The sequence below is a fragment of the Carassius auratus genome, chromosome 20 (assembly GCF_003368295.1).
Source record: "Carassius auratus strain Wakin chromosome 20, ASM336829v1, whole genome shotgun sequence".
NCBI classification, from domain to species: domain Eukaryota; kingdom Metazoa; phylum Chordata; class Actinopteri; order Cypriniformes; family Cyprinidae; genus Carassius; species Carassius auratus.
In genome coordinates, this window is record NC_039262.1 from 15258705 (window position 1) to 15390941 (window position 132237).

The window sequence follows — 132237 nt, forward strand, 5'->3', positions numbered from 1 at the left end:
CTGAATCAGGAGAGAAATATGCACGGATCAAGCACACTGAAAACAGTCCTAAACAGTTCTAGACAAATATGTCAATGGACTTTGAGAGGATGACAAGGGATGGACCTTTCACTGGAGGAAGCGTTATGAATTATAGGCATATTTTGATCAGAAGAAATTATTTAAAATTACACTTACTGCAGAGGATTCATTGGGGAGCAAACATTTTTGGGGTGAACTATTCCTTTGATCATTGTTTTATCTATATTTATTTCTTTTAACAAAAGTTTTAATGTACATTTGTTTATGTTGCATGTGTTTTTATCATAGCTGGTCACACTGGGAAAATGAATAATTAAAGCGCCAGAGGCTTTTAGTGTTGTAGGGTGAATTAAGAGACAGTTCAAATAGTTTGGAAAATTGAAAACATTTGTGGGTTCGATACGCTGACAGTAACATACAGTAGTGTGGTACTGATATTTTAAACACAATATGACAGACAAAATATGTCTCTATTCAATGTATTCTTTACATTGTTCTCTTTGCTTGAATTGTGGGAAAGCAGAGGGAAATTATGTAACGTTAAAACTGAGTACCATTCTCTTCCCTAGGGATCCAGAAAGAAATGGCTCGGTCAAATACTGCCAAGCTTATCTGAGATTCTGAGACTGCAGGATCCTGGGAGTTTGCAAATTGAGATAGTTACTCTGGCAAGAGACTATCCTGACATTAGGTGAGTCTGTTAGATAGCAGCTGGCAAGATGCAGTTATTTTACCTTAGAGAAAGCAACTATAGTTAGATATCTTATTTTCGGTCTCATTCTTTTAACAAATATCTACAGTTTTGCCATCAGCCAAATGAAAGACGAGTTTGATAATCAGTCTTACAGTGTGTGTGCGCGCACCTAGTTTCATCAGTGTTCTTTGTTGTCATTCTTCACTAGTGAGCAGCACGTTCTTGCTCTCCTAAACCTGAAGACCAATCTTTCAAGCTCAGATCTGTCCAAGATCAAAGAGTGTCTGCGTGAAAACAGAGGCACACTGGACACGGAGTCCCCTACTTCCTTCTTTTCTAAAGTACCCGTCAAACGGAAAATAATGTGAATGCCCTGTTACATCTATGGCAAATGTGAAACAACTGTCATTCACGCTGTAATAGATAATCAGTATTGTTGTGTAATATTATTTTTAGTATTAAGGAAACTTATGTTATTCTGTTACAGTTCTCCAAAACTAAAGTCTACTGGACACTTAGTCCTTTACTTCACTCTTCTCTAGAAGTAGGTACTCATCGTATTAAAAGTCATGTGAATTCCGTTACTGTAGAAGAGGCAGTAACAATCATTTCGTAACAATCAGCTAGAGGTTGAGCAAACCCGAACTTACACTCAAAACAAACCAGCAAACACATAAGTAAAATGAACACAATAAATAGGAAGGAAAGCACACAAACACAAGGTTAGAACAATCAAGTAACGAGCACCAAATAAGGACTAAACAAGGGGGCAGGACGAAAGGAGCACATGGCCAACATAAATAAAAGTCGTGGTCATAAGCCCTATTCGGACGGGACTAGATTTCTAAATTACATTTGAGTTTCGATTCTTACCACCTGACATCTGTGATTTTCATGTACTGCTTTTGTGTGTGTGTGTGTGTGTAGTAGGCTAAACCTACAATATGTTTAATTTTCATAAAAGGTACATATGTAATTAAAATATTATGTAACTGAGTGCACAAATGAATGTGAGTAATCTTACCTGATGCTGATATTACAATAGCCTGTATTAACAGTTTACGTGATCTTTCTCTTGATTTTATTATTTTTATTATTATTTATTTGCCGTTAAGCAAATATATCAAAAATCCACACGGTAAGAGCATCTACGGTAATTCACGTTGGCCAAAACACACAAGGGAACGCGTTGTGAAATAAAATATCACCGGCAATCACAGACATTCGAATTCGGACAGGATTAGTTTTCTCAGAGGACTTTTGCTGAAAAAAAAAAAAAAAAAAAAAATCGGAGTTTGCTGAAAAACAGTAGGTAATTTGCTCTGGAATTATCACAGAGGTTGTGTGAAAAAAACACAGACGTGGCAGATTCGGATGACATTAAAATCACCAAGTACGTCTGTGAAACACATTTCTCAAAGGACCCCCTGTAAAACTAGTCCTGTCCGAATAGGGATGACAGTATCCCCCTCCCAAAAGATGCCTCCTGGCATCCTAACCGGGCAAACAAGTCCAGGGGGTGCAGACAGCAGGACCAAAGCAACCGGGCAGCACATGGGGGGGTGGAGTAAATCCAGGGGTGTAGCCTGACAGGGTAGACCTGAAGGCAGCAGGCATAGTTTGAGTACTGTAAAAGCCTTGCTGCAGAGAACATGGGGCCATATGGATACGGGTGGTGGCATAAGTAGAAATACTGACCGGCTTGACAAGTGATGGCTTGAGAGTGGTAGTGGAAGTGGAGAGTTCTGAAGATGTGGAGATAGGACCATGGTAAGGTACCAATTCCTGAAGTTGGATTGGATCTAGAATGGGTGCTGGGACTGGCTCTGAGGGTCTTGGGTTGAATCTGTAGCAGACTTTGACAGCTTCTGGACTGAAGCAGACTCAGGACCTTGAGTCAACAATCGAGCGGGTTCAGGGGCGGACTCTTGACTTTCAACTGGAGCTGCAGAGCACAAAGCACTTGGTTGACTCAGGACTGGGATGTGACTGGGGCCGATTCAGAGGCTGGAACCAGCACAGAGGTCTCATTGGCAGATGCAGCAGCTCTGGCCACCCTCATTCTTCTCTCTCTTCTCAGTGGGAGTCGTGAGAGAGGGTGGGGTGATCACTGTAGGTGGACTCTGGTGGTGTATTTGCCAATCCTTGCAGCGGTAAAAATAGTTGGAGACGCCTAAGAATTCCAGTATCCTCATTTTCTCCATCTCCCACTGTGGCGGAGGGTCATTCTGGCAGATATTAAAGGCCTCCTTGAGGGCAGCATCATCATATTCCAGCCCCCTGGCCATAGTCCAGAATGATTGGGCAAAGCCCTTCACCTCCCTGCTTTGCTGATGGAGGGATGCCACCACTTGGTGGAGAGCCCTTCTCCCTTGAGATGTAGCAGCAGGAACCACACAGAAGCTCATACTGCTGGGTCCAATAGTGGCAGGTTTGTTTGGTCACGGTTACGGAGGGAGAGGACCCAAATGCAGAATGAGCAAGGGAAGTTTGACAAATTAGATAATGCACAATAGGAGTGGCTTGAACTGTCCAGACCGCAGGGTAGGGCGTGGGGGGGGGGGGGGGGGTGACCGCCGAGAAGGGCCCTGGGAGACAATCGAGTGCCAGACTGTAGGGGAGAAGGCAGCACTAGAGACCAGACCACAGCACAAGGAACCAAGGGCACTGGGCTAGGGCGTAAAGCTGCACACGTCAGACCCCCAGGCGGGGAGACCCAGTGACCAGGGAGACAAGACAAGAACAGACAGAGAACTCACAGAAAAACAGACAAGACCCAGTCAAAAATGACGGCAAGAGAAGAAATAATAATAACAACAACAAAAACAACAACAACACAATACAGGAATACTATGACCTAGAAACTAAATAATTAAAAGGAGAGCTAGAGATAAGCAACACTGACAAACCAAATTAAACTAAAAAGTAAAGAAACAAATAAAAGTAAAAAGTCAAACTCAAGAGAGATCCAAACAAACTGAAACTAGACTAGATTAAAACAGTGACAAAATAAACTAATAAATACTAGACCTTAACAGACAAGGAAAAAAAAAAGATTTTGTAACAATCAGCTAGAGAGCTAAGCAAACCCAAACTTACACACAAAACGAACCAGCAAACACATGAGTGAAATGAGCACAATAAACAGGAAGGAAAGCACACAAACACAAGGTGAGAACAATCAAGTAATGAGCACCAAACAATGACTAAATGAGGGGGCGTGGTCATATGAAACAAGGGGGCAGGACGAAAGGAGCACATGGCCAACATAAACAAACACAAAGCCATGTGGTCATACACATACCCTGCATGGTCAGTGTTGGAGTCTATCCCATCGAGGGACACTCAGTATAACCAGTATTATTTTACGTAATATTTTTATTACAAAAAGTCATATGATTGTTACAGTTTTTCTCAACTGATTTATAAATTAAGGCAGAGATCAATGTATTTTGAAAATTATATTTAATCAATTACATTTTTGAAAATGGCAGAACATAAAACAATTTTAGGGCACTGAATTTGTGTAAAACCAGTTGACAAAACCTGTGAAATCAAATACAAAAAGGTGTATGTATTTATTCTAAAATAAAGAAAGTTTTAGCTTTATTTGAATCCATGTTCAGCTCTGAAAATAAAGACTTTAATGTCAATGTTGGTGTCTTTCATTTACCTATAGTAGCTGAATAAAATGTTTACATTTGTCAAGAAATGATCCATTACTGCAGATATAAACTGAATTGTATTACTTTAACAAAAATATAACTTTTCAAAAGCGTAGCACTGCAACACAAGTCACTGTAGGTTTGATGTTACTGCCATAATCCATCACATAAGTTGTGAAACAAGAATCCCCCCCCCACCCTTATGTGTCCAGTGTTTCAATATTTGTGTTGCATATTTGTTGATATAACTGTTAAGTGAGGTCAAAGCACAAAAATAACACATGGTGTCTTCTAAACCAGCTGGATGGCTTTCCAACAAGGTAAATAACAGAAGCTTATTTAATGATTATACTGTCCTAAACCTTTCCCACCTCATTTTGTTTGAAATAGGATCAAATTAGGAAGTTGATATGATAATTACAAGGTCAGAAATTTAACTTTGATTCATCCAAGTATTTACTGAATCAACATTTACCATTCAAGAGCAGTCAGAACTGATTTGCAGCAATGTTTATGTGATATGATATTCATAGATGTGTAGTCTTATGGTGTTTTTATTGTTTTAAGATACAATTATAGATATTTGAAGAGTGTGGGTATGTTTGAGCTACTGGCTGAGCTGCATGTAGAAGTAATGGTTGAGTATGTGAGGCGAATGGTGAAGAGAAATCTGAAACTGAGAGACAAAGAGCAGCAGGAAGCAGCTGCTGAGATCATCTGCCACGACAGCAATAAAATCTGCTCTGTGTTTGCCAAAGTAGTGAGATCACACCCAGACCCACACATGTACGGTATGAATATCCCCCCATGTGAACAAAAGATGCAAAATACTCCACATGCCTATTGTCATTCGCATTTGAATAGAGTACAAATACAAATCATATATTCTCCCAGCTTTCTTCCTGGAACATTTTGGGAAACCACAGGAATTCTTGACTCGTGTAGTAACACATGGTTGTCATTAAGTTTTGAAATCCCAGAAACCTCAGTTTCTCACGTCTATTTCTGTTTCTCTGAATACTTACAAAGTATCTCATGTAGAAAATCAAAAAGAAAGGACACCAGTGTGTTTAATCACTGTTCCCAAATCCCCCTATAGGTGAATCTGAACCCTGCTTAATTAAATTACAATTTAAGGTTATTTTAGAGGCTTGTTTTAAGGTTTATTGGTTACAATTGTTTAAATAACCAAAAACGTGTGTACTTGACATGCTGCCAATAACATACAGTCTGGAATTATTGTTGTAGACACAATATGATATTGAGTCACAGACTAAATGTGGATATTTTTCAATGTATTCTTTTTACATTATTGTCTTTATAATAGCGTAATGATTTGTGGGAATGCAGAACGTAAGAGTTGAAAAGAACCACCACAAATACAGATAAAAATCACAAAAGACTAAATCCAGAGAAGAATGGCTTGTTTAAATACTGCCCAGATTATAAGAGATTCTGAGACTACAGGATCTACAGGAGAGGTAGGGATACAGACAGAGATAGCTACTCTGGCAAGAGGCTATCCTGACATTAAGTGAGTCTGTGAGATTACAGCTGTAAAATCCCTGTAGTTTAACTCAAAAGGCAGCTACAGGCCACAATCTAAACCCTTTTATGGCCTGACTTAACAGAGTGATTATTTTTATCTGAATATCTGAGTTATCTTGGGGGTTTTTTTCTCCACATATAAGTTATACAAATTGTAATGGTTTACAAATGCAATTTTAGATATTAGTCTCATGAGAACCAAATTTTGCGTAGGCCAACAGCAATGGAAAACCAGTCTCCTTTTGCCTTATTTTGAAATATTCCTGCATTTTCTAAGCAAACCCTGGTTTTGTACTTCTAATTTGTGACCAGTGTTTTTGCTCTGTACACTGCGCTTCTGCGTTCATCACTTTGTTTCATTCACATGTTCGTCACCACATCAGAACACCACTCTCTCCTGTACACACATATTACAGTTAGTAGAAGCTAGAGATTGTTTTATAAAGTTTTAAATATGGATATTTTTCTTACAAAAATGCATGGATTCACTTCAGAAGACCTACCTTCCCGAGCTGTGTGGAGCATTTTTATCATGGAATTATGTATTTTTAACGGACTTAAAAATCTTAAACCCCATTCAATGCAATTATAAAGCTTGGAAGAGCAAGGACAGGACCAGGAAAAAAGAATGTCATATACACCTACTGTACGTAGGATGGCTTGAGGGTGAGTAAATCAGGTAATTGTCATTTTTGGGTGAACTATACCTTTGTATATATAATATACAATACCTTCAACTTTGTATTAATCAAAAATTCTAGTGATCTGTCTGGTCATCTGCAGGCTAATTGAAATCAATGCATATACATAATTAGGGATGGGTATTGTTTACATTTTATCAATACTGATATAGATACTGATACTGCTATCAATACAATTTGGTGCAAAAAGATAATGATATATATATATATATATATATATATATATATATATATATATATATATATATATATATATATATATATATATATATAAGACAAATAGATAAGGAATAACAATATATAAATGTACAAGTGTATGTGCAGGTATATTACAATAGACAGTTTTGTACGTACAGGTAAATTATGTTTAAATTTGAAGTGTAGACTAATTGTGTGTGTTAGATAAATAAGTGCATGAGTGTATAAGTACTGTTGTGTGTTCCACAGTTATTGTCAAGTGTTCATGAGATGGATTGCCTGAGGGAAGAAATTGTACCTTTGACTGGCCTTTCTGGTGCTCAGAGCTCTGTAGCGTCAACCAGATGGCAACAGTTCAAAGAGGGAGTGTGCTGGATGAGAGGGGTCCAGAGTGAATTAACTAGCCCTTTTGCGCACTCTGGATGAGTATAGTGCTTGGGGAGAAGGGAGGGATGTGCCAGTGATTCGCTCAGCAGTCCAGACTACCACTACTTACTTAGGGGAAGCCATGGCCTAATGGTTAGAGAGTTTGACTCCTAACAGTAGGGTTGTGGGTAGTCTCGGGCCACCAATACCACGACTGAGGTGCCCTTGAGCAAGGCACTGAACCCCAAAACTGCTCCCCAGACGCCACAGCATAAATAGCTGCCCACTGCTCCGGGTGTGTGTGTGTTCACTGCTGTGTGTGTGCGCTTTGGATGGGTTAAATGCAGAGTACGAATTCTAAGTATGGGTCACCATACTTGGCTGAATGTCACATCACTTTCACTTACCCTCTGTAGTCTTCTGAGGTCAGATTTGGTATTTGAGGTGAACCACCCTTAAAAAAGGAAAATATATTTCTTAAAATATATTGTGATATATTGTAATATATTATTTTCCCTTTTTATTTTCTAATATTTTATATATTTGAATACATTTAATAATATATTGATGATACATATATTATATAATATATTGCAAAATATACAAATGATTGCTGCTTTTAATATATTGCAATATATTGGAAAAATATAAATATATATAAGAATATATGCCTAATATATTACATGATATTTTCCAATATATTGCAATATATTTTTGTTTCATAAGGGCAGACAGTTATTGAAGTTCAGAGGACGGATTTAATGATGGTGGAGTAGAACTGTTCCGGCAGGTTGAACTTCCTCAGCTGGCGAAGCAAGTACGACAATGGAGTCAGTGTGAATGTCTCACTTCAGGTCCTAAGAGATAGTGGTGCCCAGGAACCTGAATGACTCCACTGCAGTCACAGAGCTGTTCGTGATGATGAGTGAGGGGAGTGCAGAGGGGTTTCTCCTAAAGTCCACGATCATCTCCACAGTTCTTTAGTTAATCAGCCTGGTTTCCTTTATATTAGTGTTGTTGTGGATGGATTGCTTGAATGCATTAGCTTCCTGGATCATTAGACGGAAAACTTTCCCAGAGTTTAACATCTTAAAATTATCTGATCGCAGACTGATAGTAATTTTGCATTAAATGTGTTAAATTATTTAAATACGTTAAGGATTGTAAAATTAATCACATGCGTTAACGTGTTAACGATGACAGCTCCATCTAGAACCGCCCCTGCATACCGCTCCAAAAAAAAATACTGGTTCTCAGTACTCATCCCTACATAATACAAATACATATTGTGAAGCAAATAATTACTCTTGCTCACACACAGCGGGGTCTCAAACTGAGAGCTATTGTATGACAAAAATACATCATTATGGCAATACATCAACTTGTTGGCTGTGCTCAATAAAGTTATTGTTTGTAAAGAGTTGGTGTCGCCATCAGCCCTTCATTAGAGCCCCTCATTGAATGCGTTCTTCCACTCCAGTTTTTCTAAACAACATTTTCTTGTCTGTTTACTGTGACTTGGCAGAGCTTCCCTCAACACTGAGTGTATTACGGGAATCTTTGTTTATTTATAATGTGGCAGTGTGACCGTGCAGGCCACCAGTGCCACCAGTTGATTTTTGTGGTATTGAGACAGATACAAAAGTTGACTTTTTGAAATTATAAATATACCGTACAGTCAAAAGTCTGGACACACATACTCATTACTTATTATTACCACACAGAATAATAATGAATTCATTACCACCATTTTCTAACTATAATGTGTCAGATTTCCAGTAAAGCACTTCCGCTAATAGTTGTATTGTGATTCCATAGTTTTGTGTTCATGATGTAGATTTTACAGGCTTACAGTCATAATAGCTGGTTCAAGTGTAAAAAAAAAAAAACCTGCAAGAAATTTGATTTGACTATAATCCACGCCCCAGAGCTGAATGTGTTGATGGCAGACCCACAGAAAATCACAGAAAAATCATCCATTCCCCGAGAAATGATGCTCCAGTGATATATCCTCTAGTGTCAGGATAGATCCACTAACAGGTGTTACAGCTACTTGTTAGGTTACATACTCCTTATCTTCTTCTTCTCTTGGTTGATAGCAGATTGCAAACAACTTTTAGGTGCATACCTCCACCTACTGTACAGGAGTGTGCAACATTATGTTATTTAGAGCGCTTTTATATTCTGTTCAACCTAAGAAAACGAAGAAATTTAAATATTGCCTCCCGGGTAACTGTTATGCCCTCTCCCTCTCCTTCTGTTCCCAGTATCCCCATCAGATTCCACTCCCGCCCTACCTCCCAAACGTTATCCTGAACAACCCGTCTTTCCACCTCATATAACATACAGTGCAGTATGACATGTTCAGCATTTTCTTTAACCCCACAGATTTCACTATTGCTTTTGCCCATTAAAAACAAGGTGCCATTCAATCCTGTGCGATCCACTCTCAGTCTTGTCATTATAATCTCTTCATGCCTGGTCCTTTGCCTATAAATTTTAATACTAACAGATTTTTGTATTTTAGAATATCCCTTTCCTTTCCTGTCTTCCTCCCACCATTTCTGCCATATTTCAGTATCTCTATTCTTAACTACTGCTTTTCCATTTCCTTTCCAGAGTGGCACTGGAAATGTTATTGTACTGCCTCTTTTGCTAGTTTCCTACGTTCTACATTCTGTTTTCTTTTCAAGGATAATATTTATCTCAGGAAAGCACCATATGGAATATTACTAACTGGGGTGGGTGCCAAAATATGAGTCCAAATATTCCATTCCATATTTCCTCACTCTGTTTTCTCCATTCAGTCCAAACGCATGACCTTTAAAACTTGGAATGCTCCCATCAGTCGTGTACTGTTAATTCTGTAGAGTTTCCTTTCCCACTTCCTCTCAGTCAAATCCAATATGCCAGGGCTAGTTCTTCTCTTCTTAGCTTCAGAGGAGTGTCTCCTGTGTCTATGGGCATTCCATGGGAGTTGACTTAATAGCTCCAGTGCATACAGGTAATGCTCTTTCCTGTAAATCTATAAATTTTCCCAATTACATTTTTGCTGCTGCTCCATAAACTAAACAACCATGATTTATTGATATACATGCTGTCAGCTAGTGAATGTTTATCTGCACCCCAGTCATATCCGGTCACAGCTCTCAGTAAAAAAAAACTTTTTTTGCATTTGGTTTCTAAGTATTTTAGGTGTTTTCCACACTCTTAAAACTGCCGCAATGAAAACGACCCAATTTGGGTTATTTTGACCCAACAAATTGGGTTATTATATTTATATTTTATGGTTTAAAATTCGTACATTGCTAGGCTAAAATGAACCCACATCGAGCTAGGCATTAAACCTACAAATCTTGTTCATTTTAAAATCAATTTTAACACACAAAGGACAACTATCAAAAGGTAAATATTTATTAAAAACAAGAAAACTGTCAAAAAGTAACATGCATGTAAGAAGAAATGCAGGGAAGTATGGCCCCATCAGCACAGTATGTGACATCTTAATTTTTGTCTGAGAGACCAATATTTTCTTCTAAACAGACATTTTAGATTTATTCATATATAAATATATAATAACAATAACTCTGTATTTATGAGGCTTGAAAATACAGATTATCTAGACTCTCAGTGGATTAACAAAAAATATATTCATTTGTGTTCTAAAGATTAAATTCTAAGTTTTATAGGTTTGGAATGACATGAGGGCAAGTAAATTATTTTTTGTGTGAACTATTCCTTTAAGAGGGAAGACCAAGAACGATAAATCTCCAAATCAGACAACTGCAATGAGTTCTGCAATGAAAAACACAGACGTCAATGGTTTTCATGAAATATGAGCACATAATTATAATTATTGCAACAAAATGTACAACTGCAATTAAAATGTGAAGTAAACAGGCAGGAGACAAAAGAAACATTTATTTTCTAAAAATAACTTACATAAATCTTAAAAGAATGATGGTCTCATATATCTCTGGCTTTCCATATCTACAAAAACAAAAAACATTCTTTTACTCTCAGTAAAAAAAAAAATTGATAACATGTAATTATGATGTTTACTTGCCTTAAACTGTTTTTATCTCTCTTCCAAAGTAGCTGAGATTTCCTGGGGTGGCAAAGGGGTGGCATGAGGTTTCAGGAGGGGGGCCATGGACAATATTCATAATTTAAAATGCTTTGGTTTTCATTGAATGTGTTTTGTTCTCTACACTATACACACACAAAGAGCTAGACTAACGTTAGACCCTTATCTGACCTGACAATCACAGAAAAATTAGATGAGACAACAAAGTATTGCTGATGTAAATAATGTAACAATGTGGTTGTTGCAGGGTTAACTGTCTGCTTATGGACTTTTTCGACTTGGTGTCAAACTTATCTCTAAAGTCACTGCTAACTGCTTATCAGCCTTTCTTCTCTGAGACAAGACTTCCTTTTGTTGTTATTTTTGGTATACAATTGCTGCATTTAAAATGTGTTCTGTAATTTGCTTTGTGCATTCCTCTGTCTTCTTCAGATGTAACCAGGTTTACTGACTTTTCAGAGCATGTCCTAAATTTTCCCCAGTCTGCTTTCTCAAAACACCATGTATAAATTGTACATCCTTCTTGAAAACATGTTTATATTAACTATAGTGAGAACTGAAAAGTGGTCACTTACTATTGCAGAAACATTCTTGACACACCAGTCACATGGATTTACCAAATTATCTGATACAATGTAAGATCTAAACATGATGTAATACCCCTATTCGCATCTTGTACCCTGTCCATTATTAATGCAGAGCAATTATCTTTCTTCTATCACTTCTTCAACTGTTCCCATTTTTGTCTGTGTGATTGCTACCGCATAGACTATTATATGTGTTGAAATCTCCACACCATATTTACTTTTTTTTTTTTCTTTTTTTTTTTGCATGGATTATATAAATTTATCAACTTAATATTTCCCTTTTCCCTTGAACTATGGGTTTCAACTATTACACACTCCATATCTTCTGAACAGGGAACCTCCCTAACCCATCCTTAAGAAAGGTAATAAACCCTTCTATCACACCTTAAAGTTCTAAACCCTGGTATCATAAAATCTATTGGGCATGTAACCAAGAATCTAGTACACATCCTGCAACATTGCCGGGTCGCCTTCTGTGTGAAAGCAACCACGTCCCGGAATTGATTACCGAATTGAACCCGGGTCAGGGACCTAGTAACATTGGGGGGTTCGACCCGGGACGAGCGCTGTGTGAACAAAAGCCAGATCTAATTCCGTGTCTTAGTGATGACGTGCGTTATCGCGCGACTCTTTTACCGGCTGTTTTGAAGGAAGATCAACGTTTGCGACGAAAACACATGTGCAAACTGTAATGAAGCAGAGATCAGTTAGTTCCTCACTTTCCGCGCTGACGCAGAGATCGTTTGCTTGCTTCAGTGAAAGTATAATGTGCCTAGCGTTGTCGACTCGTACATTACATGTCATGCGCTGATATCACGTGTCGTTACGGGATCTTCAAGGGTTGTGTGTGAAAGCACGCACATATACCGGATCATCACTGGCAGTGTGAAAGTGCCAAATCTAGCGACCAGGGACCAATTGCAGGAACACTTTACCCCTGTATTTGCCGGAATGGCAGTGTGAAAGGGGCTTTACTTTCTTTAGTGCTTCTGCATATGATACTTTATTTAAAAATCTAACCTTCTGGACTTCTCTGGCTTCTTCCAGCGCTTCACATCCTCCAAATGCTCCTCTATGCTCTCCTCCATAGTTTCAGCATTTAACATTTGCATCCTTTTCACATTTACCATACTCATGCTGAGAAGTAAGCCGAGTAAGAAATAATATTATGGAAGTGAATGGGATCCAAGAATAGTTTGTATATTAACATTATTCCAAATAATCCTCCTTTGTGTTCAGTAGGACAAATACATTTCTACAGGTTTAAAACAACTCAGGGTTGAGTAAATGATGAAAATGTTCTTTTTTTGGTGAACTATCACTGGTTTGAATCCTATCTCTCGTGTAGGGCTTTAAGGGATGCCTGGGGACGGGCAGTCTTCATAGCACATAAACTGGTCACTGGGGTTCCTCAGGAATCATTCTTGGACCCCTCCTCTTCTGCATATACACTACATCACTGGGTCCCATTGTACAGGCACATAGCTTCTCCTACCATTGCTATGCTGATGACACACAGCTCTATCTCTCATTTCAACCAGATGATCCAATGGTAGCTGCATAGATCTCAGGCTGCCTGGCGAACATCTCGGCATGGATGAAAGAACATCACCTACAGCTCAGTCTGGCAAAGAGTTAGCTTCTTGTCTTCCCTGCCACTCAAACTCTACAGTATGATTTCCCCATCCAGCTATGCTCTTCTTTAATTACCCCATCGATGGTCAGAAACCTTGGTGTAATCTTTGGTGACCAGCTGACCTTCAAAGACCACATAGCAAATATTGCTTGATCTTGCAGGTTTGCATTTCACAACATCTGGAAGGCCAGGCCGTTTCTAACGGAGCATGCTACACAATGCTCTTCTGGCTGGACTTCCATCAAGCAAAATCAAACCTCTACAAATGATTCAGAATGCAGCAGCATGACTGGTCTTCTACCAGCCCAAAATAGTAAATGTTACACTTCTCATTATCTCCTTACACTGGCTACCAGTTGAGGCTCGCATCAAGTTGAATACATTGATGCTATATTTGATACAATCACACCAGTGTGAGAATTTTCAGTGAATCGTATCATCAGCTGCTAAATTCAGATCTGCGTTCGCTGGCTGGCGCTGAGCCAGAGACAGACATGTTTTTATAGCACTGCACAATATAACCAATCACACAAGATTCTGTTGAGCTTCTGAATGCATTAGCCAATCAGGGGTGTTCAGATAAGTCATCGCTAAAATGAAGATTCTGTTGAGCTTATGAATGCATTAGCCAATCAGGGGTGTTCAGATAAGTCATCGCTAAAATGCCAGTGCTTCCTTCCTCCACTCGCTGACTGGTGGCCTCTTTCTGGAGAATTCTCTCATCAGAATCAACAATGTGCAGATTTGTGCACAAATCTGTAAATAAGATATTGATTTCACAGTGTTAACAGTTTCAGCGATTTTAATGGGAGTCTTTGAGAGTGACTGAACTCTAAAATGTCAGTGAAAATGTTCTTTTGATAATGTAAATGTTCTTTGCTCTTTATCTGTACAATGAAAGCCTAACTTAACACATTTTTATATCACATTAATTTTCAATGTTAAGCCTGAGTGGTCCCAGCTATAAAAGATCCCAGTCATGATTCAGGACTGCAGACAGTAAGTGAAACAGCATCAAATGTCTGTTTTGTTGGCATTCAACGGTCAAGTGCTCGTCACTCTTTAGCTCCGCCCAAAGCGTGCCTCCGGGAGCTCGACTTTTTCCGGAAAGAATCGTAAAGCTGTAGCTTTCTTTTATAAATATAATAAAACAAAAGACTTTTAGGATATACAGTACAGACCAAGAGTTTGGAAACATTACTATTTTTTATGTTTTTGAAAGAGGTTTCTTCTGCTCATCAAGCCTGCATTTATTTGATCAAAAATACAGAAAAAACAGTAATATTGTGAAATATTATTACAACTTAAAATAATAGTTCTCTATTTGAATATACTTGTAAAAATGTATTCCTTACAAAGCTGAATTTTCAGCATCATTACTCCAGCCTTCAGTGTCACATGTAACATCCAGTCCATCACATGATCATTTAGAAATCATTCTAATATTCTGATTTATTGTGGGTGTTGGAAACAGTTCTGCTGTCTAATATATTTGATGAATAAAAGGTTAAAAAGAACTGCATTTATTCAAAATAAAAATAAAAAATTCTTATAATATGTTCTAATAATATATATTTTTTTACTATCACTTTTTATCAATTTAAGACATCCTTGCTGAATAAAAGTATTGATTTTATTTTAAAAAAAGAAAGAAAAAAAAATACTGACCCCAAATTACTGACCAGTAGTGTATATTATTACAAAATATTTATATTTTAAAAACATAGCTTCTTTTTTTTTTTTTTTTTTACTTTTTATTCATCAAAGTATCCTAAAAAAGTATCACATGTTCTGAAAAAATATATTAAGCAGCAGAACTGTTTCCAACTTTGATAATGAATCTTCATATTAGAATGATTTCTAAAAGATCATGTGATAATGATCCTAAAAATTCAGTTTTGCATCACAGAAATAAATGATAATTTAAAGTATAATACATTTAAAATCAATTATTTTAAATTGTAATAATATATCACAATATTATTTATTTTTTTCTGTATTTTTTATCAAATAAATGCAGGCTTGATGAGCAGAAGAAACTTCTTTCAAAAACATTAAAAAATTTCCAAACTTTTGGTCTGTACTGTATGAAGGATGCAGTACTACACGATTGGGTGAAACTGTGTGTGTTTATGCCCCCTTAAATGTTGTTCTGTGTGTGCTCCCACCACATCGCTCCTTACCCACCGTCTAGCGAAACGGAAGTTTAACAACACATTATAAGGAAATACGTCATTGTATTTACTTCCGTGTTGTAGGCATAACTTATATTTTTATAGACAATTTAAAAATGTTTGTTTTTAAGATCATGAGAAACTTAAACTCACCCAGACTTTTGACTGCAGTGAGTGTATTATGTGCTGTTGCATGACAATAATTCATTTACAAGAAATAAATTAGATATGTTAAAACAATGTAAAACATTGCCAATAATCCATAAATGGAAATGCCTGAGGAAAATGAATAAAAATCCTTTCAGTTTTTGGTATAGTCACTGATTTTCCCCCTTGGCATGGTGCTTTGCTTATCTGCCTGTAAAAGATTCCCTGGAAAAGCTTGTGGAAACACCCAGTTTCAATTTCACTTTCCCCTTTCTTTCGATGCCATCTGGATATAAAATAGCCTTCATTCAGAGTGGGCTCTGACCTTATTCTGGTCTTCTGGGGGGTTTCCGCCACAGTGAGGGGGTGGCCAGATCATTTAAATTTAGCATATGTTATACTGCCACCTGCAGTCTATTTGACAAGCTGTTTATTTTCATGTTAGCATTAACGGTGCATGCAGCTTGAATTGTCTTTTGTCATTTATTTAAATGGCACACTGGCACTAGTGTGTTTTACATTTAGTCATTTTGCAGACACCTTTGTCCAAAGCGATTTACAATTGGGAATACATACGGCAAACAGACAGTGCTCGTAATACCAAGTTTCAGGCATTTGTTCAAATAACTACAAGCTGGAAAGGGAAGGAATAAATAAAGAGAAAGTTAGGAGAGGTGGACCAAGTGAAAAAGGACCCAGTTTTCTTTGTGTTCACACTATTGCAGTTCCTCTTTTTCCTTTTTCTTTTTCCTCTTTTTTAATCTTTCGCACAAAAATATAAGTTTCGTATACCTTTGTAATATTTATTTTGAATTGCTTTCCTTGTCTATGTGATCATGTTTATTTCATAGCAGACTTTTTAGCAGATTTTTTTCTGATCTGCACAGATATAATTTATGCCATATGAGTGGGGTGGGGCAATGAGTGTAAAAAGCATGATTTACAGGTTTTCACAAAAAATATAATAATAATAAAAAAGAAATACAATTTCAAATTCGAGGCTTTCAAATTTAAAATCATTTTTAACAAAAGAGTCGATCAAATCTAATGTATCTGTTATTTTATTAATGGTTTAATGGCTGGTTTAATGTCAATCATTTTAATCATATTAAGCTATGACTATTGTCTTTCTGTCCCCATTGTACTTTTTATGGCCTTAAATTTGACTTTTTAAAGACCTGGGGAATACATGCTGAGATAGAAAAAAAATTTGATCAAATTAAATAAAATATAATAAAATGCTTTACATTTTATGGCACAGTACAGGTATCCTTAAATTCAGCATTTAAGTAATAAATGTACTAATCAAATGAAAAATGTTATTATATTATATTATATTGTTAATCGTATGAATAATAGATTCTACTGATTCTGATATTAGGCTGCTGTACATGAACTACATACTGCACAGATCAGTTACACATGCGATTTCTTCACAAATGTTTACATTCGATTGAGACAAAACCAACTGTGCTTATATGAACCATGGGTTTCCTTTTAAGGGAACTTCAAACTACGCCCTCTACTATGGGGTAGAACATACACTGAAACATACACTGAAAAACACAAACAACATGTTGGCCTGGTGACAGCCCATGATGTCAAGTAGGGGTAGCTGCAGAGCAATGGGCGTGCAAAAGGTAATGGGAAAGCTGGCTGTTAAAGGTACAATTTGTAAGATATGTGAGGTAAAAATTTCCAAAAAACACTAGGCTAGTGTTATATATTTTGTCCAGCTGATTACTAACAATATCTCTAATGTTTTCAACTACTTGTAAATTATGAGAAAATTCCCATTCTAAATAGTGAAGGGGCGGTCACACTGGACTTTTCGTTCCATTGACTTCCATTCATACCCATGCGAATGCGTCAGACCGGAAACGCAGGCTCATGCGAAAAATTACGCATTTCGTTCAAGTTAGGTGAACTCTGACCTGCGAATTTGCATCACGTGAAGTCGTGTGACCAGTAGATGATCGATACGCGTGACCGCTCTTTACAGAAATAAAAAAATGAAGTAAGTGCTAATTTTAGCCATACCGCAGCATCTTATTTTGTATAATACATATTTAAAAGATAATAAAAAAAGAAGCTGCATGGTTCGCAGGGTCAATGGAAACAGGAACAGATGGTACATTTGAATGAGGACACGTTCTATAATTTTTTTATTGTTTAGTGTGTATGTATTTATAGACCTTTTTCATGGAACGCGAAATTACCCATTATGCTTTGCGCGTACGCGTATGTAGGATGCTTCGAACTTCCGGTTCGCAACTAGATGCGTTTAATTAGCCGTTTACAGCGTTTTTGGACCGCTCTGAAACCACAGTTGTAATCGGTTTTACTTACTTTTAACGTCCATAATGTCAACAAGCAACGGTAACATTAGTTCGCGGTGGCAGCATGGCCAAGGCTATTTAACAAAAACCGTAAACAATGTAACTTTGTCTGTTCCACATCCTACGAAGTTGACCAGCGCCACCTCCTGGTTTGATGATATGAAACAATGGCCAGCAGTCACATATGTTGACATATTCAATTATCTTGTTTTGTCTGAGGGCGTGGATGGCGAGGAACTTAGAAATTATAAAAGTACCAAAGCATACAGTTATCTACACAGTAACAAAATTGGACGAATTCTTTGCCATAAACATCAGCAGTTCACATTACTGAAAGCGGAGGTAGAGCCGAGTCAGGCTATTAATAAACCAAATCACATCGCGTGGGTTATGTTACAAAATAACGGAGTAGTGGAAACAGCTGGATGCTCCTGTGTAGCTGGTCCTGGCAGGTCTTGTAGTCATGCTGCTGCTGTGTTGTGGAAGGTGGGTATTTATAAATACAGCAAAACTTCTAATGTAGCTAAACGCAAACCTAACAATACTAGGGGGTAATAATATGGCAAAACACCTGTCCACTACAAGGACTGACTGCGTGATAAAATGTAAAGACTTATTTTTAGAGCAATATTTAACCAGTTATACATTTCAGTTATAACTAAATTGTTTAGCTCTAAAAAAAGTGCTTATGGTAATGTATTGTTAATAATAAAGTAAACAATATGTTCTGGTTTTTGAAAGGTGCAAAATGCAGTGGTCAGTGGTATGACAGGGCTATCTTGCACTGATGAGCAGTGTAGGTGGAATGCAGGAACCAGAAGAAACCTTGAACAGAAAAGAATCAGTCAGATGACCTTTAGACGTCACAAAGCTGAGGATGTACATGGTGCCTCTTCAACAAGGGAGGGAGAAAGGCTACCATCTACACCAAGCTATGACACACATCAAGACTTCAGGGAGAGAGTCAGTTCTTCAGCCACAAAACCACTTTTTGAATTAAAAAACAGTCTTTTGGAAAAATGCTACACTGCCAGTGTATCAGTGCAAGGAGATGACACTGAGAGCTTAGAAGTCCACCAGCCACATGGAGAGACTTTGACTTGCTGTAAATGTAAAGCATTTTACAGCAAATACATAGAACTGAACTTTGACCAGGCAGCTGAATTGGAGATGCAAACACAAAATCAGAGTTTGTCAGAGGTGTGGCATAGTGCAAGACAGCCTAGGATCACTGCTAGTTCAGCTAAAAGTGTACCAGTGCGAGCAACAACAAATCCTGATAAATTCATGAGAGAGCATCTCTTTCCTACCTTTCGGGGTAATGCGGCTACAAAGTATGGAAATGAGAAAGAGGCAATAGCTTGTAGCTTTCTGGTAGAAAAAGGTCTACAGGTCTCCCACTCAGGTATCAGGGTCAGCCTGGCAGAACCATGGCTGTCTGCAAGCCCTGATGGCATAATAAATGGTATGGAACTACTGGAAATAAAGTGTCCCGTTCCCAAGAACAACACCACCTCTCTAGCAGACCATTTCACCATAAATAATAGTGACATCAAATTGGTTGATGGCAAGCCTGAATTACAGAAGAACGGAGTCAGGGGCTTCTACAGGCAAATACAATTAGGCATGTTTTGTACAGGGCTGAGAATGGCAAAACTGTTTGTCTGGTCTCCAAAGGAACACATTCTGATAAATGTACCATACGATGCAGAGTATTTAACAGACCAGGTTACTCGACTAAGAGGCTTTTACTTCTCAGTGATGCTTCCTAGAGTAGTGGATGAATTCACTGCTGGACGACTCAAACTGAATGACAAATACTTACATATAGTCAAAAAGGCTTAACTACTGGTGAACAAAGATTAACCGTTTTAAAAACTGTACAGATGCTGACATGGAGGAGAAATTATTTTTATTGTGTCAAGGCAAGTTTCAATTTTTTTTTATGTATTTGATATTTTCTTGTTTACAGGGTTTACACTTGGAAAGTCTTGTGTGTAATTTATTTTTATTAGATTAAAGTGTATATATGTACATAGCACAAGGAAACAGAATACACACTGAGATGGATTTTTGAGAAGTTCCAATGTCAAGTATTGTTATTAAACACATTTATACATATATGTACATGACTAATGCAGCAGTGTGAGCATCAGATGAAAAGTTAATCCAGAAATGAAAATCTTGTCATTATTTTCTCACCGTCATGTCAGTCCAAACTTGTATAGTTTTTTTTTTCTTCTGATGAACATTGATTTATTTTGGAGAATGTTGGTAACCGGACAGTTGATGGTAACCATTGACTTCATAGTGGAAAAAAAAGACTATGGAAGTCTGATTACTATCAACTGTCTGGTAACCAACATTCTCCAAAATAAATCATGAGGGAGAGTTAATGAAGACAACATTTCATTTTAAAATAACTTATTTATCTGCTTCACGGATCAGATCACCACGCAAATTCACTAAAGCTGCACATATACGCAGAATTTTATCTATCTTTGGCATAAGGGTGATAGGCAAGGTTTGTGATAACACCTTGTATACTTTCAGTCTCCTAATTGCACGTTCAACATGTATCCTTACATTTGCAATCCTGCGGCTACATGTGACTTTTTCTTCTGTTAGCTGCATTTTGTTGGCAAAGTGAGGAATTATCATATTGACTTTTCTTTCAAACAACAAGTCTCTAATCAAAAAACCCCTGTCCACCATCACTTCATCTCCTGGATGGAGGTATTCGAGAATGCCAGAATCACACGTGATGAATTTGTCACTACAGCGTCCCCCATATGCTGCAGATATAAACATTACTAGACCACATGGTGCAATAGCCACTAAATACTTGATGGTGTTGCAAGCATAGTAGTGGCTGTATGATTCAGACCTTGAGTCTAGGTTCCCTGGTCTTTGGACTTCACTTTCACTGCAGTCTAAGATACAGGTAACATTAGGGTAATGTTGCTTGTATGCCTCTGGTGTTGTGGCCCTGATTGTTTCTTTGGGGAGCCATGGTATCAGTTCCTTCAAGACTGCAGCCATGGTGTCAATCCAAAAAGAAATTATCCTGCTCACTTGACTCACTGATATACAGAATCGAATGGCAAGATCTTCTATCAACAGGTTTAATTTCAGCTTCATTAGTGTGAGCAAGATTTGCTGTTCAATTTCAGTCTGGTAAGCCAGATTCTCATGGGGACGCAGAACAGCTACAAGGGTATGAAATGTGTGGAGAGGGAGCCCAGTGTAGAGATTTGAGAGAGAGAGAGAGACGGAGAGTACAATATAATAAGATGCTTTCGACGCTGTCGCAAAAGACACAGCACAAGCACAGATTTATCCATGTTGTGATATCTGAGGGGAAACCGTTATATCTTGCTCCTGCCCATATTCGCAGCGGTGTCCGAAAATAATTTTGCACGTTCAAAGGCTAGTGTGACCGCCCTTATGAAACAAAAATATATTGCAGTATATTGAAAATATTATGTAATATATTAGGCATACATTCTTATATATATTTAATATTGCAATATATTGAAAGCGGCAATCATTTGTATATTTTGCAATATATTATATAATATATGTATTATCAATATATTATTAAATGTATTCAAATATATAAAATATTAAAAACATAAAAAGGGAAAATAATATATTATAATATATCACAATATATTTAAAGAAATATATTGGTAAATATATTTTCCTTTCGTAGGGGAAAGTAAATAAGTTTGATTCCTCGCTCCGTGGGCTGTTCTCGTGGTAGTATTAGCAGTGCTTGAGAGCACGCAACTCCCTTGTTGAATTCAGAGTTCTCCTCTCATGTGAGAGTTGCGTTCTCTGTTTTCCCAGAGCAGCGGTAGGTCGAGCTGGGTTTGAGAGCTGGGTGTTTGCCCCCTCAGCTAGATATTTACTGCGTGCCCCTCCAGCATTTATACCTTAGATCGAGTTGGTGACTCTTGAACCTATTGGTTTTGGGATGCACCATTCTGTCTATGAGCTGATCTTTCAATGTGCGACGAGAGCCCCTTAGAACGGTATCCTAAAATCCATGTTATGGTTAGGTGTGCACGTGAAGTCTTTGTGCACTTTATAAAATCCACAATGTGGTAAGTTTGCATGCTAGTTCTCTGTATTCTTTTCTAAAATCCTATATGGTCAGGGCTTTGCACAGTTCATTTGTGCCCTTTCTTGACAGGTAAAAGGCCCGATCATCTTGGGTGCCACTTCACCTATGTATCCTCTGGATACCTATTTAAACAGGGTGTTGCTACTAGGGATCTGTTGAAACAGTTCCTTTACCAAACTTGTACAAGAGAAAAAATATGATGCTTGGCCCTTGGTTGTATTTCTTTAAAGGAATCTATTCTTGACTCCAAGCCTTGAGCTCTACCCCTGGCCCAGAAGTCTGGCCGTAACAGGTAAGTTTGGGTTTGTTGCCTAGGCCTTTGATTGGTACTTAGTGCGGATGAAGAAGTGGTTGACGTGTTCTCCCAGTGCCTATTTATACTATAGTCGCACCGGTAGTGACATCATGGGCTGTTGCCGGCCAACGTGTTGTTGGTGTTTTCAATGTATGCTTCATACACGGGTCATGACGAGGCTTTCCCCATAGCTACCCCTAGAGGGCACAGTGTCTCGTTTCCTACTCAGGGAACCATGGTTACATAGGTAACCTGAGACATTTTTTTTTTCGTTGAAACAATAAACTCTGAAAAAAGTGTAGTTCAGCCCCCTGCATGGATGTGCATGCTCGTAGCCTATATCAAACATTTTTTGTTTGGAAGCGGTTGAAATTAAAATGAATGAGTGTATGTTGTGAGCAAACAGTTTGTAGAGATCTGCCTGAGGAAGCAGCCACTAAGAACAGCTGATTGGTTCGGAAACATCTGATGGCCAAACTACATTGGAATTCGCAAATGGAAAAATCAAATGAGATCGGCCTGATTTGTGTTTATAATGGACATTTCAGTGAACTATACCTTTAGCCGAAAGTGAACTGTACTAATACCTTCTCCAGAGATGGTCTCGGTTCAGTTCACTTCTGAAGGGACTGAGATCGTTTGGAGTGTTCACATATCGGCCAAAAATCATGCGAACCGTGCTCAGACCCCTGAAAAAGACCAAGTGTAAAAACATACTTAGATAGTAATCTATAATTTCCTTACATGTCTGATGACTGTTTAGGATTTTCTCCATCTTTCCACTTTGTGTTTGCCTTAATTAGCACTGTTAAAGTGCGTTTTTTAGTTGTTGTTTTTTTGTCTTTGTGTGTGGGGATTCTCTCAGACGCTGGGTCACGTCATGGAAAAATACAAAATTTCTATGCAAATACTTTTAAGAGGAAACTACTATAAGTACAGTCTTTGTCTATTGTGGTTGCACACCATTAAGTATTTTTTTACAAAAACATTATTGTGTAAAACATTTTAAAATAGCACCAAACTACTGAATGCACGTTTGACCTTGACTAGGTACGAATTGTAAAGAAAGTATTAATCTCCACTGATTCTCATAAAATATCTTCATAAATATACATTTTCCCATTGGTTTACTTACATATTGATTTATAATGTATCATTCTGGTGTTTCACAACTAAAAACAGCAGCATTAGTGTCAGAAAGGCAGGGAAAACATGGCACATCCCAAGCACATCAGGCTGACCTACTACACCTAGGAATGAGAAACAAGGTCAATGTGAACAAAACAAGTCAAAAGGTGACAACATCACTATTGTCATGCATGGAGCTGGGGTTGCTTTTAAGCAGGAGAGCAACATGAGAACAAAATACATTCCCTATTTCAGCCTGCCAGAGATCTGTAATCAGGGGCAACATTCATTTCATCAGCAGGTAGAAGCACACGAGGGAAAAACTATAAATAGCAAGAAAATGGTTGTTTTTCTGGAACAGCTCCATCAGAGCCATGACTTCAATTCAATTGGGAAATCTGTAATATGAGCTGAAGAATACCCACAGATGTTCTCCACCTGTTTTGGCAGAGGTGGAGCAAATATTCACTGGAGAACGTGCAAAAAGATCATAAACAGAATTGAGTAAAGGAATAAGAGATGTATAGCTTATTTTCACATTTGAATTTTTAATGCTATTAAAGAAAGGAAAAATCAATGTGGTGAAATGTTAATGGACAAATATATATGATACCATAAAGTCCATCTACCTTATGTATACCGTTTAGTTTGTTAAAACGAAGAAGTTTGTGTAACTTTATATATAACTGACTTTATTCTAACATTCATTATACAACCACACATATTTAATGTCCCCTTTATTGGTAAATTCAGGCACTTTTGACACTGACATGAGATTAAAGGGATAGTCCATTAAGTAATGAGAATTCTGTCATCATTTACTCACCCTCGTGTCATTCCAAATGACTTTCTTCTGTGAAAGACAAAAGAACATATTTGGAAGAATATTGATAACTAAACAGTTGTTCTTCCTTTTGACATCATTGAATGGACACTTGGAAGTCAATAGGAACCAAAACTGTTTCGTTTTCAACATTCTTCAGAATTTCTTATTTTGTCTTTCACACAAGAGATAAAGTCTTACATGTTTAATTTTCACCATAAGGGTGAGAAAATGAGGACAGGATTTTCATTTTTGAGTGTTTCTGTATTTCAAGTTCCAAATAAGGCATGGTGCCAATGCCAGTGGTTTAATTCATAGTGAATGCTTGTACTGTGTATAAATGTTTATATGTATATGCTGGATAAAGGCATATATAATGCTTTAATTACTGTCAACAAGAGTCCCATTCCTTATGAATTCACCAAACAGAGGAATCCCATTTATGTTTTCACTTCAGAAAAAGTTGACTGAGTTGCAATGTTCTCTTAAAGCTATTAGTCTGTTTTGTTACTCTAAAAAAACAATATTATAACCCTTTATTTACTTATGGAATGAATGCTGAAAACGTGTTTGTTTCCTCTAATGTTATAGGATATTTTCTTTTGTATAGTAAAGATAAAGGATTTTGTCACTGTAGCTTACATCAGTAAACCCTCTGAACCCTGAAAAATGCCACAGGTAATCCAGTGAAACCATACTGGCTTTATGTCCTCTTCATTCCTCTCAGTGCCCTACATCATGATGTGCTCAGCCAGGAATCTTTTGTTTCAGTGGTTTGTAAACACATCCAGAGAATTCACTCTGTGTGTCATCCACTGTCCCAGGCTATATGTGGAATTTGTGATGCTTCCAAAAGCAGAGTATGTTAAAGGAGAAGCAATTAAAAAAAAAAAAAAAAAAACATCATAAGGTGGACCATTTTTAATGACATCTATATATATATCTGTTTCATACATGCTGAAATTCTGAAAATAAAATAAAACAAAACAAAAACATAATTAATGGAAACCAATATCTGAAATATTTTGATTAGATAAAAGAAAAGTTGGCAAAAAAATCTTATCAAGCCAAATCACTGCCATTTTCTATAACCCTTATGTTCACATAATTGTGAAACTAATACGACTTCCATCTTTATAACATTGTGATTTAATCGAATATATCAAGACAAATATTATGGGGACATAATAATGTAATGCATACCCTAACAGGAATGGCCCAATCAGCTAAAAAATTTCCCATATTTGCACTAGCAATTATTTCTGAAGAACAAATAGGTAGCTGACTTTTGAAAAACAGACTGACATCGCATTGAAATAACAACAACGGGGAAAAAAGTCTATATTAATAAAAGCCTGATGGGGCGTTTTAAATATCTGAATTTACGTATAAAAATGATAAAAAGTAATAAGTTATTTACCACAAAATATCTTTCCCAATCATCAAGTAAATCGGTTTGTCCTTTATGATTGATAGCCAAATTTGACAAATAAAATAGAACCCAGTGAGGCGCAAGCCAATCAAAACATCCGTTTATGGCATGGGGGCGGGACTAGGTTGTAGCCGAGTTAAGATTGGAAGTCACGAGGTCTTACGTGCTCATTCATTGTGGTTTAGCATACGAGCAGAAGCGTGCGAGAGGTGAGTAGAACTTCGCGAAAACATATTGGTCTACTCATTGGGGAGTTCTTCTGGAAAATAATTTATTCTGTTTCAGCCACATTTCATAAATATATTCGCACTTTGGCTTGAGGAGATACTGCGTGTTAGGTTACTGTTAATGCTGCCATATGTTAGCTCGTATACGTCAGTCATGTTGGTTCACATCATCATCATTATGTGACTGATTGTAAAGTTTTGCTCATGAATGCTGTTTTATTGCAGGTCCCCTGTATCGAGGGCGTCGTGAGTTTTCTCCCAAGGGTTTATCACTCTGCTCCGCGAGGTGTAACCAGCACCGACCCCTAACCAGCTAACTAAACCCACCAATTCAAACCAGTAGTTCACCTCTTCTCAGGGCGACCAGCGGTGTGTTTATGTCTTTGTTTTGCGAAAACGTTGAGTACCTGGACGACAGGAGCTACGGATGGGAAAGGTACGTCGATTTCAGTTATTTCTGTATTTTTCTCTCTCGTGACTGCGCGTAGTACTCTCGCGATACTTGTTTAACAAGGTCTAGGAGTTCGCATCAATCTCAATGTGTTGCATACTGCACCGAATAAAATGGCGTCCTCCTTTGGTGTGACGCACTCTGCAGCATGGGGTTGCTCAACACAGGGGTTTCATCTCGTCATCATGCGAGTACATGCAGCAGCATAATGTTTAAGTCTGAGGATGTCATTGTTTTCTATCCTAAACAGGAATCCATTTAAGTATTGAGTTGTATGAAGATCCCAGTATCACCATGACAGGTGCTCCTAGTAGATAACTAGCCAGGCTTATGGAGAATGGGCACACCTCATTTTAGATGTCTGCTGTAGTTGATATCACAGTGGTAATGATGCTAAACCGTGTGAAACTTGTTTTCTGCTCCTAATCCTCACTCCCGTGTCCTCTTTGCAGTGCTATAGTGCAGCTGCTGGAAGCTGTTTGGGGGGATCTTAGTCAACGCGCTGGAAGCCTGGAGCCTCAGTGGCCGTACCCTTTTCATGTCAGAGACAGAGTACTCTTGCAGTCGTTTATGTCATCCCCTCCTCTTCAAACAGAAGATACTAATAATTGCCAATTCAAGATCTTCTCGTCTTGCTGATAAACCACACGGGAAGCCAAAATGTCCGTCAATGTCAATCGCAGCGTGTCAGACCAGTTCTACCGCTATAAAATGCCCCGTATCATTGCTAAGGTGGGTTTTAAATGTGTATATATGGCCGGGGTTGATATTTATTTCTTGATGACAAATATTAATATAGATTAAGTAAATTGTATGTAAATGCATGATTTGTTTCTTAATAATAAATTAAAATGCATGATATACATGCTCTCTTTTATTATTATTAAAATTTAATATATAATCAATTTAAAGGTCATTGTGATGAAATTTGACCATTATTTATTCATTACAGATGCAAACTAAACCATGTTTGTTTATCACAGGTGGAAGGCAAGGGGAATGGAATTAAGACGGTCATAGTCAACATGGTTGATGTTGCTAAGGCTCTGAATAGGCCTCCGACATGTGAGCATCGTTTTAAAAAGCTATTAAACTTTTTCCTTTTATGGATTTTTTATTTTTATTTTTTCATTTGACATTATATTGTAACCTCCGTTTAGATCCCACCAAATTCTTTGGTTGTGAGTTGGGAGCCCAAACCCAGTTTGATGCCAAGAATGACCGCTACATCGTCAATGGATCCCATGAGGCAAACAAACTGCAAGACATGCTAGACGGATTCATTCGCAAGTTCGTGCTGTGTCCTGAGTGTGACAATCCTGAAACTGATTTGGTAAATATTTCCATTTAGACTTTCATAGAAAGGTCATGAAGTGAGACTATTGATGAGCCGGTGCATTCTGGTGGATGTTGAACTGGGTGCCCTTGATGCCCCGTTGAACCGAGTGCCCTTTATGTTTAAATGCACGTTGCTGAGTATGCAGGTCTCTGTGGGGTCACGCATGTAGCTTCCACGTGTTAAGATTGTTTTACAGGTGTAAAGAGGAAATTAGCTGTGTCATTAACTGTATACAAGTCACCTTCAGTTTCTCATGGTTACATTTCAGTCGCCAAAACCAATCAGCCAATGGCAAGGAGGGGTTCCATTTATAATGGGATTGTTCACACACAAATTAAAGATCTGTCATTATTTACTCGTTCCAAACTAGGGGTGGAATAGTTCTGTATAAAAAAAGTGCTAGGACTGCAGTTCATCTTAAATCTGACAACGCATCTGTAATGTGGTTTGTTATAAAAACACGTGAAACAAACTGGGTTCAGCTAATGTATGTTTCTGTTGATAAATGTGCATTCTGCCTTCCCAGTACATTACAGCAACAGTGATGGAAAAACAAATAAATTGTGGACAAACCATTCACTCTTGTTTAATGTGAATGCTGTGCCCGTGTGCTAGAATATGAGCAGTCATTTATTACATCATCGTGCTGATAGTGCGCATGCACACATTGAAATCTGTTTACATTAAACCCATTTAAAGGATTAGTTCACTTTCAAATAAAAACTTCCTTTTATTTTACTCACCCCCATGTCATCCAAGATGTTTACATCTTCCTCCAGTTAATAAGAAATTAAGGTTTTTGGTTAAAAGATAACAGGATTATTCTCCTTATAGTGGACTTCAATAGCTACCAAACGGTTGAAGGTCCAAATTACAGTTTCAGTGCCGCTATGGACAAAAAATATCCAATGATATTTTACATTTTGTTTACTTTAGCTCCCTAAAAAAAACCCCTGAAAATAATGGTTTATTTTATGTATCTTTACTCTCTTGTATTTATTTGTGCTGTTGATTTGTAGTTAGATTATTCATATTTTTTAATTTTTATCAAACAGATACTGAAACTGTGACTCTAAAACTGTGATAACCGTGAGTAGGTACAACTGTTCCACCCTTATTCCAAACACATAAGACATTCATTCAAAGAGCACACAGTATCTATTATGTGTCACGCATGTATGGCAGAATGTGGACTTTCAGTGGAGGGGCAGAAATGTCTTGTTTTATAAGAGGAATTAGTTTTTTATACTTGAGAGCAATGTTCTTTTAGTCCTGCTGATCTTCCTCTGCAGTGCAGTAGTGAAGACCTCCTGAGATTTTTTTTTTAGCAGGGTCTCAGCTGGCCTGGTTTCGGTTTCATGCTTCAGTCGACTTTATATCCTCTCTGTAAGGTTATACATAAGATGTAAGGCATAGCTCTAGTCCTGTACACAGGGCGAAGCATACACCTTTTTTACGTAAAATAATTTCAAGTGGAAGCAATTGTGAGCAATTTGCCCTTCAGGTTTGTAGCTGGATTCATCGTCGCACAGCCTGTTGATCAATGTAGTTTAATAAAGTCAAATCTTCTCCTCATTGTAGCACATTAATCCCAAGAAGCAGACCATTGGAAACTCTTGCAAGGCTTGTGGTTACCGAGGCATGTTGGACACTAGACACAAACTCTGCACCTTCATTCTCAAGAATCCACCAGGTAAATACAGACTTTAAAGGACGGTTAATTGATATTTTGAATCCCTAGTGGTAAACGCAGGATGATCTTCACTTTCATATTATGCTTTTAATGTTCCACAAACCTTTACTTTCAAATAAAACTGAAGGAAGGCTTGAAATTTTTGGTAACCCTAATCTATCTTGGATTTAGTATGTGCTTGTAAGCAGTATGTATCGGCAGTAGTCAAAAACTCAGTTTTTCTACCATGCTGAGTTAATGTTTGTGTACTAAACTGTACTGCTCTTTTGATAACTTCCTCTCTTCTGTCATGTTGGTGCAGAGAATGACAGTGGATCTGTGAAAAAAGAAAAGGAAAAGAAGAACCGAAAGAAGGACAAAGAGAACGGCTCAAGTGGTGGAGAAGCTGGAAACCATAATGACATAGATGCCCCTGATGCTGTGGTAAGTGCTGCTTTGAGATCCTCTCCTGAAAAACCACCTACCAGCGTAAGAGATGAGAAACACTGCTGATGAACGTGATCTTATGACAGGATGGGGATGATGAAGACTGGGCTGAGGAGACCACCGAAGAGGCCCAGCGTCGCAGGATGGAGGAGATCAGCGAGCACGCAAAGGGTCTCACGCTCACTGATGACTTGGAGAAATCCCTGGAGGAGAGGGTCAACATATTTTACAACTTTGTGAAGGTGTTTGTCTTCAAATTGCACTGAAAATTGCTCTCTATATAGACACTATCCTCATTCAGCTCCGTTCTTTGTTTCTACCCTTCAGGAGAAGAAAGACAGTGGAGCGATTGACTCCGCAGATAAAGAGATCTTGGCTGAGGCTGAAAGGCTGGATGTGAAAGCCATGGGTCCTCTGATCCTGAGCGAGCTGCTCTTTGATGAAAACATCCGAGAACAGATTAAGAAGTACAAGCGCCACTTCCTCCGGGTACGTCCCTCATAGCTGGTAACATTTTAACATTTTCGTTATTCTTAATGTTTTGTTTTTTCCAAGGTTTCCACTCTTTGTCCGATGAGTTCACAACTTTTTCCTTTTTGTGTCATTCAGAATTCACAATTTAAAGGGTTAGATCTCCAGAAAATGGAAACTCTGTCATTAATTACTCACCATCATGTCATGTTAAAGGGCCAGATAGATAGTATGGACATAATTAAAATGGTCCACATGACATCAATGATTCGACTGCCATTTTAAGAAACCCCTGATTGGGAAACCTGCACTACAACAGAAAACAGAGTTCCCATGTGTACAAACCTTATTCCTTTTGTTAAAATGCACTAATGCTGCACTATAATAAGTGTAAGAAGTTTACATTTCTGTCCACAGTTCTGCCACAACAATAAGAAAGCCCAGAAATATCTTCTGGGTGGCTTTGAGTGTCTGGTGAAGCTGCATCAGACTCAGCTCTTACCCAGAGTCCCCATCATACTCAAAGACCTGTATGACGCCGATCTGCTGGAGGAAGATGTCATTCTCGCATGGGCTGAAAAGGTAACCTGCCAACACACAGCCTCTAGTGTCTGATGAAATGATGTAGGTCAGAGTTGAACGTGGCTCTGATAAAAGTAGTTTAGATGCATGAGCTCTTTGATATAACACAGATGAAAGGATGATGCGGTCAGTTACCTGTTGCTAGGCAAACCTTGTCATTGTAGTCTGTGCGTCGGAGGGGGTTGTAATATGGTAACGTCTGTGACCTGCATGCTGCTGGAGACTAGCGTTCTGGAGTCTAAGCCTGTTGGTGACATTTCTGCTATAGGTGTCCAAGAAGTATGTCTCCAAAGAGTTGGCTAAAGAGATTCATGCCAAGGCAGAGCCCTTTGTTAAATGGCTCAAGGAGGCAGAGGAGGAGAGTGAGGGCAGCGAGGAAGAGGAAGATGACGACGATGACAACGTTGAGGTAAAAAAAAAAAAGCCATGTTATTACATCAGTTTTCATTACCAGGATTTTCGATTTATAATAAGATCATTGTAAATATAGTAGTTAGTTGATAAACCTTGTTGGTGCAGAATTTACTCTCATCTTCCTTTTCTCTAGGTGGTGTATTCCTCCTCGGCCCGCGAGTTGAAAATGGAGACCACAAAACCTGAGAAGTTGGACCATGAGGAAGAGGACATTGATATTGATGCCATTTAAAGATGAAACCAAAAAGCTTCAGTTGCCTCTTCACACACTGCTCCGCTTCTTTTTGTCAGACGCATGCCTTTCACTTCCTATGGCTCTTCCTTAAGCTCTAGGCCTGGGTTAGTGCTCTGCTCAAAGCCTATTATTTTAGTCTTTTCTCACCAGCTCTATTGACGAATTGTTGCTGTTGTTTGTATGCATGAGTTTCTTCGATTATAGAGCATAACTGCACACAAGTTCCCCTTGTATTTTTGCAACTATTAAAAATGAATTCCACCATGTGTCTGTCTAGTTGGTTTAGACACTAGTAATTTTTAATATTAAAGGCTGTTAAAGTCTGGGGGTCAGTACTTCCAGAATAGTATTATGCAGCACAGCTGTTAAGACATGTTTCTTGAGCAGCATATTAGAATGATTTCTGAGGGATCATGTGACACTGAAGACTGGAGTAATGATGCTGAAAATTCAGTGTTGCGTCACAGAAATAAGTTCTATTTTGAAATATATTCAAGTAATGTTATACAATTACTGTTTTTCCCATATTTTTAATCAAATAAACAGAGATTGGTGAGCAAAAGAGACTTAAAAAAAAATAGCTGAAAATTCTTACCGACCCTGAACTTTTCTGTGATGATAGGGAAAATAGGTTCTGACTACTCATATTAGTAGGGAGATATCAAGCAATTGGGTGTTTCCAAATCAGGCATTTATTTATATTTTAATGTTACACATTTAATGTTTTAGTTGTGGGATTTTTGACATCAAAATCAGACACAAGGCCCTGAAGTCCAAAAGTGTAAGACAAATCCAGTAAATCATAGAAATACTCAACACAAAACACAGTAGTCTCTGCACACAACCATATAGTCAAAATTTCCTTGATAACAAACAATCCTAACATTCTGCTAGCAGCTAACTACCATTACTCCAGCAACATTTATATAAAGATCATAAATATTATTTTCCATGTCGTCTTTGCACCAGTAGAAGATGATCACAGTGTTTTGCCCTACACATGGCTTTCTTTTAAATGCTATTTTCAAAAAGTACAAAATATATAAAGCAGGACTTTGTCAATCTTTGATGATTTTGGTGCAGACATACTTTTTGTTTTAATATACATTTTGGATGGTATTACATTGTGCAAAACGCAGATAAGATAAAACACCCCACTAGTCTAATACTTCTCTATCCTGATTAGCTTACATTGATTTTAGTGCAACATGGAGGTAGTTTGACAACTACCAGTTTCTTTTCAAGGACACTTATTAACATTAATTTGCCAACTTAAACTACAATGTGTGTGAGAATAACAAAAAATTCAAAAACCAACTCCTACTAACGTCTCTGCATTTTTTTTGTTCATATCCATAACATTCAGTTAAAGGAATATTCTGGGTTCAATAAAAGTTAAACTCAATCAACAGAATTTGTGGTAGAGTATTAATCACCATAAAAAATATCTTTAGTTGCTTAAAAAAGGAAATGGATGGAAGTAAATGAGGCCAAACTTACTATTTTATAAATGATGTGAAAATTATTCGAGCTTAAAAGTGACATTAAAGACATTTATGTTACAAAAGATTTTTATTTCAAATAAATGCTGTTCTTTTCAATTAGACTCCTAAAAAAAATAGGCCTTTTTTTGAGGATTTAAATCTGAAATGTAATCTTTACCATATTATAAAATCACTTAATTTTTTTTTTTTTAATTTTACTATTACAGTTGGCATATTATTTGGGCTGTAAAGATATTTAAATCATTTTAAGAGTCTTTTGAGGGTTTTAAGGTTTACAGGATTGCGTTGTCATGGGGGGAAAAAATCAAAATTGTAAATAAATATACACAGAAAAGACTAGAAAGCAATTATTCTAACTAAAACCATGTTAACATTCTTACTATTTGCCACCTGTGTCTATACTATAGAAACAATGAGTATTTTAATGTTTTTGAATTGGGCCAGTTTTCTATTTTAAGTGCCTTACTGTATCCCAGAGCTTTTTTGATTTTATAAATTGTTTTCTGAAAATAAAGGTGGGACAAGGAAATACATTTTTGTGATAATTAACATTATGCCACAAATGCTATCAGTTTGTATATTAATTTAATGCAAAGTCAAGAGAATAGGTCGAATCTCTTTTATTAAATAAATATCAGATTCAAATGGAAAGGAAAAGCATGTTAATGCTAACTTTTTTTTCTTCTTCAAATTGGCTACTAGATTTTAGATGACTACACAGAATAAAGGTCTCACTGACAGCTTCACCAGAAGAGGGCACTATTGGCTTAGTTATGATTTTGATGATTGCAAAAACTTTTTCCACCGCAGCATCTTTCCCCATATTGCTTTTGGTATACTGGGCTTTGGCACGGAAACGTGGATATCAATCGCTTTGGATTCAAGCGACCATGCTAGCTGCTTAAAAAGGGTTATCAGAATTGGCACTAAAAAAATAATCAGTGCTACATACTCTGAGAACCTCAAATGAGAAAAGTCCCGACAACCCTTGTGTTTGACCCTACAGTAAAGGCTGTGTCATCTCACTGTCGGACTGATGCAGTGGCAGATGCTGTCGCTGTGTCACCTGCTGCACAAAGATGAAGAGGAACCCGATCACGAGGGCAGCGCCGAGGACGGATCCAACGGCCCACGCGTAGGAAGGCTCTCCGGGTACGGGTGAGACCACTGGCTTTGGGTTTGATGTATTCACTAAGAGATCCTGCACGCTTGACAAAGAGCCATTGTTAGGTAAGGGCTTGAGACCAAGAATGCTGCACATGAGAGGATAGAGATCGACGGAGCGCATGGAGGCCTTGGTGTAGCGGCGGCGGAAAGTGGGTCCACGGGCGACAAACACAGGGTGCATGCTGGGAAGGCTGTTGTCATAACCATGGTTTCCCACTGCAGATCAAACATGGAAACATTAGATAACTGCAAAGATATTTCTATGCATATCAATGACATACACTGCAGAGGATACATTAGTGAGCAAATAATGTCATGTTAAATTTCTCAAAATCTGTTCTGAGGAAGAAACATACTCTTGGATGGCCTGAGGGTGAGTACTTTTTCGGCAAATGTTCATTTATGGGTGAACAAGGTTATCGTACTATGTTCTGCTTCAGTTATGTATAGATATTAATACGTACACATAAAAGATCCGTTTCTGTCCTGCATGACCGTCCAGCCCTCTTTGACCTCAATGATCAGAGGCATGATCCTGACATTGTGTCTGTAGTGGAAATGATCTGGGATCTCCTCCTTTTTATACACAACCATGTTAGGGTTGGCGTTCTTCAACGAATTGTAGACCTCTTCAAGTTTGCCTAGATTAAGAAGAGAATAACACGCAAAGACGATAAAGCATGTGTCACCAAACATTTAACACTGATGAGATAACATTTAAATGGCAAAATATCCCTAAAGTTCAAGAAACGCACATATTTATGATGGATTTTCACACATTTAGAAATTAGTAAAATTATCAAATCTATACCAAAAAAAGGAAAACTTTGATTACTTTATACAATGTATGTAGAATTGTTTATTTATTTGTTCTACTGTAGTTTGTATTTAATTGCTGATTGTTTACTTGTCTTCAGTGGGCTTTTGCAAGGCTAGTATTAGTTTGTTTGAAATCGACACTGGTGACAAGAATTAAGAAATGTCTATGGTTTTAAACATTTTTATATCATAAAGACCTTATTTAAAGCAAAAACTACTGTATTGTGAAATACTCTATATATTTACAATGAAACGGAATGACTCATAATTGATTTTGGCCAATCTGCCCTCGCCTATATTAATGCAATCTTTCATTAAACAAAATAAAAGAAGGTAGTGGAAAAAAACACCTAATTAAATGACTAGTATAATATGCAATAACAAATGCTTTATATTCATTCTTACCGTCTTTCGGCAAAATGCCAACTACAGGGCTCTTGTCTACCCATGTGTAAAGATCACGGCTGACGTAGGTGTCCAGCTCAATAATCTTATCATGTGATAACTGTGTCATTCCATGATCACTTGTAACAATGAGATTAACTTTGTCATAAAGGCCAGCGGTTTGGAGCTTTCCCCTGAGGAATCCCAACTTCTTATCGATGTCTGCTATGATTAAGTCCATTAGTGGGCTCTCTGGCCCTAAGTTATGCCCACTCTCGTCTGGCTCCTCCCAGTACAAGACACCAAAACTGATGGCCTCTGGCCCTGAGAACCAGTTAATGAGTGTCTCGACTCGGGTCTCAAACGGCATTGACGCATTATATCTCAAATAATGTGTTGGATACGTTCCACCAATCGCTACGTCTGATCCAGGCCACATGGCAGCTCCGCTCTTCCGTCCAGCCTTCTGATTGGTGACCCACAACGGCACAGCCTCCTCCCACCACCATGCATCGTACACCTCAGGTCCCTCCATAGAAAAGGAACGGTTGTGAATGGGGTCGTACATTTCGTTAGCAACAATGCCGTGGGTTTCGGCATGTAATCCTGTCACTAAGGTATAGTGGTTTGGGTAGGTCTTGGTGATGTAGGTGTTCTCCACTTGTTCCACCAGCACACCCTCATCCATCAGGGCATGGAAATTGGGTGTGTGTACTCGATTCACATAGTCCCAGCGGAAGCCATCAAAGGACACCAATAGCAGCTGGCTTTGCTCGTCCTGCTGTGAGCTCGATGTCTGAAGCAGTAGTAATAAGCAACTCAGGAAGCATCTCTTAATCACTAAGAGGTCTGGCATGATGAAAGATCTTCTGCGAATGGGAGAAAGATTGAAAGATATGCACATGAGTTTTCTAATTTAAGATAAACACAATCCAATAAAAGTATAATCTTGTTATGTAAAGTTTGTAGTATGTATGTTTGTATCTAATATCCTCCAGATATATTTGTTTGGACGTGTACAGATATGAATCAAAGTTCCTTACATGGGATATTCTGTATAAAGTGTTTATATATATTCAGATTACTAGAAACCAGAATGTTGGATTAATCTGATTCAATTAATCTGTTAATAATTTCTGTGGAATATTTAATTATCTTTAACATATTCATTAATATTAAAAAACACACATGCACACATACAGTTAATAATTGCACACAGTGGAATGCAGCTCTGCAAACGATTTTTCTCACAGTAAAATAAAATAAAAAGATAAATATGGGAACAAAAAAAAACATTACACAATGACTCACCTCTCCATTAAATAAGAACGAACAACTGATACATTGTTTAAAAGAATCTGTTTGGCAAAACGCAATCGGTCGCGCAATGTTCTGTAATATATGACTGTCACTGTATGTATGTACTGATATATATATGTCATGTTCGGTCATGGCAGTGCAGCCTACTTTCAGCGCACATTCAGTTAACAGGTGCATTTTTCTTGTACGTAATGTTAAAAAAACGAACTGGATAGATTTCGGACTAAACGCTCTAACAGGATGAAACGGGTCTCAAATGTATCATAATAATTCAATTGCATAGTGCGTCAGTACAAATGGAAGATTATGACGTCACACAATGCAGCGTATTTCTGCGACCCATAGCGCTGCTCGCTTCACTGATGTCCTGCTTTTTTAATTAATCTACCCTGTTGGGATTTAAATAGTATTCTGTAACATTATCCTCAACTAACCAGTGCGCTTCTCCATTTAACAGCAGCTGGTGTAAACGAACGGAAAACCGTATAGTTCAAGTTAGCAGGCATGATCTGAGACAACGCTTTATGTCACTGCAATACATTATGAAAACGTCTCCGATATCAAGCACATTCGCGGTGAAAACAGGTGCATTTGCAATTAAACGAAACTAACCCTTGTGCATTCAAATAAACGTACCACTTACCTCAGAGGACGGTAATATTTGGCTCTCTGGAAAAAAAAAGTAAACACGCGACAAACACAGGAAGTACCGCCTATTTCTATCTCAGCAAAAAATAATCTCATTATGATAAGGAAGAGGCTTTTATTAATTATTGAATAATTTGATAGTTTGTAATAATACTATTTAGGGCTGAAGTCTAAATTATGGTTGTAAATGTCAATATATCCATCTGTTATTCTAAATAATTATTTTTTATTGTGTAGCCTATGTTTTAACCAGTGGATGTAGAGTTTTGATTCAAACTTTTTGGAGTCCCTTATGGTCGCCGCATGAAATATGCTGTGCTTGTGATTTAGGCCTATATTATATGATTAATAAGTGTTTATGTTCTGTACTTAATGCTCCGTCCGAAAACGCACGAGCAGCCTCTGCCTCGTCACGTGAACGGTTTCCGATGTCTGTCCGCAAGCGTCTCTATTAGTCAAATGAAAACAGATATTTTGGCTAATCTAATTATTGAACGTTACTGAAACATACTAGCCTTTTAATAACTGCTTAGCCTACTTATATTAAAAGAATATGACTAATAAAAATGTTAGTATTATCATCATTATCCACCAGAGGTCACACAAACATAACCTATAATAGCCTACATGGTCATCAATAGGACGTTTAAATATTAACCATTTATGCATTTCGGTCTTAAACAATAAGCTAAGTGTTTGGAAAAAGAAATATCACGACAAAATTTGGTCTTTTATTTTTCTGGTCCTTTTAAAGAACTCAGATACACACTATAACACGCGTTCTCTGATAGTCTCTGTGAAGTCCTACAAATAAATATTAAATGAATGCAGAATTAGATGTAAGGTGGGACTTTAAAAAAAAGTTTGAAGTGATAATTTAGATTTCTTATATAATAGTTTAATATGATGCAATAGTATAAGAGTTTGGGAGGAGTGTAAGCTGTCCTCTCCTCGCGGTGAGATCCGGGAGATGCTGCTGGTCTCGCGGCTTTGTGCGGATTCTTGACCGTCTCCACGACAACCACAACCTGACGCAACTTACGCCCCTCCTCCATTCGAGCCTCTCATCTCATTCAAGAAACAAGTGTGGAGTAAGAGCAGTGTAACAGAGCAGGACGCGAGGGGTACAAGAGCCTGAAAAACTACTGTGAAGGTAAGAATCACTATTTTCTTAATACTGCATGCATAAAGATAGCGTCCAGACTCTCTAAACCACATATAAACTATATCAAATATTCTTTAAGAGTCACCATTGAGCTGGCTAATAGACTACTTTGCATGCACTGAGTGCAGTAAGTTTTTTTTTTCTTTTTTCTTTTTTAAGATGACTTTCAACATCCTAAATTATTTTAAATGATTTTCTATGCAGGATGTTTTATTCTATTAGGTTGATTGAGCGGGTGTAGCCTATCTTAACTTAGTTATTATTGCCTTTAAAAAAAGTAAAGTAAACAAATTTCATGTTCATGAGTTATTCAACACCCGGACATGTTTTCATTAGGTCTGTATTTACCAGGGCTCAGTTAATAATTGCTATATGACATGTGTAATAAATAAACTATTTGTTAATAATCAAAGTAATGTTGTTACATGCTGTAACAGCTTCAACAGAAAGTTATTAGACAACAAGGCAATATATATGACCATGATGTGAAGTGAGACTCAGGCTAGTTAATTTTCACTCCAGATCGGAGAATCATTTTATGCTGAGAAACCAAGATTTGCACTCCAGATATACGACAGAAGGGTTCACCGCGTCTAATTAGACATGAATAAATGCAGTCATGCCTAGTCTTCCAAACTGTCTGTTTGGCCTGAAGAGCATTTAATGGGTCTGGAAAAAGGAACAATTTTCCCTTGAGATCTGCATTCTAAACATAATACTTCAGAGAGTGTGGAAAGATAGGCTACAGCAGTCAAAACCAATATTATTCATGAAAAGGGAATAAAACAGTTTGAACTTTTTACAGGTTATTATATTATATTACTATATTATATAGGTTGCACTTTATTTTACAGTACGTGTTCACATATACTTATAGAGTACTTACCAGAGAAAGTACTGGGTAATATATGGTACTACCACATGAGGTTTATGGGTAGGTTCAGTGTCAGTACCTAGTTATTAACCAGTTATTATAATTACTATAATAAGAAAATAGTATGTGCATGCAGAACAGGACTGTAAAATAAAGTGCAAAACCTGCTAATCTTGTTTATTTTTTGATATATTCATGGTACAGGAATTTATATATTACGTACATATTACATATACTGTATTTTCATTCTCTTTGTTGAGTGTCCAGCCTTATTTCACCATGAATTATCATTAGTTTGCCTCATATGTTAAAGTCTTGGTTTGTAGTCAGTAAGTATTTTGAGAAGCATATTTTTGGTCTGGGATGAATGGATCCCCCTGTGAGATGAGTCACGTTAATGCTGCCACACACAGTGCGGGAGGTGGGGCGAAGCGCTAAATGAGCCGAGACTTCAGGAGTGTGATTAGTCCCGAAGCCGTGTGAGGGTTAATGTGAGGCCAGTTAACAACCAACACACTCCTCTTATGAGAAGAACGCATTCCTGGAGCAGCTGCGATGATGAAAGACGTCAAGGCAATGCACCAAACACTATATCACAAGTACATCGGACAGACAGCTTTGCGGGAAAGCATTAAAAAAGTGGGTGGTCCAAGACTAATTAGATTATAAGCACAGTGTCGATGCATTACTGTGTACCAGAACTTTATGTGATTGTGTTCTCAGCAGTAGTTTTGCTTGTCTGTGTAAGAGTAATGAGAGGCTGTAGTTGAGCAGCATTATGTTCTTTGGCGACTGTCACAGGTCTGGCTGCTCTTTTGAGGAGTGACATTTACTTCTTTAGAGCAGACAGTCTTCAGTGCTGCTGACTCATTGGCTGGGCTTAGTTGCTATGGCAACCGCCAGCTTTCTAAGATCCACGGTGAGATATGAGGCATGGATGGAAAGCGTCCATGTGATCAGTAAACTTCCCATTTTAACCATGATTTACTGGTTTTACAAATATAATAATCAAAAACATTATTTCTCTTTATTCTTACTTTTTTATACTTTTTCACTTACAGTAAAATAATGCAGCCACTGTATAGTTTATTATTAAGTTTTGGCATCTACACTTTAAAAAAAAATATTGTAGCAACAATAATTTATCTCAGGAATTGCCAATTTCACAAAGAAACAGTAACATACTGTATTAAGTATGTTACTAAAAAAATAAGCAATTTCCTTGTAAAACACTCCAATAGGCTAAGCTTTGATTAACTTTGAAAAATGTATTTAATTTGATTTAAGTAATCATATTTTCAAAATGTATTATATGAATCAGCGTGAATATGTTAATTGTGAAAACAATTAAACTGAAACACTTAATAAAAAGTATATGAGCAATTAGTTTATTTAGATAAATTGTGTGGTTGAACAGTTAAACAAATAATTATAAATAGTTATTATTTAAAATAATCAATACATTTTATTTATACATTTATTTATATAGATGAATACATAGGTAGATTAGATTATAAAATAAAAAAATGGTTATTATGTATCTTTTATAGTTTATTGGTACTATGATGAAATACATGTGACTGACAAATACTGTATACATCACATTAAGTGTACTTGTTTATGTAAATACGTTCAACTTGAAGTATGGACATTTTATATGCTATTAAAATACATAAATTAGTCCTAAACTTTTAAATGATGAAAAGGTAACAAAGTTAGTTTCAGTTGTTAGGAGGGAAGGCTTTTACTGCTGGAAAAAAGGAAGCTCAATATCTGCATTGTTGATTTATTTTATAGCCCCACAGACACACCATCCTGGTTACTGCGAGCAAATCCAAAGGTCTACTGTATCTTTATTGATCCAACAAGGCAATGAGATCATCTGACCACTTAAATTGATTTTCACTGTTTATTTTTGGCTACTCTAACCACTTCCTCAGAAGGCCATGGATGCCAGCTCAATTCCTCAGATTAATATAGAGGACTGTGATGGCCTTGAGGTTGCCCCAGATGATCATTTGAGAAACCTGAAAGCACTGACTGAGAAGCTCAGGCTTGAGACCAGAAGGCCGTCCTATCTTGAGTGGAAGGAACAAGTGGAAGCTCAAAGCTCCAAAGGCTTAGCAGTGTCAGAGGGCTCATCAGAGCCGGAGACGGGTGCTGGACTGAAGCCTGACGGCACACCTCACAGTTCCCAAGTGACTGAAGGAAATGCCCTGATTTCTAGAAGCCTTGGAGGATTCGATAATATTGATGAAGCTCTGGTTTGGCTTCGAAAAGAACTGGTAAGTCAGTTTCAAAATCCTGTCAGCATCTCTTAAAATATCAGTGTACTTGACCTTTTATGACAAGATCAGTTTTAGATAAAATTTAATGTGGTGCAACTCCCAAAAAAGGTATAATTAAATAGATTAAATAGATTTCTGAGGATTTTCAATTAAATTGTCTTTATCTAACACTGATATTGTCATTATCATGTTCTCAAAAATGTGATTTTTCAAAATAATTGCTGCTTTTTTTCTGTAAGGGAAGAAAGCGAACAGCATCCCCATTAGTAAGCTAATTTGAATGAAACAATGGATTTGAATGCCAGGCCTTCATTGCTACATTACTGCGTGAGAGATTGCCATTCATGTTAAAGTGAGTGGAAAAGATGGTGAGCAGATGAGCATGAGAGGTGATTGCTCTCTGTTCCTCTAAGTGTAATCACTTCTCTTCCACTCAGCCATGTGGTTCAAGGCATACTTTTATGCACAGGCCATTACAGCCAAGGCATGCAGTGAGGCTCCTTTAGCCACATCAGAAGCCTTTCTTCCACTGCCTTTGCCCTGTGTGTGTCCATAAACATTTACACAAAGAAAATTGGAAACAATAACAAACAAATAAAAAATAAAAAAAACAACAGGGCAAGTTCCAGTACAAGCGAACTTCTGAAGATCCATATCACCTCCCTTAATTTTGAGCCCCTTGTTATCTGAAACTGACAAAAGCGAGTTTGCTAACAAAAATGGATTATGCATGCCAATGCGTGGTACATTTTGCCATGAGCCTGGAAGGTAGAGAGACTTACACTACCTTTTCTAATTTTAGGATCAGTAAGATTTTTATTTATTCAACAAGAATGCATTAAATTGATCTAACGTGACAATAAAGATTTAACACAAATATTTGTCACATAATAACAGATGTTTTATAAGCACCAAATCAGCAGATTAAAATGATTTCTGTAGGAATCATGAAGACTAGTGATGCTGAAAAGTCATCACAGTGTAGAAACAATTTTACTCAGAAATTGCTATTCATTTTTGCAGTTAATTGCAAAGAAATGGCAAGTAATATTGAATTAAATGTGAAATTATGAGGTTGAATAACTAAAATAATGTTTTATTGTAAAAAGTTCTCAAAACTTTAAAATGCTTTTTAAATTGAAATACTAGGAGACATGAGGAGAATTTCATTTTAAAATGTCACCAGATCAGTTTAGCTTTTTCTATAGTTTTGTCTCAAGCTTTTACAGGGAGTATTTCTCTGCAGGAAAGTGTACGTTGATGGCTAGTTGAGAGCCCTGAATCTAAACATCTAATCTGTGTAAAATAAGCAAATATTGTCTCCTTATGTCTAAGTAAATACTTCATAATTTTCACTAGGAAATTTGAGGAGGCACAAGGTGATATAATTAAGCCTTTAAAGGGGGTAAGTTCACCCAAAAATGAATATTCTGTCATTAATTATTCACCCTCATGTCGTTTCATACCCGTAAGACCATCGTTCATCTTTTGAACACAAATTAAGATACTTTTGATGAAATCCGAGAGCTCTCTGACCCTCCATAGACAGCATAGACAGCGTGAATGCATGTTGAAGACTGAGACGGAAGAGAAGAATCATTGAATAAAGTAATTTATTTTTTCTCTTTGTCCACAAAAGCTCTCCTAGCTTCATAAAGATGTCATGGACTATTTTAACGATGTCCTTACTACCTTTCTGGGCCTTGAATGTGGTAGTTTGTTGCTGTCTATGCAGGGTCAGAAAGCTTTATCAGATTTCATTTCATCTTCATTTGTGTTACAGGTTTGACACAACAGCGTGTAATTAATGACAGAATTTCCATTTTTGGGTGACCCAACCCTTCAATAAGTTCCTCCTACTTGTTATTCTTTCATAGATGGAGATGCGCATCCAGGACCAGCAGCTGGCCCGCCAACTTATGCGACTACGCGGTGACATCAACAAACTCAAAGTGGAGCAGACGTGTCACCTGCATCGCCGGATGCTCAACGACGCCACCTTTGGCCTGGAGGAGCGTGACGAGCTGTCGGATCTTCTGTGTGATGGACCCGTCACTCCAGGGTTTGGACTCTCTTCACCATTGCGCCTCATTGGTGTCACCAAGATGAACATCAACTCCAGACGCTTTTCCCTTTGCTAGCCATTTAATGTGTGACCGAACTCCGAAAGAAAAGAATTAATGACTCAAAAGGTGACTGATCTTGAAATGAATTAACCGTTTTGGAACCCAGAGAGAACTGTTTTCACAGAACATCCTTTGCCTCTTGCTCTATATTCTTGTGCCAGTGATATCTTTTCAGTTAATCAAATGAACAATATACAATGACTTCTACAAAAATGTCTGATCCACTAGCCATGGCTCTATGCCTTTAAAACAGTCCTTGCTGTGGTCATGAGATGTCAAATGAAGTTGCTTACCATGCACATGCTCTGTTTCAAAACCTTGTAAACTATCAAATGCATGAAGACTGTTCCAATATAGGCATCTTAGTGCCTCCAAGACACTTTGCCAAATTCTAAGGCAGCATTCACAGCATTCCGTGAAGATTGCGGACCAGGCATTAGAAATGTTGATTATTAATAAACGTACATGTCATTTAATATTGAAAAGCATTGATGGTTGTAATTAAGATGAATTATTTTATAATCATTTTGTGTTCTGTGAATTTTATATAGTGCTGGGCAGCAATTAATCGTGATTGTTTATGTTATATACGCGTGTGTACTAATTCATGTGTATATAAAGACACATACATACAGTATATGTATTGAAAATATTTTCATGTATATATTTATATTCATATCATTTATATTTTTTATAAATAGTACACACATGTATATTTTGTACACAAAACCTTTTATTTTGGATGCGATTAATCACGATTAATTGTTGCCCTGCACAAATTTTTATGCGTATTATGTATTATTTAATGTTTTATTAGTGCATTAGCTTAGCAACATGTTAATATCAACAGTGCACAGCCATTTTTTCAGCTGCCTTCATTCCAGAATTTTTACCCTATGGATTTGAAAACATTTTCATCAATGAGTTATAAGCTGTAAACCATACCAACCAGCTATGAAATGAATCACAACATAAACTTTGATTTGAAGCAAAGACATTTCTGAAAATCAGACAAAAAGACATGATGAAAAAGAAAGAAATAAGAAACCGAGTAATGCAGGCTGCTGGTTTCAACAACGGCGTGTACCATCGATTAACAACCTTGAAGCTCACAGAAGGCGTTTCTTTAATGGTTTTTGTTAAAAATCAATTCCCCAACAGAGAAAATGATTGGTATTTCACTTCCGGAACCAGAATGTTCCAAATAAAATGAATCAATCAAATTATGTGGCACACAGACTTGCTACCTCTGTATTAACGCTTCAAATCGGTCTCTTGTGAGGTTCATGATTATAATGTGTAGGCCGTAGTGAAACAGTTCACTAGGTTCTGGAACAGAGCTACAGCCTTAATTCAGTTTTGCTTATATGTATGACATAAAATGTCTCAAGTAGTTCTGCATGTGATTTTTTCTATACACATTTGTATTTTATATGGAAGAATATCTTATAAACGTAACTCAGTTGTGGTTAGATTCATTAAAAAATATTATGCTTGGCATGTACAGTGAAGATTGTATCTGCTATACTGTACAATAACATCCCAGTCTACAGATCATCTGTGGAAACATGTTTACAGAAACCTCTGACAATTCATCCATATAATCCTGCAATAAATGTTTTACAGTGCATTGTTGCTGAGTTAGTATGTTACTATGAAAGGAAACAAGAAGGCTCATCATTTTACCGCTTGGTGTACATTGAGCTGATGCCAATCTCTACGTGGCCAATTATTCTTAAGTGGTTCCATTTTTCCCAATTTAGGAGGAGCGTCTCCGCAGATCTCCATCATTCAAATTACATGTTTTCATAAACAAGAACTCCAACATATGTGCAAAGGCTACGATTATATGCCATTACTACACTCATTGACCTTATTTGTGGAAGTTTAAGGAACTTCCTGTTTGTTTGAACACTGGAGTATTTCGGTTCACTTGGTTTTCTTGCCGGTCTTAAACATCTGCAGTGCTTTTTTAATGAGCGGGAATATAGCTGGATAACTCGGTCAGAACAATAGGCCTACCTCAGTGAAAATGTCTTGTTTTCTCATTCACGTCTCTTCAAAAGATGGAATGTGTAAAGCCATTGGGTGCAACAATCTGAATCCAGAAGTAAAAATGCCATTCGTTTTCTCCATACACTCTCAGTAAAATCTCTCGGGACTGTTAGTTCTTTCGCTTACATAAAGCCTTAATTTTCAATACTTTTTAAAGTTGTGTTTTACCCGCTATTTGACTTGTTTTATGGCTTTTAACTTTTTAACAAATGCTTTTTTTTTAAATGCCTATGAAAAAAAAATTATTGGGCAAACACTTCCGGAACAAATTCTATTGAAAAAGTGGGTTGGCACTAATGCATTCTTTACTGCTTTTATAAACTATCAAGACACCTGTCGTTTTGGAGCTATTGTCTGCCAACATTCCTCAGTCAACTTTAGCTCTAATGAGAGACTGGGTGTCTCTGTAGCATTGTCTCCAGTGCAGCTGTCTCGTCAAATGACATCTAACATGACATGAGCTCCCAGCTCCCTGTTAGCTCAGGATGAGGGCACTGTCCTTTGAAACCCTTTGTGTGTCCCTACAGCAGCTCAGTTTGTCAGGATGTGCTTCTTGGCTTCAGTGAGGAATGAGGGTTTTACGCATGCATGCACACTGGAATTACAGGTATGTGCTGTGTGAGCGAAGTTCTGTGCCATGTTCGTCTTCAAGAGGCGTATTATTAATGAACGACTTAATGTCTTCCGCTCTGACAAACTTTTGGCGCTTTCGTTTTATATGTACGGGTGCCAAAGCTTGTTTTGGAGCCATGTGATAATTCCAGTCGAGGTCTTTGAGGTCTTTAGCTCTTGCTTTGATGGCAAGGACTCTCCAGCACAAAATAATTAAAAGGACAGGTTTCTAGCACAAGTTTATCTTATTCAAAATTAACCCTCTAGCTAACCTCAAAAAGCAGTCGATCCAGGGCAAAGGTCGCTTGTTTCAGAGGTAACATCACTAATGAGGGAGAGGGAGTGCACTGTTGCACTGTGGGATACGTTTAATCCTTCTTATCGTTGCGTGATAGCTACATGCTTGGATAAATTGAGCAGGCTTATGTCTATGTTAGGGATTCTTCTTAAATGCCTATTTTTGTCAAGGTTTTAGTTTGGTCATTAGTTGTGAATGTAGTTCTTTTAATCATATGTGAGGGATTTGGAGCACTGTTCCCATTTGTGCTGATGGAAAATAAATGAATGTACTTTATATATTTTTATTAAATTATCTATCTATCATTAATAAATGCTAATAATGGTCAATCTGGATTGCTGCTGTAGTTAAACTGCCCCCTGCTGGCAGCAATGTTATATTGCCATAATGCCACCACAATTCAAAAAAGTTTCATTAGTGGAATTTATTTCCTACTCCATATTAATGAATGAATAATGCATTTATTTAGCACTTTGTTGTGTTTTTTTTCAATATACCAGTTCAAGAAATCGAAATCAAAGTATGTAGGTAAGTCCGTTCTTATTCTTCCTCCTGTAGTTTCACTATAAAGTGCTAAAATTTTACAAAAAGCAATAAATGAGGACGTAAGTGCTGCACTTTTTTTAATAAATTCATACTTCAGTCACATTCTGTACAGATTACAGAACATTACTAGCATCCATGTCGGATGATACAATCAGTGAATCTGCAAAGGCACAATGTTAGATTACTGAAAACTCTGAGGAGATACAATGAACGACAAGACATGAGTGTAATGCAGTGCACTGAATATTGCATTCTCAATCAGCCAGAAAATTGACTTTGTCTAATATCCAGATTTTCCAGGTTTTCAGTCAAAACCAGAAATATATAATGCTACATTTCCTACCTGAAGAAACCCATATGATAATAAATTTGATTAAATTTAAAAGAAGTAAAAAATATATGTTAGAGGAAAAACGTGTCACAAGAACAATGACCAGTTAATATTTGAGGCTGTAAAAGGGTCAAGTTTTGATTGGCACTTCAGTGCAGGAGAAATATACTGCACCTCATGTCCATCAGGTCCATCAACACACATAAGGCAATGCAGATCACGCTTTAGGAAGTGCACCTTCACACTGATCAGAAGACGCATTCAGTGAGACACAAGTGGTCTCATAATATTGACTTCTCCGTCAGTTAAATTAGAATTGCAAGATATAAACTGCGAGATATAAACATGATACTGAGATAAAAAGTTTTTTTTTTTTTTATAAATAAAGGTAATTGGTAAAGGTAACAGTTGAGTTTTTAAAACTTGAAATAAATTTTTTTGTCAGAATGAGTTATCCAGTACTTTGCTCACTTTTTTCATGGAAGTCAGAATTTCAAGATATAATCTCAACTGCGAGACAAACACAGCTGAGAAAAATTGAGGGAAACTCATAATTTTTTTTGTAAAGGGTAACTTTTTAACTTATAATTCTGAGCATTCTCACAATTGACTTATAAACCAAAGTTTATGTAAGTTAACATCTTGCAATTGACTTGAGAGATATAAACTCAATTTAGATTTTTCACAATTCTGACAAAGTCAGAAGCAAGAGGTTAACTTGCATTTGCTGTAAAAGCCTGAACTATGGAATAAAAAGGCACAATTACCTTTATTTTTCGAATAAAACAAGTGACTACAATCTTTTACATTAAGTTATAAATTCTTTCAATTCTGAAGTTTTTCCTCAGAATTTCAAGTTTATATCTCGCAAATCTGAGAATTTCTCAGAAATGTAAGGAAAAAGTCAGAACTGTAAAATAAAAGGTATTATTTATTCTTGGTAGAAATAAGCTTTCATGCAGATCAGTGTGAAAGAGCAATATCTACCAGCAACAAGGTTTCTCATTAGTGGTAGCAGATACTGCCAATAAACATCCCAGAAGAACACAACTGCTGTCCACAGCAATACACAATTCTTCTGTCACAGGTCTTGAAAATCAAAATCAGTAAACTCTGGTTGTGTTAATATGGCACAACATATAAAAATAAGGATGATGGCCAGGAAGTGGTATCCAAACTCCAGCATTGTCAGATTGAATGGACAGCAATAAGGGCCAATGCCCCGTGTGATGATCTCAAGCGGCGATTGGCTAAAGCACACTGCGAGTCACTGACCCAGTGCTGTGACATCAAGACGACACGCCGTCCTGGTCCATACTGCTTCCTAACGCTTCAATGTCATTGCTTATGTCTGAAATCATGCGGTCCCATTCGTCGCCCTCAGAGGTGGGCGTTCCTTCATCCGATCCACCGGCGGCACCGTTTCCATTAGTGGTGGAGTCTGACGCAGAGCTTGTCGTGCGTTTGTAACGTCCAAAGCTGTCCGTTATGATGCCGCGGCCATCCTTCACGCCGATGGTTTCCAAAAAGTTCTCAAAGTGCTGGCTGTCCTTCTCAGGAATGAAAGGCCGCAGTCCTGGAGAGGAGAAAACAGAAGGGAATGTATCAACATAATGACCTATGAACAAATGTGAAGTCTGATGTACCATGTGTGTGTGTGTGTGTGTGTGGGGGGGGGGGGGGTTAACATTATCATGCTACAAATTTCATTATTTTAATGCAAGTAATTTTTTTACATTCATTGTTTTTTATTTCTATGTATATTTAATTTATTTTTATTTTGGTTTAATTTTATTTAATTGTTTATTAAATACCTGCAAATTCACAAGAGGTCAAAAAGGTGACATAGTTCGGAATATGACCTTTGCGACAAAAGCTACTAGTTTGCAGGTATGTTGTTAATATTTTTTATTTCAATTAATGAAAGCAAATAATAGTTTTAGTAAACAACAACAACTCTGCATCGACATGATGCAAATAATGTTAAAGTTTTGCATATAAAGTCATTGAGCAACGAGTAATCCATTAAAAAACAGCTATGTTTAAACAAATTTAACATCCCAACATGTAACTAACCCAGGAGGAGGAACTTCCTGCTGTCTCCGTAAAGCTGACGCAGGTTGATGCAGAACTCATGGATGGAGGCTCCGTTTCTGTACTCACGTAACAGTGTGGCAAACTGCTGGATCTCCTGAGATGACAGCTTTGTCCTCAACTATAGCAGAGGATGACAGGAAAGCAGTGTAAAAACTGAAACCCGAAACGCATGATGGGATCATTTATATAAGCAAAGACGAATTACAGACTTTAACAACAGACATTCAAATGTATTTTTATACACTGTACTCTACCACACAAACACTCACTGTGGTCATGTAGTCTTGTAAAAGCTCAGCAGCTGTTGTGCTTAGTTCACTCTCACTGGCTGTTATGGTTTGTGGTGAGGCTGGGGAGGGGCTAGAGCAGTGTCCCGCCTCTAGAGAGCTTTGGAAAGTACTGAGATTGGACAAAAACACAATGACTGCTCAATTCGAGAGATAAAATGGCACATTACTGCAGAGGTCGGTTGAAGCGATACTCACAATGTGCTCGCCTCGGCCTCAAACACTTCTTTGACATCTTTGCTCGAGGAGTCCTCTTTTATTGGGAAAAAAAAAGAAAAGTATTTAGAAATATTTCAAGTCAGGGTGATATTAACAGCCTAAGCTTCATGAAGCATAAATATGATTCCAATAAATCACCCCCAAGTTGAAATAGTTATGTGAAACTGACTGTGGTCTGTGGTTTTGGGCAAGTACAAATTTACTGGGAAATCCCAAAATGATCTTGCCATTAAGCTCAGTAAGCTCTTGCCTACTCACCGCTGCAGATCGAGAGATGCCTGATGGGTGTTGTGGCTCCATCAAAGATGGCCCTGTCCAGGAAGTCAATGGTGGACTCAGTGTAGACGATCTGGAAGACTTGACTAAGTAGAAGACACAGCTCCTCTGCTGCAGCCTGCAAAACCAGAGCTCATGATAATCAAACCACTGCTGCCTTTACAATAGCAGTAGTTTTTCTAAACTTGTCTGTCACTTGTTTCAGAATCCAACCTTATTGTCGACAGCCAGCACAAGCAGGCAGCAGACCTCCACAAGCACAGCGCCGCTCTCCGAAAGAGAGCTCAGAGTGGGAGATTTTGACATCTCTGTACTATGACATGGAGAACCTCCGGGCTCCCGAGCTACAAAACGCAAATCATACCCCATGGTAAGAATATCTAAAATTATTTTCAAACATTATCCTTAGAATCTTTTTTCAATTTCCGTGTTCTGTTGCACTTTTGGTGTTAATGTTCATCCACATTACTGCGTACCTGTTTTTAGCACCACGAGGTGGAGTGAGTCGTCTCTGATGTAGGACACAGCTGCGATGTCATGAATGGGTACGCGGAGAATGATGTCTTCTCCGTCGCGCCACATGAGCTTCACATTGTATGCCGACAAACTGACAACAGCATCCTGCTCTGATGTCAGCTGCCCTGCCAACTGATGAGACTTCTGCAAAACACATTAGAGAAGCAATGTAGGAATTTATCTTCCAGAACAGACAATGTCATTGGCTATTACTCTTACCCTGGCATTGTCAATAAGCTGTAAAACCTCTGTGCGGCTGGAGGGATTCAGATATCCAGGAACTGAGGTCAGCTGTCCCAGATACTACAAAAGTAATAATAAAAATAATGAAAAACATTTATATTAAAAAATATATATAAAAAAAAAATGGCAAGAAAAAATAAGGGGAAAAGGGATGCAACCAGAGACTGCACTACAAAGTTCTTTTATTTTATTATTTTTGTCTAAGGAGCTCAAGAATCTGGGAGCAGCAGTGCTAAATAACCTGCCACCCATAGAAGCCCCTAACTAGCTACCTAGGAAACTAAGGGAGGGAGGGTAGAAATCAAAGGAGTTGATATAAATGTTGGTATTATCAGCATAACAGTGGAAACCATGGTGCCTCGTTATCTGTTGAAACAGATGCATAAACTGCAAATAAAACCGGACCAAGTATCGAACCCTGAGGAATGCCTTAGGTTGATTAGGTAAAGGTTTTGTAAAAATAACAACTTGCTGCAATATGGGATCCTGTGAAGAGCTTGTGGCAAACACTGTCAAATGCAGAGCTTGAATTCAAAAGAAGAATATTATGATAACTGAGGGTTGACTCTTTTACATGCTTTTAACTTTAATTGGAGACACTGCCTTTGATGGCAAAAGCAAAAGATTTGGGAAGGGTTTTCTCCCCCAAACAAAATGGGAAAATGAGCACATAATACAATAGCACAAATAAGAATGTGAGTAATACCTTAACTTCCTTCTCAATGTAGTCATTGAGCAGAATGTCTGGGTCGATACGGTGATCTGGGAGAGAGAGGGAGAAGGTGTGGAGGGCCCTACGCTCAGTGGACTTCTCTAGAGTCTTCTTATCTCTCACCTTCTCTCCTTTCAGAAACACCCGCTTGAACGGAGACACAATACCTGGCTGAAGAAAGAAAGAGAGAAAGAGAGAGAGAGAGAGAGAGAGAGAGAGAGAAAGGAAATCACATCTCAACCAGAGGAATTAAAAAACACAAGAGCTTTTTCAGTGAGACCATAATTTTATGAGTTTGGTCAGTGGCTAGCTGGACCAAAATGTTTCTTGCTGATGCCTTTCTGATTCACTTCAAACTGACGACATCTTTGAATTCTGTGTTCTGGACTGATGGGGCAACTATTACAACAATCCCAAGTCTGTAAATACATCAACCTCCATGGAAGTGCAGGTTATACTGAATCAATTTTATTCTGAATTAAGTTACTCTGAATCAAATTTAATCAGAAAGAAGTTTATTATAAAACATTCAACATAAATCAGCAAAATAGATGCATTAACACTCTGTCCTTACCCTTCAAATGTACCACTGGCTTAAAAACAACACCACAATCAACTAGTCTCAGCAGTACATTGGCTTGAGGGCTTTTATGAAACCCTATACCTTTGCGAAGCATAATGAGATCGACATTCATGGAAAAAGAATGCTACTTACTCTGTGGTAAACTTAACCACTAATGTCAGCTTGCTATCCAAAATAAAAGTCTCTAAGCTCTTGGAAGTAGTTAAGGCTGAAACCTAGAGGTGGACTGAAAGTTTAAAATTACATTTAAGAAATAGAAGCAAGAGTTCTGCGAGCCCTACCTCTGTCTCCATGATCAGTCACTTCGACAGCACAATGGAAACTGGCGGCGCACAACAGTTGTCCTATGCAACCGTCTGTTGCGCTCTGCTCTCAAAACAGGTTGCATGTGGCTTGTGACAAATGAGGGCTAACTCCCTCAAAGCAGCAAAAGAAACCACACCCCATGACACACACGCGTCCTCAAACACATACTTAAGCTATAGTTCATGCAATCAGGAAGAACAGAAACCACCATTTCCTGTGATGAAACACCCAAACAAAGTATTAAAAAGGTTGTAGAAACTGCAGTCCTTCTATAAAATGATCTCCAGTTATTCCATTCTGTTTAAATAACTGCTTTGAGTAAACAGTACTACAGGTGTGTCACACTAGAAGGTGCTAAATACAGGGCTAGGTGGGATGTAATTAAAAGATGAACTTGGCCTAACAAAAATAATTATACCACTTCGAGTACAACAACACAAACAGTCTAGAGGTCTCTTCAAGTTGTTCAAGATCAGTCCAATCACACATTATATTGAATTTAGTAAAATTATAGCACATCTATGTGTGTTATTATCTATAGATAATAAATAAATATCATTTTTTTCACAATATTAATTATTCATTAATATTGTACTATAACATTTTATTATAGGCCTGGCCTAAAATGCAAATCTACTTCTATACAATATTTAATTTGGGGGGTCTGCTCCATTTTATATATTCACCAAGGAGTCTTTGTCCTGAACAAGGTGCAGGTGCCCTGATATAAAGTATTGAAAACCATCCCATGGAGCCAAGTATATCAAAGCTAACTCATAATATTAGAGGTTTTCGTGTATGAGCAATGAATCTATGATATATTCGGTCTCAGACAAGCCTAATTCGTTTGCATACTAAATTATTGAACAGTCAAGCAAGGAGACGCTAAAGGAACATCAACATTTCATGAGCTCGTGTCCTTCTGAAATTTCAGAAAACAAGGTGAACAGGTGATCCTCACCTGGATTTAACAGAAATACCCTTCAAAGGTTTGGTGCCAGTAAGATTATTTAAAAGAAATTATTACTTTATTCAATTCAGCAATTATTTATTAAATTGATCAAAGGTGACAGTAAAGACATTTGAGTCATGGCACTTAAAATGTAAAATTTTAATTTCAGAAGCTAAAATTTTTTATCTGTCAATTGATTTTTCTGAAGAAAGATAAACATTTAAATATTGTCAATGTATATTTACAGAGTAGAACAATATTTTTTTTTAGAGATTGTCTGGTTTATTAGTAAAATATGTTGACTTCAGCAATATTTGTTGCATTATGTGCCAATGGTGATCCTTCAAAAATGGGGAAAAGGCATTTTTCAAGTTTTTGCTGCAAAGTTCACATGCCTGTAACTCAATAAGTATTAAATATATCTTAATGACCTTTCACACATTGGGTCTTAAAAACATTGCTTTTGGCATCTTCATTTTTAAGGCCCTATATTCTTCATTCATAGAGATACTGTCATTTCAGTTTGGCTCCAAAAGTAAATTCTTAAAGTGTACACATTTAAAGACCATTTGAACAGTCAGTTAGTTTAAATTGAAAAATATATTATATATATATATATATATATATATATATATATATCTCACCAATATTAAACTATTTGAATGGTAGATTATATAAAAAGATTTTCTTGCTTTAAATTCAAGGTTATTTATTTCAGGTTTTACAAATGCCTCTGTTTAACAAGCAATCACAATAAAAAATATTACTAATATAAAATAAATTGCACACTGATTTTGACAGTAAACGACTCAATGCCTCCAACCTGTGGTCACTTGAGGAAACTGATTCTCTCTGCTGAATCAGACTACCAAAACATTCATTAACACATAGCTGCATTAATAACGACTGACAGCCTGACCGTTGAAAGATTACACATCATTCTACTGCGTCTATTACTCATCATTTGCTTTAACTGAGGGAAAGCAAGCATCTGCAGCACAGCGGTGGTTAAGAAGCAGACACAGGGGGCGTCACTTCCTGTCTCAATCTTTGGAGAACCCAACCCAAGTCTGAGCTTGGCACAGAAACACCTCCCCTACAAAAACACTGATCTGACAGGAAACCTCACGTCAGAAGAACCCTGTCTGTGATCCTGCAAGTCCTCACATCAGATAATGTGTTCCTGCAGGCCTGTTAACTTCATCATCAGACAGAGGAGTACACAGACTCAATATAGGGTCAAAGGGGAGACTTTTAAGGTCTGATCATTTGATTTGAGCAATTAATGCTAAAATAATGTGCCAACTGTACCCTGGCTTAATTTTGAAGCTGTACTCAAAAAAATAAATAAAAAAATAAAAAAAATAATATCACAAACACAGATTTGTAGAGCCATTCCCACAATTAATAAACATGCTCACAGCTAAAATGTAGATGCTATCATTAATAGTAATAATAATAATTTACATTTTTATATGTTAAACATACATACAAACAAATTTTGTATTTTTTTAGGATTCTAAACAATTTATTTTGTTAATATTATGTATAAAATATTGTATACATGCATGCTATATAGATACATATATGCATGTATACAATTTTGTTGGACAATGCTGCGATACTATGGCTGTAGTTTATGAATCTTTGATTGTTCTTCTGCTACTAATTGTTTTAGTTGTTGTTGTTTTTCTTTATAAATAGACAGTACAGATTAGAAAACGCAGGTACAGATTATCGCATCTCAATTATTTTTCTACGGGACCATAGGGTCTCTGTAAATCTCTGAAACACTAAATGCCATAAAGAATTCCAGAAGAAAATGACAATAGACCGAAATGTAACAATTACGTGAGTCACACGCTGAGATTCTCAGGTTATTTTGGGTGATGCGCCTTACGTAAACCACCAGCAGTTCCCCTAACGTTACTAAAGTAACGACAAAACACACAGAGACTCCTCTAAATATCACCAGTGTGAAGAATAAAATGAGGGTGTTTTATGAGTCTGAAAAGAGCTAAAACAGCTGTTTATCTGTGGTTAGGCCAACACATTTCATCTAACGTACTAACCAGTTTGTGGATCATGCGAGTAAACTTTCAGGATTTTACGATGTTTGCTTACCTTTTTTACTTTCTTTACGTCATCCTCCATCTCTATGTAGAAATGCTCTTCATTTTAATTGTATTAGACGCAGTGATGTGCACGAGTTCAGTGTCATCTGCCTCAAACACTTCCACCGAGGCGTGCTACCAATCCGAACTAAACAAAACACCGCTCCAGACAAACGACTAACCTTCTCAACCGTGATTAAAAAATAGGGATATATTCAGAAGGGGACAGAGACCTATAAGATGTCATAAAATAAAACAAAAACAGCAACAAACTTTTCAATCCTGCCGCCATTTTGGGCGTAGGACGTCTACCCACAGTGCTTTGCGGGAGAAATAGAAACCTCATAAGTACATATTAAACTACAAACTAAATGGTCTTATTCATAACCCATGAAAATGAAAGATTCGCGTCAGTTTAGTATGTTTTAGATTTAGCATTTAATCGTAAGTAATAGTAATACGTTCTAGTACAGTGGCTCTTTAAAGAGGGGACTGGGGCCCACTAGAGGGCCTCAGCAAACTCTGAAAAAGACTACAAAAAGACTTAAATCATATAATTACAGCACTTTACCTGAATTAAAGTACCACAAACATCTCAGAATGCTTATTTTGAACATGTAATGTAGCTAACATAGCCTACTTCTAATTTAATCTGTTCCTTCGTTTTCATTTGTCTTTGTTTATGGATTTACTAAATTAGCTATTTTAGACTATTGATATTTCATCTGTTGTAACCACCACCAAAGTAAAAAAGTTATATTGTTAATCAGATCCCCCCAGCCCTGAATGTGGTTACATGATTGGATGAACAAGTTATAAACTGTGAATACATTAGTGTTTCATAAATTCGATTGAGGATAAAAATGAATTATAATAATGTAATATCTTTATTAAACAACAATTTGTTACTCTGGGAAATCTATCTCTATCATATCAGTATACATTCACATACACATCTGAACATATACATTAGTATATAACCACTTTGATCTGTCATTGGGCAAATTCTGCATAAACATAAAGCATACAGTTTTGTATATATGTACTCACTTTCAAATACTATACTTATTTTTCCATTCTTCAGTGATGAACAGTCTCATATATAGGTCTACAGTAAGGCTCAGCATATTCTTTTTTGTTTGTATGATATTCCCTTTTTCACCTAAAAAAACCAAAGTTTACAAAATCAACCGTAGCACCATATGTTGTCAGTATTAGTAATATTTTCCCCCAAAAAATAAGGTCTAATGCATTACCAGACATCAGGTTTGTTCTCAAATAATGGCAACCAAACAAAACTATTCACTTTCATTTGTATTTGACAACATCAAATAAATCTTTTTTTTTTTCTCAACATAAGTAATAAGTACAGTCAGTTATGAAAAAAAAGAAATGTTTTACAGATAGTAGCAAATCATTTGCTTAACTTTGTGCCCTCTTTCTTTAACAGCCCGTGTGAGAAATACAATGACGATCTAACACAATCTGTTTTACAGGTAATTTACCCGTGTCCAACAGCATGGATAACAACTCTAAAATCAGCAGCAATTCATCTGATAACCATAATCATTAATAAGATCATTTCCAACAAAATATACAGCCAGATCTACAATAACAGAAGAAATACACATAGGTTTAAGACATAGAGATGACAGGAATATACAACACAGCAATCACCTTCTATATGTTTAGCGATCCCTTTTTTACCAGTAGTACTTTTAGGCCTGTATAGATGAATGTCAAAATGATGCATTTTCATCTTTTTTTCTCTTACGAGAAATCCTAGTGCAGATTCTAAACGCCTAAACATATTTTTTAAAAACTAAAATACATAAAAATAAACCAAAAATTCGGGGAAGAAGTAAAAAAAGAAACATATTTGCTGCACCGATGCTTCTTTGTACAGCTTGAAACATAATAAATGGCACCATATTTCAAAGAGAGATGTTTGGCTGTAAACTGTGTTGAGGTGCTTGTTCTTCCAGAGAGGAAAGAGTCCGTGAGCTTAAAGAGGCAGGTCTATCGGACGGTGGCCTTGCTTAGTGAGCCACAACAGGGGTCCTGCGGTCCACATTCGTGGTAGCACCTTTAGAATATGTTGAGAAGCACCAGGTCAAGAAACAAAAATGCACCGTTTTGTGGTTGTTTCGTCATCAGAACTTTTGGCTCTATATCAATACTGATCATTGCGGAACCACTGTACAGAACTGGACTGGATGAGCGTGTAGAGGACCCAGGAGCGATGGGTGGGGCGTTTCATTGAAGTAAACATGCACATGTGTTGGAGGGGTCACCATAGGATGCATTTTGCGGGCATGCTAAGAATCCAAAGGATGTAGAAGCAGTCTGAAGATGGTTCAGCACTAGAGGCCTTTAAAATGTGTCTAATGCCATCCCAGGTTTTAGTTAAAATATTCAATCCAGTCAGCACCATATTTACGTACCCCCATTTTTTTTCTATTCTTATTGGTCTACACAAATTTTTTCTTTTTTTTCTTCTTTTTTTTTGCAGGCATAAATCCATTTGGCTAGACATTTTTGTTCACAAGACAAACGACAGAGAGAAAGATTAACTTGTTGGCACTACAGCTCATTCGTTTCGCAAGACAGAGGAAGGCATAGACAGAGGTACATTAACAATCATTAAATAAATTGCTAACTTCATCATAACTGTCATTTAGTACCCAAACAAGCCAAATCTCATTCCTTTTTCGCATTCGATCAGAAACAAAACCCTTGAGAATAGTCGAATGGAACCGGTCTGTGTATTTCATCTTCAGGAAAAGTGTGGAACCCAACATTCAAGTAGATGTTAAGTATTGCCTTTAAGTTAATTTAATAAGCAGATCATTTCGTTTTGCAAAGATTTACCTAGAGAGCACTTTTTGAGTGGGTACGGGACAAAATTGACTGGCTTGTTACAGTACTGAGTGTGAAATATGAATGGAGACAGAGACACTGGCATTGTTGTTTGCTGCACTGGCTGCCATGGCTGCACAGAAGCACCCAAAAAGACAAGGCACCACAAAGAATCAGATATTAGAGACTGGTCCCACATACCCATCCCACCCTCCACGTCTACAAATGGCAGCATGAATTTAACATAAACAAATCTGATGCGTAACTCATTTGACTAGTAAGACAGTAATCTAAAACGAACCAATTGGGAATTATATGCATGCTGTGCAGGTTTGGATTTGTTGCAAATCCCGCCCCTATATCTGATCAAACGTGGCAATGTTGGTCACTACACATCATGCTAGTGGAATAATAGAAGAAAATATCACAGTGTAGTTGAAAATATCACCTGAACTGTCTTTCCTCAAGTGCGTTAGCGGTTACCGATTCTGTAATTGGACTATGAACGTATCATGGGATGCCAGGCAGCCGAGTCACGCAACCGTAAAAATGAGTAGTCGTTGCACACGTCATAGTGTTAACAGGGTTGGTGATATCCCAGCAAACAACAATGCATTTATGTGCCAAGCACCTACAGGAGTGGAATATCGGTGGCTTTTTAGGCACTGGAAGGGAACAGGGAACAGGAAATGGAGCTGTTGCGTTCGTTTGCTTAAACTGAAAACCTGATATTGCGAAGGTTACGGTATATTGATGTTTTGGAATGAGACTTGCATGAAATCACCTGCCCGTCCCCCATTCCCTTTGGCCAGGCTGTAAATCCAAGTTGTTATCTTGAAACATAGTCAAATATCCTAAAATAACACTCGCATGAGAGCGGTGGAGGGGTCAGAGCAGCAACCAAGGATGGAGCTGAAGATGTAAGACCTACAAACCAAAGTCACATGCATACACACACTTGAATACACACACTCACTGATAGCTATTTTCTATCCTCATGTTCTTTTCCATCCCTGGCAAAACAAACCCTCCACATCGTCAACTACAACCGATCTGAAGTCTGCTTGGAATATTTCAGCAGGCACAAATGGGGTTTGTAGCAGCCAAATGCGGTGAAACTTGGCATCCCATGTTAATTTCTGCATTTATCTCGCCTGGATGCTAAACAAAGCATAGAAAAAAAATAAAATTACCTCAGCCTTCACAGAGCAATTCATTCTCAACTGAATTGATGAAATCAGGGGAATATTACCTCAGGATTGGAGGTAAACAAGTGGCTTTTTGTAGAGGTAACCCTCAGGTTCGTTCTAAGTGCACCATATATAGGATACAGAAAAAAAAGAAAAACAGAAAATGGGATGTTTAATTCAATCTTGCACATTAGAAACCCTCATTCGTTGGTTGGCACCTGGCAACCTAGTCAATCTTCAATATGTGCAACCTTGGCATGCATTCGATGGTGGTGTATAAACTTAGCTAATTGCAGGCAAAAGCAACACCTTTTTCTCCAAACATTTCAAAGTACATTTTCAAAAAAATATTGCACAATTCAAATAAAGAACCTTTTTCTTTTATCAAAAATGAGTATAGTACATTTTGAATGCGAATGGTATACCATTAACACATGTAAATGTGTCATGGTTCTTCACCTTTTAAGAAACCATTATCCTTTTTCTGAAGAAAAGGTTTAAGTGGAGAGAAAAATGCAATTTTGTACAGGGAATGATGGAGGAGTGCTAAAGGTTAGAGTTGAGCACCACACACTGCAAATATTTCTGTTCAATATTACATTGTAAAAATGGTAACAAGCAATTGTTACTTCTCTAACCCTCAAAAATAACTTTGATCTAGTCTATTTCATTATGGTTTGTTTAGTCATATAACTTAATATTTTTCCTTGAATAAAACCAATGGATTTGCATGTTAAATTCACATTAAACACATTTTGTAAATTATATGACAAAATAGTTGTTTATTTTTTATGTGTTTGTGTTTATTTATGGAAGGACTTAGGAAATATGTCCTATTTATTCTTTCTAGCGTTCATCAGTTGCTCACATGTAATATAAATGGGTTAAATATATCAGTGTGCCATATATATAAAAAATAATAATCATATGCACTACCGTTTAAAAGTTTTTGTGGGAACCATGATACATTTTTTAGGATTCTTTGATTAAATAATAGAATAGAAAAGTTGTACTGTTTACTGTCACTTTTGATCAATTTAATGCATCCTTACTAAGCCCAAACCTTTGAACGGTAGTGTATATAAGAAAATATGTCCCATTTTTTTAGACATAGCAGTCATAAAGTGCATTCTCACATACTACAGATGGGTTAAAAAAAATAGTGGGCCATATTTAAAAAATTCAAATATTCAACTCCCTCAGATTACAGAGCTGAAGATTATCACATCACTAGTGAGATTCAGTATGAAAACAAGTGTTAAGAAAAATATTAAGGCCCTTGATGATCAAAATAGTGGTGGCAGTGTAATATGGTAGGCCGTCACCAAAATTTAACACCAATTTTTACATATCATCGCATTTTATTTGAAAAGTGATTGTACCTTTTTGGTGCACTTTCCAACAATTTCAAGCCTCTTCCCCCTTTACCAAAGGAGAAAAGGAGTGGGTCATCATGTGCTATTTTTGACAATCAAATGTGCTTTTTAGTGTCTAGCTAATATTAACTCATTTGCCATCTTTAAGATCAGTTGTCACCACAACTGCCTGGGAAAAACGTAGGCACAAAATGGTAAAAACTAAATCAGAATGAGGATGCTAAAGACTATGTTCCTCCATCATTCCCATCATACACATCAGAGGCGACAGGGCCACACACACCATCAAACATACACATTATTTGAACATTCACACCATAGTAACCCAAACTAGGGAATGTTGTATTTCGGACTATTTGTTCTCCAACTCTATACTGTGTTAGTCAAAATATATGATGAATATTCTCCATTTAGACTCTTTTAGATGCACTCTTATAGCTTCAGAGCACAGCTAAATAAAAACTCTGAAGAAAAAGCACCAAGGGAAGTGGAGAACCAGAGAGGGCATGATAGAAAAGAAAGAGCGGCATCGCACACCTTCACAGGGAGGACTCGTACTGGAGCAGCTCGTAGAGGAGGGGTCCATCCCTGTACCTGATGCCCACCGCATTGGGGCTGATGTACTGGAGGATGTTTATGGTCCGCCGCAAACGTCGGTCCACAAAGTGAGCATCCCAGGCTGGGTAGCGCTTCCTGGGCATGTCGATCTTGATGAGGGGCCCCTCGGGGGGGATGGGCCGACCTGCCGCATCATTGGGCTCTGTGGATCTCACCTGGAACACTGGTAGACAAGTGTCTGTGGCAGCCTCCTCTGGCTCGCTGTAGTCCCCTGAAGCCATCCCCCTGGTCGGGGTGGCTTGGGAGCCCCGAGGCCCCGGAGTGGGAGCCATGGGCTCAGCCTCGGGTGGTAAGGGGAGGCCCCAGAGCAGCTCAGCACAGCAGGAACTTGCCAGCACCCTCAGTCGGGGCCCCATGGGATGCAGGACGCCGTAGTAGAGGACCATACAGGCCACTCCGGAGGCAAAGCACAGGAAGACGCCGCAGAGGGCGGATGCAGCGTAGGAGTCGGTAGTGACCGGGTCTCTGTAGGTGTACCACAGAGCAGTAAGGATGGTATTTTCCACCAGCACCAGTGAATAATAAACCACCATGCGGAATCGGGTCCTTCCCTCCTTGACGTTAAACCAGCAGAAGACATAGACCACGCCTACCACCATGTTGAATAGCACCTCTTCCCACTTGGACATACAGAAGTCGGTGCCTCCGTGGATTACCCAGAAGGCCATGGCACACCAGTGCAGCACCACAAAAATGCCAAAGTAGATGTGGAAAACTGAGGCAAAGAGGGCGAAAGATAGAGCCCGAGAAGAAATGGTGAAGAAACGCCACAGAAGATGCACCAGCGCTCCCCGGTAGCTCATGCTCTTTTGGTCGTCGCGGGAATCACGCAGAAGCTTGTGGTACGAGGCCAGAACCCAGGAAAGAGAGAGGAGAGACGCGACTGCTGACACACCTGGACAACAGAGAGACATACAATTATTCTTATTCATTATGCAACCATTGCTTGTTTATAGTTGCAATTTATATGAATATCTTTAAAAAATAATGTAACATGTAATGTAATAATGTAAATAATGTAACTGTAATGTAACTGTATTGTGAGTAAATCATTTTCTGGAATTTTTCATTTTTACATGATAAATGGACAAGTATCAGGACTACAATGAACACATTAAAGTGTGTTTCAAATTCCAGGTTCTAATCTGTCTGTTATTCTAACACACTGCAATCTTTGAAAATTTTCTGTGTGTCAAAAAAGAACAAAATCATAATGCATTATATATGTACTGTGATGAATAACATTAACTGTCTGCATCCAATAATGCTAATGAAAAGCATGCTAACACATACAAACAGCATCAATCATTGTCTTATCATTTCTACAACACCTGCCTACCATTTGTTGCAGCCATTTTCCAAAACACACCTCTTTCTTGTTCTATATAAGACGTTTATCATTCATTCTGCTGAGCTCAGACTTCATGTTCATAAAGGCATCTGCACGGCTGGCAGTGCTGTCACCTCAAACGTAAGAAATGGTCTTACGGCTCAGATTATCTGCTGCACAGCAGAAAAAACAGGCTCCCCACAAACACAGTTGATCATTTCAAAAGTCTCAGCCAGGGAGGGCCTTATTCTCAGAATCATCCACAACTCAGCCTTTTTTTTTCCAGATGCACAGTATACATTTTCCATGATGTGTCTGGTTTTCTGAAAGATTAAGAGGGTTGTTGGATGTGTTGATAAATTAATACAACACAAAGCTGAGAGATCCAGTTGGCCATATACTATTGTCACTTGAAAAGCTAACCTAACTGCAAATTTTGGCCATGCATCATGTTGTTACAGAGCCTTGAGTTGCACTCATAAAAAATTAAAGGTACATTTCCAGTAGCATTTCTAATCAGGGGATGTTGCTAGAGCATGCAATGCATGTGACAAATCACCAACAATCAATTTGGAACAACTCACACTACTGAAATTATTAACCTATAATTGCATTGTGCTACACCAAAATAACAAAATATTAATTCATGAGTAAATATATCTTCTGAAAGGTATAAATTGTGTCACATTCTTCTTGCCAAGGTTTCAGGGTTATCCCAGTGAAAATGATACATCCAAAAACATTCATCATTGACACACATAAGCAGTTCTGTTCAAAATTTCAGTGGTCTCAGTACAGAGCCTAGAGGCACTCCTTACACTGCAGCGTTTCTGCCCGGTTCTTCTGGATCATGATGCAAAGCTGGAGAACCAGCTGTGGAGCACTTTCCAGAAATGTCTCCAATAGACGGAGCATGTTGACATCGGCATACTCGTACATCATGGCCCAGTAGAAGCGTCGCTGGTTCTCCTTTTGTCTGCGGCTCTGGATTCCAAGATACATTGTTCTGATGTACCTGCAGAGGTGCAGATGCAGAAGAGAAGGAAAGAAGATATAGAATAAAGCTGGAATATACAGAGAAGGAATTTTACAGATTACATTTCAGATATAAAAATGACAATAAAGAAAAAGGGAAACAGAGAAACACAAAACAAGGGGAGGGATCAGATAATCAGACTGATATCACACATTCATTATGGATATACATCCTCTGTGAGTTTATGACCTTGTGGGATATTTTATATTCTTCAAACCAGTGTTGTGTTGGGGAGGAATTAAAAGTAGTGATGGTGCTACTTTTACATATTTTTTTATGTGTGACAGCATCTCAGCTGTTCTCCTAGTAGTGTAGCTTTTCTTGTAACAATCTACTACACTAATGGTGTAGTGTGAAAATGCACTTTGCTGTTTTCTCACATTGTTGCACAAAGTTTTGTTACTGAGATAGCTAAGGCTAGAAAAAAAAGAAGGGCTCATAAAAGCTGAGAAATGGCACATCCGCAAGCAGAATACAGAGGTAGGAAGGCAACAATCATCTGAATCCAATGATCATCTCACATCTTTTATACTAAGAGTTTCTATTCCATGACAACTGAGTGAAAAAATGTTAAATGCATAGTAAAAGTGTGTTTGGTGGACCGCTTGTGTGTAAATTAGTGCTGTCAAATGATAAATCGCAATTAATCGTTTGACAGCACTAGTGTAAATGTATGTTTTTAGCCAACTTTTTCCTTTTCCGTAATTTAAGGGAGAAATTAGTATAATTACATATACACGTATTCACATTATTACCAAAGCTCTCTCTATTTTGTTGGAGATCATTAAACCGTTATGATCAGAAGTCTGTCTGAAATCAGTCATGCGCAATGTCTGCCTGCAAAGTCATTGCCTGATAGGGCAATGAGGTAACAAGTCAGCAGCCTAAAGCTTTCAGGCACAGTCACTGTCTTTGTTATTGAGTCATTTGAATCAGTCACTCAGCTGATTCATTTAACAACGCAGCTTCATTCTGGAACAAAATACCACTACTGTGTGTTGCTCAGAGACACGACAGTTGATTATGCTGTGTCTTCTTTTGAAACTATTTCCATTGGTGGAGCAATAATTAATAATAATAATAACAAATATTCTACATAAATATTATTTTTGCTCCCAAACATTCACTTAACATGTTCATTAGGATATATTTTATGTGGTTTTGTTTTGCAATCAGTAGTGTGTGATAACTGGAAGTGGATGGTTATTCCAGCAAACATACAGACTGCTAATCTTGTCCTATCTCTTCTCATCCTGTGTTAAAGACACCACTATGTACCATTTGGGACAGTGGCCGACGGGTGCCTGTCTAGGCAGGGATGGAGACAGTCAGGGATTGATTATCTGTGATCTTGAACTTGGATGATCTTCTAGAGCTCAACACCATGGATTCACACTATATTTATTGGAAGGCAAACATTTCTCTCTCATTTCTTACCCAAAGCTCATTTATGAAGCTTTCATGAGAGAAGCTGAGATACTTTAAGAACATATGAGCTGATTACATTCCGCCATAATGACACAGGACTGAGACTTTGAGGCCAGCAGGAGGTAAATAGGACTCACAGGCCCAGTATCTGAGAAAATTAAACTGCCTCCTAAAAAAAGTGTAATGATATGTCTACACCACTAGAGGGTTCACTTCACTGTTATGTAAAACAGGCTGTAAAACACAATCTGTAAAATCTGCAGACATTCTGTTACTTAAAGGTGGTTCAAGCTGTCTTTCTCAATACTACACATAAATTGTCCCTACTACCTTACATATATCATTAAATAGCTGTCCTGAGAAAACACAATTGTTTTTTTGTGATAGTCTACACATACCAAATAAATAAATTTAAATGCTATATATTTGTGTATTATAGTTAATTATTCAGATTAATGTAACATAATAATGTCATACTATTGTTTGTTGATCTGATTATAGTAGTTTTATACTTGTTTTTAAATTAAATATTTCTAATTTTTTGGTATTCTAAATTGTTGTGTAGAAAGCAAAACAACTAACAATCACTCTGTGGAAGATAATGGGCATCTGAATAAAGAACTAATATACAAAGTCAAAGTTACAAAATAAAGCTGCAATTGAGAAATATAAAGCTGCAGTTACAAGAAATAACACACTCTTATGTCAATTCATAACTATTTTACATTTAGTGGGGACTTATGAATTCACACAACATAATTTGTGTTAAATATGATCTGCTTTCGCCCCAGTGAGGGTTAGATTATGGGCAATTGTTCATGCATTTTCTCAAAAAATAAAAAAGTGCATATTCAAACAAATTAAAATTATTCAAACTAATAAAATAGTTTAATTTAGATAAAGCTGCATAAAGCTGCAAGAAGTAAATTCAAAATTGAAAAAAGTTAAAGCCAACCTTATCATTTTTTCATTCTGGGGATGCAACGGCTTCTTTACAAAACACATAATCTAATCAATCTTGTTTTGAAAATATAAGCATTAATGGTACAGGTTGTAGGACCTATCACTAGAGGGCGCACTACCAAAACAATAAAAAATTGCGTGGTTTGATGACGCTAAGAAGGAGCGTGAAATTATGGGATTTCTTGTCTTCTACCCAATCGCTGACGGAAAATCAGACGGAAAAGATAAATCATGGATTTAACACAAGTTCAACGGTTTGCGCGAGTAGATTACATACAATGTCAATGCAAAGACGCGATCACACTATGGATCAGATGCATCCTTGCGCAGGTCTAGAGACGCGATGCCCCGCATTTGGCGTGTATGCCCCATAATACTAATCTTGTTGATCGTTATAATAGCATACGTTTTCTGTAAAGATAATAATCAAAACAACTTACCTGTCTAATAAAACAAGCGAAATCGGCATCTCTTTCTAGTTGAAGTTTGTCGCGAAGCTACTTCCGCATTTGTCCACGACACTGTTGTCACGTGATTTCAACGTCGGTAACAATTTTTTATGATTTCTAAGTTGGTAACAAAGGGGAACTAACGTCAATAACAGGCGACTGCACTGCCCCGTGTCACTGTTTAGAATGGGAATTTTCTAATGATTTACAAGTAGTTGGATACGTGGAGATATACAAGATGGAGATATTGTTAGTAATCAGCTGGACAAAATATATAACACTAGCCTATTGGTTTTTGGATATTTTACTGCAAATATCTTACAAATTGTACCTTTAAGGAATCAATCATGGGTCCAAATGACATGCATTTTTGTGAACTTCAAATCTTTGTTACAGAGAAAGCAGTGTAACACAGTACACAGAACGGACTATTGGGAAACACACACATTTATGCACAAACTTCAAAGTTAGTCACAGATGCCGTCCCACCTCCTTGGCTCCAGTCCATAGCAATGTTGACGAGCATAATCTCCTGCCATCTCGGCTCTATGTTTCTTTCATGTCTGCTTTTTCCATTCTGTTCACCCAATATGTTCTTCATGGTTTACTCATCCACACCGTCTGTAAAAGTGCACCCCGTCTCCCTCCTCTCTACCTCACTCTGGACCACCGAGCTGTGAAAGCTGCGTACATTACACTGAAATCTACAAAATCTCCTTTTTACTGTTTCAGGTATGGATTTTGAATGTAAAAACTCAGCAGCAGGTCCTATATCAGGATGAAAGGGGCAGCTGCTGCTTGAAGTTACTGTGACTTCACTTCTCTGGCTGCCATAACTGTGCCATCTGCTTGGAGCTACTTATACACTGAGAGCAGCTCACCCGCTCTGTTTACATACCAACTACTGAACTACATCACATTAAGCACAGAACATGGCTACAGCTGCTCTACAGTCACACACACAATAGTTTCACAGACGCTCTCTGCTCCTTAAAACCTAAATTGGTGTGAAACTCATTTTCGTGTTCATCCCCTTAGTAGTGACCAGGTATTTTATGTATTGAAAGTTAACTTGAACTTGCAACAATAGCTATTTAGCCTATAGCTAGTGAGCAATATAAATTAGCCTGTAATCAGTTTGAGTATTGGTGAACACTATAAACTAGCCATAGTTTTTCAAATTTATTTTTGGTGACGTTCTTGAAGTTATTGTATACATCTAATCAAAAACGAAATGATTCTGAAGAAAAACAGGAATACATATTGAGAAACTAAAAAGAACAATAAACATTTTAACGTCCCGTCGAGACTGTCCATCAGTTTTTCTCTTATGGCCTAGTTGTCTTATGAGGACTGTATACTGTAACTATATCTTGCACATTTGCAGGTTCTTCAGAAAATGCCAGCTTGTCTCAATGACTCTTGGGAATAGCAAGCTAAAGTGTGCCTTTAGATTTAGAATCGTTCACCGGAATGTGTTTTGAATGGAGCGTAATCTCTCTCTGCTGCTCGCTGCTCTCATGAAGCTAATTACTACTATAATCATCTTTGCATTCGTTGCAAAGCTTAATGGCTTCAACAGGAGCCGGTAATTATGTAAAAGTAGGAGTAACGTTTGGTGGCAAACATCACTAACAACAGCAACAAAAAGACATTCTTGTGCGCACCGGCAAAGCACATTATGTTTCTTTGTGAAAGTAAATTCTTCTAAACAGCCTGTGCTGCAACACATCTAAGCACAAAAAGTTGCAAGTGTTTTTCTCTCTGTTTTATTTAACATTATCTGAGGATTGTATGCCTATAAATCCCCTCAAGCTGTGTCCACACAGTCAGTGTTTGTATAACAAACTGATGTTAAGATGAAACTGAAGACCAACATACAGTGTTACTGAGAATCTGAAAGTAGTAACTAAAAACCATAAAAAAGCAGAACTCGACTAGACTCTAAACATAAATGTAAAAGATTCCCAAAACAGGAAAGAACAAAATGTACATTTAATAAACAAAGGCATTGTGAGGGCTATATAAATATCCTGTTGGGGTATTAAATACTTAATAAGAAGACTAAATGAACAACAACAAATGATTAAGCAAGAATAACCAACAACAATCTGACTAAACAAGACTGACCAACAACTATAAATGACTAGACAAGAATAACCAACAATCTGACTAAACAAGAGTGATCAACAACAACCAATGACTAGACAAGAATAACCAACAACAATCTGACTAAACAAGACTGACCAACAACAATAAATGACTAGACAAGAATAACAAACAACAATCTGGCTAAACAAGACTGATAAACAACAACCAATGACTAAACAAGACTGACCAACAACTATAAATGACTAGACAAGAATAACCAACAATCTGACTAAACAAGAGTGATCAACAACTATAAATGACTAGACAAGAATAACCAACAACAATCTGACTAAACAAGACTGACCAACAACTATAAATGACTAGACAAGAATAACCAACAATCTGACTAAACAAGAGTGATCAACAACAACCAATGACTAGACAAGAATAACCAACAACAATCTGACTAAACAAGACTGACCAACAACAATAAATGACTAGACAAGAATAACCAACAACAATCTGACTAAACAAGACTGATAAACAACAACCAATGACTAGACAAGAATAACCAACAACAATCTGACTAAACAAGACTGACCAACAACAATAAATGACTAGACAAGAATAACCAACAACAATCTGACTAAACAAGACTGACCAACAACAATAAATGACTAGACAAGAATAACCAACAACAATCTGACTAAACAAGACTGACCAACAACAATAAATGACTAGACAAGAATAACCAACAACAATCTGACTAAACAAGACTGACCAACAACAATAAATGACTAGACAAGAATAACAAACAACAATCTGACTAAACAAGACTGACCAACAACAATAAATGACTAGACAAGAATAACCAACAACAATCTGACTAAACAAGACTGACCAACAACAATAAATGACTAGACAAGAATAACCAACAACAATCTGGCTAAACAAGACTGATAAACAACAACCAATGACTAAACAAAAATAAACAACAACAATCCATAAATAAAAAAGGATGACTGATAACAACAACAACCAGTCAGTAAACAAGACTAACCAACAAAAAAACTATGATTAAACAAGACTCATCAACAACAACTAATGAGTAAACAAGACTAGCCATTGATTACACAAAACCGATCAACAATTTAGAACTAAACAACTAATCAATGACTAACCAACAATATCTAATGACTAAACATCCAAAAAACTAAAGTTAACTGACCAAGAGCAACCAGCAATGGGTGTCTAAAGATGAGCATTCAATAAAAACAAGATCTTATAAGACACAGAGAAACGGCAAAATAACAATAAAAATTAAGTACACAACTGTATGTTCAGAAATGAATCTTAACTTGCAAAATGATCTACATATGAAGGTTTTCTACACACGAGAGAGCTTGCTTGCACTTCTCTGAAGACAGATGATGTGTATTTGTGAAAGGCTGTCAATTTATTGAAAAGAGCTTGACTCTGCTGTCATTGTATGTCTGAATACATCATGCACAGAGCCCATTTACCACTTCACTGCATGAATCAGATTTCAGGGGACAAGTGGCAAAACTGCACATGCATCTGAAAAATGCAAAGTGAACAGGACGTTTCACCAGAGTTTCACCTGTCACAATGCCAACAGGATGAATGGTGTTACTTGCCCAGTTTTTCCTCAACAAGGAAAGGATCTCAAACCATGCAGCATTTCAGTGTTTCAGCTTCATTTCATCGCTCAATAATTCAGTCAGCTGACTGAAGGTGACGCAAAATGTTCCAGGGAAGAAGCCTGTCCGCAGGAAAGAAAAATCACAAATGAGATCTCAATTGTTTCTACACTTATTAGATAACATCATCAGCAAATGAAGACTTTTCTCCTGATTCTCTCATCTACTGATAAAAAGACTTTTAAATCTCTAATTTTATCAGATGTTCTGACGGCACCCATTCACTGCAGATGATACATTGGTGAGCGAGTGATGTAACGTTAAATGATGAATGAAAAAATATTTATTTCTTTAAATTAACACAAAACACAAGTGTGACATCACTGACACACAAAAGTTTGCAATCACGTCAGATTTCAATAAAAACACAAATTAAAGAGAAATGTCTAAAGATAAAATTGACACACAAAAGAATCCTAATCCATTAAATCTCCTAAACTTATAAAAGAGCAACCTCTGAGCAATAAAACGTCCCTCTGGGGGTGAAAAAATGTGAGATGGTGTGTCAAAGCTGGGAAGGTCAACTCCGATTTTCCATTAGAGGCCTGTCTGATTCAGGTGGGGCTCAAAGCGCTAGCCCTTAACATACATAATTTATCTCGCATTATTGTATGAAATGTAAGACACTGCACTTCTCATGCCTGAACACACCTTGAGCGGTGCCAGCAGAAGCCATGAATGTGAGCAAATGTTGACTGTTTCAGCCAGTATGTACATAAGATCCATTATTCAGACCTATGACTTCTGATCTTTGACAGGTGAAGAGAGGGAGAGGAGGAGAGAAAGAGAAAAAAGGCAGGTGAAGGGGCAGGGTGAGAGGAGATGTAAATTGGGTGAGGGGAGGGAGGCTATGGATCAATAGCTCAAGCTTTTCAAGAGCTGCATCATAACCAGAGCTAACATCTGGCATTCACTGACATTTTCTGTTAGCCTGGTAAATGTCAGGGGTGCTAACAAACAAACCCACCAGTATGCTCCTTGTCCCCCACACTCACATGCCCCTCAAATGTTGCAGCAGTGTGAACCCATGAAACCCCACTTGTGTGCTGTTGGCCTGCGCTCTGTATCCTGATTCCTGACTTGAATGGGAGGAGCAAATGAAGAGTTCACTGGCAGCCATGTAAGCATCCGTTCCTGCAATTTAGTGCTTCTGATGACAGCATGAGAGTTTTGGGGCTCTTAGTTCATGTGTGTTAGCTTTGAGCTCATTTATATGCTAATATTTTCCAACGTGGAAGTAAGCTATTTTCTTTGAATGTGCAAGACTTCCAAGACTACAAAATTAAAACTGCACTATTTTTCAAGGATATAAATAAATAGTTTTATTACTGAGTGAGTTCCAACAATCTTATGAAAAGTTATACCTCTTTAAAGTTTTGGTGAGTTTTAGCAAATAATTCCCAAATTTGACAAATTTATCCTTTAAAAAATACACACATTTAAAGGTGCTGTATGTAATAATAGCTGCCTTCAAATTGTGCAAATTGAAATTGCAAACTGAATTGAACTGAATTAAATTAAATTAAATTTAGCAAAAACTAACATATCACAATTTTTTTTACGCTCACATGAGGTGGATTTTCAGGCAATAAAAAAAAAAGAATATTTAGCAAAAATGCAAACAAGCAGTTTTTTTTTTTTTTTTTTGCATTTACAGGTCACATATGAAAGTGCCACTGGAGCTGATCACGACCACCCTTGACTATGCAATGCTTGTGTTCATACATTTAGTTCAGTGGCTGCGACATGTTTTCTGCTTCGCTAAAGACACATGCTTTTGTCTCCTTCAGTATAAAATAGTGGCTGCAGTGGATGTGATTTACGTAAACCTACCAATATCCACTACCATGACTTATTGTAAAAGGAAAAAAATAGATGCATAATATTGGTTAGTAGAAAAATCATCCTTTTGCAATAGTTTTTAGCGACATTTATTAAATATACAAATCTGTAATGGAAACGTAACAGTTTTAAATGGATTTTGCAGTCCAAATTCTAAATATTGTTTCTCCTGCCTCCTCCTCTGACTCAACAATCACATGCATTTCCAGATTGAGGACACACAACAGCATAAGTGATAATGGAAGGCTATGGGTCTGATACTGTGATTTGATTTATCCATGTTTTAATATGCCTCTGGTCACTGAGCTTTTTAGATGAATTCCGAGGCTCTTTAGGTCTGCTCGATAATCGATCTGTGATCTCTGACCCAGTTCATTTGCTCGATTCCATGGCTGCAGTATACTGTGTTTTCCATCAACTGGCAACCAGAGGTGTTGAATACTATTAGGTAAATTGACAGTAGGAGGATTCTAAAAGACCAAAACAAAAACAGACATTCTGACACAGAACACACATTTCAAAGTTGAATAACTGACTGTAGCATTGTTTTTCAGAGAAACAAATGTGCCTCTCTTCTAGAAGAATGAACCAAATATATATGTCTTAATATTTCTTTGAGATATAATGCTCTCTGGAATAAGAACATCCCCTCTTTCAAATATATTTTCTACTTCTGACTAGCAACAGCAAGCAGGACATCATTCACGACTGTGAAGTGAACAAAATGTGTTTTGCTTTTTAATAAAAAGGGCCCTTTGATATGTCCCACCCCAAATTTCTATTTAAATAAGAAATACTTAAACTCAGGAAAGAAAGATGCACTTGTCAAGTGGCATATTTGAGCACCTAAACCTTAACTTTCACTCACACAGAAAACCTCATCTGATTACGGTCGTTTCTTCACAGTTTCCACAATCTCAGCATGTGCTACACTCGAAGAGTCTCATGTTGAGATATTTTAGACCTTGTGTCTGAAACCTGGCTGCCCTTGAGTTATCGGGCCTGAGATCATTGCATACGCTCAGGCCTCGTTAGCTAGCCTATACTTGGCCTGAACCGTTCCAGGTCACGTCCGAGTGCTCTGTGGGCCGGCCCATCTGCACCGCAGATACAGACCATTTCCTGATGCGCACGCGCCAGTGCTAACGACTAATGGTTCAGTGGGGCATGTGGTGCATCAGGTCATGCCTAATTAACTAAGAACAAACATTGTTTTGATAGAAAGCGTTTTCAAGAGATGCAAGCTTGTTCCAACCAGAAATTTTGATGAGCTTCCGATCAGCTATACTCTACCCATCTAGTTCAGATGTCCCAGTTTGAAGTGTAGAGACAACTACACTTAGTGTAATAACAATACAAGTGTATTATCACCAACAATATATAACTATAAAATCTATATATAAAAGGCATGGCAAAAAGCTTCCCACACATAACCATATTTTAAAGTGTCCTTCATATGACAAAAAGAAAAGATGTTTCAATAGTTTCAATAAAAATGTGTCTTTAAAACAATAGTGCTTAACCACACTCTTAGGAGGAAGTCTCAAAATTATTTAAATTTAGTTGTTAACATAACCCATCCTAACAAAAACTCTAAAATAAAAATGTACCAAATTAAACTGACATCACATTTTTCGTTTATTTTTATTACAGAATAAGCTGAGGTACTTTGATAGGAGGGCCTTTGATTATTTTCTTGGGGTCAAAAAGACTAAAATCCACTGCCCTAAAATAATAAAATAATTACAAGAGCCTGACATTTTATAATAGTAGCAAATATTTCATTGTAGTAGATGTTTTTCCAGTGATCAATTTTTGGAGGGCTCTTAATTAAAAGCATAAAATAGGCTTACATTTTTTCCCTTTCACGTCTCAAGACACTCACTAGTCAAGGTATTATAGGCCTCTTGGAAATGACACATTTCATGCCTTTCATGTATTAACAAAAGCACTGTCGGCACTTTTGAATATTACTGTATGCTAAAATGGCCTCCATGTTGGGTGTTTTGCATATTTTTGAAGTACCTACAGCTAATTGGTTGGAGAGATGTGTGGGCTGTGTGTGTGTGTGTGTGTGTGTGACAGGACACGGATGAGTCACTAAATGAGTCATTGAGCTGAGGTGAGGGGGACACTTTCTTCAGGTCCTCCACACCACCTGCTGAACGCTCCTCCAGTCTCCCAGCATCCCTTTCTTTCCTTTACTATCGGTTCCCTATTGATTTATGATTCCATTTTTCTTCTATTCCTGGTTCTAATCATTATTTACCGCTCTCCGTTGGCTCTTTCCCTCTCCCTCTCTCCTGATTATTTGTCTCTGCTGAGGTTCTCTTTGATTATGCGCAGTGTCTCTGTCCCTGTGCATTTCAGGTATTTATAGCCACAGTCCTATTCACTGTGAGGGAGAAACACACAAATGACTGCAAATTAAATTTGAGCTTTTATGAAAGTGCGACAGGGCCAGATTTACAGCCGACCGGCCGTCTCTGGAGAAAGACAGAAAGTGTCTCCCATTACATCACTGTGATGGCAACAGTGAGGGTGTAAATGCTTCCCAGTGGGGTACAGAAAGCTTTCCATGTATCAAGCAGTACACAAGTCTTTCATGATGGATGATACAATGAATCACAAAAAACCTGAGTAGGCCTGAGAAAATGTCCTCATCATCAATAAAAAGGCATTTATGTAATAACCTTAAGAAAACAGCTCGTTTTGGATCCAAGGGACAAGGTGATGTCAGCTAGCCCCAGTCATTTGCATAAACACTAGGGATGCATGATAAATATCGGCCGATGCGCATCTTGTCAGTAATGCCATTTCTGCAATCAACGGTAAATCTCTACATGTGCGTCATTTCATGTTGAGCAGCACTTATAACACAGATCCATTGTTCACTGACAAGCTGCGCCAAACCACGATTATATTTCGCGCAGCCTGTCAGTGAACAACCGCTCTGTGTACTAAGTGCTGTTCCACGTGAAATGACGCACGTGTAGAGATTTACCGCTGATTGCAGACCCGCCATTACTGACAAGATGAGCATTAAATATCGAGCGATATTTATTGTGCATCCCTAAGCCTCCAGAGCAAGACATCAACATTTTATATGCTAACGGCTGACACTTGATTACGCAGAATACAAGTGTCGCGTCACATCAAAAGCAAACAGAAATTACAATCACTGCCGCTATCTTGTCTACACTGAATACAGTATGCAGATGTATGGTTCATAACAAAATGACATTTATTCACAAAAACCTTTCACTTAACATCATGTTCTCTTCAGTTAGGAATTTTAAATCCCTCTGAAATCATATTTACTCTCATAAATAAAATAATATTATGTAATTATTCAATCAATAGATTGATAAACAAGCGAGTCAGTCAGCCAGTAAAACGAAAAATGACCGTTCATTTTAAAATTCTGTAAGCGTGCAACTTTCTGTGGAAGATAGGTGAAAGTGTGTGCTGAAGAAGCCTGTGCAGTAAATGAAGATTAAACAAACCCACACATTTATGATTTCTGTTATGAGTCTACGTTTAACCCTGTAACCAGACTAAACTCGTCTGTCTTGGGAAAGCTAGCCTGTCTCTGAAATAGTGATAACACTCGTTGCCTTCTCTAGTGCAGCTCAACTAAGTCTCGTCCCATTTGTCGATATTTGTGACATCACAAATCCCAGAAAATATGCGTTGTAGTCCAAACGAGTCGTTCGTTGTAGTTATTGAAAAGTAATTTCTGTTAAATAAAATATTTCGTTTTTAATTGGACTTTGAGCTTTGTAACTTTGCAGATATTTTTATGCTTAAACAGCAACATTACAGAGTAACTAAAGTTGAAAAAGTGAAAAAGCATAATAACACCCCTTTAAAAACAACCATCCAGCAACATTCTGGGAACGTTATATTATGGTTTAAAAAAAAAAAAAAAAAAGAAAAAAAAGTTATTTTCAGGTTATTTAAACAAAATAACCACCATGCAACGTTATGTGAACATTATTTTATGGTTACAAAAAATATAACCTAAAAAGAATGTTTCCCTAACGTTAGTATTTGGATCACAAAAAAAATAACCAAACGGGAACCAAAAGCTAACGTTAGGGGATCCCAGCAAAGGGAACAATGGATAGTTTATTTTTAATGACATTCTGGATCATGTCAAAGCACTGATTGGAGCATTTTGTTTTGTAGATGAGGCACAGTTTTATGGAGAGTTAATTTGTTGAAAGATGAGCGGTGCTAGGTTTGACTGCAGCTGCATCAAAAACCTTAAATAAATGATTTCAATGTTCAGAATGAGGGTTATAAAGAATTATTTTTCCACATATTTATTTGTTATATGTGTGTAAAAATCTTTGCCATGCATGACCCCTTTAAAAATGTGCTTTGCATTTTAGAAAGTCAATGCAACATAAACAAAAACACATTAATTGCACTTTTAATAGTCAAAAACTATACTATGATATATATATATATATCATATATATCATATATATATCAGGTCAGTAAGATTTTGTTTTGTTTTTGAGAGAAGTCTTTTATGCTCTCTAATGCTCCATTTATTTGATAAAAAAAATACAGTAAAAATAGAAATATTGTGAAATATTATTACAATTTCAAATAACTGTATATATTTTGAAATGTAATTAATTCCTGTGATGGCACAGCTGAGTTTTCAGCATTATTACTCTTCAGTGTCACATGATCCTTCCGAAATCATTCTAATATGCTGATTTGGCAGTCAATGCTAATCATCTGGCACTAAATTAAAACTTAAGCATCATCCATGAATGGAAATTACCTTCAGAGAGAGCAAAAAAAGAGCATTTGTCTATTTGTTTTAGTGTGTGTATGTGTGTTCCTCACAGCTCATAGTCAATGGAGCTGTGAGTCCCTCACGCTCTGATTCTCTTCATGGTCTTTTGTCACTATTAGCAACCGCCGCTCATATCACAGCTAGAGTCTGAATCATATGAGTTCATGTTGAGGAGAGGGAGGGGGAAAAAAGATGATGTGGTCAATGCAAAAAGATATTCGAACCTCAGTCTGTCAAAACGAGGGGCTGATGAAATCATCATCTTCTCTCTGTGGTAAAAACAGTCAATTTGTCAGATTTACTTACAGTGTCTGGGAGTCTGATGAAATCTGAAGCATGCAGAAGTCAATGAGTGTGCTTACATTTACAACGAAATCTTAATATCAGCTAATTATGCACTAATGAGAAATATACACAAAAATAATTTCGTTTTAAAATGTGTGGAAGCCAATGTGCAGCTACATCATAAAATTGCAACTATTTCTCATAGTTATGAGTTAATATCTACGCAAATGCAACTACTTCGCATAGCTAATATTTCCCTATATGGCTTTATATCTCAGAATTGTAACTCTCATAATTTTGAGTTAATATCTGCCAACATAGCTTTATATCTCAGAATTGTAACTCCCTCATGATTATGACTTAATAACTCACAATATCTCACCCTTGTGACTTTCTCATTATTATGAGTTAATATCTCACAATATATCTCACAATTGCAACTTTTTCTCATAATTGTGGGTTAATATCTAACAATACGACTTTAGGTTTCTATTGCACTGACATCACGCAATGTTTCTGTGGCAACCAATATTACTGTTGATGCAAAAGATTGCAATATTTATTAAAATCTATTTATATACACAAAAAGGTTTCAGTAAGAGTCGGTAAGATGATTTAGCGTTGTTGAAAACAACATTAAAACAACATAAAAAAAACATTTCTTATTATAATCCAATGCTAAAAAAGTTGTGCTGCTTAATATGTTTGTGGAGACTGTTTTGTGAAAATATTTTTCAGCATTCTTTGTTGTATAAAAAGAAGAAAAAAAAATTGAGATTCGACTCTTCTGTAACAAATGTCTTCACTGTCACTTAAAAAAATTATTGTTTCATTGCTGAATAAAAGTATTAATTTCTTATCTCCGACAACAAGTCTTAGTTATTTTGCTTCTCACGTGAACTTATGTCTATTTATTGACTATCCTTCCAGCAATAATACCTGATTCCCTACAAAAGATGTGTTCTGACAGTATGAGAGCACAAAGTTTTAGATCATTTGATTATATTCCCAAAAGATAATGTAGAAGTTGATGTTCACTCCAAACGTTTATCCACCACTGCTGTTTGACATCTCATACCTGTTGTCCTTGTACACTGTGCCACTGTGTCCCACTTCCACAGCCAGAATCCTCAGTTACAAAAAGTGCCTTACATACAAGTCCATCCTCTCGGTCAGAGAGCATTTCTTGTTTCTGCCCCGGGGACCCATGAGAGCAGCTAATTGTGTAGAAAGTGTGGCCTTTTGAATCAGCGCACCAGCCAATCAGAGTCCACCGTGACTTTGCCTGGGATGTTCCGATTCTTCACTCGTATTTAAATGTATATTCATGCCCTCGGTGATGCACCTCCTTCGCTGCGAAAATGCAATAACAGTGAGCTAATCAAAGCAGTTTTTAGTTAATTTTTGTTGGCTGGCTCTTTGGATGATCATTAGGCTTTATGTAAGCAGTAAATTATTTCATGCTGGGACTTTCATCGATTTCATCTCCGATGCTTTCCGTGGAGTTTCATAACTTAACAAACACCGGGCTTGTGCAAATACAACAAAAACAATGCCTGAGTTTCAAAAAGACCTGAGTCCAAATAGAATGCAGGATTTGAGTGATGTAATGACAGCCGAGTGTCCTTTGATTGCAAACAAAGAGAATATGGAACATTTTTGGCGGTATGGAAGACAGCGGGATTTTCTCTGCCGCCTTTGGAGCTTTGAGAACTCCCATCAACTAGACATGGGCCCACACTAAGCCAGGATTAAAAGAAAGCGCTTGACCTACTTGCTTTTCAGGAGAATGCTGCGGCTGCCTGTCTTTCCCTTTCAGTCACTGAAAAGCATGTTGTGCAGGTTTATCCTATTTGGGACTGTAATTACGGCAGGTGGCTTACAGTTTCAGAGAATCAATTATCAATACTATCTCCCAAAGGTCTTAGATTTCTGCTAGCTAGTTTAGTCAGTGGCAGCACACACTAGCTGAGCACGCTAACTTATACGCTAGTGTCTGCATTTATAAGCAGGCAATTTGCCATTCTAAACAGTATGGTTTCATTGTGTTGCTTTGCACAAAGGCTGAGCGAAAAGGTCTCAAAAAGGACATTTTCTCTCACAGAATCGCTGAGGATACTGAAATTTGCCTATACTTATCTTGAGAAGAGCTTTGAAGACGGCTGAAAGAAATCATGTGTTTGTGAAAAGAATACTGAGCAAGGTGTTTTCCTAAATAAATATATATAGTTGTGGTTATACGTTCTCATAGACTTTGCAGAATCTAAAAAAAGTTACTAGGAAAAAAGAGGGATCATAAAAATTGCATGTTTTTTTTTTTTATTTAGTGCTACCCTGAGTAAGCTATTTCACATAATAGACATGTTTGTCGTCCACAAGACAAAATAATAAAAACGACAGGAGCAACAATGAAAAGTCAAAAGTGTCAAGGTGATAGAACCGTCCTGATATAATAATGAAGAAGAAAATACTTATTTAAGGAACTCAATTCTTGAAGAGTTTAATAAATTAACTGAAAAACATTATTTACTTATTGTTTCATTATTATCTAAAACATTTTAGAAAAATTATTTGACGGTTTAATTAATGAAAAACGTCTGTCTGCCAAAACAAGTCATGTGGAGTGACCAACAAAGTCATGCGACGCAATTAATCTTCAAAACAGGAAATGACATTATGAGGACCCCTGCAGACCTGCAGATGAAATTATTAATGCCTTCAAAAATTAAAGGGGTCATATGATGCTTTTTTAAAGATCATTATTTTGTATATTTGGTGTGTCAGAATATGTTGACATGCTTTAATGCTCAAAAAACATAATTTTTGTATTTTCTACAAAGACTTTTAGACTTTTTCTACAAAGTCCCTACTTCTGAAAAGTGCAGTCTGCTCTGATTGGCCAACTGACCCAGTGCATTGTGATTGGCCGATCACCACGAGCACTCGTCGGAAATATAACTATCTAATTTCCACAACAGTGAGCATCATCTCTTTCAAAATAAAATTAAAGACAGTTAATAATGTCCATAGTTTTTACCACTGGTTCAAGCCCGAAATTGAAACAGAGTCACGTAACAGACAGTGATGAAGCTTGTATGTGTTTGCAGTACACAAGCCATGGACAGTTAAGACAGCTGACTCCACTGAGTGACAATCTCTCTCTCTCACATACACTACGCACAAAACTCCACATTTGAACAGTCAAAAACCTACTTCCAGTAGTTGATTCAGAAGCGCCAGATTGTCGTAGTAAAGTCAGAATTACCTCCTCTCCTAGGTTCACGAAACGGTCATACATAAAATGCATTGCTGTTCGGTTGTAAGTAATCTTAAAGATTTCTAAACGCAGCTACTTTCTGAAAGCCAAATAAAGTGTTTCTGCTTTCTCCTAGATACACACAGCATCTCCCTGACACGGCTGCTTCAACACTAACTGCGGTTACTGAAACCACACCTTCTTTCTTTGTGTGAACATTTGGGCGGCATTACGCAAATCTTCCCACATAGTGACATAGACATGTGGGGGCGTGTTTGAATGAACTGTTCCAAGCGGGCGTGGCAGATTCTTAACTTTGATAAAAATATCTCCTTGGATTTAAGACTTTAGTCTTTGAAACTTTACAGATCTTCATTATGTACCAAGAGCTTGAAAAACTCCAAAAGAAAAACTCCTTTAAGAAACTTGTTTTTGTCATGTTGTTTCAAACCTGTATGACTGGCTTTCTTCTTTAGAACGCACAAAAAATATATTAAAGAATGTTAAAGAATGTTGGGATTACCAAATATTTCTGTCTCTTGAGATGAGAGAGAGAGAGAACGAGAATGAGCAGAGAGAGAGAGAGAGAGAGAGAGAGAGAGAGACCCTCCTCTGGTCGCGAGCGCACACTCTCACAGTCTTCAAACTTCAGTCTTGCTCTCCCTCGCGCATATTAATCAAAATTGATATTACCAATAAAATCAATTGAGAATTGACACAATAGGTCAGAAGACCGAAGCTTCATGTGAAGCAATTCAGAGATTTTTATTTTCCCTGAATTACCGTTGGGTGTGAATTGTACTAAAATAATTTTGCATTATCTTCTCTTCTGGCACATTCAGCTGACATAAACCACAGTTTAAATAAACAAACAAAACCTATCCAGTGATGAAATGTTTTCTGTGTTGACACAAATCTTGTGCTGTCGCCACGTCATGATAGGTGCACCTTATATCTTCCTGCTTTTTTGTCCTTTGCCAATCACACCTATGAATCAGGAGAAGGTTAAAAGATTAGTTCACCTCAAAATGAAAATATCCTAATCATTTACTCACCCCCAATGCCATCCAAGATATCCATGTCTTTCTTTCTTTTTTTTGAGTTTTTTGAGAAAATATTTCAGGATTTTTTCTTCATATATTGGACTTTAACTCAGTTGGTTGCTATTGTTTCCTCAAAAAAACTTAATTTCTTTTCCACTTCAAATTATCTTTGTGTTCAACAGAAAAAGGAACTCAGGTTTGGAACAACATGAGAATGAGTGAGTAAATGATGACAGAATTACATTTGTTGGGTGAACTCTTCTTTTAAGAAATCGTATATCCAGCACTGATGGCAACAATTTGTAATATGTAATCATATTAGTTTTGTTTTAAATAATCTCTTAATTGTTTTTCTTTCATATATAAATAAATGAATAAATAATAAAATGATGTGCTCCAGGGTTGGAACAATTATTAAAAAATACATTTAATTAAAAATGATTTATTATAAAGTCATGGTAATTTCTATAGTGAATATTAAATTACAAAAATTTTCTAATTATGTTCTAATCTGATAAATATTGATTTTGTCTGTAGTAAGACTTGCAGGGATGTCATACTAGAGAGCAAATGACAAATCGGTTTTAATGAATTGATTAAACCAGTTCACAAATGTGTCCAAAAGAATCATTATGGAATCAGCCTCAATTTCAGTTCAATTAAACTCTGAACGTGAATCATTTCTTAAATGTCAAATAAACAGAAAGCCCTGAAAACGTATGGTAAAAGGCATAGGATCTCAAGGTTCAGTAAAGGAAATAGAAAAAGGTGATATGGGCAATACAGAAATAACTTGTGATACAGGCAACGTGAGAAACAAGGATGACATGCACCATAGAGGAATGACCAGGACAACAAGGAAGACTAAAAGAGCGATGGGAAGAAAGAGACCCATGAGGTAAACTAATCACCAAATATGCAATGCAATTTTCTGGCTCTATGCCTCCATCCTCTCCGTCTCCAGGGCTCCTTTACTATTCTGCTCACACACACGTTCTCATGCCCACTCCATCTATCAGACTATACCATTTCACAAGCACCCCCTCCCCCAGACAAACCCTACCGGACACATCCACCCGCCTTCACATGTAGGGGAGTTTGGGAGTGGAGGTAAATCAGAAGGGGAACAGGATGCTGGGAGGAATGCGGGAGATTTGTGCACTCTCGGGATAACAGTAGACTGTATTTAAGCAGAAAAAAAGCCATCGTGCAAAAGAATGGCAGCTGATTTGCTCTACGCAGGTCTCTTAGGAGCGAGCACGTAAAGAGTGTTTGATAGTGCATCTGTAACGTTTGAGGGCACGTTGATCGTGTTCCCCTCTCCCTCAACAGCTCGCAGCTTAGCGCTGCCTTTATGATGATGATAGATGATTGCGTCAAGAACATCTGCACGGTGCTTTCATGCAAACGTTCAAAGGTTTATTCTGTCAAAAACACACAAATCAGGATGGAAATGCCTCGTTTCCCATTTCTGACATGCTTAGCTGAGAGATAATAAGGGGAACAAACGTGCCGTTTTGAATTGCTTCCCATGGGAAGCAAGCCTGGGAAAGAACGAATCACTTATGCCTCTCGAAAATATTGCTCACAAATGAAGATGCTGCCGTTCTTCGTGTGGATGTTTGATTTCTTATGCCTCTGAGAGGGGGTTCAAGCCATCGCCCTGTCTCAAATCATCTATTCCCTGTCGTTGGGGCTGGGCAGATGCTCAAACTTTGCTGGACTTGTATGGTCACACCGTGAGCTCAGATGTAGCTGAAGAGAGAAACGCTGACCGCAGAGCGTCTCCTGACACAGAGCGTATGTCCTATGAGTCAGTCTGACCATGACGACAGACGGTGACAGACAAGTCATCAGCTTGCAGTGGACCTTGTGTCACGCCATTTTCAGAGCTGCGCTTAAAGGTTGCTTCCCAATTTATTAATCACCCAAATATCAAAGACTAGGATCCCAAGTCATGTAGTATTTTTCAAAGAGTGCGTGAAAATAAGAGACCCTAAACCCGAGAAATAAGCATTTTTATGCTTTGGGTTCCACCGTCTTGAAGTCAGTGGGTTTCATGAATTCATGAAATCTATAACACAATCTCAGGATGATTTCATATTTAATTATATGATATGATATACATTACTAATACCTCATTTGTGATTTTCTTTTTTTAGTTTTTACATATCTTGATAAAGATGGAGGTTGTCAGGAACATTAAACCTCATCACACCAAACAGGAACACTTATCTACTCACTAGTCCCCTTTTTACAACCCCGAGTGTGTTTATAATCATGCTCTGGCAAACAACCCTTTTGAAAAAAACATCATATGCTGGTTAGTTTGAAGCATGGAAGCTGGTTTAGCTGGTTTAAGCTGGTCCTTAGTTGGTCCTTAGCAGGTCATGAGCTGGTTTACGCTGGTCATGTGCTGGTCCTAAGCCGGTTGATCAACTGTAGCTCAAGCTAATAACCAGCCCGACCACTAAAAACCAGCTTAGACCAGCTCAAACCAGCTGCCATGCTTCGAAACATACCTATATGCTTTTTTTAAAAACAGGGTATTCTGTAGATTTTAAATAAAGAGACAAACTTTAGCTTAGAATTGCATAAGAATTCATAAACTTTTGTTGGTCACAATTATCCAAAAATCAATGTAAATATCCTATTGCTATGGCCAAGGTGATGTTAACTTTTGAGTTGGCCTACAACAATACATCATTCCTGTGGCACTCCATATTGGTATAAATGTGTGTTTGGGCTAAAAAATTCACAATAGTAATGGTATGGTAATGGTAAAAGCCACTTGTATTGTACTTATGTTTGTGTTTACATGTATGGGTGAACACATAACTAAAATCATTCTCTAGCTAAAGTCAAGTTTTACATAACTGAACATTTCTCAATGGGCGGGGCAACCTAGTGTTGAGTCATTTGGAATCATTTGCATTGTTGTATCCCGTGGATCACTAATAATCTGACAGTATCTCACAGCTAATGTGACACATTCAGACATACAAGCGCTCTAAACTCTCTCTGTCTCTCTCCTCTCTCACACACACACACACATACACAAACACACACCTCTGAATGACTGAGTTTCAAGGACTCGTGGAGTTTTCATTTAATTCATAAAAAGATCCTTCAGTGTTCAACACTCATACAGACAGAGATATTTACAATAGATATTTATAGACACTCACAGAGACAGAGATGGATACCTCCAGAAATAGACATGAACACAGTGGATTCCCTTTAACTCTATATCTATGAGCACTAGCAGGATCCTTTGTTGTTTTTAGGACTTATTTTTCCATGGTTCCTTGTACAATATATGTTTTGACCTCGAGAGACTTTTACCATAGTGCATGTTTTGTAAACTGACACATTTTGGCATTTGCATCATATAACCAGCTCCATATCTATGGCTTTTCTAATGAGGTAAACCCGGTACAGCATTGCACTTGTGATGTAGAGTCCTGTGAACACACGTCACAAAAGAAGAGCACAAAGACTTCAGAATTCAGCTAAAATGGCATGGTTGCTTTAGCAAATATGATTTTATCTCATATATTTGTTTCCCAACTATCAACAGGTTTTGACCACCTGTGATTGCATGACCAAAAAGCGAACAAAAACAAATATTTCATCACCCGTAAGTGCAATTTTCTTTCCTGTGGTGACTTTTCCCCTGCTGAAACTGGACGTTCGGGTGCCTTTAGCACAGTCATGAACATGATTTGTTACCTGCTAGCTGCTAGTCAGTAGTGCAGGTACTGGTAATTTGTGTAGTGCAGGATAAGCCATTACAGACATTGAACATTTTTAATTAGTATATTGGTAAATATCATTAGTTGCATTAGCATACAGATCAGCATAAAACTAAAACACTTGAAAGGCATAAAAATTGATTTAATTGGGTCTTTAACACAGGTGTAAAAAAAAATCCTGGAGTTACGAAGACAAAGCAAATGAGACAGTTAGAAAGGAACAAATAATGAGAGAAAGGAAAAGACATAGAATAAGAAGAAATAGGGGTTATAGGCTGAATGGCTATAGTGACTAGAAAACACAGTTTAATGAACATCAATACAGATAAGAGGAAAGAGAGAAACAGAAACAGAAGAGAGAAGGAGGAAAAGGTCAAGTAAACAGCGGTGACAAAGCCTTCTGGATCATCAATCACCCACGTCCAATTCCATTAGTCAACCACGCTCTGTTCCAGCATAAAAGAAGTGAGCGTGCGCCAAACACGCTCCCTGTCAAAACATTATGATTCCACTCACACAGACTGGCCATCTCAGTGTTACCCTGTGTGAGTCACACAGACAGATGTATTATATCAGAAACACTTACTAATGCTGGAACACAGACGTTACGGGTCAGGTGTTCATACAAATATACACAGAGGATTTTTGCTTGCTCCCCCAAAAAAGGATCCCAGAGGCAGCAGGAAAAGGTCTTTAACACATCATCACATTGTGTGTATATATATACTGCAGGTAGTAGGCCGCCTCCCACTATTTTGAGGTGGATTACATTATAATTTCCTGCTGGCTTGTCCACCTACATGGTGGCCTATGATTCACAGTGAGTCACAATGGCAGCTTTGCGTCGGAGTATGTATGTGTGCCTATCCAAACGTGCATTGACAGCCAATTTCACTTCACTACACAAACAAATACATATCTGTCTGGGTCTATTTAACACAGTTTGGTGTTTACGCCATTGTGTGTCTGGCTTGGAAACAAGTTGGGTCATTCTGGGGTCAGACCGACTCAAGTGGGTGGGTATTCATATTATATTATATATATATATATATATACAGTACTAAGATTATTAGAACCCATACTATACTGTGTTTGACCCCCTTCCGCCATCAGAACTGCCTTAATTCTACGTGGCATTGATTCAACAAGGTGCTGAAAGCATTCTTTAGAAATATTGGCCCATATTGATAGGATCGCATCTTGCAGTTGATGGAGATTTGTGGGATGCACATCCAGGGCACGAAGCTCCCGCTCCACCACATCCCAAAGATGCTCTGTTGGGTTGAGATCTGGTGACTGTGGGGCTATTTTAGTACAGTGAACTCATTGTCATGTTAAAGAAACCAATCTGAAATGATTCGAGCTTTGTGACATGGTGCATTTATCCTGCTGGAAGTAGCCATCAGAGGATGGGTACATGGTGGTCATAAAGGGATGGACATGGTCAGAAACAATGCTCAGGTAGGCCGTGGCATTTAAATGATGCCCAATTGGCACTAAAGGGCCTAAAGTGTGCCAAGAAAACATCCCCCACACCATTACACCACCACCACCAGCAGCCTGCACAGTGGTAACAAGACATGATGGATCCATGTTCTCATTCTGTTTACACCAAATTCTGACTCTACCATCTGAATGTCTAAACAGAAATCGAGACTCATCAGACCAGGCAACATTTTTCCAGTCTTCAACTTTCCTATTTGTAGTGGAGATGAGTGGGGTCTTCTGCTGTTGTAGCCCATCTGCCTCAAGGTTGTGTGTGTTGTGGCTTCACAAATGCTTTGCTGCATAGCTCAGTTGTAACGAGTGGTAAGTTGCTCTTCTATCAGCTTGAATCTGTCGGCCCATTCTCCTCTGACCTCTAGCATCAACAAGGCATTTTCGCCCACAGGACTGCCGCATACTGGATGTTTTTCCCTTTTCACACCATTCTTTGTAAACCCTAGAAATGGTTGTGTGTGGAAATCCCAGTAATTGAGCAGATTGTGAAATACTCAGACCGGTCCGTCTGGCACCAACAACATGCCGTACTCAAAATTGCTTAAATCACCTTTCTTTCCCATTCTGACATTCAGTTTGGAGTTCAGGAGATTGTCTTGACCAGGACCACACCCCTAAATGCATTGAAGGAACTGACTTGTGATTGGTTGATTAGATAATTGCATTAATGAGAAATTGAACAGGTGTTCCTAATAATCCTTTAGGTGAGTGTATATATGATAGGTAAAAATTGATAGCCTGAATGCACTGTAAGTCGCTTTGAATAAATTTAGTTTAATTTAAAAATAAATATTAAAAAGTGTGCAGCCATAATAATATATAGGTACATGTCCCATGCTAAAAACCCACTATTGATTTCATTCCTTTGGTTATGCAATGCTCTTTAAATCCACAATAAGCCCACATTGCACACATGGCAGCAAAACAGCAGTGTGGCAGGCTCCCTTTGTGCTTTGACACTGACAGAGTTTCTGCTGCATAACGGCTGTGGCTCTAGTGAAAAAGGTTTTTTTTTTCTAGGTTAATACACTGAGAATTTCTTTTAATCACAGCCATAAATTATAAAAGTTATCACTGGCTGTGAATTATTTCAGAGTTACTCATTATAAAATCTAATTTACGAGGTGAATCACATTTACATTAAAATAAATCTACAAGCAAAACCAAACTGTAGCTTTGAACTTAAAATAGATACAGTTATATTTACTGACTGTACATAAATAGAAGTGATAAATACACCAAAATGTGTTGCTTTTGCATGAAGCTTAAGAAGTTTCTGCATTATTGCTGAAAGAGTTATGCGACAGCAAAAATAAATCCACTTTTCCTAAGTAACAGAAAAAGGGCTAAATGCACCTGGCTAATAAACAGGACATGTGATGTATTCTTATGTTGAAAAACAGCTAGACAGAGTGCAACAGAAGCAGACTGAATAGTATAGTAGAATAGTAACCCTAACCCTATAAATGTCCATGCATGTGAGCAGCCTCACAGTCAACCTCAAACACAACGAACTGATTTATATGCTGCATGCTGTACACAGGTGAAAAACTTATGTACAATGAAAGGGAAATAAAACAAAGCAACTTTTTGTCTATTAAATGCTTTACTGATCTGCCGGGAATAATAGAATGTTTTTTTCTTTGTGTGAGGTCTTTTCTCAGCAAATATTCCTATGTATTGTTAATTAGAATAATTAACTGAAATATCACAATTAATTTGATTACAATCTTCAATCGATTCACAGCCTCATTTTTTATAGAGAACACAGTGGAGTGTAGAAGAGAATGGATGAACAAAGAGAGAAACTAGGGCAGATATGTGAGGGAAAGAACATTATTAACAAACTACTAAAACCTCAAATGCCAATCAAATCAGGCTTCTTATGCAGTCAAATTGCCCCTCACACACACACACACACACACACACACACCCTCAGTGAGCCTGGATTGATCAGAAAATATAATTATCCTAATTTTTATTAAATCCGGATGTGTTATCACTCCAGAGACGCTGAGTGAGTCACAGCCTTGACTGGGAGGTTTTCCTCACTTTTCTCAAATAAAGAGATCCTCGATGGAAACGTTAGACTGCTATCGTTCCTAACTTGCTTCAAGCTCTGCACATTCTGGTGAATAGACAAGTCCCTGAAGTATTCTACAGGAAAATAAATAAATAAATAAAACCGTCAGAGTGACACATTGAGAACAAATTGAAGAAGACAAGTCTAGGAAAACAAGTGCCTCAGCTTTGAGCAGGAAAAAAGTCGCTGACGCCAACAGTGGGCAGAAAATACAGTCCACGTACTCACGTAAGCACTCATCCCTAAAAAAATCACCCTCAAACACTTTCTGAGGGGTATCTCTGCTGGACACCTGGATGGGGACCTTTCTGGAGCAGGGGAGATGGGGGACAACTCAGAGCTACAGAGAATGCCATACATATGAGAAACTTAAAGGGTTAGTTCGCCCAAAAATGAAAATTATGTCATTAATAACTCACCCTTATGCTGTTCCAAACATGTAAGGCCTCCTTTTATCTTCGGAACACAGTTTAAGATATTTTAGATTTAGTCCGAGAGCTCTCAGTCCCTCCATTGAAGCTGTGTGTACGGTATACTGTCCATGTCCAGAAAGGTAAGAAAAACATCATCAAAGTAGGCCATGTGACATCAGAGGGTCGGTTAGAATTTTTTGAAGCATCGAAAATACATTTTGGTCCAAAAATAGCAAAAACGACGACTTTATTCAGCATTGTCTTCTCTTCCGTGTCTGTGTGAGAAAGAGTTCAAATCAAAGCAGTCTGGATATCCGGTTCGCGAACGAATAATTCAGTTCAACCAAATCGAACTGAATCGTTTTAAACGGTTCGCATCTCTTATGCGCATTAATCCACAAATGACTTAAGCTGTTAACTTTTTTAATGTGGCTGACACTCCCTCTGAGTTCAAACAAACCAATATCCCGGAGTAATTCATGTTCTCAAACAGTACATTGACTGAACTGCTGTGAAGAGAGAACTGAAGATGAACACTGAGCTGAGCCAGATAACGAACAAAACATTGACTCGTTCATGAGTCAAGAACCGTTTCTGTCAGACGCGTCCGATTCGTGAACAGAGGAGCTGATGATACTGCACATGTGTGATTCAGCGTGAAGCAGACCGACACACAGAGCGTCTGAACTGAACTGATTATTTTGGTGATTGATTCTGAACTGATTCTGTGCTAGTGTTATGGGTGCGGGTAAACCGAAGGCTTGAATCAAAGGCAATCATCGCCAATGACGCCATTACGTCGAGCGCAAAATAACTGGTGAACCGTTTTCTTCAACCGGTTTATTGAATCGATCTGTCCGAAAGAACTACTGGTGATCTGAAAACAGATGCAACCGGTTCTTCACTCGTGAGCGAATCAGTCTTTTGTTCGTTATCTGGCTCGGCTCGGTGTTCATCACAGCAGTTCAGTCAATGTACTGTTTGAGAACATTAATTACTCCGGGATATTGGTTTGTTTGAACTCAGAGAGAGTGTCAGCCACATAAAAAGAAGTTAACATCTTAAGTCATTTGTGGATTAATGCGTATTAGAGATGCGAACCGTTTAAAACGATTCAGTTCGATTTGGTGAACTGAATGATTCGTTCGCGAACCGGATATCCAGACTGCTTTGATTTGAACTCTTCTCACACAACATACACGGAAGAGAAGACAATGCTGAATAAAGTCGTCGTTTTTGCTATTTTTGGACCAAAATGTATTTTCGATCCTTCAAAAAATTCCAACGGACCCTCTGATGTCACATGGACTACTTTGATGATGTTTTTCTTACCTTTCTGGACATGGACAGCATACCATACACACAGCTTCAATGGAGGGACTGAGAGCTCTCGGACTAAATCTAAAATATCTTAAACTCGTGTTCCGAAGATAAAAGGAGGCCTTACATGTTTGGAACAGCATAAGGGTGAGTTATTAATGACATAATTTTCATTTTGGGGCGAACTAACCCTTTAATTTTTTTTTTCCTGATCAAAGTTTTGGTGTTAACCGAAGGTAAAAACACAGAAAAAAAAAGACTCAAATGTATTCAGATTAAAGGTAAAGGAATAGTTCACCCAAAGATTTTCTCATTGATTACTCAACCTCATGTCCTTAATTTTATGAAGCTGCATGAATACATTTTGTACGCAAAGAAAACAAAAATAATGGCTTTGTTCAACAAATTTCATTTGGGTCAGTCTCCGCTGCCATTCACGAGAGTACCACGATGCATGTAAACAGTGTGCAGCCATTAATAATTTTGTTCTGTAAATTCTCTCATGAATGGTGGCAGAGACTAACCCAGAAGTAGGGCTGGATGATTAATCGAACATTTGTGGTCTGAAGATCAACAAAGGTCTTACAGGTTTGGAATGACGTGAGGGTTTAACAGAATTTTCTTTTTTTTGGTGCACTATCCCTTTAATGTAGACGTAGCCATAGTCTCAGTAGTCTGTTTTTTGGTCCGTGGTCTGTATTTGGTGTGTATATCAGTAAATTCATTCCCATATGATGTGCATTTGTGTGAGGGGGTTTAAAGCAGCAACAAAGGGAGAGAAACAGACAAGAGAGACAGTGAGAGAGAGATCCTCATCACAGATGCTTGCATAAACTGACAAGGCTCAGTGTTACATTGTTAGCTGTTAACAGTTGGACACAAGCATGTTTGTTCAAGTATTAAGTACAAAAGCATGGCTAAATTAGAAAATGGAACAGAATGATATTGGATGGATATTCATTATGAGATTTGCTAAAGATTACATTAAAAGAAATAGTTCACCCAAAAATGAATCAAACCTTAGGCCATCCAAGATGCGTTTGTTTCTTCACAAGCACAGATCTGGAGAAATGTAGCATTACGTCACTCACTCAACAATAGATCCTCTGTAGTGAATGGGTGCCATCATAAAAACATCTGACAAAAACACCACAATAATCCACAAGTAATCCACACAACTAAACTAGATCAATTAATATCAGCAAAAAGCTCTGTTTGTAGGAAAACGATCCATCATTAAGATGTTTTCAACTGCAAACCAGAGTCTTCTATCCAAATTATTGCTTTCTTCAGTGAAAAAAAGTTGTCTGATCTGAATCAGGAGAGAAATATAAACAGATCAAGCACCGTTTACAAATGAATAACACATATGTTGATGGATTTTGAAGTGAGAGGACAACGGGATCATTAGTGGAAGTGTTATTATGGATTATGGGCTGGTATTTTTGGTCAGAAGAGACAGTGTTAAGTAAAAACGCCTTGATGGATTTGTTTCTTTAAAATAAAACAGCTTTTCTCTTCACATTGATGTTAAATAATAGACTTGTAAGAATCAAAAGCAGAATCCAGTGGCCTGGTCAAAGGTATAATGCTTTTTTCAGTCTTTTACTTGTCCTTCTGAATTTATCAGGATTTAGTTTAAATTTTAGTCTAGCTCCGTGTACAATCTGACTCCAATTTCACATGATCGTTAAATTTAGCCAATATTTCTAATCAAAAGCTGATCACATATATAGATTTTTTAAAATTAATTTAGATCCCATACTATCAATTATTCGTTCATTAGAGACCAGGTATCGCACCACTCTTAGATGATAGTGAACCCATAGACACAAACTTGTCAGTTACGAATTTACTCCGAGGATGCAGAGTGGTTATAATACCTTACACCCTGTGTGGTCATAACAAAAATGTATTTCTTCCTATAACCACGAGAGCTACACCATGTTAAGTCAGCGACAGTCAGAAATCTGAAGCACCTTAAGTGTTCCCCATGGTTCACCCATTGGTGCTGAAGTATGATTTTTTTCCTGAACGCAGATTTGCGGAAATACCACTACACATGAAAATTATTTCAGAAGAGATCAAAATAAATCAAATATAAAAATGTATTATTTGTCAGGTAAAACTGTATCATGCCAATTCAAATAAGAATCCAATTTAGAAAAGATAATGCAATTTGAATCACATTGTAGCCGTATGTCAATTCTATGCTTCTGTACATGGTTCACTCTTAACTATACAGTGTTCCACGCAGGAGACAAACAAATTTAACATAGTCACACATGTAACAGTTATTCTAATTTAACAAAAGACACACTGTCTAAAATGCATGGCATCAAAAACCTTTTATCTAAGTATCTCAAAAAACACTAACAGCAAAGTAATCATGTGTTTTTAAAGAACAAACTTAACTAACCTACATGCACATATCTCTTCAAATCAATTGTAGGTTCTCTGACCCCAGGATTGCACCTGGCCAGATTAGGAAAACATTCTCACAGACCCTAGAGTGGGACACACACCTTCCTCAGCAGAACACAATTCTGCAAAAGTTTAAAATATTTCAATAATTCAAGTGACTACTGTGAAATTGAGACAATTTTACCAATCACACAAGAGACCTTTAAAATGATACCAAACATGAAGTGGAAAAAGCAACATATTCACAAGATATAGCAGGGCTTATGGATATTCTTGCTTTTAGGGGAGAAGAGTGAGTGTCAGAGGCAGGGAGGGGAGGGGGTCTCAAATGATCAAGGAGATCGGTGTCGTTTGCTCTCTTTGAAGATTTCTTCTCCAGATCAGTTTTATGGTTTTGTGTGCGGCATTGCATCTGTTTTGTGGGATTTCCTGAGTTTATTGACTTCACAAGGTAATTCATTTCATAAGGAAATAATTTCACTCCTTTCAGGCTGGATGGATCATGTGGGGTTACTTGTGGATCATTGTGATGTTTTTGAATTGAAATTGTTAAAGACAATTGACAAAAAATGCGACACGACATAGACAAATGACCAGTTTGTTTTGGCGGATGCCGTGCTGATTTCATTCAGCTTTACCACAGATTCACCATGTTTTACTAGACATCCTGATGTTGCTTTGTAATCCACTCTAGTGAGTAACTTTTGATGACAGAGAAACAGTGGATGATTAAGAGAGGAAAATAAACAGTTTCTTCATTTTCTCTTCGTTGCTTGTGCATGTTTTATGCCTTGATTCAGTTTACTGTAACTCAGTTTCATTTTGTATTGCCCTCAATTTAATTCAGTTCCATTACAGTCAACTCCCCGTTTCTCTCCTCTCCCCATTTTTCCCTCCCTTTCCTTCTCAATCTCGCTGTATGTCTCCATTAGAGTGCAGAGTGTGATGTTTTAAGAGATGCAGCAGATCCCCGCACAGCCTGGGGCCATACAAACAGCCTTCCACAGCCTCATAGTCAAAGTACAGTAACCGTGATGAGCACAGTTCCAGAATATTCCCGGTGGGAGAAGGTGATTTCATGCCTTTTTCTCTCTCTTCTTAGTGCAGAGGTGGAGCACGTACAGTACACACCTCATACCCATTCAGACTGAGAGGTCAACGTGTCTCCTGAGAGTTTAAGTTACATATTATAAAGTATAGTAGAATGCATCCATTTGCATGTCTAATCAGGTCCAACCTTTATGTGAATATTAAGTGTATGTGTAAGTGTCTGATAGGAAATATGTTACTATTGATAATGTTAAAGGGCAACTATTATTCTTGCTTGAATGCTGTTTTTAAATACTCCAGTGTGAAGATAGACATGACGGATTGTTTGCGGCTCACTCAGGGCGTGGTCTCTGCTAATAAGGTAATGTCTGTCAACAGTTGTGGGTGGGGCCTGTAAAATGTGACATCACACTTTGTGAACAGCTTGTTCTGAGACTCTGCTTGAGATTCATGGGGATTAAAAAGCAAGAGCTTGTGGATTTTTATCATAATAGGGTGGTTGTGTACACACAACACACAATTATGTTCAATCAACATTTAAAAGTGAATTTTGCATAATAGGTTACTAATGAATTGAACTAAAACCAAACAAGCTAAAGTTAATTAAAAAAAAAACTATACAGACATTTTCATTTGTGTATAAATATCAATGAAATAAAGTAAAAATATTAAAAAAAATCTAATTCAAAATATTGTAATATTCATTATACAATATTATGTTGAATTTTTTTTTTTTTAACAAAAATGCATATTATTATTTTGGTGTTCATGTCTTATCTGAACTAGAGCACCAATTGATCCAGAACTGCCCCAGTAAAACTGGTGCATGATGCCTCTGGTATAACACATGTGTGCACAATGATGTCCAACCTGTCAAGGAGGAAAACATCACGTTAGCTATACGTATTAAGGTCATAAGGATGTGAATGCACCCATCAAAGAGGCATTGTGAATTGGGTACAGCAGTTTTTACCGATCTTGTGGGAATTTCTATTCTCAACTAGGACGAAGTGCCCCACTGTCAACCAAACTACACCATCTGTTCAACATGTATTGCAAACATTCAACAGCCCATAAACTCAGGCCCAAAGTATTTCCCCATAGCATCCAGCATTCCCAAAGGAGGCTTCTCATCAGTCTATTCATAGTGTAGGATTAACAGACTGTATCCTCCTCTGTCGGGAGCTCTGGGTGCCTCGCTGTCTCTGATGCTGTGATTGGCACCTCGATGTGAGTCACGTTGAGTAGAGGCCTGTGTTAGTGATGAGGGGAATCCCTGACACAGCTTTCCATACATGGGGCAGCACAGACAGGTCAGTCTTCTTGGATTGGAATCTCATTTTCATGCTGTTTCTTCAGCCAAAAATGTTGTATTTGTGTGCAGTTACAGGATTCCCAAAAGATATGCCAGGAGACCTCCCAGATGTTCATCTACCACAACTGTCATTCACGGTGGGGACTTCGTCACAGCTGATTTTGTCCTCATTGTTTTATGAAATAGCTTGCAGCAAGGGACTGGTCTAATACTGTGTATCTCCATCTGCACTTTCAGTTCATTAAAATAAATGTTGAATTAGAGCCGGAAGCTGGATCCCTTTCATATTTGAATTGAAAATCTCGATGCTGGATGGACAATTATTATATAGTATTTCTCCATGAATATATTCACTGACCAACAAAAACCCAGGTCAGATAAAAAAAAAGTAAGGTTACAGCATAATTTCCTTACATAAGGAATAAAAATGACAAAAACATACAACAAAACTACTAAAACATTAGCTAAAACTAAACATTAAACTGAAAAAAATTAATGAACACACACAGGATCAAGATGGACTGCTGCAAGGCTCTCTCAATGACATCATTTCCTGTTTTATAATTATTCCCAGTAGAAAAGTTTGTTTCAAGAATTTTTTTAAAATGTCATGCTTTTAATGAGGATTTTTTTTTAAGATATCGGGATCCTGACATTTTCTTGTCCTCCAATAATTAATTTTATTTCAGAAATTTAAAACCTGCTTGTCATAGAATTTTTGAATGAATTCATCAGCAGGGAAAAAAAACAATGATATTGTCGTCACTGACCCAATTATCAAATGAAATGATCTGTGTGCTAAATCTGGTCGACAGGAAGTCATGAAAAACAATGCAAGCAATGAGGAAACTCAGCTGTCTGTTGTTGGATATCTTTCTCTCTTGTTTCTGCTTCTCTCCTCTGCTGTACCGCTGTGTCTCGGTGGAGCTGAGTGAGAGTGACCTCACAATCGACTGCTAATACAACTGTCATCGCCTCACAGCACCCGCTAGAAACAAGCACAGGGAGGGGGAGAGTGAAGGCAGTGAGGAATAAAACACGGGATGAGAGTTTGTAGGTGTAAGCGTCTGCATGCTCGTTTGACAGGAAAACAAAACGGGAGAAAGAAAGAGGAGGTGGAGGAAGCGGAGGAGGTGTCATAGCAGCAAGTATTAAGGTTAAGTAAATAGTCTCCTGATGGTAATCTTCACTCTCAGGAGTGATTTTTAATCAGTATAGTGTGAGAAGTGGAGTGAAACTGAGATTTTATGAAGATTATTACATAAAGTTCACCCAAAAATGATAATTATGCTACAGTGTACAGTGCTATTTTAGTATTTTTTCAGTTTCATTTCAGTTTTATTAGTGCTTATTTTTAAATGATTTCTATTTAGCTTTAATTTATTTTTATTTCACATTTGGACCTGTATGAAATGTTCTTATTTCACTTGAACAAAAAGAAAATATTTAAAGCTGCATGTTAATAGTGACTGTCATCTGTCAATAAAATGAACAACTCCTTAATTTTTAAGTCTGTTCCCCCTACAAATACATCATAAGGCTTAATGAGACAAGAATACGCTTTTATTTGATTGATTTACTTATTTGTCCATTTTTGAAGCTTGACACAGCCACACTTATTTCCATTTTAAGGAAAAAAAGAAGCTCAGACATTCTCATTTTCTGTTCCACAGAAGAAAAAGGTCATACAACATTGAGTAAATGATGACAGACCTTTCTTTTTTGGGGTGAACTATCCTTATAAAGTATTACTATTCATATAAGGATTGAATGAAATCTTGTCACACTGGTGCATGAGGACTTCCTCTGACAGCCTTGGCTGCTGCATTATGTCAACATCTGGGAATGTGTGAGATTACATCCAACAACAACAAAAAAATCTCCCCCAACACATGCACAGAGTGTAAGAAAAACACAGCTCAAAAGAGATGCACTAGAAAATAAATTGTGTGATCCAGTGAGATCTGGGCAAGAAAAGAAAGAAAGGAAGTGGACGCTTCTGGCATGAGTTAATACACATGAGTGGAGAGCAGTGAGTATGGTTGGAGGGCATTGCATTTAAGCACTATCAGCTTGAATGGTCACTGCAATGCTCTCCATTAAAACTAGGTCAGTTTTAGCAGGGGGGCATTGCTTCTGAGGGGAACTGTCCAGATGTAATGCGCTATCAAAAAAGGGTTAGTCCACCCCATTTGCAGGGGGAAGGAGAGCATTTCAAACATAGGTCTCTTGATTCAGTAGCTTTCAGTGATATGAGGCCACTCAAAAGTCAAAGCTCTTAAAGGCGCAATATGTAATTTTCCTGCTTTAAAAATAGCAGAAATCACTATATCTATGTTATATATATTTTTTAGTTGTGTACTTACATTATCCCGACTGTTTCCACGAACTTTCAAATCCGGAGAAAATTATAGTTTAATTAGAAGACACGGCCTTCCGTTGCACGTCTATGGCGTCATATAAACTTTGACCCCTCTAGTTTATCTAACTTCCTGCGGAACCGCCAAATACAAAGGTGAACAGAAGCAAAGACGAGACGAAGAAGAAAAAGTAGTAGCTAGCCTTGATATTTTATATTTATATTGTTTATATTCGTATTTATACTTAGTTATGGATCATGATTATGCTTCGCCTGCACGTTCTGTGAAGCGCAAACGCACGGGTGAAATAAATGACCCGAGATGGTTTTGGGACAAGATAAGAAACAAGACACGGGTAAATATTGGAGCTGCATTTCCAAGATAGAGTTTCGTGACAAGCTGAAACTACACAGAGATGCCGAACTCGCTTGCATTCTGATAAACAGGTATGCATCCATTCAGCTAACTTTATCTATCCGTATATTTTGTGAAACGATGATGTCTTGTATAAAACGCAGACGGACTAGCTCTCATGTATAGTATAATGTAAATCTACATTTGTTCTATATCTAGCTGGATAAAGTAGCTTCAAATGCAGTTCACTGTCTTGTACGCATTGGCCAAATATAATTAATTAGTCCAACGAACCGTAAGCCTCGTACCGAACGGTTCAATACGAATACCCGTATCGTTACACCCCTAATATATATATATAATCTTAGTCGAGTATTTTCAAAAGTGTCTTACTGTAGAAACTGTTGAAACCACAGAAACGATAGACTTTGACTAAGTGAAATAGACACTGCAATGGCATAACATGGCGTCACACTCTGCAGCGTCTTCTTTAGAAAAATAATGAATCATATGATACATCTGAAATTTATAATTATGCAATCTAATCCAGATTCCGAAGAGATACAATATTGTTTTTCACGTGATACAAATTAAAGTTGAACTAAAGTGAGCAAAGTTAACATGAGCTTGGGTTTCCAGTCTCCTGCATTCTATTGTTGAACAAAAAGTGCATAGCGAGAAAAGAAACAGTGATCACTATTGTCTGTGCATTACTGGTAGGAACTTCATTGGTGACTTTATGCCGCTAGTGGTGACAGTCATTGAATTGTTTACTTAAACGATTTGTTTAAAACAATGACTTATTTAGGAATGAAACACCACTACTGCAATGATTACTTCTCGAGGCTTCCACTATTTTCATTGGTAGAGCAAAAAAAGACAAAACCATCAGTATTGATCTTAAAAAGCACATCAGCATGTGGATTTTAAAGATCTATTTATTTTTTTTTGCATGATGCATGCAACCACAACCAGCCCATATCGACACAGCCCTGAGGTCAAAGGTGACTGCTCTGGATCAAGACTTCTCCACAGCAGGTTTCAAGCTCAGATTTAGACAGAAATCTGTTACAAATCCTGCAATAACACAACTGCTCGTTTTATGCTGACAGCCTGCAGCAGACTCCTTCTCATCTGAATTATAATCAGAGCTTCTTTCTTCCTGGCTGTATAAATAGCACTCTTTCATCATGGCTAAATAAATCAGCATTTAACACACTCCATCAAGTGCATTTTACAGACACTCGTCTCAGACAGGTCACAAAGAGAGTGAGGTCTTTCTTTGTTTTGTTTTTTTCCATAATGAAGAAATACCAGCAGTCATAGATGTGATTCTCTGAATAACAGGATTGCTATGAAAATATTTAATATTTTTTTTCCTTTCTGATTTAATGGCAAATGCTTGTAGAACATGTAAAACTGCTCGCTCTCAGCCGTCTATACGATTTAATACTGTTGTAAGCCGCTCACAGTTCAATCTTGCTTTGCATGTTCTAATTTTAACAATCTCACAGCGAATGAGCAGATTTATGTTTATAAGCTGGTGACTGTTAGGACAGTCCTAAACCGTCCTCTGTTCCACTGACTCTTATAAGTATAGTGCGAATAGTTACATAAGCGGATGAAAGCTGTGTTGAAGAAACAGAATTTCTGATGATCTTTTTGCTACTGGAACCTCAAGGTTTTATTTCTGGATCGTGGATTCCCAAACATTTGGCCCATTGATGAAAACTGTCTACATATACCTGTACGTGTACGCCTGTGTGTGTGAGTGTGTGTGTGTCTGTGTGTGGAGGGGCAGCTGTGGGTCAGTGTGTGATGGCTAATGGTTAATGGCTGACTGGTGGGCGCACAAGCTGATGGTTGTCTCTCTTTTCTCAGGCCTCAGGGGACTCATCCGTCTGTCATCACATACACATTGAGTGATAAGATAAGAGATAGATGCTACCACTGACTGCCAGTTACACACAGAGAGAAAAACAACATTTAAGCTTTAAAGTAGCAAACTATTTGAAAGAAAGTTCATTTATATCAATATTAAAAAATACTTTTTTTAAGAAGTGTGTGCCAGTCTGCATGTATTAAAATCAAAATAATTTCACAATAATATTGTTTAGTGTATTGTATCAAAATACATTTAAATGAACTGTTTTCTTTTTTAATATATTAAAAATTTTGAATTTGTTCTTTTGATTCAAAGCTAAAATTTTTAGCAGCATTACTCCAGTCTTCAGTGTCACATGATCCTTCAATAATCATTATAATATGCTGATTTTTCTGCTTTAAGAAAGATTTCTTCTTATTCTCAATGTTGTAATATTTTTATGGAAACTGATTTTTTTTTTCAGGATTCTTTGATTAATAGAAAGTAAAAAAAACAGCACTTATTTGAAATAGAAATCTTCTTTAACTACTAATGCATTTACTTTATATATGTGTGTGTGTGTGTGTGTGTGTGTGTAAAATCTATAAAATAATCTATCTATAAATATAATAATTGATTTTGCATTGATTTAAAATAATATGGTATATTAGTTTAAGCAGCATTTTTTTTTTATAAGTGTCACAAATTTTAGGGGATATGCGAGTAGCAAGATGAAGACATAATTTTCAAGCAAAAGATCTGTGAGTCAATTTAAAGTTCTGCCACAACATTTACCAATAAACATACAAAATACATCAAAAGTTGCACTAAAATTTTCATCTTCTGTAAATAATGTACTTTTCTACTCTGTTTAAAACACCGTTCTTGTATTCAAATTAAGTAAGGTCCACTACTGTGCACATTATGACGATACAGTGTCATATCAATACATCGAGCACAGCCCTACAAGCTAAACACAAGAAGACAGAAAGCACTGGTTGAGGAACAGTAGTATACATTTAAAAACACACACAAATAAATACTCTATTCTACATACTGTAGGTCAAGATCATAATCGTAAACCCAGCTGGTGTGATCAAACACATTCAGATTATTCATAGCACTCTGTGGTCCAATCTGTTAACACACTCACAAATTAGTCATTACAATTTACTGCCAAGATGACAGAAACACACATAAATTACCCAGTGGTCTTCACACCAACACGCTAACAAGCCAAACACTCACCAATTAGTCATAACATTACATTGTGCATTTGGCTTTTGTCAGCTGGACTGATTCCAGCATGACTGCATCATGTCAGTCTCTCCACCCCACTGTCCTTAACACAAGCTGTGACAATTTATCACACACACTTGCTTACCTATATCACACACATACGCATGCAAACTCCACAGCAGATCTACATGAAACGATTGCATATTCTAGCTAGCCTGTGTTTAAGTGTGTAAATGAATTCATGGAGTGTGGCTGGTCTTTGAGGATGCCCAGACTCTCACTGAGAGTGTTCTACAATGCTTGCAAGGTCGCTGTGAATAACAGCCGAGTAGTGTTTACTGTAAGCACATCTGAAGACATGTCAGCAGTGTAACGCATTGATTAGCCCATACTCGCTGCTGGCTCTTCAGTACTCGCTAAACTGTGAGGCTGTTAACTCATACAAAGCTCATGAGGAGGAAGTTGGACAATAAAGCGGCATCTTAAGAGGTGCTTAAAAAGAATAGGCACCCCTTTTTACTACCCAGCACTAGAAACCAGGTTATTTGTATCTGTTTTGAGTGTTTGTGGGTCAATGACAGAATGCTTGTCCACGATAAAGAAGAGGAAAAAACGCTTTGTAATTCAGTTTAATGCATGTATTAGAAATCTACTCTTTGGATTAGTGTTGTGAATAATACATGGATTATTGTATCAATGTATTATTCATTTAAAGAGCAGAGACAAAAATGAGTGTCATGCCTTTGACCCTTGTGTTTTAATGAATAGCTTTCTTGTCATTTACTGTGTGATATTTCCTCAAGACAAGTTGTCGGTGCACTTTAAACCCAATTTAAACTGCCATTCCAAGCCCTCAGTCTCAAACATCTAATATCTACTGTATAGTAGCTGACTATATACCTGATCCCTGTAAGAGGTCTGACACTGAGAGGGCAAACGGGAGAGAACGGGGACGGTGAGCATCCTAGAGGTGATGGGGTATGGAGGGAGGGCTGCTGCTCTAAGGGGGGGAAATCTCCAATAATGGGAAGGCCGACAGATGCTCCAGTTTCCTTGACAGAAATGGAGGTCAAGTCGAGATTTATGTAAAAGGGAAAACAGGCAGCGAGGGAGAGAAAAGGAAAGTGCATATTATGACTTTAACTAGTGGATGGGGAGGACAGAGCAGCAAAGCAATGATTTTACACAGACAGCACCATAAAATTAATGAGACAGAGGAAGTGCCTTAAAACAGAAGGGAAGGAGTGGATTAAAGTATTGCCCAGGCATTTTTGTAAAGCTCAAGTAGATCTTCATCAACAACAAACTATAAATATGTTATTTTTTTCTCATGCTCTAAAATCATTCTTCATTTATTATATTAATTGAATCTATCTTTAAAGACTATAAACATGCTGCAAAAAAAATAAAAAAATAAAAATTTGGGGTCAGTAAATTTTTTTGTATATTTTTAAAATAAGTCTCTAAGTCTCACCAAGGCTGCACTTATTTGATAGAATAGCAGTAATATTGTGAAATATTATCATAATTTTTTTTTATATACTTTCAAACGTAATGTAATTCTGGGATGGCAAAGCTGGATTTTCAGCATCATTACTCCAGTCTCCAGTGTCAATTAATTCCTTTAGAAATCATTCTAATATGCAGATCTGCTGCTTAGGAAACATTTCTTATTATTATCAGAGTTGGAAACAGTTGTGCTTTTATGGACATGGTAATTTGTGATATATTTATTTCAAAAAAGATATAAAGTGATTTTGAATTTTACAAATTAAACGGTAGAGATACATGGCATCGTGCTGGGAGTAAAAATTCTGAGCTGTACTCGTTTTCACAAAGTTCCCCTAACTAAACAGCCCTAGGCTGCTTAATTGACCATAATTCTTCATTTATCTTTCAAGACGCTTGCACTGACTAACTCTCAAGTCAAGACGATTGAGAAAGGCTCGAGGTCTTGGCAGTGGAGCTGCCGCGTCAGACTATTTACTCAAGCCAACAAAGACATCATCAGGCTCTCGTGCCAAGCATGAATAAATAAATAAACAACCAATTGAGAAATGTCTCATGCACTTTCTTATAATGCACAATTTCTAAAGTTTTTGGCAAAAGGATCTGCCCAACATTCAGGAGCTTCTGCAAAGACAGATTTTTTGTGTGTTTTCACAAATTGTGTTTTGTGTGACTTGGTGTGAACATCATTGGTTCGGTTTGAAAGGTGAAGTCAGTGTGGCCTCAGAATTTTCTTGGTAGAAATCAATAAGAATTGACAGATGCAATAAAAGTAGCATTAAAATATGAATATGCACACAGGTACAAAAGTAGTTCAATGTATGTCTAAGTATACATCTAAATACGATTACTTACTCAAACAGTCATAAAGGGAGCCAAAAGAGATTTCTTTGATGTTAACTTCTAACCCATTTCCACCAGCACTTTAAAGCTAGGCTGCTCTTTTTTTAAGATGATACACCTCTGAGCATTCAACATTAAACTGCCTTTCCATTATATTTAGGTCTTGCATTCATTGCACAATGAAGCAGTAACTGTTTTGTGTTACTAGGATTGCTCAGTCACATCTTTAAAGACCCACCTGATATTAAAATTAATAAATAAATACAGCAAAAAACTTTCATCCAGATAGCTAAACATGGCCTTTTCACTTTAGCTGTAGCTTATACAAATATTGGTATTGAGTATACTGAAGATCATAATTCTTGACATTTGAATTGGGTAATACTTTGACCTATATGATAAAAAAGTAGATGTTAATCGCAATGAATAGATGTCCTGGTACCGTTAGCACTATAATAAATAAATAAATACATTTAAAAAAATATAGCTGCACATTTCACTGTTCTCTGCATTTATTTATTTTTTCCTTTATGAATCTGACACTTGCTCCTGTGGCATTGGGACAGTTCAGGATCCACCGGTTGCACACTTCCCAAATCTCAGCAGTGTCAGAAACTCGGGTGTTGTTCGCCTGAATATTCAAATATTCTTAATTTTCTAAACGGACGCGTGAGAAGAAAAGCTTTTAACTCGTATCTGGTTGCATAGCAACGGCAGGAAATCAGCGCCAGGATTCGACGGGGTCAGTTCTAGATCTCAGTTATCCCTAGACCTTCGTAGCCTGCTGTAGAATAAATATTACAATACATATTTATCAACTATAAATCAACTTAAAACCTTAGACAGTGCAGAGTATTGTTTAACGTATCGTAATATACAAACCTGGCGTTTAATTTGACTTTTAAGAAATACTTAACTACATTTATTTTGGTAAATGCATTCAGACGGCCGCACTGTTACTATATGAAAGATGAGAAGGAAATTATTTTGTACACACGCGTAGATAGAGAGCGCGCGCTCGCGTGAGATGCTGTAGCACCTTCAAAGCGATGACATCATGACAACTGTGAGCCGCTGGTGACAGAGACACTCATCTTTAAGCAATAATCACATCGTGTAAAGAAAAGAAAACACGAACACGAGCAGACATGAATAATAAATGGAATCGAAATCAGTCTAAATCGTCCGGCTAAACGCCTCCACACAGACGTGAATGCGGCCACTGCGTCTGTCTACTGCAGAAAGAAAAAAAAACTGTCGCATCATTTCTAGTGGATCAGACTTTAAGTACTATATGTCACGGACGATATTCCCCGCACGCGTCACAACTATTCCTCACTTGAAAGAGCACACACTGTTCTGACTGCGTTAAAACGCACTGCACCTGTGATGATAAAGAGCGAAAGATCAAGAATTGTGTCAAATTGTGTCAATGATATCGAGCGCAGGAAGGAGGGATGTCGTTCCTGAGGGACGCACGGGGAGCCTGAGAAACCTGATGCCCGTCTCGCCAGCGCTCTCAGAATGAATCCTCAGATGCACTGTGAGACTCACCTCAGTAACGCACTGTACTTTCAGCGCGCACTGATGCCACGGAACGCGCGCGCTTAGAGCGAGACTCGCATCCGCTCTGCTCTGCACGGGTTACACCGGGCTACGGGACGCTTACCTCCACACTTGTCCCATCTGAAGGATGTGTATGAGCGTCTGCCAGATCCACACGGACAAGCGACAGCATCTGGCCCTGCCGTGCACCCCTGGGCCCAGGCTGCAGCTGAGACCCTCCACGGAGCCCAAGCCGCCACCCGTGTAATCCTGCACGAACCACCTGAAGCTCAGGATCTGGACCAGCACCGACGGCACCAGCACGAAGAACAGTGTGAGTCCGAACCAGAGGTAGTCCTGCTTGACGTAGTAGTCGAGCGCGAGCCACAAGTCAGTCCCCACGTCCCAGAAGAAGACGAGGAGCGCGAGGACGATCCACAGGCAGTCCAGCCACAGGCGCTTCTCGTAAGGTGGCCGCCGGACATGAAGTGGCAGCCTGGCGTCTCTCCCCTTGCCCAGGAGGTAACGCAGACAGGCGCTCCGGCAGCCCCAGTAGCACGACGAGGTGTTGCAGCAGTGGCAGATGTGGAAGGAGCTGCCCTGCCGCGGGTCGTCCTCGCAGCTCCCCACCGTCTCGTCCAGGTTGTGCAGCTGGGCGAAACCGGTGACGACCCCCCGACCGTCGGATTTCGCTGCCATCTTGCTCTCCGAAGCGCACACCTCCGGTTTCCGAGGCTCGTGACGTCACTTCCCCGACACCTGTTTCTCCAGAGTACCCCTAATGATTTAGCCATGGACTTGTGGGGTGAGGCCGAGCATCTTCCTGCGACGTTGCGGACGGCGAAGTCAGCGCTGATCTAGTCCTTGAGCCGGCACGGGTCAGAGACGAACTCCTGGAAGCCGCTTCTTGTCACCTGCGCATTGTGTTTGGGAGCGAGCGCGGGACTGTTCCCTGAGACACCCGCCGCCGCTGACTGGATGTCTCGACTGAAGAGAGACGCGGATCCGTAGGCTACTCATCTAGGATGCCACCTAGTGCTCGGTTCGCACCTCGGGACCGCTGAGTGATGTAATGCTGTAGGAGCGAGCACGCCGCCCGCGCTCTTAACCCTCTCGGACATCAGAAGATGCTGCTCACGTGGAAATCTGCTAGTGGACCAACACTTTCGCGTATAGCCTACACATGCACGATGCTTCTCCTCTCTTCTCCTCCTCTCCACTGTGTCATCATGACGTCAAGATGACCATTATAATGCAGTAATAACATTTAAATGAGATTTCAACATGATCCACTCATGAAATGAGAGAGCAAATAAATGTAAGCGTCAAGCGACACGTGTTTGAGGTCAGGTGCGCATCTGTGCTGACGTTCTGCTTGTGACAAACAACTCTCTTCTGTGAAAACTTAAACTTAACAGCCTCTCCCTGGATGGAAGTAGCAATAAAGTTAGAGTACATCTGTAAAATGAGGCGCGGGAAATATTGTTGCGACAAGACAACTGTCCTTAAGAAACGCACTATACCCAGCTGACTCTTCCATGTTGTCTATGCAGTTTACTGAATATTAGTCTTGCATTCTAATGTTAATAATGAAATTGATTTTGCAAATACCTGCTAAGAACATTTTAGTGTTTTAAATAATTTAAATGAAATTAGGTCAAGTCTGCTCCACAGTTTTGGTCCCCAAAACCTCTCCACATTACAGACCAGCCTGACCACATTATAAGACCAGCAAAACAGTTTAAGATGTTTTTCTTTTTTCAGCAGGGATTTTGTGATTTATTATTATTATTATTATTATTTATTTTTTTTTTTGAAGATACAATTTCATTATTTACAATTCTCTCTCAGTTGCGACTTTTTTTCTTCTCTGCATTTATCTCCCTACTGGCTCAAACTGTTTTCCCCAACATCCCACATTCACATGGGAGACATACCATTTATTAGACTCCTAAATTCAGCCTTTATTCTTTGAAAACCCATGGCATCAGCATCAGATCTGCACTCTGATCTATTTCTCAGTGCCTTGACTCAGGTTTCCTCCAGGTATCAATAAAAAATAAAATGTGCAAGCGATAGAGAAAGAAATCTTCGATCCTTGCCAAAAGCATTGCTGTTATCCTAAGAAAAAACTTACCACATACTGTAGCACTTGAGCTCTGATTACAAAACGAAGTGTGCTTTGTCTGCCAGAAAAGCAGTGAACAATGCAGTCTTGGTGTCCAATGCCACCTCTGTTGGACTCTGTCTCACCCTCCCACAAGCCATCGTAAATCCTCAACACCTGTGGAAGCGCCAGGGAAGCATTAACCAAGATTAGGACAGTGCCACTGTTACATTAATTAGATGATCTCACACTACAGTCCCACTGGTTGCCAATAGGCTTAGATCATAACATAAGGCACATGCATGGCAGCATTACAATAATCATAATTTTTATTACAATCCTAGTTAATTAATGAAAAGCTGTATGAGATAATGAAATTTCTCTGTCAACACTTCCCATTTAGTTTCAATTGCAATGGTCATTTGATGTGACTTACATGAAAGTAAGATGTTCCCATTCATAACCATTCATAAATGGTTCCCCGTACCTAAGGAAATGTTTGGAAATCATTCATAAATGCAGTGACTTTGAATTTGCACAGTGCTGCAGCTCTCGTATGAAGTTCTTCAAATGAACACACACTGACAGAGTCTCTTCTGGGGTTCAGAGCCCGAGGAAACTTCACAGAAATGTTTGATGAGCAGCATAAGCTGGAATAGCGCTTCTCAGCTAATAATGTAAAAAAAAAAAAAAAAACTACTATCAAAGTGGCCTGAGGCAAAGGGAAACAGTCTGAGATTCAGTGTCGTGCATGTGTAATTGGTGTCAGGCACAATGATAACAAACAGATAATTATATGAAAAAAAACAGGTCTTCACAGATCATTTGAAACATGGTACCCATATCATCAGGATTATGAGAGACTTTTTAAATAAAATTGCATTTTATTTTATTTCATGTATAAGAAAAATTCCAATTTGCTGAATTTGTATTAGCCCTCAGGTCATCCTAGACGTAGATAAATTTGTTCTTTCAAAGGAACAGACTTGGAGAAATTTAGCATTACATCACTTGCTACCAATGAGTCACCCGCAGTGAATGGGTGCCATCCTAATGAGAGTTCAAACCGCGGAGGAAAACATCGCATTAATCCACGAGTTATCCTCATGACTCCAATGCATCAGTTAATGTCTTGGAAAATGAAAAGATGCTTGTTTGTAAGAAACATAATACTGCTTCCTGTCCATCCCCTATGGCTCTCTCACATCAAAGTCCACAGACATGTTTGTTTAGAACTGTGTTGGAACTGTAAACAGGGCTTGGTCTGTGCACATTCCTCTCCTGATTGAGACAAGATGACTTATTCCACCGGAGAAAGCAATATTGTAGATAGAGGACATGTATTTAAGCCGAAAGCAACAGTGTCATGCCTTTATGATGAATTGCTTTCTTACAGTGTTTCACTTCACAAGACATTAATTGATGGACTGGACGTGGTGTGGATTACTTATGTGTTTTTATCAGCTGTTTGGACTCTAATTCTAATGGCACCCATTCACTGCAGAGGATCCATGGGCGAGGAGTGTAATGCTAAATTTCTCCAGATCTGTTCTGATGAAGAAACAAACTCATCTATCTTGGATGGCCTGAGGGTCCACACAAATTCAGCAAATTTGCATTTTCTATTAAGTCCTTTGTCATCTCAATTGGTGTCACACTGTGATATTAACAAACAGACAGTTCATATGCCATGACGAAAGCAGATCCTCAAAGATATTTTAAAAACCTTTTCTCTGCCGTGTAGCTATGTTGAGGACTGATATGCTATAACATGAGATGAAAATGTATGCTTAGTGCCTGGCTTCATACACGCAGCTCAAGTTACATATGCAAAAATATCAGCTCTCAGTCAGGGGAGTGTGTTTTTCCCCACAAACGGCATACATTTTTAATGAGAGCAAATGGAGCCGCATATTTTTTGGGGGAAGTGTGGGGTTCATGGCACACATGTAACTCAAGCTAAATAATGCAGTGACTGTAATCGCTCACGGCGCTCAAGAGACGCCAGACACTTATCTTCCTGCTTAACAGGAGGCCACTCTGCTCCCAGCAGGATTCTGCTAAGACTACAGGTGAGCTGTGTTGTGAATTCATACAGATGCACATATGCACGTGCACGCACACACACAAAAATCATCTTCACATAAGTCAGCACCAGTGTTGGGTAAGTTACTCTAAAAAAGTAATTAATTGCTAGTTACCAGTTATATCTTCAACAGTCTAATTACATTATTGTACAAATAACTCTCTCCATTACTTTCTAAATCCTATATCACCTCCACAAGTTAATAATACAAAGATAGATATGAAAGGGTTCTATAATAGATAAATAAATAATAGATAACTACATAAATGATTCTGGTCACACTTTAGATTAGAGTCCAATTCTCACTATTAACTATCTATTAATTATGATTTTTGCCTTAATATACTCCAATTACTGCTTATTAATGCTTAGTAAAGTAGTTTTAGGATTAAGGATTTAATAAGGTCTTAATAAGGTCACAGAAATAAAAACAATATAAATATCCATGAGAATTTTTTTAAATTATTATATGTATTTATTTACCCCATAAAAGTATTGTGAATAGTACAGCGTAAAACTATTAAGCCACACACACACACACTCACACACACACACACACACATGTATGTATGCATATATATATATATATATATATATACTGTACTGCATTAAATCATTTCAGGATGCCGAAATCTGAACCGTTAAATTCCTTTTTTTAACTAACTCCCAAAAATTGTGATGTCAGCAGTGTTCTTAAGTCAGGTTTAATGGATAACATTAAGAAGCAAGCGTTGTCTGTTCCATGCATACATTCCAGAACTGTTTGTTCAGTTCCTCAAGTGAACAGTCCACAGTTCAACTAGTGGAAATAAACAGTCCTGATTTTGTAAATCACATACATTTTAAATTTTGTTTATTTACCAAATATTCGACAGATATAAATCATACTATTGGTCTATCAAGCTAAAAAAATATTTTTATTTTTTTGAAAAGCAAAAAAAAATACAAAAAAAAAAAATAAATAATATGAGTTTCATTCAGTACAGTAAATCCATTTTTGACACTACAAACATGTTCAACATCTCTTGTGTATAACATTGTTTATCTTTTTGTCTTGTATTTGGTATTGTTAGCCTCTCAATCCAATTTCCACGCCTTGCTCCTCTTTAATCATGTACTTTATAAACCTGTAGAGAACACAAAATTATATTTAGGTAATTATATTATATTTGGTAGGCCTAACACTTTATTTGAAGGTGTCCTTGATACACATGTTATTACTATATTAACAATAAAATATGCATAATCACATGCAAGTTACCCGAAGCCAAACCGTATCCTAGCCCTAACCGTAAGTAGCCTAATTAATATTACTCACTGTAACATGGACACCTTAAAATAAAGTGTAACCTATATTTTATATTACTTACATACATTAAAATAATAATTAATTACAATGATTACAGAATTATAATTAATATTGTTTTTTAGTGTTTATTGAGAAGAGAATGAGTGAGAATATTCAACACTCTTCTCCCGGTATGTAAAGTCTTCAGCACTCCTCGCGCTCCCTCACATTCACCCAAACCAGTAGGTGGCGATACTGATTAATATTAGCTCGCGGTCAAATCCAACAAAGGAGTGGAAACGAGGAAGTAGAGGGGTCAGGTGAGAGAAATGCTGTTGTCATCTCTTTTAAGTACGTTTAAAATGCATATGTTGTTCTTGACAAATAACATTGCACCTGCGGTTCTTTGTCGAGTTCATTGGATTCGTTTTAATCCGAGCGTCTTCGTGTTGATGCGACACAAAGCTGCAAATCCCGTTTGTTGTCATATTTCAGGGTGATGACACAGCGAGCCGAGAGAAATTGGACAGATACATTGAATATGCCAGAATAACTGTTTATAAATACTCGTGCCTGGTTTAGTTACGCTCCTTCGAGTAAATTAGACGAATGTGGTATTTTTCTCACCGCTATCTCAATGCTTGCGTCTTGTTTTGGAATCTGCAGATGAGAAACCCACCGCTGCAACATAACAAACCTCTGTGTCTAACCATTGCTTTTATTATAATCATACTATTATATAGGTTTAGTTGTCAGATGAATGCAAATAAAAGAATAAGAAGAATCCTAATAATGAGACTTAGACGTAGTTTGCACTATAGTAGTCATTTACATCAGTGTTTCCTCTCCCATTGACTTTTGCAGGTTTCTTGTACCTCTCTAAACATCATGGAGTTTGCTGAGCTGATCAAAACCCCTCGTGTGGATGGGGTGGTCCTCCACCGCCCCTTCATGCCCACTGTGGAGGGAACTCTGTGTCTGACGGGACATCACCTCATCTTGTCTTCTCGGCAGGACAACACTGAGGAGCTCTGGCTGCTTCACGCTAACATTGACTCTATTGAGAAGAGGTACTGCTGATACACAGAGAGGGAAGTCTGGGACAACTAGTAAAAATGGCATATTATTGTTATCATTTTCACAACTGTGACCCTGGACCACAAAACCAGTCTTAAGGGTTTTTTGAGAAGTTGAGATTTATACATCATGTGAAAGCTGAACAAATAAGCTTTCATGATGTTTAAAGCATTCAATTGATGTATGGTTTGTTATGATAGGACAATATTTGGCCGAGATACAATTATTTGAAAATCTGGAATCTGAGGGTACCAAAATATGAAATCCTTAGCAATGCATATTACTAATCAAAAATTAAGTTTTGATATATCTACGGTAGGTAATTAAAAATTTTCTTCATGGAACATGATCTTTTTTAATATCCTAATGATTTTTTTTAGCATTAAAACATTCAATAAATTTGACACACAATGTATTGTTGGCTATTGCTACAAATATACTCCTGCTACTTATGGCTGGTTTAGTGCTCCAGGGGCACATATATATTTTTATTAATCAAACGTGACAGTAAAAAAAATGGTGAGCATGAGAGACTTCTATCAAAAACATCTTACAGACCTAATGTTTGCAGGTTTGTCGGATCACTGGGAACTATTATTGTAAAGTGTAAGGACCTGCGGGTGATTCAGCTGGACATACCTGGCATGGAGGAGTGTCTTAATATCGCCAACTCAATTGAAGTAAGACTGCATTAGTACTCACTCATAAAGCAGAATAATAATGGACTAATAATAACTCTGATTTCTACTAATCCGTTTATGCTGTTAGTGTTCAGTTTATGATGGTTCATTTTTCAGGCTCTCTCCACGCTGGACTCGGTGTCCCTGATGTATCCGTTCTTCTATCGTCCTCTGTTTGAGGTCATTGAGGATGGATGGCAGTTGTTCGTTGCAGAGGAGTCTTTCAAAGATCTGGAGTCTATGGTATTGTTTTCTCCCTGGATGCCTTGACACTGAGGTCATCAGAAAAAGCTGTAATACAGTTTCTCAGTGTATCATTGCTCATTTTTTCAGCTGATTCTCTATGGGAAGCCAAAGAGCACATATTCGGGACTTCATCTTCTGATATCCAATTTAATACAAATACAGCTAGTATTTCATAAACTCCCGTTCAAAAGTTTGGGGTCTGGAAATGTTGTATATACTCACCAAAGCTGTGTTTATTTGATTAAAATACAATACCACGATAATAATATTCTGAAATATAATTACGATTTTAAAACAATTGTTCTCTATTATAATTTATTTTAGTCGCTCATTTAGTCCTGTGATGGCAAAGCTGAAATTTCAGCATCATTACAGTCTTCAGTGTCACGTGATCTTTCAGCAATCAATCTAATATGATAATTTGGGGCTCAAGGAGCATTTATTATTATAATCAATGTTGAAAACAGTTGTGCTGCTTAATATAATAGTAGAATAGTGGAAACTTAAGTGCTCTAAACAGCATTTACTTGATTATTATTATTCTTCACTTTCATTTTTGATCAATATAATGCATCCTTGCAAAATAAAATTATGAATTTCTTAAAAGATGACTCACCCCAGCTTTTGAGTTGTAGTGTGCAGTATAGCAGTTTATTGAAACCTCTTTTGGTTTAGACTTCGTTAATTTCATTTAAAAAATAAAGTGACTAATTAAATGACGATGACACTGAGTTCTGTTGTCCTCTCTCAGACAGATGAATGGAGACTGAGTGAGGTAAATAAAGACTTCCGCGTGTGTCCCTCGTACCCGTCCTTTCTGACTGTGCCCAAAGACATCGATGATGAAAGTCTCTGCAAAGCTGCTTCCTTTCGCCACGGAGGCCGTTTCCCTGTGCTCAGTTACTACCACAAGAAAAATGGCATGGTTAGAAGAAGTGTCCTTTGGAAATTTTTGTTTCCAAATGTTGACCTGTTTAAAAAACTGACTCTGATCACACGGTCCACAGGTGATGATGCGAGCAGCACAGCCACTGATAGGAACCAATGGACGCCGCTGCAAAGAGGACGAGAAACTGATCAATGCCACGCTTTGCGCGGGGAAGAGAGGTTACATCATCGACACGCGGACTATAGCTGTAGCGCAGCAGGCTAAAGCTCGTGGAGGAGGATTTGAACAGGAAGCCAACTACCCTCAGTGGAGGAGGATCCATAAAGCCATTGAGAGGTGTGTATTTAATTCTTCTCATGATAATGCTATCATGAGATGCATGTTTTTTTTGCATTGAAATGTAGATAACATAAGTGAATTTATTTAAAAATGAAATTATTACATTTTATTTTATTCAAAGTTTTGATCTGAATGACCACCTGTCCGACCTGTAAACCGACCAAGCACAGCTTTTTTTTTTTTTTTACATGCTATTTAGAGCCAGGTTTGATACACGATAAAAGACCAGCATTAAAAAAAATTATTGTGATGCCGCCGTTTCAATGAATAGTTGTACAGAAATCAGTGGAAGAATATTAAAAGCTGTAAAGACTCTGGTAAAATTGGTAAAAACGCAATACATATAATACATACATAATGCCTCAAACAAAAATCCTGGGTATAGTTAAAAAAAAAATTTAATTGTATTTTAAAAAAATTAAAAAATTATATTTTAAATTAAGTTCATTTTTACAACTATTTTTGAATGCATGTTATTTGATTGATTGCATGTGAATGATTGATACATGTATGTGTTTAATTAATATTGATTTATTTATTCCTTGTACTGTTTAATCAAAACCATAACTTCTCTCTGGTTTCAACCTGATTTTGACAAATATTTGGCAAATCCAGTGACCATTTCTTAAGTGCTCTAATTGGTTTACAGGCAAACTGATAAAGTTGATTAAGTCAGTAAATCAGATCACTTTCTTTTCAATCTTGTGATCAGTAGACATCAGGCAGTCAGTGAATGGACTGTGACAGTCTGTACCATCTCAAACTGATATTAGCACCTACTGTGCTTTTATTAGGGGGCTTAAACTCGTTCAAGCCTGGAAAACACATGTCAGTTGCAGTAAAATGCTCTTTTGGAGCTGAAGAATACCATATGCAAGCAAACAAACACAGCTGCACAAATGAGTCCAGTAACTAAGACTATAATCTGACAGCTGTTCTCCCACAGGTCTAATGTTCTGCAGGACAGTCTGATAAAGCTGGTGGAGGCGTGCAACGATCAGTCACACAGCATGGACCGCTGGCTCAGTAAACTTGAAGCGTCCAACTGGCAGAGTAATGTTAAGGAAATCCTCACAACGGCCTGCCTGGCTGCACAGTGCATTGACAGGTACATCTGTTGATACGTCTACCTGTTCCTATCTCATGCACACCGAGCCATCACACTGCAGACTGATCTGTACAGGCCATATCGTGCAGCTGTGGTAATTACTGATTTAGTTCATTACAAATGCTGTGGTCGCCCTGATTCTTGCCACATTGGTTACAAAGCTTGTTGTGGTGATAATTAGTGCTGTTGTCATGCCGTGATCATCATTATGTTCACACCACACTGGTTCTGCTGCTTTTGGCACGCAGTTCATCATCAGGTTTGTTGCACAGTTTTGTAAGTGCAGTTTCAAACTTGGAGGGGCCACTTTGATTTGTGTTGTATTCTAGGGAAGGGGCGTCAGTGCTGGTTCATGGCACAGAGGGCACTGATTCAACACTGCAGGTCACGTCTCTCGCCCAGATCATCCTCGATCCGACATGCAGAACCATCCGTGGCTTTGAGGCGCTGATTGAGCGAGAGTGGTTACAGGTGAGAAAACCGAGAAACTCGGATGTGTCTGATTTCCGCTTCATGTCCCATTGTCAAAGTCATTCTATTAGCCTCCCTAGAAATTCTCTGAATGTGCTGTAAAAAAGTTGGCTGCTCACTTTATTAGCATACTGGAAATATTATCATAGGGCATCAGAGAAGAGCAGAAGTGTAAAGACAAAAAGCATTTTAAAGTATTTAAGTATTTCCCATCAAAGTATTATACAGGAATTAAATACAAATTTATTATTGCTTTATTCTGCAGTTGATAGATGTTTATTTTTATTAATTTGTGTACTTTAATGTGCAAAAGTTTGGGTTCATTTAGCAAGGATGCATTAAATTAATCCAAAGTTACAGTAAAGACATTTATAATGTTGCAAATGTTTTCCATTTCGAACAAATGCTGTACAAAATGTCTGTAGAGAATCAAGACCCTTGCTAGTGTTCCAATTTGATAATAGTTAACAACATAAGGAACTAGGAAGTGGAATCAGACACAGCCTTGGTTTTAAAATGATGTTTCTCTGTAAAGTCTGGGATAACCTAAGGTCCTGTAACCTTTCCCCTAGGCCGGTCACCCGTTCCAGCAGCGTTGTGCACAGTCTGCATACTCAAACGGGAAGCCCCGAAGTGAAGCGCCTGTGTTCCTGCTCTTCCTGGACTGTGTGTGGCAGATTCTGCGGCAGTTCCCTTGCTCCTTCCAGTTCAACGAGAACTTGCTGATCATGCTCTTCGAGCATGCCTATGCCTCACAGTTTGGCACCTTCCTTGGAAACTGCGTGGCCGAGAGGTTAGTGTCCCCCTTCATCAAATACCTGTCATTACGTCCGTTTACAGATTCGATCTCATTTCCTGTATTACATTATAAAAACAAATTGTTTGAACCATACCAGATAAATCTCTAAGTGGCCAACACAGGACCTGTCGCAAATGCCACAATTATTTTATCACTCAGAAGGTAACTGGTGTGTCTGTGCAACAGTTATGTCACCAAAGGTGGATTTGAAAGAAAAGGGAATTTGGAAGTGGTCCATAGTTTACACTTGTACATAAACACATGGCATGTTGTAATTCTATCTGACTCGAAAGATACGTTCAGGAGCAGAAGGTCACGACCCTTTCCGTCAACACTGCTGCATCAGTAAAGGCCAACTTGTTGTTGGCCGTGACCCTTTTCTGTTTGTTTCATATTCTGAACAGGATGTTTTGGTAGATGTGTTGTGAAATGATTTTCCGCTTGTTGCTTAAATGTGTATCACATTTCAAAATGCCCAGTTTTGGTTCACTCATTTACCGACAATGAATGGTGTGTAGTTTGTGACGTCATAAATCTGATCTTCGGACACAAGAGGAGAGGTTTCTTTCTGGTTTAATGTTTTAACATATGTTTTCTTTAAATGGAAAAAAATCGGTTATTTTATGGGGAGTCGATGTTTCCATGAAGATCCTGTAACATCCATATACATTTTTATTTGCATAAAAGATGGCTTATAGTGGGGAAAATATCTTAAAATTGTTCTTCACTAAGACAAAAATGGTTACTGAAAGGTTCTTTAGGGAACATGAGATGGTTCTTCTGTGGCATCACTGCAAAAAAATAAAAAACCTTTGGAACGTTTATTTTTTTAAAATGTATGAACTGCAAGATTAGAATATATTTATGAATGTTTGGGTCCAGCTTGAAGTGTAGAACAGTTGCTTATTGTAACATAATGGATGGCAACGGCTGGATGTGTCTCGCTCCTCATAACATGAGGAGGTATAAATGTAAACTTTGTACTTCCTGTTTCAATGTTTCAGGGTGAAGCTGCAGCTGTCTCAAAAAACTGTTTCTTTATGGTCGTGGGTGAACAGACCTCAGGAGCTGCAGCGATTTCTCAACCCACTGTATGAGCCCAATAACCTGGTCATCTGGCCGTCTGTGGCTCCCCAGAGCCTGCTTCTGTGGGAGGGTGAGCGCCATCAAATCTCCCACATTCCTCTCATTTTCTGATCTCTTCCAGCACCTGCTGTGAATGTGACATCATCATTAAAATGATATTGAAACGCATGTTTGCCCAGTTAAACTATAGGGGGCAGTCATGTGTTGTTTGGTGCTTTAACTATATTTTTACAGTGAACCTTTGGATGAGTGAGATGCTTAAAGTACTTGTGGATCATAAGATCAGTATGTGTTTCGAAAGGAATGGTATGTTACCATTCTTCAATGCCATACAATAGATGCACCTATAGGTACTGTATCTTGTGCATTCGTCACATACTTCAACATTATATTTAACAATCTCTGAGACAGATTCCATTTAAATAATTATAATTCTCCTGGTATAATGAAAATGAAAGCCTTCTGGACCATATATAAAAAAAAATTATTAGTTGTTTAATTTAAACATCTAAAATCTATTATTAATTGCAAAAAAGAAGTATTTTTATTTTAGAATACAGTATTATTTAAATTAAGTATTTAAATATTTTTAAAGAACACGCCTACAGTCTGATTATATTTTAGTTTTTATATATGACAGAGACTGTTTTTTGGTTGTTGTTTTTTTTGGACACAGATTAAACAAAGCTGAAATTTAAAAAATAAAGTTAAATTTACTCTAAATATAGTAATCAGTTTATTTTTAATCAAGAAAATTCAACTTCCTTGTCATGTTTAAGATATTATTTTGCTTTAAAGAAGCAATTCTGAGACTGTTTTAAACCTTTCACCCGATACAGATTGTCACATTGAATTCACAAGTGTAACAATGATTTAACCCCGATGACCTCTGTGTCATTCATTTTTTCAGTCCTCATCTCTGGAGCCTGTCATGCCTCTATTTTAGAGGTGCAGTGAAAGAGACTCTTTCAGGAAAAGCAGCCAAGCAGACATAAAGTTTAATGCCATGGGGGTTCACTTTCAGTCACATGAGCAGTTCTCAAACAACTCACAGATATGTTTAGACCTTTCATATACACTACCAGTCAAACATGTGAATATCAGTGCACTCGCCAAAAGAGCTACACTGAACAGTCTTATACTATAGATATAAGCCTTTGACTAGATTACAGTTCGTTAAAAAAAAAAAAGATTTGAAGTAACACATGCTGCTATTATGTTTGTGTGAATGAATGAAATTAACCAGGTGGTTTGAACGAAACCATTTTCAATTTGTGGGCTATATATGAATGCATCCTTTCTCCAAGTTGCACTTTTTTCCAAGTCACTTTAGAACAGAACAGAATAATGTGTCCAGTTTATTTTTGGCAAGCACATGTGTTTCTAATACAGTACTGGTTGGCTATATTAACATGGTATCTCAGGTTGTCCAAGATGTAGGAGATTTTTTTTTTGTTTATCGGAGCAGATTTGGAAAAACGTAGCATTACGTACTTGCTCTGAAGTGAATGGGGGCCATCAGAATAAGATTCCAAACAGCTGATAGAAACACCACAATAATCCACAAGTAATCTTCATAGCTCAAGTCCATCAATTAATGATTTGTGACATGAAAAGCTGCACATTTGTGAAAGGTGTTTGAATTTGAATCCATCGCTTATGGCTTAACTATGATTCTGTAATTCATAATACTCCAGTGAAAAAGTCCTTCCCCTTTTGTCATCTCACATAAATTCCACCAGCATATTTGTTTAGAACTGTTTTGGACTTCTTTTCACTTGTAAATGATCTGTGCATATTTCTCTCCTGATTCAGATGAGACAAACCTTTCACTGGAAACACCAATAATACATATAAAATATTTTTCTTACAAACATGCAGCTTTTCATTTTAAAAGATACTAACTAATGGACTGGAGTTGTGGATTACTTATAGATAATTGGGTTTTTGTTGTTGTTGTTGTTTTTTTACTCTGACGGCACCCATACACTGCAGAGGATCCACTGGTGAGAAAGTGATTTAATGCAATAAATACATTTCAATGTAATGCTGTGATGCAATGCAATACATTTCTCCAAATCTGTTCTGATGAAGAAACAAATCTATACATATTACATGGCCTGAAGGTGAGTAAAACTATTCCTTTAAGTGTCAAGGTCCTTTGAGGAATAGTCGATCAAATGTTAATTTCACAGTTGAATGAGTATTGACCAGGGTAGGGTTGCACCAGCCATTAATAAGCTTAAATGAGAACATTAAGTCCACACTGAACCTATATTTTATTTGGTTTCACCAGTTGTTCATAAGGCAGGATGTAGCAAGTAGTTTGTTAACTCTCCGTAAAGTAGTATTTAATGAGAGTTGATCCCACGAACTTCGGGTTTTAAGTCAGACTCTCTATACATTAGACCACGATTGCCCCATTTAAAATGATACATTAATAATAACTAATATTTAGTAGTGCGTATGATGTAACTTACGTACAGCTGGTGCAACTGGCCCCAGTGCACTCTGCTAGCACCATTACAAAATGTAAGCATCATGTGTGTTAAGAAACATGGGATTGGTGATTGTATGGGGATGATCAATGCAGGGTGATCAATGTGGCCATCTCACATCTTTTTCTTTTTGTGTGTCCCAGAAAAGATAATTTATCAGCCACACAGAATGATATCGTCACATATTACATATCTAGCACCTTGCTCTTTTCTCTGTAGGGGTATTCCTTCGCTGGAATCGCTCTACAAAGTGTTTGGACGAGGCCTGTCAGGAGATGGTCCATATTATAGAGTACAACAAGGAGCTGCAGAACAAAGTGAACAGCCTGCGCAGGCAGCTGGCCCAGCTCGAGACGGAGGACGGCCCCCTGCAGACACCATAGGACGTCACCAGAATGGTATCCTTCTGATTTGCCATTTCTGTCTTACTGAAATAAGTCTCATGCTCGTGTATCTACACTCCTCTGATCGTACTCTTTCTTTCCGTCTCCATTGGTCTTCAATGGATTCTTCCACTAGATCTGCTGCACTATTAATATATCATTGTAGTTTTCTTCCTTAAACACTATGCCTCACTTGTCCTTATTATAATGTGCTTCATGTAAAACACTTTAAACTGATTAGCAGGTTGTGATATGGATGACATTTATTACAGATTGTACAATGGTGCTTTGGTTTACATGTTCTCATAGAAAAGGGACTGCTGATGTGCCATTTTATTATTATTATTTTTTTTTTTACGTCGTGTGCCATGAAGTGTAATAGAAAGCACAATTATAAAATAAAACAAAAGGGAAAATACTGGACTGACTATCAGATGCTGGAAATAGCATTTGAATCAAACACAGGTGGTTTACATGGTCTTACATGATCCCTAACACTGACAACACTGACCACATGATCTAAGAGAGAGTTCACCCAAAAATACTGTCCAAGATGTAGATTAATTTGTTGCTTCATCAGAGAAAATGTGGAAAATTTTAAAAGTACAGCACTTGCACACCAGTAGATCCTCTGCAGTGAATGGGTGCCGCCAGAATGGGAGTTCAAACAGCTGATTAAAAACATCACAATAAAACACAAGCAATCCACATGCCTCCAGTTCATCAATTTATAACCTGTGAAAAGAAAGAGGTTTTTTTTAATTGCACCATCACTACCCAAAATACCAGTCCATAAACCATAATAATGCTTGTGGGTAATTTAGTTTTCTTTTTATCAGCCTTTTGAACTCTCATTCTCACAGCAACCATTCACAGAGGATGTACTGCTGAACAAGTTTTGCAAGTGTTAAGGAACAAACTCGTCTACATTTAGGATGGTCTGAGAGTGAGTACATTTTCAGCAGATTTGCATTTTTGGGTGAACTGTTCCTTTAAGAAATTGCCAAAAGTGGCAATTTTTGCTTTACAAATGTAAGATTGTCTGTGCGCAGGTAATATTCTTATTTATATAAAGATATTTAGTATATAGTTTTAAAATCCAGATTTCTGTTTCTGAATGTCAAAAAACAACCCTTGGAAATCTTGTTACATAATGTTTTTTTTTTATATATATGAACATCTTTATTAGGACACGCACAGCAGTTGTTTAGAAACATCTAAAAATAAAGCCCACTGGGATTATTGAAGTTTCTATTGCATTCCTTCCAGTTCTCTACAGTTGTCATGAGCATGGTCTGTAGACAGAAGGTGTTTGCTGCAAAATCTCATAATGTGCTATTAAAGGTTTTTGGGTCCATTTGTTTCATAAATATCTGAATATTTAAATCCAGTGTGTAGGGACTCCTGTGGCATATATAGGTCATTTTAATATTCCACTGGGTTCTTGCCATCAAATTAATTTCTCGTGGCACTTATGAATGTGTCTTGGTTTAAGGCAGGTTTGGATACTGGGGATAGACATTCAATTGTTGTTTTTGTTAATGCACTATTTCTTTTTATTTCTTCTGGCTCTTCAGTTGCATCATCTGACATGCATTATTAAGATTCATTGTAAAATTGTCTGTACAGTGTCATGCCTTGCTTTACAAAATATTGATTAAATGTGTAACTGACGTATGTTATGTTCTGTGGGCATTAAATTTGTTTAATGTACATCTGTGTGTTTTTTATATATATATATATATTTAAATTGACTACCTGTAAGTATCTCCGTTCCGAAACTATAAATCGTAATAAAATATGAATTACCACTAGTCAATTTGAAGTATCTTATCAGCGCATCACAATAATGACTGATATTACCATTGAGAAAAAGAAAACAATGGTATCTTAACTTCAAGCCGAATACACAGTATAGCTCATATAAAATACAGAATGTCATTTTTTCATATAAAATACAGAATTGTCATTTTCTTATATATATATATATATATATATATATATATATATATATATATATATATATATATATATATATATATATATATATATATATAAAGGATTGTCAGAATAAGTATATTGCTGAACTGTCTAATAATTAGTTAATAGAAACACTGTTTCATATTGCACAAGCTTCTGCTGCAAATACAACCACTGGCTGTGCAAAGCACCATATCTTTCGTCACATAAACATATGGTTGCTTTACACAGCCGCTCATTATCAGGAACATGCAGTGTTTCCTGGGGGATGGGCCTGATACAGCCACACGTATACAGTACACTGTATATGTGCACTCGAGTTTCAAATGCAACCAGTACAGGACCTCTTGTGCTGTGCAGATATTGATTTCTTTGCTATGTCTGGAAATAATGTGTGTGCTGACACGCTCTGTATTCTGCTTTTAATCATGGAGAATGTCTAATAGACATAAAGACAACACATTTGTTTGGCTCACAGAGATGGTAGCAGACCTGAAGTAACCTCCAGGCAAACACTCCACACAAGCCCTCAAAGTGTCACTTTGAGTTATTCATTCACTATTTTGTTATGTCCTTCCTCTGTGACCTGCACACATCAGGTATCCGTTCTATTGATCTATTGGATTGAAAAGCTTCATAAATGTGCACCTGGAGTGATAGGACTGAAGTTTTAAGAGATTTTCAGGGTAAAGATCAATTGAGTTGAGAGGATATGGCCTCGAAGCATCACAGGAAGGCTTAATCATATTGATGGTGTGTGGCTGGCAGACCAGAACCTGTAATAGCTCTGACCTGCCATCCATGCATTGGCTGCTGGAAAATTAATGTTCCTCCGTTGTTTTTTGTTTTAAGCTATCAATCTGACTTTAGGTTAAATTGTAAATTCAAATTCTAGTATTAATGGAAACTGTACCCCTTTGTGTAACAGGTCTCCGTTTTAACCATTTTAATCACATTTTTGCTTTCACTAGTTATTTTCAAAAAAAAATTACCTTTTAAGGTTTTTTTTTCTGTCTCAATTAATATGGCTGAAAAAAAAATCTCAATACCAGAGCTGCTACTACTATGTACTAGTAGTAATGGTAGTATTCCTATAATTATACAAGTAATTCATTGCTGTCTAAAATATTTAAAATAGGATTATGTTGTTTAAAATCTGGTGCTAAATTCAGTGGGACAAAACGCACGTTAGGTAGGAAGTTAGGTAATTTATCTTTTTTTTTTTTTTTTTTTTTTTGTAGGTTTGGTATTTTATAGAAACAAGACATATTATCTCAAACCATTTACTATGAGATTTCAGCCTTTTACTTTCAACGCAAAACGTCCCGTTGACTGCATTCATTGTGAGAGGGGGGTTGAACGTGCAACCCTGAAAAGAACCCTCAGTCGTCATGTTTCAGTTCTACAGACGTCAGGAAGGGCGTGGCCAGGGCCTCACCTCCAGCGCGCTGGCCAATCAGAGCGCAGCCGGCTTCTCTTGAAAGCCTCTTGTGCTGCGGATATAAAACCTCCGCGGCGAGCTGATGCAATACTGGAAGATACTGAAGGAAGCATCAGTGACGGAAAACCAGATAAGGAAAGCTGCTCACGTCGCTCAGAACAACACGTTTTCTGTCTAATCTCTGAATCTTATTCTAGTCAATAGGTGAGTGAATTAATTTACTGAAATCGATTGCATTTTGCTTAAGATTGATTACAATTAGAACCTTATCTGAACGCTGGCTTCCCATGGTCTCGACTGGAAAGATAAAAATACATGATAGTTTATTTTTCACTTTCACATCCTTATCGCTATTTACTTCTCAATCCAATTACTTTGTCCTAAAGCATTCCGTTAAATATCTATGTTATTTTAGGCCTATAATGAACCTCAAGACGTGGGTATCTTATATAACGTTAACGTTACCTCTTCCTCATTTTGTCACTTTGCCGAAAACACAAGACTTCCCTTTAGTGTTTCATCAAATACGTTAGTGAAAAAGTGTCAAAATCCTGATAAGGTGACCGTTATTTTAAGGTGTTCGTTGATGGGGTGTAGTCAGTCGTCGTGAGCACGTTGGCTCACGTTTTTCTGGAGTCGCTAATGTTAGTCTGCCAGCAGAAGTCTTGCACACCGCTTCAGTCATACCGATATATTTATCCCTGGGTTAGATAACCTGTTATTTAAAACGTAGAGTGTAATTTCTTCTGAATGGCTTTTAAAACTACTTAGCCGAACTGCAGCGCTAAAGGTGCAAGAATTAATGTTACAGTGAGTTGTTTAGCAACAGGCAGACAACCAATCACGAGCTCCCTCTGTGCTTATCTCATTAAATATTCATGAGCTATGACGCGAAGAAGTCTACAAAAACGGATAAAAATGTGAAGGCAGCAGAGGGGTTAATTGGGTTTAAGAGAGTCCATATTGTATTTTCTTTAAGTTATGTTCATATTTAAAATGACCAGAGCGGGTCTACGTGGCCACTTTTGGCCATAGATGGACAAGCATGTATTAAAACGGGCCGTGTACAGTATTACCCTAAGTTTGGAGGTTAATACGGGGTTTACAAATATGCATTGTGAAATTTGGAAAAATGTTTATCAAAAATTAATTACAAACCCGGGATAGCGTATGAACACAGTGTGAACGTGGAACAAGACGACCCTGCATTGCGTCCCAGACTTTGCACTGTGGAAAAAAGCCTTTGAAAACTAGTCTAAACTGATCTAAATTCCCGGAAATCTAACTGACCTTTCCTATCAAGATCAAACTGGATTGGATTGTGTGTTGGGGTATTGTGAATGTGAAGACCAGTCCGCACAAACTTGGCACAGTGAAGCCTTTGGAGGTCAGATTGAACGATGTGTTGGGCATCTCGCCACGGTGCTCGCGCGCTGATTGGCTGCCGTCGAAGGCAGGGCAGTATAAATATGCTCACATTACATTCTTCGTTCCTTTCGTGCCTTTACATTTACACGGTAAGAAATTTCGGCGATGAGAGCCTGGAAATATTTTTTATTTTTTTTATCGGTTTAACTGCGAATTTAACAGAAGAATGAACTTTGGCGCGCCTTACACCAGGTTTAGTTCATTAAATTTAGTTAACCTGCCAGTGTAATTTACGAGCGTCACTGCACTGAGCTTCATGTGACTACGTTTGAAATAGCACTAATGTAAAAAGCATATGTTCGATGTCTGACTCGAAATGTTAATCCGAAATCAGCACATGCTTTTATATTTAGATGTCCAGCATCTTCCAACCTGTTATGACTTGCTTCAGAGGAACAAAAAAGGAAATATTAGGCAGAATGACAAACAATGCTAGTTAACGTCACTTTTTACTTTCAGTGTGTAGAAAAAACAAATCTATGCAGTGGAAAAGAAATGTGACTGAGGCTGTCATTATGCCTGACATTTATTTTGTTCCACTGAAGAAAGAAATCCATACAGGTTTAGGAGGACATGACGGTGAGTATATGATGGGTGATCTGTTCTTTTAACTGTAGGTTCTGATAATGTGTGATCTTGTTTTTGCAGGTAACAGTATGCCAGTCATTAGAGCCCTTAGTAAGGTGGCAAAGCAGGCCCTGCTGGCCCCTGCATGTGGATGTCAGCCTCTCACAGTGGCGATACGCAACATCAGCTTCTCCCCGCGTCAGGTCACCCCTGGGTCTGACGCCAGCTTTCACTCTGTGTCCTTCTCTGAAACCGACCACCCCAAAGTTCTCATCACAGGTATGAAAAACAGGTTTTAGGTACATGGCCATTTGTTATTTAAGAGTTGGGGCTTTTGTATTTAGTCACGTTGATCACACTGGTTTTAGCACATTTTTAAGATGGGCGGATCCTGACTTCCCTGCTCTGTTTTTGCATGATATTTGATCTTTTTCTCTCTCTGTCAGGTGGCCTCGGGCAGCTAGGGGTTGGGCTTGCTAAACTATTAAGGTATGCACACAGGGTTAGGGTACATATATAAAAGCATTTTAATCTTTTGCATTGTAGATGCATTTACAAATGGAATGTTTACATAAAAACATATGTTGCATAATAAAGTTATTCCTCCTGTCTCATAGGAAGCGATTTGGAAAAAACAATGTGATCCTCTCAGATATCAGGAAGCCACCAAGCAATGTCTTTCACAGTGGTATGTCTTCTGTTAATGCCAAACAAATTCTTACAGTAATTTTATGAGAGAAATAACTGGGGTAGCACTCTATTATCAGGTCTGTTGTATTATAATTATATATCCATTTAAACCAGATGTGTGCCAGATGTAGTTTGGAGTGTTATTTGTTAGAGATAATTTATCATTTCCAAATGTTAAAGTAATTTAGATCAGTAAAGAAGTGCTAATTATGTTTATTATAGTGGCTAAATAACTATTTTGTCAAATTTCTTTTCATTAGCTTGGATAATTGATTTAACATTTGTTTGTCTAAAACAGGTGAAAATTGAAAAGATAAAGGATTTTTTTCTTCATTTCAATATTGTTAATATTGAGAAATATGGTCAGAACTAGTCTGATCACACAAGTTTTGACATGTTGATTGCATTAATTTTTTTTTTTTAACAGGCCCCTTTATCTACTCTGACATTCTGGACTACAAGAACTTGCGAGAGATTGTAGTAAATAACAGGATCACCTGGTTAGTGCATTACAGTGCTCTTCTAAGTGCTGTTGGGGAATCTAATGTGGCACTGGCACGAGCAGTCAACATCACAGGTAAGACTTTAGAAAACGAATGGACTGCATTTAGACAGTACATTAAATGTAACAGTTTGATACTTATAATAATCTGCTTTTGTGCTTATTTTATTATTTTTTTTTCCAAATAAATTACATGGGTGTTTTACCAGGAAAAATTTGTTTATTGTAATGTTGTAAAACATTTATTTGTCTAGATCTTTCCATTCAAAATAGCCTTTGATTAAAAATTAGATTTTGATTCTGATACGGCACTAAATATAAATTAATAATTTAATTCTAAATCTTTTCTCTCTTTTTTTTTCTGTAGGACTACACAACATCCTAGACATTGCAGCAGAACACGGGCTTCGGCTCTTTGTGCCCAGTACAATTGGTGCCTTCGGACCAACTTCACCTCGAAATCCCACTCCTGACCTCTGTGTGCAGAGACCACGCACTATATATGGCGTCTCTAAAGTCCATGCAGAGCTTATGGGGGAGGTAAGACACCAGTAACCCATATTTTAGTGTTTTCACCTATTTTCTGTGCCGTATGGAATATTAATCCTTACACATGATCCTCTTCTGCAGTACTACCACCACCGATATGGCCTTGACTTCCGCTGTCTGCGGTACCCTGGGATCATCTCTGCAGACTCACAGCCCGGCGGTGGCACGACAGGTACAGTGCACTCTGCTCCATCTGTGTTTTTTGGCACATGACCTTATGAAGTTATGCAACTGGCTCTTGCTCAGAAAGGGGTGTTGTTCGCTTTGAGTATTTTTAGATAAACCACTAGCCTGCACCAATGGTGACCAGCCATATGAACCACACCTCCAGCTGCCAGAAATCACATGTAAAAACCTGAAAAGTACTCCGACAGCTGTTGCTGTCAAACTGTTGCTTGTGGTAGAGGAGACTGCTGACCAAAAAAACTGCAATGAGTCTTATTAAAGGTCAGTGTCTGTTGGCTTTTCCAGACTACGCCGTGCAGATTTTCCACGATGCTGTCAAGACTGGCAAGTTTGAGTGCAACTTAAAACCAGACACACGGCTGCCCATGATGTACATTGATGACTGTTTGCGGGCCACGCTGGAGGTGATGGAGGCGCCGACAGAATCGCTCAGTATGCGCACCTACAACATCAACGCCATGAGCTTCACTCCAGAGGAACTTGCCAAGGAGGTCCAAAAACAGCTGCCTGATCTTCAGGTCACATATGAGATTGACGCTGTACGACAGGCTATAGGTATGATCCAAAACATCTGCACTTTCCTCAAACATTAAATAGTGTGAATTGTACAAAGAAACTTTTTTTTTCCATCCATATAGCTGAGAGTTGGCCCATGAACTTTGATGACAGCAATGCACGCAATGACTGGGGCTGGAAGCACGACTATGATCTGCCAGAGTTGGTCCAGACGATGCTCAACTTCATCGGTTCAGACTCCCGCATCGCCCAGGCCAACTGAGTCTGCTCATGAACACTGAAAATCTGTATATTACATAAAGATTTATTGTGACGCAGAAGAGAGATCCGTTGTCTGTAAATAGTGATGTTACTTTTCTCTTTTGTGTCATCTGTATATTCCTCTCGACTAGCACAGACTATGTATAATTGCAAATTATACAAAGAGGTCCGGGTCTCTTTTCAAGTCAGGGTGGAAAACCATCAGAGTTGCACAAGTATTTTGAAACCGAAATGAAAGGAATGGGTTTAAACCTGAAAGTGATCCTCTTGTGCTTTGTATTTAGTGAAAAAGGAGCATTATGTCCCCAGGAAAAATAAACCAAACAAACATTATGGCCAAAAATGAGCATGGCAGATCCTCAAATGTAGATTCCAAAATTAGACTATCTTCTGAATTTTTTTTCCTTTTTTTTTTTTTTTGCTCGAGAGAAATAATTTTACTGTACCTTTGTAGAAGAACATTATATATGAGGGAAAAGACTGATGGCCGAGTTCAGACTAATAGGAATGAAAGCTAGGAATTATTACAGCAGCTTCAACCCTATCTGAAATAAACTGACAATAATTCTGGTTTAAACAGGGTGGGACTCAGATGTAGGTCCTCAGGGAAAGTGAGGGTCATGATGAATGATGTTATCATATCCCTTTTGGTTGCTTTTCCTCTCTCGTGCACTATCTATTTATTCAGAATACTCACAAATGAAATGCAAGATTTGGTCTTGCCTCACATGTTTGCTGTATACTTTAATAAGGTCGCTTTTTTTAAATGCAATTCCGGTCATATATTGCATTTGCCCATGAATGTTTTCCCACTGGGAATATATTATCCTGTATGAAAGGGGAGAGTGGGAAGCAAATTTAAATTATTTCTAGTTAAGCTTGCATCCACAGCTTTTGTTCTTTTGTTCACAAAACTTGTGTCAATAAAGCTTTTTTATCTGTAACATTTTGCATGGTCTTTCATTTGAAATATAATAAATTAGTTATTTGAGTGCAACGGACTAGACTTTTTTAAGGAAAGTAGGATGAAGCTGTCCTGGTATTTTACTCATTTTTAATTTCCTGGTGTTTATTTGGTGTTAAATATGACCCACTTGACTACAATGCCACCAGTCATTACATTTTATTTATAACTTTTGTAGGAAATCGTTTTAATGACAGTCTCTGCAACTATAATGACTGCACAAGAGCTGTGCATTAATGCACGTTCACAGCCTTGTCACTTTTCATCAAGGCAATTAGTGCATAATGCATTGATCTAAGAATATAATTTCACTAAATGATCGCACTACCATTTCTGAGTCATTTTCCTTATCCGCAGCAATGCCTTGACATGTTTTTATTGGAGTTGAGTCACATAAACATTTCAGTGGCATTCGACCAAGTTTTCTTTTTATTTAGATTACAATTGGTTATATAACACCTGTTTGTACAGTATATCCAGTAACAAAAGGTTTAACATTCTTCTGTAAAGTATACAGCTAATAAATGGGCTTCATAGATTGGTTATGTAAGCACTTGGCAAACGCAGTTGTGATGCACAAGTGTGCACTTGCCAGGTTCTCTTGAATAATGAGTTAGACGTGCCTTCTTAAAGTTTTGTGGTCATTGTCATGAGTTTTTTTTTTTTTTTGTCTCTTGCTCAAAGACGGCAAAAACCGGAAAAAGAGGTTACAATGCATTGGTTTTGTGGCAGGGTTCTTGGTAATATGCCACCTGTAATGTGAGAGTCAGTCGAGTTTCAGTTGAGGACAGTTTTATCTGTCAGCACTTCTTCCAAATGAAATTCTTCTTTAGTTAAAGTATGATGATGTTTGTCTGCGCTGTTGCTCAATGTAGTTTGGTCGTGTGACCCAAAAATGTCCCTGAGCAGGTTTACAGTTGAAGTGATTCATTTTCTTAATAATAATAAAGTATTTAATTGCATTACTTTAAGTGGCACATTTCCTTCTTCTGTTTGTAATAACACTCTTGCTAAATGTTGTTTGTGTTTCCATAATTTCATAACGCTCCATTATTTCCTAAGTCCAACATTTCATAACGTGTTTGTAGAGGCAGTCGTCTGGAATCCTGACTGGTATGAGGCTTGAACAAACATTGACCTCTACTTGACCACCAAAGACCACACCAAACTGTGAAGAAATGGACATAGCCAGGAAGATATTAACTGATAAAACTTATATTAACTGATATTAACTGATAAAGTTACTGTTTAGGTGTTACCTTATAGTCAAATAATCTGAATACAATTAAATACATTTGTATCTATTTATTATTATTAAATAATACAAATATGACTATTTGAGTTTTCACAGCAACACACACACACACACACTTAAATATATATGCGAGAAGATTTAACAGTTTCAAAAAGTTTGATCGTTTTTCTTTAATACATTTTATTAATTTCTTACAATATCTTACAACAAGGTTTAATGGCTAAGACTGACTCATTTGAGTTAAAAGCTTACAAAGTTGTGTTAAATTGGTGAACAATTACATATGCATGTTTTTTTCTGGTTTTATTAAAGTAATATAGAGAAATATGAGCAGTTATGTGGGATAAAACAAGTGATCAGCTCTTAAAAACCTGAAAAAATATATAGTTTGCATGAGTTTGTGCTGTAAAACCTACCAACATCTAGCCCTATAAGAGGAGAGCACAATCTATATTACTGTCATGCAAACATTACGTAACGCATTTTCATGCCCACTCATATGACAGCAGAGCCTCCTCCCACTCGTTCTTCTCAGGTGATACTCTTGTCCCAATTCAAGAAACCCCTGTTGAGTTTCCCAGAACCGAGTAATGAAGTTCCAATGGAGTGCCTTCTTTCTTCTGTGAGGAGTGTCATGTTGTGTAAGCATTCTTTGCGTGAACACACCTCTCCACGCACACACCTCTCCACCAATACCAGAAGCAGGAGTGTGT

At 37.7% G+C, this 132237-nt stretch overlaps 7 protein-coding genes and 1 pseudogene across 12 annotated transcripts; 5 read left to right on the forward strand and 3 right to left on the reverse strand.

Moving 5' to 3' along the window:
- Positions 1-1407, forward strand: part of LOC113037751 (tumor necrosis factor alpha-induced protein 2-like) — a 9383-nt pseudogene extending 7976 nt beyond the window's left edge.
- Positions 1408-26100: 24693 nt separating this feature from the next.
- On the forward strand, positions 26101-32074 carry eif5 (eukaryotic translation initiation factor 5). Its single transcript, XM_026195112.1, has 12 exons — positions 26101-26179; positions 26423-26633; positions 27101-27380; positions 27632-27713; positions 27809-27981; positions 29569-29680; positions 29982-30103; positions 30193-30348; positions 30434-30595; positions 30995-31159; positions 31428-31568; positions 31707-32074. The coding sequence occupies exons 3-12, from the start codon at positions 27309-27311 to the stop codon at positions 31803-31805; spliced, it is 1284 nt and encodes a 427-aa protein (XP_026050897.1). The 5' UTR covers positions 26101-26179; positions 26423-26633; positions 27101-27308; the 3' UTR covers positions 31806-32074.
- A 902-nt stretch (positions 32075-32976) lies between these two features.
- LOC113037756 (ectonucleotide pyrophosphatase/phosphodiesterase family member 5-like) lies at positions 32977-37762 on the reverse strand. Its single transcript, XM_026195106.1, has 4 exons — positions 37647-37762; positions 35705-36552; positions 34945-35121; positions 32977-34696 (listed from the first exon to the last, which is right to left on the reverse strand). The coding sequence occupies exons 1-4, from the start codon at positions 37745-37747 to the stop codon at positions 34314-34316; spliced, it is 1509 nt and encodes a 502-aa protein (XP_026050891.1). The 5' UTR covers positions 37748-37762; the 3' UTR covers positions 32977-34313.
- A 755-nt stretch (positions 37763-38517) lies between these two features.
- LOC113037775 (protein FAM167A) lies at positions 38518-45732 on the forward strand. Of its 2 annotated transcripts, none has more exons than XM_026195129.1 (3): positions 38518-38804; positions 41488-41975; positions 43856-45732. In XM_026195129.1, exons 2-3 carry the CDS (start codon positions 41637-41639, stop codon positions 44117-44119), a joined length of 603 nt encoding a protein of 200 aa, XP_026050914.1. In that variant the 5' UTR covers positions 38518-38804; positions 41488-41636; the 3' UTR covers positions 44120-45732. The 2 variants fall into 2 exon arrangements, with proteins under 2 accessions (XP_026050914.1, XP_026050913.1); XM_026195128.1 differs by having other exon boundaries at positions 38520-38804; positions 41631-41975.
- Positions 45733-47678: 1946 nt separating this feature from the next.
- Positions 47679-56580, reverse strand: LOC113037759 (cerebral cavernous malformations protein 2 homolog). Of its 2 annotated transcripts, none has more exons than XM_026195110.1 (10): positions 56262-56580; positions 52291-52467; positions 51561-51644; positions 51302-51485; positions 51039-51169; positions 50808-50943; positions 50529-50583; positions 50313-50442; positions 50023-50161; positions 47679-49522 (listed from the first exon to the last, which is right to left on the reverse strand). In XM_026195110.1, the coding sequence occupies exons 1-10, from the start codon at positions 56289-56291 to the stop codon at positions 49236-49238; spliced, it is 1353 nt and encodes a 450-aa protein (XP_026050895.1). In that variant the 5' UTR covers positions 56292-56580; the 3' UTR covers positions 47679-49235. The 2 variants fall into 2 exon arrangements, with proteins under 2 accessions (XP_026050895.1, XP_026050896.1); XM_026195111.1 differs by lacking the exon at positions 56262-56580 and adding an exon at positions 53161-53685.
- A 974-nt stretch (positions 56581-57554) lies between these two features.
- On the reverse strand, positions 57555-107882 carry LOC113037752 (XK-related protein 6-like). 2 transcript variants are annotated; one of them, XR_003274668.1, is made up of 4 exons: positions 106253-106827; positions 64443-64639; positions 60363-63189; positions 57555-60271 (listed from the first exon to the last, which is right to left on the reverse strand). XR_003274668.1 is itself a non-coding variant. In XM_026195102.1 (3 exons), exons 1-3 carry the CDS (start codon positions 106825-106827, stop codon positions 62216-62218), a joined length of 1746 nt encoding a protein of 581 aa, XP_026050887.1. In that variant the 5' UTR covers positions 106828-107882; the 3' UTR covers positions 57555-62215. The 2 variants fall into 2 exon arrangements, 1 of the variants encoding a protein (XP_026050887.1); XM_026195102.1 differs by having other exon boundaries at positions 57555-63189; positions 106253-107882.
- A 3974-nt stretch (positions 107883-111856) lies between these two features.
- On the forward strand, positions 111857-122898 carry LOC113037753 (myotubularin-related protein 9-like). 2 transcript variants are annotated; one of them, XM_026195103.1, is made up of 11 exons: positions 111857-111929; positions 112474-112679; positions 113258-113366; positions 113484-113609; positions 114364-114537; positions 114620-114837; positions 115787-115948; positions 116278-116419; positions 116992-117212; positions 118223-118374; positions 121022-122898. In XM_026195103.1, exons 2-11 carry the CDS (start codon positions 112498-112500, stop codon positions 121183-121185), a joined length of 1650 nt encoding a protein of 549 aa, XP_026050888.1. In that variant the 5' UTR covers positions 111857-111929; positions 112474-112497; the 3' UTR covers positions 121186-122898. The 2 variants fall into 2 exon arrangements, with proteins under 2 accessions (XP_026050888.1, XP_026050889.1); XM_026195104.1 differs by having other exon boundaries at positions 111910-111960.
- Positions 122899-124660: 1762 nt separating this feature from the next.
- Positions 124661-129669, forward strand: LOC113037766 (L-threonine 3-dehydrogenase, mitochondrial-like). 2 transcript variants are annotated; one of them, XM_026195117.1, is made up of 9 exons: positions 124661-124810; positions 126683-126880; positions 127048-127090; positions 127219-127289; positions 127719-127868; positions 128161-128333; positions 128424-128514; positions 128814-129083; positions 129167-129669. In XM_026195117.1, the coding sequence occupies exons 2-9, from the start codon at positions 126691-126693 to the stop codon at positions 129304-129306; spliced, it is 1128 nt and encodes a 375-aa protein (XP_026050902.1). In that variant the 5' UTR covers positions 124661-124810; positions 126683-126690; the 3' UTR covers positions 129307-129669. The 2 variants fall into 2 exon arrangements, with proteins under 2 accessions (XP_026050902.1, XP_026050901.1); XM_026195116.1 differs by lacking the exon at positions 124661-124810 and adding an exon at positions 125769-126123 and having other exon boundaries at positions 129167-129439.
- Positions 129670-132237: the final 2568 nt, after the last annotated feature.

Bases quoted from the DNA above. Each gene is read 5' to 3' on its own strand.
- LOC113037756 (XM_026195106.1), bottom strand. From the start codon at position 37,747: ATGAGATTATTTTTTGCTGAGATAGAAATAGGCGGTACTTCCTGTGTT. The intron at 35,122-35,704 runs GTAAGAATGAAT...TTCTTAATCTAG, and splicing joins TGGCATTTTGCCGAAAGACG to GCAAACTTGAAGAGGTCTAC. The intron at 34,697-34,944 runs GTACGTATTAAT...TTTGATCTGCAG, and splicing joins CAGAAACGGATCTTTTATGT to TGGGAAACCATGGTTATGAC.
- LOC113037766 (XM_026195117.1), top strand. From the start codon at position 126,691: ATGCCAGTCATTAGAGCCCTTAGTAAGGTGGCAAAGCAGGCCCTGCTG. The intron at 126,881-127,047 runs GTATGAAAAACA...TCTCTCTGTCAG, and splicing joins CCCCAAAGTTCTCATCACAG to GTGGCCTCGGGCAGCTAGGG. The intron at 127,290-127,718 runs GTATGTCTTCTG...TTTTTTTAACAG, and splicing joins AAGCAATGTCTTTCACAGTG to GCCCCTTTATCTACTCTGAC.
- LOC113037775 (XM_026195129.1), top strand. From the start codon at position 41,637: ATGGATGCCAGCTCAATTCCTCAGATTAATATAGAGGACTGTGATGGC. The intron at 41,976-43,855 runs GTAAGTCAGTTT...ATTCTTTCATAG, and splicing joins TTTGGCTTCGAAAAGAACTG to ATGGAGATGCGCATCCAGGA.
- LOC113037753 (XM_026195103.1), top strand. From the start codon at position 112,498: ATGGAGTTTGCTGAGCTGATCAAAACCCCTCGTGTGGATGGGGTGGTC. The intron at 116,420-116,991 runs GTGAGAAAACCG...CCTTTCCCCTAG, and splicing joins TTGAGCGAGAGTGGTTACAG to GCCGGTCACCCGTTCCAGCA. The intron at 117,213-118,222 runs GTTAGTGTCCCC...TCAATGTTTCAG, and splicing joins GGAAACTGCGTGGCCGAGAG to GGTGAAGCTGCAGCTGTCTC.
- LOC113037752 (XM_026195102.1), bottom strand. From the start codon at position 106,827: ATGGCAGCGAAATCCGACGGTCGGGGGGTCGTCACCGGTTTCGCCCAG. The intron at 64,640-106,252 runs GTAAGCGTCCCG...GCACCTCTGCAG, and splicing joins CAGATGGGACAAGTGTGGAG to GTACATCAGAACAATGTATC. The intron at 63,190-64,442 runs GTAAGGAGTGCC...TCTGTTGTCCAG, and splicing joins CCGGGCAGAAACGCTGCAGT to GTGTGTCAGCAGTCGCGTCT.
- eif5 (XM_026195112.1), top strand. From the start codon at position 27,309: ATGTCCGTCAATGTCAATCGCAGCGTGTCAGACCAGTTCTACCGCTAT. The intron at 29,681-29,981 runs GTAAATACAGAC...ATGTTGGTGCAG, and splicing joins CATTCTCAAGAATCCACCAG to AGAATGACAGTGGATCTGTG. The intron at 30,349-30,433 runs GTGTTTGTCTTC...TCTACCCTTCAG, and splicing joins TATTTTACAACTTTGTGAAG to GAGAAGAAAGACAGTGGAGC.
- LOC113037759 (XM_026195110.1), bottom strand. From the start codon at position 56,291: ATGGAGGATGACGTAAAGAAAGTAAAAAAG. The intron at 51,486-51,560 runs GTAAGAGTAATA...TGTGTTTTGCAG, and splicing joins AGCTTATTGACAATGCCAGG to AAGTCTCATCAGTTGGCAGG. The intron at 51,170-51,301 runs GTACGCAGTAAT...TGCGTTTTGTAG, and splicing joins CCTCGTGGTGCTAAAAACAG to CTCGGGAGCCCGGAGGTTCT.